Here is a 121,896-nt window from a genome sequence, read left to right as displayed (position 1 = left end):
CGCCCCAAAGAATCTCAACTCCGTAACCTCAGACCCGTTTCTCCCCTCATCCAGCTCTGTCTCATTCAATGAGCCGACCCAAGATTAATCACCTTCTCCCATTAATGCTGAGTCTTATAAATCAGAGTGTGCCATTCAAGACTTCAGATTGCCTCTTAAAGGGGCGCGGCCCAAATCGTGCACATGATGACCAGTTTATTTGTCTGGGGGAGCGTTGCACAGCCTTTGAAACAACGTTATAGCATTTTTAGAGCTCAGTATGAGCTTTGTGTAGTCTGACAGAAAGACCCAGTGATGTCATAGTGATGTCATGAATGTAAACAAGTTTGCAGCTTGCAGGGACTTTTCATGGGAAGCCCGTGTTTCAGGAGAACGACGGTGGGTCATTTAAAAAGGGCGTCACTATTTCCCAAGCAGAACAGGTCATTATGGGAATTAAGAGATCAAACCTTTTTGGAACTTTAGAGCTGATTTTTGGCCTCTGCTGCATTTTTAAGATTATTTCCGCGGGTGAGATAGCCATTCGCTCCTCTGGCAACCCATGGCCTCCTTTATAAGGCCTTTAAAAGTCTCTAATCTAACTGGAGATAACACTGACGTTCACTTGGTTTATTTTCACAGGCTGAGTGTTAAACTCTCTGTTATGGGTAAAACAACCTGATTACAACCGTTGAAATTACAGGCTTCATCGTGTGTTGTGTCTTGTTAAGTTCTAAGAGTAATGTCTCCCATAATCATCTGCTTTAGGGCCCTGCTAGAAAAAAGAAAGGAAGGCTAGAGATGGGAAGAAGACGATGATGGTAAAAAGTGTATTGCAGTGTTTTGAAATATTCATTGATTCTTATAAAATACCCTAAAACTCTCAAAGCGCAGTACTGATTAAAAAATATTATTTACAATCCTAACAATATGTAAAAAAAAGACACAGACACACCATGTTTGTAACAATAAACTATTTTTTTCATATTTACATCTGTACCTAATGTGCAAATTAATAATTTAAAGTAGTGTAAAACTCTTAAAGGAATACAAAATCATATCTTACAGTCCTAACATGGTGGGAGTCCATGAGCTGGTCACATAGGAACAAAGAGGAGCATCACTGTAAATGTGTACAGGAGAGAGGACAGAGGTGAACCGAGGGAGCAGTGGACGTCCTTGGCCAGGACACACACTTAGTTAAGGACAGCATGGTACATTATCCAAGCATCACCAGAACAAACAGCAACACAAACACTGCATCTTTACAGTAGTCATGTCGAATGAGCAGAAAGCACTTGGAGGCCCGGGGCTTCACAAACCCACTGATTGATTAAAGCACTGATGATCACAAAGGCTTGAGGTGCTCGTAGCAGCAGGTGCTTCTTTTAAAACGGCCTCTAGATATGGAGGAAGAACACACAATCTCACACTGGATGGGTGACACATGTATACTGCAGGCCACCACAAAGTGCCTATAGCATGATTGCACATCGTGTAGCGTGTGTAGACGGGGAAGAGACACGTAATCACACGTCAGACAAATACGCATCGGCCTGCTCTCACTACCCACAATTCTTCTCATCTAACACATCGACTGAATAAAGTAGTTAATAGGCGACTCAGACACACACACCATAAAACACTGCATATTTGGAAAGCAATCTGTCCTATGCACATTGTTCAGTATTTGGCACAAAAAACAGTTGGAAAATTGGAATCTAATTTTTTTAAGAAGCCAGTTTTGGCAGTGCTTGTGGTCTTGAGGAGGTCGACTACGGGCAAAAATATGAAATGAAATCCTGCACAACATGTTGCGTCTGCCTCTGATACAGCTAACCCTTGCACTGTGGCAACAACAAAGGTTAACACGTAACATATGAGAGTTTTACATGTCATCCTATTCCAACATTACAACCTATGATGCTTACACGTTTTTATTCCTGTAGTTCAAATTGTTTACAAAAGCACACCGTGACAATCTTTTACAATTTACAAGACACAGATAACCTACAGTAATTATATTATTGGTGCATAGACAAAACTGGGAGAGGGTGTAGCAAAAATCACCAATTTATTGCTTTAAATTCTAATATCAATCTCCCATTGAATTTATTTTGATTGCAAAACAACTACAAATTTTCCACAGAGATTTTGAGGAATCTAGCAGAGGTATTGCATTAAAACTGATTAAAAGAGCTAAAATGTTCCCTCCCGATAAGATGCAAATCTTTTTAAACTTTGAAAAATAAAGACCTTTCCCTCACATACAGAGAGTTACATCACAGAGATGACTTTTACTCTAAAACAAGTAAAAGACTAAATTCAATCAGACAGAAATCAAACTAAACAATCGCACGATATCTGGCCAAAGCTGCTCACTGTTTCAAGTTCTGCATCCCCCATCATAAAGGAATAATCTTTACCAACAAGGGAAGGGTGACAGGAATACAAGAGCATTCTTCAACAAAATAGGAAAATGTTTGCCGTCATGATATTCTTGATGCAGAGTGCAGATGGTGTCTTCCCTCAAGTCTCCTGTGGCCTTGCTGACAAGTGGCTGAAGTGGCGGTGATGGCTACGCAGGCCTCTGCACCTTGCACTCCCTCTCCCTGCGTTTGAGCTCCTCCCTGTAGCAGTAGGAGCAGTAGTTTTCTGTCTCTGGCCTGCCGTAGAAGGAGCAGTTCTCCCTCTTGCAGCGGCGCTGCTGAAAGCAGTACAAAGGGCTTCCAGAGCTCCGCCCTTTGGTTTTGTCTTGGTTGAGCCAGGTGTGAGACGAGTTGTCCTCATCAGCAAACTCCAGGCAGTCCTGAATGTCTCCCGCATCAAATCCATTGGTGTAGGTGTGGGACTTGTGGTCGCCAGGCATATTGTAGGCCAGGGGGTCCATGGTGTTAACAGTGCGGACCCCTGACAGGCGAGCAGGGCTGTAACTCTGCGATGAGAGTGAGCGGTTCTGCTGGGGGTAGGTGGCGCATGTCTTTAGGGTGCCCACCACAGGCTTATAGGGGTCATCTTGGAAGATGGAGGTTTGCATGTTGACATCTTGTATGTGAATCACACTGTGCCTCTGGATGGGCGGTGTATGGCTGTAGTGGACAGACACAGGTAAAGGCCCAGGTCTCTTAGCACCAATACTGGGGGAGGAGTAAGGCGCAGGGGCTGGGTGGGAGACATGGTGTGAGGCTGTTGGCGGTGTCAGGGGGGGCACTGGGACCGATACTAGGGGGGCTGCAGGAATGGGACTGTTCCTTCCCTGCATCTTGAGACCCAGCGGGGGCTGCGAGTTGTGGTTGTAGGTGTGTGTGTGGTGGGGCAGGACAGGAGAGCAGCTCTCCGGAGGCGAGCTGTCCGATCTCTCCCTCTGGAAGACACTGTCATGCTCAGGTTTCTTCGCGGCCACCTCACTGCTGATGGGGGGCTTCTTCTCGGCCTCCTTCCTCTTCTGCTCCTGCTCTTGGCTGAATCGTTCCTGGGCGTTGGTCAGATAGTAGTTGATCATTTCCTCGTGGAACTGGTGTCGATGGCTGGTGAGCAAGAGGCCCGCGAAGATGAACTTGCGCTCCCCCTGCATGGCGGCCCGCAGAATGTTGAGGCTGAGCTTGACATCGGTGCTGTATTTCCAGTTTTCCATGATCTTGTCCCCTGAGACTCTCCCTGCACTGTCCTGTCTCTCCGTGGGGGAGGAGCTGGAGGGTCTGTCTGTAGGAGAGGGACTAGTGGCCTTTTCAGAAGAGGTGGAGCTGGCTGACTGGCCCGACTCCTCCTTGCTTCCTTTGTTAGTCTTAGACTCCTTCTTCTTTGCTTTCTCCCCTCCGTTCTCCCCACTACGACCTGAGCCAGAATTGGATTTGTTCATTTTGCCGTGCACGAGGCCACCCAGGCCTCCCATGTTCTTCTTCAGCTTGATTCCCAGGGTTTTGCTGAAGCTACCTAGTTTGTTGGCTACAGAATCCGCCCGGCTCTTGTCTTTGTCCTTGCGCTGCTTGTCCTTGTCCTTCTCTTTGCTGGGCTTGCCCGTGTTGACATTAGAGTTGCTGCCGACAGACTCGCGGTCAGAGTCCATGGACTCTGCCAGAGACTGGACATCCTCACCTGCAGAGGCTGTGGGAGACTCTGGCTGAGCCAAGGGAGCCTGCACAGAGACGCACAAACACACACACAGCAGGAAGAAAACACAGATCAGAACAGAGGTGATGATCTTTCAGGGACAATTTCATTAAAATTTTGATATCTGCACTTTGGAGAATTTCATGGAATTTTGATTTGAGGTATTTATAAGTGGAGAGTTCTAACATATTTCTATAACTATGCAAATTCACACACACACACAAGAGCTCATTTTCCTGTACTCTGAAGATTCATATTCAGCACAAACATAAAGGCCGAAAGTTTGTTGCCTTCTGACAGTAAATAACACTGACTGATTGGACTCTGTGGTTTAAAGATATTCTGGAATGGAGGAGTCTCTCCCGAGCTAAACTAACCGCCACGAATGACTCACGAGCAAGAAAATAAAATTACCCTTGTTTCAGATGGAATTCGAATCCATGTTACATTCATGTAGTTGTGCAGCAAGTTGAGTTTGGCCTCCAGAGACAAGATGAGACTGTGGGAGAAGATATATTCAGGATTATAAACAAGCAGTGTAATGTAGGAGTCTTCATGGCATCAACAGTGCGCTCAGGGGTCTAGTGCAACATTCTGTTTAGGAAGTTTCAGATTTTTAAAGGTGGTACAAAGAGCTGACATCAGAAAGTAGTTAAGGCATCTTCTCTCGATATATATGAATTCTCCATTCTGCAGCTTGTATAAGGATCAGCTAACCCCCTGACCGGCAGGAATGTGAAACAGAAACCCTTAAACAAAGCCTTTGCTAAACTCAGAGAGGGTGTTGCTGCTTTAGTGGGGCCATTCCTGGAAAACCCTATGGATGACTGACGTGACTAACAATTTGTTCTCTCTCTGCTCAGGCTTTGAAGTAACCTGGATCCGGAGCCCGTAATCAAAGTTAGATCCCCCACATATATACAGCCGTGTGTGTGTAGACTGAACAGAACTGCCATCGCCTGCGGATTTTACCCTCTCACCTTCTCTCCGAGTTGCTTTCGTAGTCACTTGCTCTGTTGATACGCCTCAACACGCTGTGATAGACTATACAGGACTTACTTGGCTAGCTTGGTGTTATCGTTGTCGTCCCTCCCCCACTCCCAGTCCCGGCCAGGGTCCACGGCAAAATGGAGTGCCAGCAGCTTGTGCTCCGAGTCAGTCAGAGGGATAACAGCTGGAAGAGATGAGATTAACAAAAGGTTACTTCGGTGTCGCCTCACCAACGGAGACTACATCGCACGCGACCCGGTCTCCCCCCACAAGACCGTTGTGGTGTCAGAGCTGAGTTGATACCACAAGGCCTCACTAGAATTATGCCATGTTACTATCCCAGATGCATGTCAGTATGGGTTCAAGCAGAGGTTGCAACCTCCGGCCTCCGGCCCATATACGGCATGCATCAGTAATACAAAACAATTCTCATGAAGAAAATAACATGAAATAGTAGACGATATGTCCTTCAGGATGGTCTCTTCTGCGCGTATCAGGTCATGTCATAGTCAGTGTGAGAAAAACAACAACTGATTAGGTGTCATCAGGCTTTCCTCAGGTTTCCACAGGTTAAATGTAAGACTTTTTTAGGACCCTTTTCAGACCCTAATGAGTGAAGTTTCAGCCCTATATGTCAAATAAAACAGACATGAAAGGATATGGAAGTCCCGGATTGACTTACACAACCAATAACCCTTGAAATGTTATTTTTACAAACTACAGTCAGAGACATTATCAATCATCTCGCAGGCAACCAAGGAGAGTGCACGCTAACAAATTCTGACCTTGGTGATGTGCAGACTACCAGTTATCAGCTGCACGTTGGTCTTGTTTGTAGTTTTATTACAGATTGCTAATATCTTTTCTGATTGAGAAAGAACTGCAACACAAATAGGCAGGAAAAACTATATTCAAGACCTACCTAAACAAATCGAACACCTAGTAATCCATTCAGCGGATTTTGTGTGATCTTGTTTACAAACAAACAAACAGGGGAGAAAACATAACCTCCTTGGCAGAGGTGGTGAATAATCAATCTAAACTTTGGCATGATGCAGCTTAGATTTATAGAAACTGAGTACGTTTTCGGCTGATCGGAGCTGCACCTGATTAATTGGTTTGGTTATAGAGTGCAATCAGACACAGGAGTACAGGTTAAGAGCAGGCGAGGTGAAGAAAAGTCATTCATCCTCCACTGATATGATCCGCTCTTTACTGGGAGGAAGAGGTTTTCATCACCGGAGAGCCTAAACAGACACCCACACTTGCTTGCTCTCGTGGCTTCCTAGTGTGGGGGCTGTTGTCCACATGACGCCAGAGAGAGGCAGGCTGTTCAGGCCGAGGACATTCCAGCTTTCTCTGTCAGCCCCAGATGGAAGATACAGTCTCCTCCCTGCCTCATCAATTCTTCCACCGCCAAGAGGCTGCAGGCTCCACACAGACATGGACACCAGCAGCAACTGCCCCTACTGCATCCCCGGTGGAACTGCAGGTCAAAGCCCCTCTCCATCCCTGTCGAGTCTCTTTCTGACGGCCTGTGTACGGGTGCAAAGCACACGATGAGGCATCGTCACTGTCAAAATACTGGTGCTGCATGTATTTTGAAGATGCCTCAAGTACTTTGAACAGCCACATTCGGGCTAGCACATTTAACACATTGCTATTTATTTTTATCTCACACCATCAGTTGGAAGCTCATGAAACACAGTCCACTGTATCACTAGCAGCACTGCCGACGGACTAGACTTGTTGAGAAAGACATCTGCCCTAGAATATCAGGCTGGGTAAATGACTGCCAATGACAATGCATCTTATACCATCTACTTAAAATGAGGGACTGAGTTTTAGCTGCAGCCACAGAGACAAATAAGAGCCTTGGCAGGGCAAATCTGAACAGTGGGAGGGGAAGAAGGTTCTTTCCTAGAATGCACAAGGCCAATATAATTCAAAATCACACACACACACACACACACACACAGCTCCCACTCAGTTCCCACTCAGGTCATGCAGCAGGCAGTGGAGGTCTGTGTCCCGGCTCCCACGATGCAGCTGTCTTTCTTTCTCCCCATTCCAGAGTGCTGTGTGTGCTGTTGTTCCCAGTTTGGGCCCGGTCCAGATTCACAGATTCAATGCTGCCAATTGAGCTCTGGGGGACTAAAGTGTGCTGTAATGTATTTACTATCCCTGTTGGCAGCCTAGTTGTGTTGTCCTTGAATGACCAGACTCCCATAGCTTATGCATGGATGACATCATAGCCCTCTGTGGTATGCGAGCTGTGTACTCAGCGACAAGCCCGCCTCGCCTTGCTCAGTTTACATCTCTGAATCGAGGGGTGGGGGGGGGGACACTTGTGTGTACTCAGTGAGGAAAACAGCTGTTGGAAATGAGGTAGATATCCTTTCTATGAATGTATTCACACAAATTGGAAATAGATATATTTCATTTGTCTTTTTGTTACTGCAGCCCTCAGTTCTATCCTGCCATGTGCCGTGAGAGCAGAATGAGTGTGAGTCCTCCCTCGTCGTTCACTCCCTTCTATGAGCAGCGTCTCCCGTTAAGAGCAGGAGCAGTGAGCCAATGTTTCCTATGTTTTGCGATTCAAGAACAATTTGTACTGTCTGGAAATTGCACAAATTTGAATTCCTGACTTTGGTCAGTCCGCACAGCTGCAGATTTAAAGGGGCCTAATTCACCAGAGTAAACAGCAGTCGTGCTTATAAACAAGCCTGAGCTTTTTCACAGCGGAACCGTGGTTGTAATAACATCACATTTGAAGTAACATAAAACCACAACACATAACATTTTTATTGTGATTGCCATGTTGGCTTAATTACAACGAGTCCATGGTGAGTAATACACTGGGTGTCTTTAATAGATAGAGGAGGGGGCTTGCCAGAGCTGGATGGGTACACTGCGATGTTATGTACTGTAGGTGGTCTTTGTGTAAAAGACCACCATTTACTTTAATTCAGAGGGTTGGTGATGGGATGCCAACGAAAACCTGGAAGTGTTTTGGTACTGGGACCAGAGCTTGAAGTCGTTTCAGAGTTTTCCAGAGCGCCAGTTCCACTTCTTACGTCATTTAACCACAGGAGCGCAAACAAGCTGATAAAAGACACAGCCAACGGCATCTGCTGAGGAGCCGATCATTATCACACAGCAGGTGAGCGGTAAATGGGCTGATAGAAAGCATAGTCATGTGCACAAGGACTCTGGGTTCACCTGATGGACTCACCAGGAAAACCACTTGATTGCTCTTCTGTGGGAGACACTCAGAATATAAACAAAGAATTTTAACCATCAGCAGTAACCTTTGACTTCAGTCACCCCTCCCTTGTTGTTTTTTCACCATCCACCATCAAAACAGCCCCAGCAGTCATGCACGCCGGCCATAAAAGGGGCAGTAGCGTGACGTGTCAGTGTGATTTAGAATCAGGTTACTGGGAGGGACTCTGCTATAATCTTCCATACAGAGGGCTAAAGAAAGAGCCAGTATTCTAACCCAGCCTCTGGCACCTGAACACACACAGGCCCGATGCCCCTCGGATGCTCTTCGCTGTGCTGGGGAAAACTGAGAGCAGCCCTCCACCTGAGACGTCCACACAGTGGCCTGACTGTCAGCAGAGAGGCTTGGTTAGTCGGGGCCCCAGCGGTCCAGGACCCTGTCCATATGTGGCGATGTCATGAGGGCTTAGAGACAGACTGGGGCTACTCTGCCCTAATTGGCGGTGGAAGATTAGGTCTGCCTGTCTGACCCTTTGCTTGTATAGCTGACATCTGTTCAGCCGTACCAGATATGAGGCAGCATGACAACACTGTACTTTTCTTTCAATTTAAAAATGATAGGAGCACCAGCCATTTCTAACAAAGTCATAAAATATAGAACTTAAAATGCATAAAACCACAGATAAACCTATCTAGAGTAGCAGTGATTTGTATCATTAGTGTGTCATGGGATACATCCCATGACACACTACACATGCATCTAGTGTGTACAAGTGTTTTCATAACATCCTGCAGACAGACTGCAGACAGAACCTCACTCCGATCCTGTCTAAGGACACAGCGTACCAGAATAATTAAATGCAGTTATGCAGAGGGGTTGTGCTCAGCTACAGTGGGTTCTTTGGACATATGCACCATCTGGTGGACAAAAAGGAGAACCCTCTCTGCCACATGATAACAGCCAATATACAAGCGTGCAGAATAGTGGAGGAGCCTGGCTTTCATGTGCTGCTGGCACAAAGGGGAATGACCTTAGGGCAGGAGCGGCAGGTTAGTGAACATGTCTGTCTGCTTGTCTGCAGTGATCATACCCCTGCCTTAATAGCTAGGTTGGTGTTTATGGGCTGAGAATAGAACATACTCAGATGAGCATTAGAGAGGAAGAGAAGGAGGAGGAAGACAGAGAGAGGACGAAAAAGAGCGTTTGCGCAAGTGTATCCGCATTTCAGGGTGAGAAAAAACACCGGGGAGACACAGAGTTGGCCGGCTGCCCACGCAAATGACAAGTGAGTTCCACCCACTGAGTCAGAAGAGTGCCGTGACTGCTAACGCTGGTTGTCAAGGGGAAGCACTTTATTTGTTGATTAGAGGACCTGCATGTGAGGATTAAGCTGACCTCGAAAACAAGCCACGCATCTGGAGTTGGCAACATCAGAAAAGGCATAACAGGACAAAACAAGAGTCACTCAACACAATGGAAATTCAACACTGACTGGCCACAACATAACAATCAAAATGTTCTGCACAGGAACTATATCACAGTGAGAAGAACAGAAACACCCAGTTAAACCGAATTCAACCTCAGAGGGAAAAACATAGATATGCAATAACATACAGGATTGAATTACTTTAACTCAATATTTAGAAAGTCAGAAGAAGAAGAAGAAGAAGAAGAAGAAGAAGAAGAAGAAGAAGAAGAAGAAGAAGAAGAAGAAGAAGAAGAAGAAGAAGAAGCCTGCCCTCCTCTTCCCCTCCATGTCGACCACTCCCTGGTCCCTGCTGCCAACCAGCCAGTTTTAATAATGGATCACAGGTAATTAGACTGCTGTCTCATACATTATTCACCTCTAGCAGGACAGCCCGACCACTCGCCCTCACTCCCACAATCCACGCACTTAAGTTAAAAGCAAAAACTGCCCAACTATTGCACATTACAGCAGATGACTCTTTGGATTAACAAGAAAACAAGGGGTCAATCAAAGGGTGACGTCACAGATTTACACCTGCAGACATCACCAGCTTTTTTCTGTCAAAGAGATCCTACTGACTTTCTTTGGAGGGACAGTATATGTGAACTCATATGTCCGACTGAGAGCCTCTGGACCTTTCGCAAATTCCCTCCTCCTGGCTCTCAATGTAAGGTCTGAAGATAACCTGGGGGGGGCCAATCTGAAAACACAGCAGGAGATTCCTCTGCAGGATTCACCGCGAGCGAGTGGATGATCTGATGATGTTTTGAATACGTGACAGATGCAAAAATGAAAAAGCAAAACAAATATTGCTGCATGAAAAAGCGTTAACAATCCATACACATTTTGTAACGAGGTGTTCATAATGAGGTGCAGTTGCTTACCTTGCTCTCGCTGCTGGTCCCTCTGCTCCATGGACACCAGTGCAGAGAAGTGAGCCTGATCATAGGCCAGGACCAGAGGGGAGCAGTGACAGCGGCTTGGAGGCACCTCCAGGGGCAGATAGAGTCCTCCAAATGGGATGGGAGCAAAAGCTGGAGATTCACAGCACACAACACCACATGTAGTGTCAGTTACCTCAGCTCACCCTGCTGTAGTGTACAGGATCATTCGAAGATGCAGTCGGCCTACCTTCTCCTCCTGAGTCTCTGAGCATCGTGTCAGCCACCACTACGATTGGCCTGCGTAACACGTGGGCCAGCACAAACACATGGAACTCCTCCAGACTCTCGTAGACCGGATCCTCAGAGTTATCCACACTGAGAAAATAAAAGCAACACATGAAACACTGTGAGATTATGGGGCAGGTTCCTGACTACTGACTGGTAGAATGACATCTGCAGTCAAAATAATAAATGAATGTTCTAACATGCGTCGGTGTAATCAAATCTCATCCAACCGGCTCCTACTAGATTGCACACATTCATAAATAAAGTCCCAAAAACACATATGTTTTTTATCATCAAGATCCATGAATTATTCTCTGAGAAATCAATGAAATGTGGAAAATCTCGAGCTCTTAATGTAAAAGAAAGCAAAAAAAGCATCCCTGGTACACCCCCCTGATCTGGATCCGCACAAAATGGAATAGGTTCTTCCCTTTACCAATACCACATCCAGACAGACGAACAAAGAAACTCAGATGAAGACATGACCTCCTTGGTGGAGGTAATAATCCATCTGTACATACATATATTTGAATAAAAGAGAGTGGGAGAGAGAAAGAGGGAGAGAGGGAGCGTTGGAGAGAACCGAGGCTCTTAGGCATGCAACCACCAGGGAACCGGAGGATGTGGAACAATTAAGTTGTCAGCCACACAAACAGCCACGCTGCCACATTTACTCTAATGAAGAGCCTCTTAATATGTGAATCCCACTCATCCCATTTAGTGGCTCATCTCACACTAGGACCATCAAACATCCCTGACCTGATTACTGTATTACAGTCAGACTCAATGAGAGGTTATAACCACCAGGCTAAATGAGTAAATTATGGTCATTAATGGGATATACTCAGCGATAGAGATCTTTAAAAGGGTTGTTCACCCAAAAATGAAAATTCACTCATAATGTACTCCCCACTAGGCCTATGAAGGGGAGGGTGAAGTGTGTGATTGGGTGAACTATCCCTTTAAGCTGGACATCTTAATCTAAAAACAATTGTTGTTTTCAGACATTACCATTGAATTGTATGTTATGAGGTTTGCAGACTTCACATTCCCATCCATCCATCCATCCATCCATCCATCCATCCATCCATCCATTATCTATAGTGATTATCCATTGAAGGTCAAGGGGAAGCTGGAGCCAATCTCAGCTGACATTGGGTGAGAGGCAGGCTTAAACCTGGACAAGCCGCCAATGGATCACATGGCCGACATTCACACATGCAGTCAACAATTAACCTAACCCCAATCTGTATGACTTTGCAATGCGTGTGAGGGAGCTGGAGAAAACCCGCACAGACAGTGTGCATCTTCACACGCAGCAGTTATTTCAGTCTGCAGATAGAGCATCATAGTCGTCGCCCCCCCCCCCTCCCCCCCCATCACATGTGCTGCTACACCAAGCGATGATATGAAAACTTGTCTATGTTTGTTTCAGAGAAAATGGAAACAGAGAAAACCACAAGGTTTCTGTGCGTAGGAGGAAGAAACCACTGTTAGTTTCCATGGTGCCTCTGTAGCCTGACATAAACCCACTCTTACGCTTGTTTTCAAGGAGTGTGTGTGTCTGTGTGTGTGTGTGTGTGTGTGTGTGGGTGTGTGTGTGTGGGTGTGCGTGTGTGTGAGAATCACCTCACCTGCAGCCGCTAAAAGTAACCCACTGCTCAGGGAGGTTTGTTATGGAAGAAGTGATAATGCTGAAGGCAGCCAGTAGATGGCACAGTCTCGCTTGTGAGATTCTGCGATGTTATTAAATCAGAGAAGCAATTTGAAAGAGCTACAGTCCGAGTGGGACCAGTTTCCCCGACAAATCCATCCCAGCAAGAAAGTCACTTTTTGTTTTCAGTGCGGGCCTCCTGCAGAATTTCCACACACAGCAAATTAAAACAAGAGCTATAACGTGGAGCATGCGACTAGAAGCTGCACAACCTGTACAGCTGCTGTGACTCACTGTGGTCTCCATCTTACACAGTGGTTTGAGAGCAAATACTGCTGCATTCTGGTTAAAGTGTAATGTGTGAGTCTTGGGAGAGTGTGTGTGTGTGAGTGTGTGTGTGTGTGTGTGTGTGTGTGTCTGTCTGTGCTTGCAGGCTTCTTAATTTAAGGGATGTAGTAATAGTCTATGAGTCAAACGGCTTACCCTCCACTGGTGTTGCCGTTTTTGCTGAGGTGAGAGCGAGGCTCGCTGGAGGCTAACTTCAGAAGCTCGTTCCACTCTCTCTCCCACTCCTCCTCAGTGTACACCAGCCCTGACTGCAGAAACACACACACAGAAATAGAAATTCTCATGAACATGTGCTGGTGCTCACCCACACAATCCCTGTTATTAGTCACTTTGACCATTTCCACGATTAAATGACTAATGCAGAAATTGCAAAACTTTGCGTTCTGCAATTTCTGCCTGTTCTTCTTGCTAATGGATGAGACTGACAGGATATATGGTTAAATAGATAAAAGGTGGATGACATGCAGCAATGGTCCCTGCCCGGACTGAAAGTGGGAGTCTGCAGTTACATGGGTTGCATCTTAGATCAGCGGGCCAGCAGGATGCCCCGAGGCATTTTTAAAACATGAGCATCTGTACTACTTCTTTGCCTCAGCTATCTTTGGTGACACATTTTTTTAATAGACTGGAAAATACTTTAATCCATGGATGTGAAGAGAACGGAGAGGAAGTGCAGAGGATTTGACAGTATTAGAAGCACTGCTGCTAATCCACAATTGGTATCGTAGAAAGACAATTTTCCTCGCAGCGAAAATCAAAATGCAGAGAAGCTAAAATCAGTGCTATTAGCAGAGGTTACGAGTGGCTCATCCCTGGCTGTATTAAAGTGTCATTTGTGAAAGAGGATGAGATGCTTTTAGAAGGTACAGTGTGCCGGGATGGAGGCTCTCCCTGACCTCCTTGTTCTGTTGGGTCTGCTGCCACCTCCACCTCCTCTTCAGAGCATCCCTCTCCGCTCCGCTCTTCATCATGGTGTACAGGGACTTCCTCAGCATCAGGTCTCTGTCATGGAAGCCCCACATTCCTGATCAACACACACAACGGCGTTACTGCCAGTCAGGTTCAAGGACATTAAACAACAGCACCATCGCATATAGATAAAACTAGAAGTACCGCAGTGCTTTGTATGCCTCCACTAGCTAGAGCAGTTTCTGTGAACATATTTCTAGAGTCTTTTTTTTCCATATAAAAGTCACTATAAACTTGACCTTTGACGACTGAAACCCAGTAACATTAGGTCATTTTGACCTTGACCTTTGATCTCTAGGTAATCTCTGAGTTCAAGTGTAAGTTTGCACCAAATATGTTAATTTCCTCAAGCGGACCTTAACACATCATGTTCAAGAAAAACATAAACATACTATATGAGACCGCCTTGACCTTTGACCTTTGGTGAATGTTTGTGTCAAATGTGAATTAGTTTCCTCAAGCCGTCTTGGAGATATTGCATTCACAAAAATGGGCTTTGGGAGGTCACCGTGACCTTTTGACCTTTATCTACCAAAATCGAATTCGTTTTCTGGAGTACGAGTGAATATTTGTATCAAATTTGATGAAATTCCGTTGAGGCATTCATAAGATATCATGTTCCCGGGAATGGGCCACTGGCTGTCACCGGCACGGAGGCATAATAAAAGAGATGCAATTTGGTTGATAGGTCGTTCCTCGATGACCTCAGCTGTCAAACTAAAAATGTCTTTTGTCACTCATCAGAGGGCCTCAGTCGTCTGGATGTCAGTGCTGATCACATTAGCTGTGATGCTTCTAACCCTCTGCTGCTGCAACAGTCTTCACACCGGGGAGTCAGCCATCTCCTCCAGCACAGACCTGCATATTCTGTCATGCCCTGAACCCTGCGAACGCTGCAGCCGTCATTTTCCTGCAATGTATTGGTCAGTTATCTCTATCCCTTCTCCTGCTGCTTCCTTCATCTCTCTAACTTCTCCTGTCTCACTCCGTTCTCTGGATTCAGCAGCTCTGACCCGGCGTTGACACTCTCATTAGACCCCGACTGGCATAGTTGTTCCACGCCAACTGGATGTTTAAAAGCCCCATGATAAGAAAAGGAAGTTTTACATGTTTTTTTAATCGTGTGTACATTTTTCTTGTATCTCTTGTTATTTAGACTCGGCCATATATATCATTGTTATCTGATCACGGTCGTCCACCTCCTCTTGTTTCATCCCTGTCCTGCTCATCGGGGAAATCCGCAGGTTTAGGACGAAGCTGGCGGCGAGAAGTTTTCAACAACAGAGAGCAGGCTTCAAATCGTTGGGACTATCAAATCTGACACTGATGCACAAAGTGTACATGAGTAGCTCACCTAAGGAGGCAGCGTGCAGGAGGCAGTTCCCGTCCCCTGTGGTGGCCAGAGGAAGCAGCTTCTTACAGCTGGTGCACATGGTGGACCACCAGTTCAGACGACCTGCACACATACATACAGTGAAATAATAAATGCACAGGATCTGCACAAAACCCAGAAAAAACATTTAACGTTAGTCCATTTTCCATTGGATGTTCAAATGTATTTGTATAATGAAATATAACTTCTCAACATCAATTTGCCATTGATATCGAAAGTAGCTCAACATCTCCCTGAAGAGAAGCATATGGTCGACAAGAAAGAGACTGCAACACAAACTGAAACAAACAAAACTTTAGTAAGGATTTTCCAGGGCCTGTGACAGTTAACAATGAGCTATTACATATTCTACATTAACAGGAACCATAGGTTTGGGGAAAAAGGAATGCACTGTGTCAATAATAATAGAAATTCGTCTTTGTGAAGCACTTTGCAACGGCTGGTTTGAAACGTGCCGTATAAATAAAGTTGTTTTTGCTATTATTATTAATAGAATCACCTAAAAGTGTTTGACTGGGTTAAGATCTGGTGAGAGTGAAGGCTGCAGCATATGATTGACTTTATTTTCATACTCGTGAAACCATTCCCTGAGCCCTCCCTCCCTGTGTCCTTCTGCTTCTATGCTCCTCTTTCAGATTTTCCTTATATTTTATATCCATCTCTATCTGATCTCTCCGTCTTGTGGAGATATTGCAGAATTGCTTCCTTCCTGATGATAGAACTGTGAACACTTCCACCAATGAGATTCAACAAAAAACGGTTTCACAGCTACTTAACAGAAGCTGTATATGGTGCACGTGAACCTTAATATTCAAAAGTAATTTAACGTCCCTTAGTCGAGTACTGGAGCAGGTACAAGCAACGGCCCATTGAGTACAATTAGCCAAACAAGTATAATGAGCCTCTATGGCTGATCTTTGAAGGCAGTGATTAGCACAGGCAATATGCCTGCAGCCTCCACTCTGAATATATTCCTGGTCGGCCTGACTTTCACAGTTAATCCAGTTTCTGCTCCATCACTGCCCCGAGGGAGAAACGACTGCTTCACACCCCCGGCTGCTGCACGTCGCTTTACTGCAGACGGCCTCACTGCTCCGAGTCTGGGCTGATCTGAATCCATCATCAACGACAGTAAACACAGAAGAGGCTCTGGATGATTTACCCCTCAGTGTAGACAGGCCTCAGATTGAACAGGTATGTCCCGTCAGTTCGAACGTCATGAATTGAGTTTTTTTACTTTAGATACTGTACATTTTCTAAAAGGATGATCTGCTGTCACGTCCCACTGCGTTTAATGATGTTACATCCGAGAGTGACTATTACTTTTTACCATTCATGAAGCAAGGCTAATTCTTATTCACAGAGATACATATTTTATCGTCCTGGTCCTTCCCACAGTTTGTGATGCATTTCATTTTGATTAGATTTATGACAGTGCTCAAACTTTTATGAGTGTAAATTCTTGATGTATCACGGGATCAGATACTGTCTTGTGGTTGGCTACTCAGTGTGGCTCCCATCTTTGGAAATCTGACGAACGCCATCGCCCACAACACACCCACACTTTCAGTGCATCTCCATTGACAAACAAAAGCCATAAACGTCCACCTCCACTACAGGTTGTGTTTTCACCCCTGACAAAAACGACTGAATGGATTATCACTTTAAGGAGCTGATATTGATGAGTGTTGGCAATTTGGTATGGATTCAAAGAAAAATCGCGATCTAGGGAATTTATAAATGGGGCTTAATAAGAGGACCGTTGGGCCTGTATGTGCTCGACTGAGTGCAACTCTATTAGCCAAGGGATGGTTCCAGTTCACTGCAACCTGGGTCTGGAAGCACATCTAAATGAAGTCAGATTAGTTATTAATCAGGTTAGTCAAACTTAGTCTCAAAATAATCTCTCAATCAGTCAGTAATAAACACGGTTGTCACGGTTCCCTCGTTCAGTTTTGACCCACTATACTTCCCGTAGTTTTGCCTACAGTTTTCCAGTGCAAAATCCAGTTTGGATCAAAATTCTTGTTTGCTACAATTATATCCAGTTTTGAGGATTTATCCTTTTAGTTCATGATGTCATAACTATAACTAACTATAACATTTTCCATCCATCATCCAACTGTTTGCTTGCTGTGGTGCATGTATATCGGGTTGGCAATCGCCATATTGAGACACCATCAAAAATGCATCTAGAATAATATTAGACATCCTTTTATGTTTTAATGGTTTATTGACTCGATATTATTTTTGTCGACTGTACCTCGGATGTTGAACAGAATTAGGTGAGAAAGCCTCGACAGACTGTCTGTGAGGGAAACTGTCTGCTGGAAGTTTGGAAACTTCACTCACTAGTTTCTCTTCATTATTTCAAAGCTTCAGCAGGGAGATGCATCCCTTTGGGATCCGGGATGTTAGAATTAGAAGTTGTTGTCTTGCTTGTCTGATCCGTTTTGTCTCTTCTCTCAGTCTCACGCTCTACTTCTCTGTCTCCACTTTCACTGGCATTTCTGTTTGCTGCTGCATTGTTGGCCTTCTGCCTCTCAGTGTAATCTGAATAAAGGCCACAGTGATGATTCTGTAACATGTCTTGTATCAGTAGTAGCAGAGTACTACAATTGGATGTATTGTATTATATCCAGCAGTACTCACCAGCCTGCTCCAGAGCCATCATGGTGGACTGCTCTATCAGGTCTCTCTCTATGAAGCTCCTGTAGTCCTCACTGTACACGCTGAGGTCTGGCAGCTGGAATGTGTAGATGGGCATCTCGAGAGGGAACTGCTCGCTGGTGCACTCGCTAGCCACTTGCAGCCGCGCCAGGGAGACGATAGCAGAGCTGGCGTGGGAGATCCCGCGGGACAGACGCTTCTCTAAAGCGGAAAAGAGGGACGAATGGAACGGATGAGTGGGAAGCGTGTGGAGACAAAGGGAACTTGTGATTGGTGGTGGGTAATCTCTGTTCCAGATGGTGGTCCTGCTACCTTGTGCATTGTCCTCCTGCTTCTGTGCACACGGCTTGTCGACCCTGCTGACATGGGTGGGCGTGTCATGTATCTCTGGCTGCTTGTAGTATCGGCCCTCATTGAAGACCTGTGGCAGGTTGGCAGTGTGGACCTGCCTGAGCTCCTCGTAATCATTTAGAGCAGCACTGAGGTCCCAGTTTTTACCTGTGGGACACAAACAAAGGTCAGGCTGATTGCTCGTAGACACAAGAAATAATGAGAAATAATGATATTCCATCTCCGTTACGTTCCCACACAAAAAGTTGTTTTCCTGATGCAACAAGACAGTGTTCACTACTGTTTAGTGTCAACATGATGATCTCATGGAGAAAACCTGAGAAAACGTCTCTGGTAAACAGAAAGCCAAGATGGAAATAAGCCAGATTCCCTCCTAGTAATTCCTAAAAACAAAAACAATACACTTGGTATTGTGATAACAAGAAAAATCTAAATTTCAACAAGATCTTCAGATTACTGTCTTCCTCAATACTCTGATTAAATACCTATAAATCTCTAGATCTTATAACAGTCATTAAACAAACGGTTATTCCCAACAATAATGGTACGTACAGTCTATATAGAACAATGCCATACTGTGCTTTTGTCTGTGTTAAATGTGCTGCATCGAAACGTGAGTAACTTGGGTTGGGGTCGGGTGGGGCCACAAAAAAAGATAGTGAGTGGGGACAGATACTTCAAAAGAGTGACAACAATATCTTGATGTGCAGGAGGGACACACACACACACACACACACACACACACACACACACACACAGGACCACGCACACAGAGACACAGTTGTCCTCTGGCTACTGTCTCTCCAAAAAAAAACCTCCAGGTTTATGAGACAGAAGTCAAACCTCTGTCTTATTATATCTGAGCGTTCCTTCTCCTAATGCCACAGGACCTGTCTGCAAAACACTCTTTATAAATCCCACCTAAATGACCTCGACTGCAAACATTAAGAACGCCGGCTCTCTGTCTCTCTGCGTGTAACCTGAGCATGTTTATGTGTCAAGGTCCATTAATGGACTCCCTGTGTAAGAGACCTGGAGGAAGTTGTCCTCTCAACCCCACTCGGACTCCCAGACTTCTTGGCTGTCTGAACATGAAACACAGCACCACTAATCACCATCTCTCATGCCAATCAATGCAAAACTGATTCCCCTGTATGGATCTCAGCAGCTGTAGCCGCATGCATCCAGGAACACGACTTAAGGTCCAGCTACACAGCCACTCAGCACCTAATGCACGTTCTTTAAAACGCCTGTACATTCGGCTGCTACTACACTGTGGCAAGGAAAGCACAGTCCCTGCTCACTCATTTGTAATTTGTAATGGCTGACGTCAGCACAGAGAACTCTGATGAATTCATCTGCAGTATCAATATATTAACCCTGTCTGTTAGACACACTGTGCATCTTTTTAATCTAACAACATCCAGAATTAAACCTTTTTCAGAGGATTTATATATAGTAACAGAAGAAATAGATCTTTATGAACAAGCTATCCTGTAAAAATCTATTTTCTTCACGTAAACACTCCATTGAGATACAGCAGACATTTATATTTGTCCCATGTGTTCCTGTTAACATTAACTATGGCTCTGTTCTATCTCAGAGTCCCAGTGTTAAGATAAATAAAATAAGGGGAAATTTACCATGTTACAGGAGAAAAAGTTAATAATGAAATACTCACTAAGTAAAGGTAGTAAATGGTAAAAAATATATATTGTATGTATATATACAATCTCAATTAAACTAAATATAACCTTCATTATACCATATACAATTACAGTTCATAAATTCTTTGTTAACAACCCTCAGAAAATGTTCTAGTTCAACGTGAATTTTAACATAAAGGTCAAGGTCCATTCAGTGCTGCAGTACATAAACCAGCCTCTAGAGGGAAGCACCATATGTGGCACTGTCATATTTTCACACTTCTCTGTTGCTCGTCTCTCTGTCCCCTCACACACACACACAGACACAGACACACAAACACTCCTGCCTGACGCGGAGCAGAGGTTAACAGAGCTGCTGATTGATGCTCATCTGGAAAGCGATGCTAACATCAGATAAAAGCAGCCGAAGTTATACTGAAATAGGGCATCCGGGCCCACTGTCTGTCTTGTCTTGAGTGCAGTGTCTTGTTTGGTGTCTGTCACATGAATGCCCCCGTGGCTCGATACCGAGGCAGAATCAGGGGGGAGGAAAAGAGGCTGAGTGGGAGGAAGAAGCAGACACCCAACCCTCTAGTTCTTTTTTTCAGACCAGACATCAGCTGCATTATGTACACACAGAGAAAGGAAAGTCTCCACATAGGTTGCTGCAAACATTCTACGAGGATTCCATCCACTAGTGGAAGTCTGATTAGCATGGTGTTTGGACGTCTGCATTACTTTACTGCACATTCTCCTGGTCAAAGTGCAAAAAAAAAGCACAAAAAAACATTTCTATATCATTGTCTCTATATCTCAGCCAACCCAGCAGACCTGGCGTTCTGTTGCCGGGCGCACTTTTGCTCCCCTGTGTTTTTTTCCCACTGTATGTACGCCATATACAAGTGCCAGTAGCACTCTGCTCCTCAATGAGTTCCAATGAATGGGCACAAAGCTCTCCCTGGGGAGTGCACTCGTAAAACCGTCACACTGGCCTTTAAATCAGCGAGCTGGCCTACTGTTGCAGCCCCCACTCCTCTCCTTCCCGCCTTTGTTTCCTTTATTTTCCTCCACTCTCATTTCCTCTCCTCCTCTGTTCTTCCCTCTCCTCTGCTCAGCCATGTCACAACAGGGAGCAAATGATCAAAACAGTAATTCCCAAACATCTCGTTGCCTTGTATTGAAGACAACTTTTAGTTCTCTTGAAGAAGCAGGCCAGTGTCTCTCAGCGCTGCAGTGATCCCTTACCTTCCAGCAGGTCTCTTGCCAGACCCGGTTCGGCCCCCGTGGACCGAACAAAGTCTGACAGGACCGCGTCCATGTCCAGAGTCATGTGATCATGTGTGTGCGCTGCCCAAGGTGCAGCGGTGGCCTTGGTGGACGCCAGCCTTCACGTTCTCATCTGGAGAAAAAAACAAGGATGAAACACACCAGGCCTTAAACTCACAGTTCAAAGTCCAAATAGTCCCTTACCCCGGGAGAACACTCCACTGCCTGTCTTATTGTATCCCCATCCTGCTTGTACTGATGTGCAATGCTTCACGGAGCTGATCATTCATAGCTCTGTGAACAGCGCTCCACTCCCCTGTGCTCCTCCCAGCTCTTGCTCACAGTCATAACATCACATCAGGCGGTACAGATGCAATATCAACAACACAGCCAGTAGTCGTAACCAGGAACCACCTGCCTATCTCTAAAGAGATTGGCCCACTGCCCGCCGTCATAACAACACTGACCCTCTTCCTGCCACTGGGTGTCAACCAGAGGTCTCTGGGTATGATCCAGCATCTTGAACCACAGCGAAACTCGGAGCTAGACGGAACAGCCAGGGACTGTTGCGGGAGCTGGCCGATTCAGTGTGATGGTATTTTTATGTGATGCAAGCTGAAGAGCATGTTTACATCACGGCCATCTAACACCCGGGCCCTACTTTATCAACAAGCATCGCCCTGTTAGGTCAACAGCACATGCGTTCACTCCCTCGGCCCCGGGAATGAATGAGTCCACGCCTAGCTTTCATTCCAGCAACAGAGGTCGCAGCATTGTCCACGAAGAAACAAACACCCACAGGTTTGCGGCTCTGTGACCCGGGCTTCTGTGCGCGGGTAAGAAGTTTGTAGATATGACCCGAGCATGCTGGAGACCTACAGATCCCCCGCCCACGTCTCTGAGCACCCAACAGGAGATAGCGCCCCCCCCCCCCCACACACACACACACACACACACTCGCATTGTGCCACGTGATACGACTGCCCAGGTTTTGGCTCAGCGCTGTGAAGTGACAGACGCTCTGGAAATAGAGCCTGACAGAAAACAAATGCCGTTGTTTCCTGCTTCTGACGAGGAGGAACACAGTGGATTACTGTAGCAGGAGGATATCATGGAGTATTTTCCTCTCACCACGGTGGAACAATCTCAGATATGAAAAGAGACCCAGCAACTTCAGTCTTTATCATATGCATTATTAATGAGCCAAAGAACACTTAAGCAGTAGTTTAGCTGACCTACTTACTGTCAGCCATTTGTATTGTGTTGCATGCTCTTTACAGTACCGAGAGAATCATTTCAACCACAAGGAACACAAGGAGGTCAGATGGAGCAGATACCACCAAACCTTATACGAGATCATGAGATAATATATATAGGAAGTTATCAGATTAAAGGGGAACCACAGTGGAACTCTTGCTTCTGACTTGTCTCTCTATTTGGATATCGACACTTTTAATATCAAAAGGAGAACGGAATCTGAAAATCCCTGTCTGTGTGTCTGGCCACAGAACCGTTCATCTTATCGTCCTCACACACATCCATGCGTATTGTTCAGCGCCCAAGAAAGTGCAGTGTACATTTGGTGCGATTTGGAAACTTGATACAGTCAATATGGATCAAATTAAACAGGGTGTCCACCGCTCTGCAGCAGGGACTTCTGGGACTCATCAGCGTATGTGACCTTGTTGATCACCACAACAGTGCATTCACGACAACGGTTATACAACTGATTCTTTGAATGAAAAGGCCAACTGCTCTTTTTATCAGCTGTGGCAGCTTCAGAGTCCTGCAGACTGAGTCCAGCAGCCGATCTTTGTTTGCCACGGCTAACTCATACTGCAAGTCACTTTTATAATTTTAGAAAGAGAGCTGCAACGAGCTTCACCACAAGGCAAACAAACAGGAAGGTGGCTCTGTGAGGTATTGGCATTCTATCAGCACCAAAGAGACAACATGTGCATAGGGTTAGGGTTAGACACTCAACTCCGGCCCTAACACAGAATAATAGACTGCAAGTGAGAATCAATATTGCTTTGCAGGGCAAACAGCTTTGAATCCAGTGGTGGGGAGCATGTAAGAGAAATAGCGTAAGCCATGACATTATATTTTCCCTCATGAGGAGCCTTGTTCAGATGGCCGTCCCTGTGGGAGGTAATTCCGACTCAGAAACACACTAATGCATGTTTTTCTATCTGACAGAAAACCATGTGGGCCAGAGGAAGCTGAATCTGTCCGGCTTCCTGTTACTCAGCATCACAATTAGCATATTTGTCACATGCACGTATCAGGCGATTCCAGTAAGCTGGAAAACAAACTTCTTTCAAGGACAAGGCTGACGTGTTGAAGTGATTCCACTGATGCCAACAGTTCTATTCAAAGTTTCGGTCTCACCTCCCTCACATACGAAGGAGGCCCTCAGACCCAAACAGCATCAATATCAATAATCAATAATAATAGGATTTTGTTTATGGCTTTTCTCTGCAATAACAAATATGATGTATGTATGACACTTTAAGTACATTTTGCTGATAATACTTGTGCTTTTCTTCTTTTCTTCTACTATATTTCAAATCTAATACTTATAATAGAGTCATTTTACACGGTAGTATTGCTTCTTTTATTGATGCAGAACATCTGAATACTCACAGGAGGGTGTTACAGGGTTGAGCTGAAATAAACTACAGTGCCCATGAGCATGGTGAATGAAGACATTACCCAGTGTTGCTGATTTATGTGTTTTGATTGTGTTTTTTTGGGGGCGACAATGGAGTAAATCAGGCTCCGACTACACAAGCAATGCTCGACAACGGGATTCATTCATTGTTTGTTCTGAACACTTGAGAATACCTCCAGCCTCAAACTGTGAAAATGTGCAGCAGATGGTTGCCATTGAACATTTTTCTGTGTCAAACCTACTTTCTGTATTTTCGCTGAGTGTGTTTGAGGAGCCATCTGATAGCCACAGGACTGTCCGGACCAGACACAGCTCTAGTCCATGGCTTCAGAGGAAACAGTGCAGAGGAAGACCCTGGGGAAGCAGAGGACCCTGAAACACAGAGAGAAGCACAGAAAGTTATCATCCCGAAACACAAGGTTACGAACCCTTTGTCCTGATTGGGCGTATCAGTTCAAAGCTGCTGTGAAAAACCCAACCGTACACGCCTGCGCCTGCATCAGTGTTCATACGCTAATCCAAAAGGCCATTTCTTTCATTATGTGTCACTCAGAGGCCAGTTTGTCAGCTGACATTTCATTATTATGTGACTGACTGAAGATCATAGATTAATTTCCTAAGTTTCCATCTTTTTTAATGAAAGGTGTCAGTGTGATGTGTGTAACGACACCCGTCAGCTGGTGTATGGTCACAGGGAAGCTGCATCATTTCTTCTTAGATATTTCTAACGATAATTCTGAAATAACATTTTATTCAGTTAAACTTATATATAAGGCACACATGTGAAGAGTCAGAAAGTCAATTCAGTTTCATTTATAAAAAAACATTGACTATAAAATCTTCATCACAGATAAACCTGGTAGGATGATGCTGCACACGACGTCCAGCTCAGAAACAATAAAAAGTGACAGTATATAGTTGAACTGTTTGAGGAGGACTCACTAATGACAATTATTCTGAAGTAGCTCCAGAGCAATAACACAGGTCAAGCAAACAGCCACAGAATAAACCAGCAGGTTTAGAACGGGCACTGCACTAGTTTCTAAAACAACCTGGAGTTTATGTAGTATCATCATTTTAAAGAACTGCCTTCTTCCCCAAGACCCTGCCTACACTTACATTTTCATGTTCTCACACTAAAGACGCAGGTGTGAATGTGACACCAACAACAACATGGTAAAAAAAAAATTGCAGCGCTAGCCTCACGATCTGTGCTTTTACGTAATGAAACGCTAACGTGCTGATGTGGGGAGAAGGCAAAGAAGGTCACCGGTGGGTTGTTGTGTTCGAGGATGATTCTGCATGACGCAGCAGGCACAGATGTGATTCTGAATGTATGTGTGAGAGCAGCCACAATGAGAGTTCTGTGGATATTCTGCCATCCTCCGCTGGATCGCACCACACTTTCAGTAGAAGACAAGTGCTGAGCAGTAGGAGTCACCCCCCCCCCCCCCCCCCCAAGTGGGGCTGAAGTATCCCTCCGTCATGCATTATTCACATGGAGCGTTAAAAGGTTCATTTACTGTATGTGTCCTCTGTTTATTTGTAAATTATCTCTTACAGCAACTTGGTTCCCATCACAATTAGGTGTTTGTTGCTGTAGTTTAGCCTGAAAAACAACTGTGGAACAATAAACTACAGATAACGATATCAATATATACATACAGGTAAACCCTTTATAAACAGTTAAACCATAAATCAGAATAAATTATACAGAAAACAACAATACAACCAAAAATATAGAACTTGAATAAAGAAAATAAACATGAATGATTATTCCACATCAACTGTAAAGATGACTGCAACTTTTTTTCTGCATTTGAACATCTTTGTGAAAATTGTATTGATCAACTCAAATATCTGGATAAATGATCAGAATAATAAAAGTTTGCCATTGAGTTTGTCACACAATGTCCGACGGCAAAAGGGGCATTTTACATATTTCTATAAAATAAACCGCTTCATAACGGCAAAAAATAAACGCTGATTTCAATTTGTGTATGAAAGGCTCAAATCTTCCAACTTTTATCACACTACCCATAAGCAGGTTGTTCTTAAGTTGCTTATCTAAGTCAGATTACATGTGGGGAAAAAATGATCAAGCAGAAGTAACAAAGTTAGTCCACCCTTGTCTCTTATAATATTGCAATAACCGGTCTCAGGTGCAGACATATCAGCAACACAACAGAGTAAAGTTCTCTAATGTCCTTATGAACAAACAGACACACACACACACACACACACACACACACACACACACACACACACACACTACATTGTTTATCTCTACTGACCCACTGACCCGCGAGCGCTCTGCCCGCAGCCCCTACATATTTATGACAACACATAGACCTTGAAAAACACAAAGTAGATTCTCAATTGTCCAGCTCACCTTCAGTTATCGCAAAACAAAACACTGCTGGTTCAAAACACTGCATCATGAAACCACAGAGTCTTAGATTGATGTTAATTTTAAGAGTCAAATTGTGAGTTAATTTAATAACTATTCATTTTACCGTCAGATGCAGCCTTTGGCATCAGACTTGATGTCAATAAAATACCTGCTTAATGTCTGTCAACTCAAATACATGTTGGTTTTCACAGACAGCCGACACAACCTTGATGCGAGGAGAAGGATTCAAATGGCACTATAGAGCACATCAGGCCAGCCAGTCCAAGACGTATAGAGATCAGAAGCATAAATGTGATTTCATGAACTATTCTCTGGGAAATTAGTAAAAAATTTAGATAAAAACCTTTGTCTGGATCAACGCCAAATTGAATGGGTTCTTCCTTTGCCAATGTCCCTCCCTCACCAAGTTTCAAAGCGTTATCCTGCTATAAGCCAGACAAACAGACAATCAGAAATGAAAACATAATTTCCTCTGCCCGAGAAATGGGGAGGTGCGGGGTCTAACCCACTGAGTTGTGAAATGCAGATGATTTATTTATTGACCAATAGAAAGTCACATTAAAAATGCAGTTAGTTAGTTAAACATTCAACATCTCGTCCTCTATGTAAACTTTATAGCACAGGACAATAATTTTACCTTAGTGAATTCTTCAGATGAGGCTTTATAGATGTTTAAATCTAATTTCCCTTTTTTAATTTAAAATACAGTATCTCTTCTGAACCTGTGGAACAATTAATCCAGCTTCAAAATACAGCAGCTCAACACAAACTACAATTCAATGCAAAATCACCCCTACACACTATGCATAGTAATACTTCACAGCAGCTCCCCGCCCACTACTCTTATTTTCTCTAAAGCATAGTTAGAAGTGTCACTACTTTAAACGGCAAGTTGTAAACCAGTTGGCTGATTAAAAAGTGTGACTCGATAAAACTTGATGAGGGATTCGACTCCTTGAACGCTTCAGAGTGCCACACATACAAATACAGGAAGAATGATGCACAGTTTCTTCCTCACAGACAGATGCTTATTTGTCATTTAATACAGAATCTGTTCTCCACGCAAATGTGCCACAGGCTGTATTTCCATGATGTGAACGTACGTATGTAGCAGTTGGACCGTAATAGGATGAGTTATAGCAGAGATAATTGTCTCCATAGTGAGCGGTGATCGCCCACATGCGAGGCCACTATACACGTCGAGTAGGTGGGAGGTGAATATACTGTACAAACACTTTCACTCTACTCTTTGCACTGCAGCTCCCCCACAGCTGGAGAATGGCCATGAAGTAAATCCTATACAGCATCATATACATCTGGAGTTAAAAGCTTTCACTACCTGGTTCTATTTTGGCTTTTGGTGAAAACAATAAAAGGGATACAGTTTGGGAAAACCCTTCATACAGTCATTGATAGGTATATTTTTCTAAGGCTAATCAATTTCCTTCTAAACCTGCATTGTCTGGATGACTCTATTCCTGATTTTTCTCCATTTCAAAAACCCTTTTACAATAATGTGAAGGGGAGAGTAGAGCATAAGTATAAACTGTGCTGGGGTGGAACAAAGAACAAACTAAACACATCAATATTGTACAACTTAATACACTATTCCTTTTTATAATTAAATTCACAGCAAAACTTATCAGGTGACACCTTAAGTTAGTTTAAAATAAAGTCCCACTCAAAATTGTCACTGCAGAGATCGAGTCACATAACAGTAAACCAGTTTCCCTGATGAAAGAAATGCCCAATATTCCAAACATATTTGCTCAATATAAACTCATTTGTGATGGTGAGTCAATATCTTACACACCTCACTCTAAAAGGTAAAAATTGGAGGGTTACAAATTTATCGGTTCGTTGTTAGAGTAATATATCGATATTTGCGTTTATGATTGCCAATTTGCGACTATATGAACGCTTTTATTTTACTAAATAAAAAATGCAGAAAACATGTGCATTTATGTTGATCATAATAATTAACTAGTATTAGTATCAGCCCCAAAATCCCCAATCCACATCGGTTGAGTAAAAAGACTGTTACTGAAGCATTCAAGATGTTGATGAAGGTAAGGGAGACAATCTCTTACTGAATACAAAGTAAACCCTGTCACGATAAAGGTGTCTGATCACGCCGCTCCCCTGCTGCAAGACCATCTTGACTTGACACAGTGTAAAATTGATTGGTCTGATGATGGCGGACGAATTGTAACTTTTTATAAAGACTGGATGTCACACTGTGCGAGCAGCTGCTGAATCTGCCAGTGGCAGAACATCTGGTGTCAGCCTCCAACCCACCTCCTGCCAGGAGGAGAGGAGTGGATGGTAGGTGAGGAGAGGAGAGGAGCAGAGGAGGAGAGGAGGAGAGGAGGAGAGGAGGAGAGGAGGAGAGGAGTGGATGGGAGGTGAGGAGAGGAGGAGAGGAGGAGAGGAGGAGAGGAGGAGAGGAGGAGAGGAGGAGAGGAGGAGAGGAGTGGATGGGAGATGAGGAGAGGAGAGGAGCAGAGGAGGAGAGGAGGAGAGGAGGAGAGGAGGAGAGGCAGCCAGGCTTTATCTTTGATGGGCCAATTTGATTAAGCCAATTTGTTGTTCATGAACACATCTGCTTATCTTCATAGTATATAATCGTATTTGTATGATGAAAACATAACTCACCAAAAACTGAAAGGTTAAAACATGTTGTAAACGACAATTCAAATGGCGGTGCTTATGGACAGGAGCAGTATGGCGGCATTTCATGTTTTTTGGGGCCACATCTGCCATATTACCAATACTGATATATCAGCCATTGCAGATATTAAAAAAATGGTCGTGAAGAAGATGTTGCCATCCACAATTAAGAAATGTAATTGAAGCTTTAACCATAAACTTCATTATAAATAACTATAGATAGAAAGAAAACACATACATATCTAGAAAAGCACTCAGTACAGTCCCTTTATGAAACCATAATTGATCCAGAAACTATTCTCTTAGAAAATCAAGGGAAAGGTTGAAAAACACACTCTCACTATGAAGTGAATTAAAACATATTGGATCAGCAGCCTGATCCAAACCGGCACCGAAATCGAATGACTTATCCCTTGGGTGATGTCCTATTCCTACAACAGAATTTCATGGAAAAATAAAACTGTTCTCTAGTTTTGACCTAATCCTGATAACAAATACAAAACGAAATTTCCCAAGTGGAGGTAGAAACTAAATGCATATATTTTCTGCATTGTTTATTCTGCAAAATAAAACTTTCATATTGGTGCATGTCAGCAAGCCTAAATGCAGATAATGTTATTTGTGGCTCAGATCGGCTGATAAATTGTTCAGGCTTGACTAAATATTTGAATAAGATAGCTAATCTCATTGAATGATTTAATGCATACTGCTTTTTGAGGACTAACTCTCTTCACAGCTCCAGTTTAGCAGGTGGCGACAATCCAAAGTGTCAATAGGACGTCTGCGACCTGAAAATTTAGCCCGGTTTACAAAATAGTGGCAAAAGACTCGTTCTGCAAGGGATGGACATACGATGCAGGCTTGTGGTTAAACACAAATTGAAGTTCCTGAAACCTCAAAGACTCCTGATCCTTCCAGCGTTCGACGGAATATGTTGGATTCTTCAACCCGAGCATGGAATAAAATCTCAAAACTCCATCGGGTCAAATGGGGCTTCAATGCCAGTGTGTGAGCTGAGCTGCAGTTTGAGGGGCCAAGCACCATCAGCCTGAAAGTGCCAGGTTCAACATCCTGTATGAAATGTGTGAGAACATAAACATGCATGTGTGTGTGTGTGTGTGTGTGTGTGTGTGTGTGTGTGTGTGTGTGTGTGTTTGTGTGTGTGTGTAAAAAGCTCTCAACCCCATTCAGTGTGCCCTTGGTGTATTTACCAATCTCACAGCTAACAGAGCGAGTGCTTCTACCAAGGACTGCCAAAATACCGAAGACAGCTAATAAAAGATGTGATTCATTCTTATCCAGAACTTATTCACATGCCTGTGTACAGCAAAATGTCAACCCACTCTCTCAGTTATGGCCAGAGGGGAAAAAAAACGGCCTGTTTTTTCCTACAACAATAGAAGCAGCGCTGCTAATTTAATGGAAACACTAAAACCACACAACAGTTTCTGAACGGCGTTGATGCACAGCTATTATCAACCTACTAATTCCACAACCATCTGTCTGTCTGTCTTTCCCACATATCTCGCAAACCGTTCACCAAATTGACACTTGGCGTATTTAAAATTGGCTGAGGAAGTTCAGTGTCAAATTCGGTTCGATTTGAACATAGATACCTTCAATATTAATAAAGATTTGAATAAACAAGCGGCCGGCGCTCTGTAGCAGTCAGAGGGGGGGAGCGGGGTAGTGTGTCAGTGTGGAACGAGTTGAAACAAGTCTTCTTCAATGTCCGGAGATAAACAACTAGCTGGTTGGCAACTGGCAGCCAGTGGCCGTTAATATCTGTCCCGCCAGATCATTTCAATAATTTGAATTCTTATACTCACCATGTCGGACTGACACAGACATTCATGGGAGTCGCTGGTGCTGATCTCCGGCATGTCAACAAAATTCATAAAATCACTTCCTCCTCGTTGCAATTCATTTTCAAAGTGAAAGCACACGATTTGTTTTGCGCCAGCTGTGCTCTACACCGAGAGGAGTATGAGAGCTTTTATTAGAGATCTGAAGATTGTGTCAACTGTTTAACAGACTCTGAAATAGCTGACATGCAGTGTATGAAAAAATAACACCAGTTACATAAAACAAGTTCATATGCAAACCACACACGTGAACAGTAATAAAGCAGATTCAATTTCATTTGATTAAAAAGCTTGACCAGGAGGGATGAACTCATGAAAAGCTATCGAACTTCACTCTGCACCATGGACTGTTTATAAAAAGCTGTGCACACAAACAATAAAAAAGTGACAATTCTGAAGTAGCTCCGGAGCAATAATGCAGGACAAGACAACAGCCCATTCCAAACAGGCTTGTTTACAACAACCACTGCACTAGTTGATGTAGTCCAATGAAAAAAGGCAGAAACAATGGAAAACACTATTAATAATATATCAGACTTTTAGGGTAATTGCACGTTATAAAAGAAATGAGCACAATTCCAGTCAAACTGATTTTTCCTTTCCACCTTGCATCAGTAGTGAATAATCAACACAACCCATTAGCATGCTTCCTCACACAGCACACTTAACTGGCATGGTAAATTCATGTAATGGGATATCATCATGTCTCAGCAAACTACACACTAAGCACTTCCACTTTTTCAAAGTCCCTGCTTGAGAGCACAAGATTCAATCAGAGAATTTGTATGGAGAGTTGACGTACCACTTGCTATTCAGGTTTCATATCAGTCAGCCAACCTCAATCCCTGTCCTTCCTCCTCCTCCTCCTCCTCCTCCTCCTCCTCCTCCTCCTCCTCCTCCACCTGAAGCCACAACGGTAAGCTTGTATTTATGGTGATTGTGTACGTGCATCACTAGTTACATGTGGCAGCAAACGTTTGCATGCAGTACCCAGATGCTAGACAATATGATCGGCAGCGACGTGTTTCAATCAGTGCCTGGGGCAACATGTTCATGCTGGGGCTCTTCAGGGTCATCAAGTTTAGCCATTTGGATTTTTGAGAGCTCCTGCTCTGTCTGTCTGTCTGTCTCCAATAACCATCTTGGAGTGTAGAGACTCCCTCCATTATGCTCTACTCACCAGTGAGACGTTCCCTGACTTCAGCGCCCACAGAAAGGAATTTACTTGGTGTGAAAAATCAAACGCAGGGTCCCACTTAAGAAACAAGTAAAATGGAGAGATCGACTGCGAGAAAGACAACAAGGTGAAAGGAGTGACTAGGTTGCATGCCACTGATACACTAACCACTCCTGGCTAACGCAAGAGAGCCAGTGTAATACTCAGAAGTCTTGACCTCTAGACAGCATCTGCAATAAAGCTGTGCACAAACACTCACACACTTTTTCTTTGACTCTCTTATCCTCCACTAAACTTAAAAGAAGCCCAGCTTCTGTGCAGCAGCCTTCCAAATGCTGTGGGAAAGATGCTGCTGGAGGCATTAATGTCACTTTACATCTCATTGCTGCACTGCACACTGCCAGCACAGCAGTGCACGGAGTGGAGGGTTGTTGTCAATTTGCTCTAAATGCATCATCACATTAATATTTGAGGTAAACTCTGATAAACGCTGCAGTGGACAGCACAAGCAGCCTGTGTATCCGAGAGACACTGCTGTTTCAAGAAAACCTTCCATTTTAGTTTAAGGAGACATATATAGGTCCATTATTTTAATATGAAAATGTTCTGAAAACAATCACTAACCTCATACAGGCAATTGCAGCAGCTCCTCTTATCAGACTCCGTCTGAAATGGTTCGGTTCTGTCTCTTTAAGCCCCCCCTCCTCCCGATAATGCCCATTCTCCTATGATTGGCCAGCTGGCCCGCTCTGTTGTGATTGGCCAACTGCGTCAGCCTCTATCTTACTTCACCTGGCTTTGGCCGGAGGCCTGTCAGACTAGCTGCTAGCGTACATTATGCAAATGTGCGGAAGTATGGTCCAGACTGCTGACAAGGGGTTTGGGGAGCTTCAGGAACAGGGTTTTGTGTGGGAGAGATGAGCTCCCTTTACCACAGACTTTGGGCTGGCAATCTTTGCAGACTTAATGACACACTAGAGGAATGAGAAAAGCCACAAATAAAACAAAACCGTCTCTATTAAAAAAGTAAAAAAGTCCAGCCTATGAACAACAGGAATCAGCAATAATGTTAATTTACCAACAGAGCCATAACTTTTACTGCTTTACCTGTGGTTTCAATTATTTACAGACACAGTCGTTAGTTAGAAATGACAGGAAAGTTATCATCCCCAAAAAAACGTGTTTTCACAACAAGTAATACATTATTTTAGCAAAGTAACAGTTTCTCATATGTATTTGCAGAATGCACACAAACAAAGAGCGGGTTTCTGAAGGGCACAGGAGAAGATCATAACCCCTTAAAATGTCAATCCCTCCAGCCCCCTACCACAGCGGCCAATGCCCCTTTTCCCGACTGGGCCCTTTCGGCAGAGTGCCACGAGCTGTCAGCTGTGACCACAGACTGACGCCTTACCAAAGCAGAGGGTTCCTGACTTTCTGTTGGTTTGAAGCTGATGCTATAGAGAGTGAAACTGTGAATACATCCTTTGCAGCCATAGGTATATTCAAGATGAGTGTAAGTATAGAAGAAACATGGAGAACTGCTTGTTTTCTGAATCTGTATGTTCTGATCTGTATGTGAGATTAACACAGCAACTAGCTGAAGCCAGCTGGTGTTTCCTATGTGAGTTTGTGCTGAGGGAGGGTGTCCTCTCAAGTGACGAACACACAATGTCTTTGGCCTGCATCCACTGATTTTGTGTCTTGCACAACACTGTTTAGGATACACACAAAACGATTACTGCGTGCATCAGAAGAGAAACTGTATGTAAGTGACGTCATGTTTCACTTGTTTGAGATTACCACTTAACTGAAATGTATGCATGCCACTTTAACAGTGTAGTTCTGGTTTGTTACTGAGGATTCAGAGGCCATCATTTTCTATAACGCTGTAAAGGTCTATATCCTTGCAGATTAACAGATGTTACTGACGATAACGTTTTTTCCACCTCTTCGCTGTCTTCGTAGTTTTAATATACAAAACCCATCCAGATGTTTGCCGCTGCCGCCGCAGCTCCAGCCGTGTTTTATGTCCCTTGCGAGGCCAGATCTCATTGTGCAAGAAGGCCGACCACGAAAGACCAACAGTTAAAGAGCGCCGATCTAATACCAGTGCAGTAAAAGCTTAATGAATCCACAGGTAAAGGCCATAGACTGTGAAAGGTATACGATGAAAGACTGATCTCAGGATTTTATAAATCGATGCAGGAACATTTAAATCAACCTCCCAGCCTGATTGCATAGAAGGTTATAATGTCTTCTCTCAGAAATGAAACACACAGACACACACGCACAAACAACCACACACACAAGCTTAGCGGCTAAACAGTACTTGTGCTCTTGTCAATCTGATTATTTCATTTTGCTATCCAGAAAAAGTACAGGACAATAGCATTCAGAGTAAATCAGTGCACAATGTCATGGCAGCAAGGATTCTCCCAGTCGCAGATTTGAACAAGCATCTGAAATGTAAAGAAATAATTGTATTAACCTTAAACTCTGCTTTAGTCACAGAACATTCAGAATGTCCTATTATTAAAAATAAAACTGTATAAAAAGGTTTAATGCTTTTATCTCACACTACCTGTATCGTCCAGCATGGCATCACGGATGGATTGATTCTGTGCGTGGGTACTTGCATGTTTGTGTGTGTGTACATTCAAGTAGGTGGAGAGAGCAATATTATGGAGTTTCTCTCCTATTGTTATTCAACAGCCTGGTTTTTCATTTTGAGAGCATTATTTCTTCATTTCACGCTCACATTTTGCAGTGCCGTCCCTCAAAACGCTGCCCTCTCTTTTAAACAGAAGCCACTCACGTGCAAATTTGCTCTGCTCCTGCTCAACATTGTTTTTCTGCTCTCACATATCCAGCTATTTGAACAAATGTCCTGTGATTCAGTTTGAGTCCTTATCCCTTATGCTCAGGCTGCTTCCATGCACTTGAGCAACTCCTGTCCATCAACAGAGGGAATGACACTGACAAATTAAATCATTTTTGCTGGTCGGTGGTCAGCCCCACGGTGACATCATGACAGCGTTTCCCACAGAATTTATTCAATCTATAGTGGTAACAGGGGTGCACATGCACGAAGGTCACTTTCACGCCCGACAGATTCCGAATGACAGCTCCACAAACGTAAGAGTGAAAGACAAGTTCTCAGATGATAAAAAAGAACTGCATTGCATGCCACAACTGCAGCTGTAACAATTAGGTCTGACTGCGCGGACAACAAAAATGTTATGGGTAAGGACCATAGCGTGAGCATGCAGTAGCTCGTGGTAAGAAAACGACAGCATGTGTGAGCATAAGGCAAAAAGCGGTGCCCACAAGTTTTAGATCTCTAAGGTTATGATTAGAATTGTAGAAAAAAAATTGGTTTATTGTGAAACTGAGGTTGGACAAATAAGAATATGACAGGCCGCCACAGTATAGATAATTAATGGAAAACACTGCATAATGTTCTGTGAAAACAATCCTAGGATGCTAGTGATGGAGCTGCAATGCCCTCCCACACACCTGCCCACTACTTTGCTAATAAAAAAAACACAAATAAATCAATAAAAACATTCTACTTAAAGTTAGGGCAAGATGTATATTTTAATACATTTTTACACCTACTTTATTGTCTCACAACTGCTTCTGTTACATGACTTCTTCATGATCGAGTGCTCAACATGTGAATGTTTACTACGGTCGCTTCTGATCCTGAGGGGCATTGCCATTGAAAAATGGCCTCAAGAATGTTTTCTCAGAACATAATGAATGCATAAGGAACTCAATGAAGCTGACCTCTGACCTTTGACCTCTAAATTACAATAAGTTCCTCCTTGAGTCCAATTGAATGTTTGTGCCACATGACATAAAACCCCCTCCATGTGTTCCCAATATATCGCAATCACAAGAGGGGACGGAGAGACGGACGGGTGGACAACCACAAACTCGAACTACAGGGCCCCAAGCGCTTCCTGCATTTCACTGTGGACAGCAACAAGCTAAAATTAGAAGTGGAGCTCATGCTAACTATGAATTTGATGCCTGTGTCATTTATTCCCATTACCTATAGCCACAATGGATTTTCCATCCATCCATTATCTATTCCCTTTATCCTCTGAGGGTGGAGGGGGAGCTGAAGCCAAACCTAGTTGACATGGGGTTAGAGGTTGGGTGCATCCTGGACAGGTCCACAGGATATAACATTCACACCTACGGTTAATGTAAAGTCTTGAATTGACCTTACCCCAATCTGTAAGTCTTTGGACTGTGGTTGGAAGCCGGAGTACCTGCAGAAAACCCAGACAGACAGAAAGACCCCGGCCAAACTAGTATTAGAATCAAGAACCTACTTGCTGAGAGGAAACAGTGCTTAACACTGCACCACCATACCGCCTACCATTGATTTTGAAGCCCTAAAACAACCAACATATTTCAGAAGGTAATGGAGCTAAAATCCACAAAGGTATCCCACACAAACTTTTGCATCGGCCTCTCGGAAAACAAAAAATCCTCACTGTCAGTAACTTAGCTGTATGCATGTTCTCCAAGCCTGGTTTAAGTGCACCCACAGGGAGGGCATTCAGTGGGCGGGGGTGCAATGTGGAGGAGAGATGTGTCATACCCAGACAGTAACTGACATTTGACAGATTATGTTGTGGTAACTGATGATGAGAGCATGCAAAATGTTTCCCCTTCATCGGTCAAAGGATTTCCACGATCGGAATGTGTTTTACAACCAACAGGGATGTTTCCCCCGTACAGTCTATCATCTGATTTCCTGTTTTACAGAAAGAGATTTTCCTTAAATCAAACATTTACAATAGCATAAATCTGGAAAGTCCGTACCCACAGATGTTAATGTAGGGGTGAAAGGTTGCTTGTCTCTGTATGTCAGCCCTGTGTTGGTCTGGCGACATGTCTAGGGTGTACCCCATCTCACACCCAATGTCAGCTGGGATTGTATCCAGCTCCCCCACGACCATCAAAGGATGAGCACTATACCTGTAGATCATGGATGGATGGATGCTCTAAATCTCGTTGTGGTGCTTTTTATTGTAGGTGCTGGAGTGCCAGTAGCTACTTCAACTGTTTGCAGACTTTGGAGACCTTTCTGTGCTTAAAGGGATGGTTCACTGAAAAATGACACTTCCGGTAGTGGACCTTTAGGCTTAAAACATGGTGTAAATGACGCTGTTTCGAGTCAAATATGAATACCGGGGCATGCAAACACTTAGATGACACTACACGAGCAGTATGGAGGCATGTTGATTTTTGTCTCTGTTGTTTTCTTATGTCTTGAGAAGGGGTCACTTTGGCTGCAGCACTGTTTACCCCTGAGACTTCTAAAGTGTTATGTGGACTCAAACACTTCACCCAGTCCTCCATCAGCATAGTGATGAGTAGGTAATGAGTGAATTTCCATTTTTCGGAAAACTATCCCTTTAACTGCACTTGCTGTTACAACTAGTGACAACAGCCAACGACGTAAATAGACCATGACTGAAACCTTCAGAATCCAGGGCCATTATCAGACATGAACGCTGGAGAATGTCCACACAACTGGGAAGGGACTTTTTTTCAGATCTTTTCGTTCAGATATTAAGAACGCAGCAGGAGATGCTCGGAGAGGCGATGGTCTAGTGGCAGAAACTTGGACTATGGAGAAGGCCTCTGGTTCTATTCTGGTTCGACTCCACGGAGAGACAATAAAAGACGAACCTGGATTGATCTGCCCAAAAATCCAAGAGGATTCTCCCTACCCTGTCTAGTGTCCCTGAGCAAGGCACCCTGCTCCCCGTGCGCCGTACATGGTCACTCACTGCTCTGTGTGTCCTGCACCAGATGGGTCAAAAGCAGAGATTAAATTTCCCTACCTGCCTGAGTGTGCCTGTGCATGTGTTTGGGACTAATAAACGCATCTTAATCTTAATCGGGCCAGATACGTTCAAAACAACAGGAAAATCTCCTGAGCATTAGAGTAGAGCAGTAGATGCAGGAAGGGAGTGTAGAAAACTGCACTGTGGAAATTATATTTTCACCAAAACCTATCAAGTGTTGTTGTCTGTCTAATTTGTTGGTTTCTTCTGCATGTATGACACCTCTCTTCCATCCTGACACATTTGTTCTCATTTAAATTTTCCAGTTTTGTGTCTATCGACTGTTAGAAACGTCATCAACATGTTCTCTTGCTCTGTTGATGAATGGTGTGTGAAAAAGTGCTGCATAAATGTGTGATTAAAATAAATGTACTAAATGTATACAAAAGTATGACTGCTAACAGGGAGCAACTTGAAAAAAGGTTCCCTGCAGAACTTCACAAGATAAATATAGTCCACAAAAACAACCGTACTTCGTGGCCCTCTTGAGTCATCTCACATCTCTTCTTCATTTCACCAGAAAGGAGACAACATCAATGATAGATTCATTACTAGTCGATGGAAAGGGAAAAATTACTTCCCAGAATTACATAAATGCATGTTTTTTTTAGATATTTTATGAGAAGTGTGAGTAAAAATGAAAGAAAGTGCAGTGACAGTGTGAGATAGCACAGCATTCACTTTCTCTACTTAAGGAAATGAATGACGTAGAGGGCGAGCTGAACAGCACTACTGATCTTCCTTTTTCCACGACGTGCCTAACCTGCATTTTCCTTTTTAAAATCTCCTGAAACAAAAAATAGACTGCAAGACAAAATGGAGTTACATCAAGTTAAGTTTCCAACCAACTCAGCTGGGTTTTGCAAAGAAGACGAGGCCTGACCTCTTTCCCTGAATGAATGAAAATTACCTACACAGTGGACCCGCATGAATCTAAATTGAGTCACCAAGGTTATCCTGTTCAACAGAGTTCTGTTTGATTTAAAAACTGCTCCCTTGCTGATTAGAGACTGGACAGGGGATGGCTGTGCCCACTGGGCCTTGAGGGGAGAACGTAACAATGGCGTCTCAAACAGCCAGCCTGAGTCTAGACTGAGCACCAGACGAGCAGAGCAACACACATTCAGTCAGGTGCAGGAGGTGAAGACACACACATTTGTGCACATATGCAGACCATGGCTGTCACACACCAACACAAAATCTGTGGATTCTCATTATGAGTAATTCAAAGACGTTCCCAATACCGAAAACTAGACTTTGTGCTTTGGTCAATAACGAGAGCTGGTCCCATACCAGTGCATTCAAAATAATATCTTATATGATACAATGTATTTTAACAGCTGCATGCTTTAGGGAAATGATGATTGTTATCATTGTTGTTTGGCCTGGCTCAGGCTAAACCCTTTGAAAAACAAATTCATACAGAGAACGTATGTCATATATTTTAGTATCTAGTTTGACAGTCATTACTGATTATATAGTTTTCAAGAGAAAATCCTTGCATATGATGTTAAAGTTTTAGTTTGTCAAGAGAAGCAAAGCACATTGTAGTGATATTTAAAAAATCCTACATAAATTATAATCCAATGGTTTTCAGCTGTGTATTACACTGGTATGTGTCTGTCTCAGCATCTGAATTCAACAACCTGATCTTCAGGTGGGAGATGAGGATGACCAGACTGGGCTCCGAGAGGTTCGGCACTAACATCTGAGATCCAACAGCAGCTTCTGTGCGTCAACGCTGACGTTTTAAAACAGACGTTTGCTTTAGGACAACTCTATTAATGAACGTTCCTTTCAGTAACACAATATTAAAAAGGTCTTTGTTGCAGTTCTCTGCTTGATTGACAGGTGTCACAGCCTCTCACAGTCAGCCACACTGGTTGCCCCTTCTTTATCCCCTTCTTTATACATTAAACTAAAACCATCTCTGTCCACAAAAGCTTTTTGGCTCTGTATCCATTCTAATATAGGTCCATGCCAAAAAAACGGTAATATCACGTGACCACTGTGTGCGTTCTACACTGGTTGCCGAGGCTTTTTATGATTGTTTTCCTCCGGAAGGGGTCACGTGATAGGAGCCTGACGAATCACCTAAGGCACGTCGTTATCAAAAGACCCAATCAGCAAGCTGTTGTGAGTGTGTAGGTCATCGTTTCCAAATAAATGCTCGTCCAGATTATAACACATGTTCTCTAGCTTCAACATATGACCTAGGTAACGTCTAGTCACCCAAATAAGACAATGGTCACAAGCCACAGGGAGACCCCCTCTGTTCCACTCCTGCAACTCACATATCAAAATACGACAAATAGAAACACAAGCTCAAGCCTTGAAGATAAACACTGTCGAATCCAGCTTTACTATAAAAAAGTCCATAAATCATTGTTAGATGGTTTCTGCAGTCAATGTATTAAAGCCTGTCTGCTGCTGCAGCCTGAAAGGGAATACTGGTGTAGGGATTTATTACATCTTTACGGTGCAAGGTTTACAACTACATTTGTCTGTGATTTGGAGGGGCAGAATCATATTTCCATTCAAACGCAAATTTGAGAATGGGTTTGCTCAATGCCTGTGACCACCACAGTGCAGTGACTCTGGGAAGGTGACCTGTCGCCCCTCCAGCCTCGTCTAATTTGATGTGTGCATGAGAGGAGCCCCTCCGCCTGCCTCCATGGCCTCTAGCTGACCTCCCTCCGCCTGCAGACAGAACACTTAACATTGCTTCCCCACCTGTAGAGATGTCTGAGGAACAGGGCCAACTTCAAAGCCCTGCAGTGATTGGGCCGTGATTACCACGGGGCACTTGACTCGTTTCGTCTCCTCTGAAGGACTAAACTTTGGAGGAATCAGGCATGGAGATGTGGAATTCTTCCGAAAGGAAATAGGAGATTTAATCCCCCTTCACAGGTGCATTTCGGGATCCGGGTGATTTATTTAGATCGTTCCTCGAGATCCCTGAGTAATGCATCAGTGGAAAAACGTGAACAAATGTAAACTGAAAATGTTTCGATTAATCAATCTTTTTTTTCCCCCGTCTATTTTTTTCAATGAAAGCTTATGAGCGTAATTTCTCAGCAATTGCACAGATGTTTGCACAGGAAAGTCATTTTGCAGCAATTGAAAATAGAAGAAATAAAACGACACTGCTGCAGTGACATGAAAGCCTAAATGAGTTCAACAACAACCGTCATCTCTGCTCTGCTTTTCTGCAGCTAAATACCAGTGACAGGAACAGAATTCACTGTGGTAACTGATCAGGTGCCAAGCGCCCTCTCCCCAGTGCCTTCCTGCACCGGAGCCCTCTGTGGAGCTGGCATGGCTCAGCCCATCCAGGCAATGCCAGGGGCCTGGCAGCCACGGGCCCTGCTTTGTAGCTCTGCCCTGTCTATTGGAGCCGTCTCCAAATTAGACTTGACAACTGTCGGCTGCCCGTCTCAAAGACCCGAGCAGAGACTTTAGACAGGGGCAATAGGTGGACTGAATAAGTTGTGTGGGTAACACTGACGACAAGATGATTTGATGTAAATCACCAACAAATGACCCAAAAGAAACCGAGAGAGACATCTCTGGTGTTATACCCAGTTCAAATATAAGCTGATATTCCTGACAAACACAGATTTATTATGTCGATATAAATAAGGCTGGAGTCCAAAATTAGAGCCTTTGCAACAAAAACACAATCGGGAGATAGTGTGAACCAGGCCAGCATTAAAAGAATGAAATCAGACAGAGGCTTTTGCGAGGCTTCCTACATTTGAACTGGAACAGATAGGTGATGGAGACACTGCTGAGATTTACTCAAACATGCATGATTTCCTCTCCAGCTACATGTGAAGCCATCTGGCCCAAAATACACTGTGATGATTAATATTCCATATCTGTAAAGAGAACTACAGCCCTCACAGCCTCAATAAGCTAAAAGGGACATTTTTTTTGGGGGGGGGGGGGGCTACCATCACATCATAAATATATATACACTACATCACAAAGGTCTGTGACTAAGCATACAGTTATAGAGCACATCCATGTTTACAGCATATAAGCGCACGTCTCACCAGAAACCGTCGATGAGATGATTTGTGGCCTCGATGTTTTCTTTGCCTTCGACCCAAATCACAGGTCTTCGCACGGAAGCTGAAGTTGAATTGCATCGAGGCACGTACACGCACAGAGAGCCAGGTGCACCTGTCTGCAGCGGCAGCCTATTGTGTCCACTGTCCACTGAGCCATGCATCAGCCTGTCGTGTGTGTGTGTGTGTGTGTGTGTGTGTGCGTGTGAGTGTGTGTGTGTGTGCGTGCGTGGAGAAATAAAATAAAGAAGTGTATTTCTTAAAGCAGGCTGGTGTCTTACCGTGCTGTTTTCACTCATTGCTCCCCATCGTAGCGTTTTCAGTCCAGACCTCTGACGAACCGTTAATTCCTACCTCTCTCTCTCTCTCTCTCTCTCTCTCTCTCTCGCTCTCTCCTCTTTCTCTCTCTCCTTTCTCTCTCTCGCTCATCCCCATGTCATATTTCTCCGCTGCAGCAGAACAAAGCCACGCCCCCTCCGACAGCCACGGTCGCGTGACGTCAGCCGGTGCACACGCCCTCCCATTGACGTGCAGTTGGAAGCCGCTAGAGGCCGCTGTGACTGATAAAAGAGAAGAAAAAGTGCACACACAGACTACAGAGCTCAGAGCCCATCGATGTTGATGTTGATCTCTAATGTTTTACATTTTCACGCGAAGACTGGAAAAAATTCAAAATTTTTTAAATAAAGAAACGTAGAGGGAGTTTTTAAGCTTCTGCACTTATTTCTCAGGCATAGAAAATACACTATATCAAAAAATAAATCAGTTACTGCAGTCAGTTTGGTTCCCTGATCCAACCTTTATAATCATTTTTCCCAGTTGTTATATGGTTTTCCAAATGTTACAGTTTGTATGTCTATTTTCTTTTCCAGTTGTTATGGGGTTAAGGTGTGATGGTTTTTTCCGACTGCTATAGTTTCAATGTTTTGTTTTCCTGTTGTTAAGGTGTTTTCAGTGTTTTTTTGTCTTTCATGGTTTTCCATGGATTTTGTCTTTCCAGGTGTGTTGTCCTGTCAGTTGTTATAGATTTCCAGGAAGCATGTTTGTCCCTGGTGTTTTGGTTTACCAGGTGTGTTGGTTTTCCAAGTGTTTTTATATGTTGTGTTTTTTTTCCAGGTTTTCCATGTATGTTGGATTTTCAGTACTTTTAGTTTTTTCCAGGTGTTTGGGTTTTCAGGTGTAATGGTTTTCCAAGTGTGTTGGTTTTCCAGGTGTGTTGCATTTCCAGGTTTGTTGGTTTTCCATTTGTGTTGGATTTCCAGGTCTTTTAGTTTTTTTTCCAGGTGTTTGGGTTTTCCAGGTGTTTTGGAACATGGAGCCTTGCTGTTTTCATTCACTGGCACCAGACGCCCCTTTGAAGCAGACACTGGGATGTTTGGGCACACAGAGAGTGGCTGTTCGCTCCTGTTCTCCTCTCAGGATCACTCGCTGAATGCCGCTGCTGACCGCAGTCCCCGCTCATTGTCCAGTCTCCGCTCGGACGAACTGGTCCTGCGAGTTATCCTCTCGGCAGGTGTGTGTGAAGCGCCACAGTTGGTGGTGTAGCCTTTCACACATCGAGCTGGCAGCGCACCGAATCAGGAGATACCCTCACCACCACCACCACCAGCACCACCACCACCGCCGCCGCTGCTGCTGCTGCACGGACACTGCGTCTCTTTGGGGACAAACCTTTTTTTTTTTTACTCCTCCTCACTTCCAGCCAAAGTCTCCGGGTGCAGCCATGAGGTCGGTGGCCGCCTGTCTGCTGCTCGTCCTCTGCTCTGCGGGATTTATTGCGGGTAAAAAAGCCTCGTCGCCCTCCTGTCCGAGCGGACGGTTCCTGCTGAAGAGCCAGTGTGTCCTCTGTCATCCCACCTGCTCCGAGTGCGTCGGACATGAGCTGTTTGAATGCACTACCTGTGGAGTTGGTGAGCAACATTTCACACACACACACGCACTCAATGCATGGCCGTGCATACATAGCCAGCACCCCCCTCGAATAAATTGTAGCTTATGATGGATATTTTATAATAATATAATATAATGCTCTTGATACGGCTTCAGAAAGGGGATATTTTTTCGTTTAGTTTCCAACAACAAATATATATACTCCAGGCTTCGCAACATTTTTGTCCTCGTATGAAAAATTTCGCCTGTGTCTGTCTCTTCATTTATGGCCACTGGCTGATTTAAGGTCCCCTTTGATGGCAGATTGGAAACAAATCCATGTCAGAGACTCTAATCCATCTGAAAGGGAGGTGGAGTTTTTCCTTTCAAAGCAGCACTGCACTGGAGGCAAAGTTGTTTCAAGGCTTTTGCATTAAAGGAGTGGCATTCAGCTCTGGTTTATCATCTACTCTTAAACAATCAAGGAAGTGCAGCCTCTAGAACTTGTTGGTTTTTTTGTACTTCTTCTTTTTCCTGGAGTCACAGGGGCACCTTTTGAAATCAAGGTGTGATCATTTTTCTCCCATGTAATCCGATCACGTCAGAATGGGGCCTTTGTTAATCAGAGGGAAAGGGAGAAAAAATATCCCCTCGGGCTGGAAGTATAACTGTTGCAGTTCACTGGGTGCAACCTGGGAAACCTGCATGTCTCTCTTTCACTCTGTCCCTCACCCACACATACCCTTTCTTTGTGATTCTAATTAAATGTACACTGCCGTTGAGATTTTTTTGCACAGTGTGTGATCCTGGTGTGTGTACCTGTTAGCTGTCCTGTGTGAAGGCACATAAACATGGTCTGTACTCTGTCCCTCACGCTCTGTGGTGTGTTGTCATGTAGAAGCCACAGTTCTCTGTACATGCTGTTGGAAGGGCTTGTGGTTCCTTTCCTTCCTTTCTCACACATCTACTGAGTGGATGAGACAATGCTGCAACTCATCGGCTTGCAAAGGTGCCTCAGGTGCCACGGCTAGGCTAGTGGCAGGTGGCATAATATTAACCACCAGGGCCAACACAAGCCTCTCTCTCTGCCCACAGCTCCGATCGCTCATCTGCCTCCGACTGCCCTTGTTTACATTTTTTTTTTTGAGCATCATAAGTCGGTGATCTCACATGTCGAGGTTGTCATCTGCAGGCCCTGCAGTCAACATGCTGGACCGCAGACATCAGTTAATGATGCTGTTCATGAGTTTGACATGCGCTCCTTCTGCCTCAGTTTCAGCTTTTTCCGTCAAGGACTGACGGCCAGTGAAATGTTGTATGAATCCTCATTTTCCCAATAACTGTGCGGATCCATATCTCTGCAATATGTGTCATTACTTTGGGCCCTGAACTTCCACACAGCCGACAGCAGGGTCTTTCATCTTTTCTTCATCCCGTGTAAATCATCAGGTTTTATAAAAGCATTGCAGGAGGTCCACATGGTCAACGACATCTTAACCGGATGAAAAAAAAACGAGCAGGCTGTATGGTAACAAGTCCTCTGTGCCCTCTCCCCCCTCCTCCTTCTCAGATGAAGATGGACAGGAACGTTTCCTCCACCAAGGTCGCTGTCGAACACATTGCCCCCGGGGACTCTATCCTGACAGGGGTCACTATGCCTGCCTGCCCTGCATCGCCAATTGTGAACTCTGCACAGATGGCAACATATGTGCCAAATGCCGGGAACACTACCAACTCCAGAGTGGGGTCTGCCAAACAGCGTCCTGTAGCACGGGTAAATCTAAAGCATTGTTTCCAACTATAGGCTGTGTGTTGATAGAAAGACACACAGGCTGTTACTGGGTGGATCTCTTGTGTTTCAGGGCAGGTGCAGGACCCTGATACAGGAGAGTGCATTGACTGTGAGATGGGCTGTAAAGCGTGTTCCACAGGTAAGTTTCACATGACTCCTGTATCAGGCTAGCATCACGGCCCAGTGAGGAGAATAAACAATGAATGTCAAAACCTCCGTGATAATGATGCACAGTGCAGTTTTTTGTTATACCATGAATTTTAATTAATCACCTTTTCTCATTTGCACACAGACGACCCTGAGATCTGCAGCAGCTGTCTTGAAGGTTACTTCCTGTGAGTTTCTTGCTTTATTATTCCGTCTTCCCCTGTCGTCTGCCGTATTATCAAATGTCTTCTCAGGTATTCATTTAGAAACCTAACAGTGAGTAACCTCGTCTGCAGAAAGCAGCTTCACTTATTCTGATTAATCTCTCTGTCAAAATGCCAATTGCAGTTTCCCTGAAGCTAAATTGTCATACTGTGAAACAACAACACAATGCTTGTTTTGTCTGAACAATGCTCCAAACCCAAGAACATTGAGTTTACGATCACATAAGATTAACAAATAAAAAAAAATTACCTGCAATTAACAATCACCAAAAATGTCGGAGATTAATTCTCGGTCAATTTACTGATAGTGTCTATTTGATACCATAAAAACGAACGTTTGATTTATTCAGTTCAATTTTCTTTTCAGCGTTTTTAAATTATGGACATTAAATGTGCTGCCAGGAAATAATTAACCTCGGAGTGACCTTGTCATATATATATTTTTTGAATATGCCATTGTCTTGGTAGATAAAGAGTTGGGAATTCAGTATGCAGGATGTGGAGTAAGAGACTATGCCTTTCCACCGATTGTACAGCAGCATTTGGTATGTTATTCTCCACACTGCAATTTCACCTGTATCCCTGTTTATGCCAGCTTATCGCTTTGACCCAGCGTGTAAAGCCGACTGCAGAGCAAGAACAGACCTCCAATTGTCTCCCACTCCCTTGAGTTTAGGCTGAGTGGTATTGTGTGATTCAGGTTACCCTCCATTTTGAGTTATACCCTGTTACCTGAGCCCTGGTTTGAGCACAGATCAGTGGTCTGCCTCACAGAGAAACTGAGTGGAGTGTGATTCCATGTTGTATGTGAGGAGGAGAGAGACAGAAGAGAGCGAGTGTAAGTGGAGAGCCACACAGCCACCAGAAGTGTAATTATATAGGGTGCATGGTCTTGACTCTGTGAATCACAGCAGAGGAGGGGTTGAAGGAAAAAACACCACTTCACGGCTTGTCCATTGGTGCAGCGAAATAAGCTGCTTTCAGACATACACTCAACTCAGAAGTCCTCCAGACATATTCTCCGGAGGCAGTACCATACACGGAGAAGACATCAACCAAGATGTCAAGAGAGCTTTTGGTGATGAGGGCTAAAACTGGTGTAAATGTGCTGTAATCAAAAACATGTGATCTCCCCGCAGAATGAATACGTTGCATTCTTACTCGGCCTGCTGCGCCCCCCCCCCCAGCCCTCCCCTGATAGCTCCAGAGATTTCTGTACTTTTTGTGAACGTGTCTGACTAGAGAATCTCCTGCTGTGATGTTCATGTGTGAAAGGCAAACTATGGCACAAGTCAGGACCCAATTCTCTGGACATCATCCAGAGGTCACGTCCGAAAACTTTCTATAGTCTTCTTTGGAGAATCCACTTGTGTCACATTCACTTAAATCACAATCGATTTTTTGAGATGCGGAGCGCGAAGTCGTCTCGAGAATGTCTGTGGCTGCAGCGCTCGTTACATCCTCCACGAGAGGCAAACAAAAAATCCGATGGAGCACGGGCCGATCATTAACTGTAGGAAGAGCCTCAGTGTGATGATCATGACAGTTTTCATCACTTGCAGAAATTCAATGTTCTTTGAGGTTTTACTCATTGTATTGAAAAATGTCAACATATGACAGCGATGGCATAACTGTGAATCGACTGGGGCCAGTGTTACTCTGGCATAAAACACCCCCTATTGAAAAGAGCCACAGCATGATGGATGCTTGGTATTTATTGACATTTACCTCCCTCTCCAAGGAGCTCGGCTCAGCTAAATCAAAAAGAAATTGCTGTGATTCATTCTCAATATGGCTTATACCAAGCGTTCTTAAGTACAGGCACAGTTTCACCTCTTCACAGCTAATTCAAGGAGTAAAGGCTCCACACAAAAGTTGCTTTGGCAATGCTGATGTGCTTCCCTGGAATGGATCGTTTGATATTTGCACAGAGGGATTCCTAAACATCCCGCAGATTCTTAAGCCGTGCGCTGTTGCCAGGCCAGCTGCTATTGTAAGTGAGCTGATGGATGCTGTGTGGCACCTCCAGCTGCGCCCGCTCAAATAACCACCACATCCTAGCACCAAACCCACGGCAACGCAGTCGGAAGGGCAGCTTGACATGTCAGCGGTCAGGCTCTCTCATATAGAAAGACGACGGAGGAGGCGGCATAGGGTGTTGAACCGTATAACTAACAAGTTAATGGCTCCCTAACCTGTTTTGATTCAAATGTCAAAAGTTGGAGTCATTCTTGCTTTAATGTTTTATGTGTGACATCTTTGCAACTCAGTATCTCAGCTGCTTTAGGCTAGATTCTTTTTTAGGACAGTGGTCTCTTGTTTAATAGCTCAGTTAACCCTAAAGGACTGTTGAGGAAGGTTAATGACAGAAATCTCCCCCGTGCCTCAGGGCTACAAATAAAGCACCAATTAACTTCCTGCCTTAAGAGGAGCACAGGACTGCGATAAGCTGAAAGAAAAGCTTGTTATCTCTGTTTGCTGACTTACTGATGACTGATGTAGTTGCACTTTTTTTGCATTGAAGTCAACAATATGGACACATTGCATGTTGGGCTTGCCTCTTGCATGTGCATGTCTGTGTGTTGTCGTCCATTTGGGCAGACGCTTCCTTCAGCAACATGATCCTTCTTTCACTGTAAAGCTTTTACATTAAGCTCCATGCAACACTTTACTTTGAAATAGCAGATTAGTTTGATAGTGCACTTATCACTTCTAGCTGTATGTAACTGTTGTGAGCGGGTGCGATCTGTGTGAGGTCCGGAGAAGGTCTGCACCATGGCCTCCTGACTGTCTCCGGTATTTGCCTTTCACACATGAACAAGACAGAGGGAGATTGAAAGCAGCTTGATAGTTGTGGCTTTTAGCATAGGGCCAGATTCAGGCCCAGCAAGTTAAAGAGTAATACTGAATCAGTTTAAAAGACGAATCGAAACCAGCGTTTATCTTTGATTCTCATCAAGGAAACTTTCAAGTACAAAAAATTCAGACTTTGGTGTATTTGCTACAGCACGCAGCTCTTCTGGTTTAAGAAGCCAGGAATCATGAAAGCCAACAGAGTGAATCACCCCTTGTGACTGCAGAGGTCGCTGTTGCTCAGTAAAAGTTACACAGCGTTGCAATAAATCACAATCATTATGTTGATATAGCTTTGTTCTGCAAGATTGCTTAACAAAATAAAAAAGTTATTTGTTTGGTTTGATAACTATGATGACCAGTTTCAGTCCATACGGTACTTACACATTTTCACTCTCACACGACTAGTTCTCCCTGAACGATTTGAAAATGGATCAATCAATCAATCAATCAATCAATCAATCAATCAATCTATTTTTATATAGAAAATTCTAATAAAATCAGTTCAATGCAACTAAAAGTGCCAAATATATATATAATATTATAGATAAATAGAAATCAAAATATTATAAAAAAGCCAGACTTTTTTAATATGGTTTAAAAATATATCAGAAATATTCAGCTCCTCTGGGCTTCTCTCGAAGGCTGTTCCAGTGATTTGGAGAATCATTTTTGGATTGGTCCTGACTTTTGTTTTGAAATTAACCTTTGCTTTTGCAGTTTCAGACATCAGTGTCGCAGACACTGTCCCCAGAGCACCTACGAGGACTGGGGCAGGGGCGTGTGTCTGTCCTGCCCAGCTCTGTGCACAGATTGCAGGAGCGATACACGCTGCCTTGCCTGCCAGCCTGGTTACTTCCTCAACGGTAACATAATAATCACTTCTTTATATATATATATATATTGCAACCATTTCACAGGGTTTCGTTTCATCTGTTCAAAATACTCTTACAAAACTAGTTTGCATTGAGAGTAATGAATCAGTCTTGTTTAAGACAATATATTTGGTTTATGTAAACAAGTAATAAGTAGTGTAGCTAGGTTGAGTTGTCTTTGGGCCTCTCAGTCTCTACATCTTCTCTACCCATATGATCTTGCTGGTGCCTAGTCAGTCAGATGGATTTTGGAGAGAGAGCGAGCTGTTGTAAGGAGATGAGTTTAAATCACTTAGAAAAACAGGCTGAAAAGATCAATGAGTGATACATTTGATATTTTCTTCTATATAGTGTCTGCTGGATTTTTCAAGAACACTATTTCAGGAATCCAATCATACAAGAACAATTATTTCATTTTACTCTGTGTACTGCTCTGCCCTGTCAGGAAGTGAGTGCATCAAACAGTGTCCACAGCAAACCTTCAGTGACTCCACTGGGTGGCGCTGTCAGCCTTGCCACAGCTCATGCCAGACATGCTATGGACCCCGATCATCAGACTGTGAGCTCTGTCTCGGTGGGAACCCTTCTCTGCACGGGCAGTGCCCTCTGGTTAACTGCCCATTGGGACAGTACTTTGACGGTAAGAGAAACAATGTTTTTTAAGCTTTTGTAGATTTATCTAAAAGAAAAGTTTTTAGTAAATTTACAGGCTTGTGAGTGGCCTAATATGAATATGTGATTGACTGGATTCCAGTAAAATCAAGTAAAACCATGAGCAAAGGGTTCAACATCCCGATGGCTGAGTTTGAATTATTCTGAATTATATCACAACATGTATAGTATTGAATATAGAGCATATATATGATCCCTACGGATGCGGCACAGGAGAATGAACAGGTTGTTTATTTTGTATCGGGGTAAATCACCATAGTAACTTACGCTGAATGCCTTACCTAATCTGGAGCAGGTTAAGTAAGAGATGAGAGATCAAGCAGTATAGAAGCACTGGCCACGGATCAATCAATTCCATTAGAACACAACGCCACCATTCTTAAAGGATCCTGTGGTGCTGGGATGTGGATTGTTTGAGAGTCTCTGAGGAGGACAATGGTCTTCAGAGACCAACCAAATTATTATACCTACTCCGATGAGTATATCATTATTAAAAATATAGATTCTTATCGGAGGGAATGATAAACCTCTGTCAACTGCTGGAGCCGAATATAACCTACCTGACACGTAGAAGCAACGTACAGACTGATTTGCTGGGTGTGCTAGCGGCAGGATAACCAGACATAGTTTTATACTTTTATCCTTCCCTATTAGAATGTTTATCCTATGAAATTAAATAGTTATAATAAGAATAGAAGATAGATAGTTTTACTTTGTGACAGGAGAATACTTCATCAAATAATACACATACTGCAAAAGAGAGGTTATTTTCGGCAGAACCAATGGTTTCCTTAGATTCTGCATTTAAGATCATGGGTGATATGAAACATTTGGTGCATTGAGCATTTTCTTCAACAAATATAAACTCAAAATCTGGATGGCCACCATCTTTGGTGTTTTTAATGTTCAAGAAGAGATTTAAAAAAACATGACATTGAAGAGTTTGTGGCTAGCCTTGAAAATTGCCATCATCAGTGATCAGTAGTCAACCCCAGTATCTCGCCACAAGATGGCAACCATCATGGTTGAGGGAACAGGTGTTTCAGAAGCTGTTCCTTGAACTTTATGGACTGAAAACCAGTACCAAAGTGACAAATCTCAAAAATAATAGTTTGATATGTTTAGTTAATATGTGTTAACTACAAAGCTACAGTTAAAAATAAAAAAAGGTATATTGCCAGACAATTTTGTTTTTTAATGAATTAATTAATTTAAAACTCAATTTAAAAACGTTTGTTCATGATTATTCAAATTACTTTTCAATAATGTGTAATTTTAAAGATGAATCCACTTAAAACATTGTTTTTATTGAAACAATTCTCAACTAAGTAGTAGATAAATATACTTTTGATTGCGGAGGAAAATATCATTGCCCTAACTCAATCTAATTTGTTGGTTAAACGTAATTTAATTTACTAAAAAAAAGATCGATACAAACTTTTTTTTTGTGAACCTAGACAATATTTTCTTGGACCCTTCCACTGTACTGCATCACCTTCCATTCAAGAGTATTTTTATGTGAGCACTTTCTAAAGGCTTCTCTGACTTGAGCACCTGCTTCCCCCTTTGGTGTAATGACAACGCTTCCCTTTGGACTAAAAAAGCCAGACTCAGACAAGTGATCTCCAGCAGTTGAAAGGCCGGTTTAATGTCAACTTTGAGTAGCGTAACATGGAATTTGAACCGGAGCTGACGGATGAGCCGTGCAAGCTGAGGCAGCAAAGTAAACAAGGAAGAGAGCGTGACTTGAGCTGCTGGGCGAGGAACAATGCAATAATACAGTAATAGTAGCTTATTAAGTGTCTTGTTTCACTTCCAGGGGGAAATAGTGAATGTCACACGTGTGATGCATCGTGTAAGATCTGCTTTGGTCCTCAAGCACAGGATTGTTCTTCTTGTTTCAAAGGTACAAAGATTCACTCTTGTCCGTCATGACATTTCATTTGATCATAACCCCAGGTCTTAGGTGTGTGTGTGTGTGTGTGTGTGTGTGTGTGTGTGTGTGTGTGTGTGTGTGTGTGTGTGTGTGTGTGTGTGTGTGTGTGTGTGTGTGTGTGTATGTGTGTGTGTGTGTCTTTACAGGGTATTTCCTGGACCAGGACAGTTCTTGTGTTGCACAGTGTCCATCTGGCTCCTATGCAAACACTGTAACTCAGCTGTGTGAGGACTGCTCTCCAAACTGTGAGGCCTGCATAGACACCAGTGATAACTGTGTCAGCTGCGCCAAAGGCAGCTATAGACTTTTTCTCAATGGGGGGCGCTGCTGGTCGAATTGCCCTGAGTAAGCCATGTTTTGTAATTATGGTAGATTTTTGTTAACTGTATCTGTCTCTTTATACATATTAACTGTCTCTTGATGCCACTTGCAGAGGTTTCTTTGAGACAGCTGAGGGTTCATGTGAAGCCTGTGACAGCTCCTGTCTGACATGTGATGGGATCAAGTCCCAGTGTCTGTCCTGTGCTGATGGCTACTACTTAGGCAGCGGTATGTGTAGACTTAACTGCTCACTGCGGACGTACCCTGCGGATGATGGCACGTGCAGACGCTGTCCACCGCACTGTGACGTTTGCTCAAATGACAGAAGCTGTTTCAGTGAGTTATCATCTTTTTGAGACGCTAAGAATGAGTAATAATATCCGTAACCATTTCAATTTAAAAATATATGGTGATCAAATCCTCAAATCCCTTGTTACCTGTCCTCCACATCATTTCAGAATGCAGTTTCCTCTACTTGATGCTGAATGGCGTGTGTAAAGCTAGTTGTCCCATGGGCTTTTATGAGGATATGGAGGAGGGCCGCTGCGGTCAGTGCCATCCTACCTGTGCCAGCTGTTCAGGGCCCTTGTCAGATGACTGTGAGACCTGCTCAACATTTAGCCCAAAACTCTACAAGGGTGCTTGCTCCAAGGACTGCCTCACTGGTACTTACTATGAAACTGAAGCCATGGAATGTCAAGGTGAGCCACAAAAGACAAGGATATTACATTTTCAACAGCATCAGTAAAACAGTATCACACAGTGTTTTTAAAATGATCTACATCTACAATTCAAACATGGCCATGCTCACACACACAAGTGTATTTTGATTACGTGCAGAATGCCATCAGACTTGCATTAGCTGCTGTGGACCGGAAGCAAACCAGTGCACACAGTGCGAGAAGGGACTCGTGTTGGATCCAAACACGCTGCTGTGTGGCGTGACCGGTGACACAGACTGCCCACCGGGGACCTACCTGCACGATAACCAGTTCACCTGCATGGGTTGCCACCGCCACTGTTACTCTTGTGAGGGGCCGGGCAACGATGAATGCCAGACATGTGTCGTCCCCAAATACCTACACAGTGAGCTTTGGCAGATCTACACACTAAGATAACAGTCTATCATCTTGATGTATGAATGGCATTTGAGACTGAATATTTCCTTGTATTTGCAAATATCTCTGAAATCATTATTATAATTAATTTTAGCATGAGGCTGCAACTTAAAATGGGGAAAAGTGAAAGTGTGATTCCTCTCTGAATCCTCTGTAGATGTGATGGGTGTTTGCAGTTGATGCTGTCTGTTCACCTTGAGAAATGGCTACAGAATGATGGCTTCTGTATCTGTGTGCTGCTTTCCAGACGGGACCTGTGTGAGCGAGTGTCCGGCTGGATCATACAACACAAGGCAGGAAGCTGATAGGCAGGAGCTTGGATTCTGTTTGCCTTGTGAACATGTTTGTTCCACCTGCACTGGGGAGTCATCCAGAGATTGTTTAACTTGTTCTCCAGGACACCTGCAGCTCCTTCATCTCTGTGTCACTCACTGTCCCACAGGGTAATGACATTTCGTTCCAACAGTAACAACATCCTCTTTTGAATGGATTGTTTTCACAACGCATTCACTGAATTAAAAACCAACTACGAGTGGCTTCTCTGCTTCTGCATCTAAACCTACAACAATGAGAAATCTGTGCATGTGTCTGACGCGTTAGTTCTCATAAGTTTATGCATTTCTTCAGGTATTACAAAGACGGATCCCACTGTGAGAAATGTGACCAGTCCTGTGAGCAGTGTACAGGACCAGGGCCCAATTCCTGTAGGGCCTGTCCGCCTTCCCTCCTGGAGCTGCAAGGCACCAAGCTGTGCGTTGAGAGCTGCCCGCACCGCTTCTATCAGCTCCATGACCGGTGCGAACAGTGCCACACGAGCTGTCAGACCTGCATGGGTACTTACTTAGGAACTATTAATGCTGTCATTTATTTGATTGAACCATAGATTAACCTGGATTTTCCCATTGAGATCGAAGGTATAGTAAGACCTGGCCAAGATGGGCCATAAAAATGTGTCACCACAGGTAACTTCTGTTTGACTTTACATAAGCTGACCCTCTATTGGCCTTGTGCATTTTCAGATGCTTCACCTCAGAGCTGCCTGACGTGTGACTGGGGCAGCACTCTTAAGGACAAAGTTTGCTATCCACGTTGTGAGGAGGGACGGTACTTTTCAGATGAGGTGCAGTCTGAGCTATGAGTCATGAAGCCTATTTATTTGTGCTGTGCAATAATGCTTTAAAAGTGATACCATAAAATGGTGTGCCTTTAGGCATTCAATAAATTTGGTTATCAAAATAAAATGTAAAACATTAATATTTTAAATATTAATATTAAATCATAACTTTAATTGGTTAAAGTTACCTCGGGGCACCACCCTTCAAAGGAAGGGAGAAGATAGCCAATTAGTTGATTAAGATCAGTCTCATTTACATCTAGTTCAATAAGAAATCACAATATTTACTATTAAAGATTATATAATGAACAGTGAAGGTTATGGTGTTCTTGACAGTGTCGAAGTTGGCAAAATTTAATGAAAGAACATTTGTGAAAGAAAAACATTTATTATACACATAATAAAGTATAAAAACACAAAATACTAACAGAGTACTAACTAAACAAAGATGTGTATGTGAGTGTGTGTGTCTATGTAATTCAGTGCGCTTCCCAAGATGGTGGCTTAATTAAAAGTTCGCACCTTCCTTAGCATGCTTTCAAGATGGTCGCTGGCAGTGTTGGGAGTAACGGCGTTTAAGTATAACGGCGTTACAAACGGAGTTCTTTTTCAGTAACGGAGTAATCTAATTAATTACTTTTTTCATCGTTACAACGCCGTTATCGTTATTGATAATGTAAAGTGGCGCGTTACTACAATTTGGTTGAATGAAGCGTGCGGTTGTAACAAATCACCCTGTTCAAACCCCAGGGGAAATGCTCTACGCTTTTAATTTTAAGGACACGGGCGGACTCGACCCGCTGTGTACCTTGTTATTATAAACGAAAGATCCCTGGTTGGACCGATGACCTTGTTATCGGTCTAACCCCTAATTAAATAAATATAAATATAAACAAATTCGACACAAAAAGGTTGCGTATTATAAGTGTATTTAAACAAAACCCACATCAATCCCACATATCCCCGTGCTCGAGCCCGCAAACACTGGCGGCCCCGTAAACATAAACACGCTATTTACACACATTCAACACATCAATATTTATTTTTATATGTTTTAATTCTATGCATCATATGGCAGGCTGCAATCTATTGAGTTCAAATAAATACCAAATGTTCTAAAATACTGTTTATAGTGTTTTTATCAGTTAATATAAACATCTTGAGACGTTAAAGATGTTACAGAACGTAACAGCGTTATAAAACATGAAAAATAACGCCACAGTTACTTTGCTGAGTAACTAATTACTCTAACAATGTGGTAACTGAGTTACTAACTCAATTACTTTTTGGGAGAAGTAATTTGTAACTGTAACTAATTACTTTTTAGAAGTAACTTGACCAACACTGGTCGCTGGCCATCCGAAAGTTAACAGCCCCACCCCCCTTCTTCTGAAGTTGTCTTGCGCCCGATAGAGGGCAAAAAAAGACCTTGAAGAGCGTTCAAACTAAACTTACTTTCGAATAACTTATAACTAACATATCACAACACATGTTAAACTTATAAACATCACACAGAATCAAATAAACAGTTTTGCTTAGCCTAGTACAGGGGTTTTCAACCAGGGGTCCGCGGCCGTAGGTGGGATTTGATGCTGGTGATCATGAGGTTAAACTTCAACTTTTTGTGTGATATTGCATGATTATTTGTGACATATTCTGCATTACTTTGTCATCTTCCCTATTCAGTTGTAGCCCCAGTTTATGTTGATTGTTATTGATCAACGTTACTTAAACGTTCTCTCAACATGTCAGCTACATATCTGTACATTTAAGTCATGAACGTTATATTTTGATGTACTTATGGTTGTGAGATGCAGTACAACTACAAACTGCATTTAAATTTTGTTTTCAATTCTTAAGCACTGAAAATCAACCGGGTTTTTTTTCACACATTTTGTAGATTTGTTTGAGGTTTTTAAATAAATGGGCCGCGGATTACTTTCTATTCAGAATGGTGGTCCCTGGGACAAAACCAGTTGAAAACCCCTGGCCTAGTATAATTATTAAACCCAGTTTTGTTAACGATCCGAGGAAAATGGAAAAGGAAGTTGTAGTTCAATTCGTCCAATTCGAAGTCTTCTGGCTCTGTGTGGTTGAAGTTCTTCGTGGTTCTGTTGAGCTCTGTTGCCGGTTCGAAGTTCTCCTGCTGGACATCGAGTCGCTGCTAGGAGTTGGGAAGAGCTTGGTTTTAGAGGCGGTCAACATGGAACAATTAATAAATGCTTAAACAAACCAAAACTGTTTATCTCTGGTTGTTTTTCAGCTAATAACGAATATTTGGCTCCATTGAGAAATACTTCAAATCAGATATGGACTTTTCAAAGGCATTTAGTACCTGACTAGGATTTAACCCAACCCTGTTTTTCAAATCAGGAAACCTGTCAGTCATGTGACAGCTCATGTCGGCATTGTACCGGCCCCAGAACAGACCAGTGTCTGACCTGTCACCGTGATTCTGCACTTCACGCCATGGAGAACAGCTGTGCCCGCTGCTGTCAGGCTGGAGGGAATGACACTGATTGCTGTGTTTGCGACAGTCACTCAGGTAGAGCTCTGCCCATCATAAGAAACTAAGGATTCTTTGGATACAATTTGCTAAAGCCATTGTCCTCTTTCTTCTAGCTCTGTGTGTGGAGGCCCCCCAACGCAAGTCAGGAGATGACCCGAGAACAGATGTAAACATGTCCTCCAGACCTCTGAATCACACCTCAGCTGCCTTACCTGTTTCCCTGTTGCTGGCTCTTGGGTTGGCTCTGACTGTTTTTGCCTTGGTCAAAGCTCACTCCCGGAAAAGGCTTTGCTGGGGCCAAAGCTACGAAAGACTGAGCGGCAGTGCCAGTGTCAACATGCCCCACGGTGTTCCTGAGCCGGACAGCGGAGATGAGGTGGACGTGGTGTACACCAGCAGAGGTGGATCAGTCTATCGACGCTACAGCTTCATCCATGAGCAGGACACTGATGCAGACCAGGATGTGGATGAGAGCACTTGTCTCAATCTATCTTAAATACATCCAATCCAGAACCCACAGTGAGGAATGTATTGTGAATGCACACAAATACGAATATTGACAGGTGAATTGAAAATAGTTTAGTTAATGCTTAGATGAAAATGTGGTGGTATGTTTCTTCTTGAGTTCTGGTGTTAATTCTACAAAGTGCCTATGTCTTTATAATACACATTCTTAGAAGAGGCATTTGTGAGTGAAGAAAGGAGATATGAATACATATATCTGTGTATACATATGTGTACATGGCTTCCTTTTTTACATGATATTTAAGAGGTATTTGTGAAACAGTGGAAAGATGATGTAACTTAAACAATTAAAATGTGTAAGACTTCTTGTACATACAAATATAAATTAAATAAAGTTCACCTAACGCTCAGATCAACTTGACAGCTGGTAATGTTGTCCTAATCTTTGTCAGTCTTCATTAGACACACCTACAGCAAATAGAGGTTAGGTGTCATTTGGTTGACGAGGCAGTGTCATCGATCAGTCAGATAACCTGCACTGAGGACATCATCGCCTTCGATTTAAGGAGACAGCGTCTGTAAGGATGGTGAATCACAGGGTCCTTAAGTTGAGGATTTTTTGTTTCATCTTCATAGGTATGTTCCTTGCATTTGTCTTTTGGGAAGCCGGCTCTGGCAGGTGGTCATCGGATGATTTTGTAATACCAGAGCAGTTCTATACGGACCTGCCCGTGTGCTTAGCCATCATCAGTGGAGACACAGAGGGCAAGATGAGTAGATTAAAAGAGCCTCTAGCATCTGGGACAGAGCAGAAGAAGCTTTCGGAGGATTTCTACCTGAATGTGACAAAGGACTGTCCAGCTTACATTCAAAAGAGAGATTTCATTACAGTGCCTCTCAGTGAAGAGGAGAATGACTTTGCCATTGCCTACTCCATTGTGATCCATGAGAAAATAGAAATGTTTGAGCGACTTCTTCGAGCAGTTTATGCACCTCAAAACATCTACTGTGTGCACGTGGACCAAAAGTCCTCTGAAGAATTTCAGAAGGCTGTGGAGGCTATTGTTGCCTGTTTCCCCAATGTGTTTATAGCTACAAAACTAGAAAAGGTGATTTATGCCTCCTGGTCCCGTGTGCAAGCAGATCTGAACTGCATGACAGATCTGTTGAAGTCACCCGTAAAGTGGAGGTACCTGCTCAACGCCTGTGGGACAGACTTCCCTATTAAAACCAATGGAGAGATGGTTAAAATACTCAAGATCCTAAATGGAAGGAACAGTATTGAGACTGAGATGACCCCCGACTACAAGAAAGCCCGTTGGCAGTATCATCACATTGTGACCGACAGTGTCATAAGGACAGATGAGATGAAAAGTCCCCCGCCGATTAGCAGCCCGATGTTCACAGGGAATGCCTACTTTGTGGTCTCAAGAGACTTTGTGACACATGTGATGCAGGACACAGAGGTTCAGAAACTTCTGGAGTGGTCGAAGGACACGTATAGCCCTGACGAGCACTTGTGGGCCACTCTACAGAGGATGCCCTCTGTACCCGGATCGACGCCTGCCGACAGCAAGTTTGATTTGTCAGACCTGCTAGGCCTCGCTCGTGCGGTGAAGTGGGGCCTTTTGGCAGGTGATGTAAAAAAAGGAAATCCGTATCCTCATTGCACTGGTGTTTACAGACGAGCCATTTGTGTGTACGGAGCTGGTGACCTCTGGTGGCTGCTGAGTCAACAACACCTTCTTGCAAATAAGTTTGATGTTGAAGTTGATGACATTGCCATCAGATGTTTGGAGACTGTATTGCGTTTCAGAGCTGTGGGCCTTGACCCACTGCTTAAAGGTCAATCTTCTAACATGTTGTAATGGTTTGATCATGTAAAATTTACAATATTAAAGAAATCATCCATAGTCATTATGAAATGGTCTAGTATTAAATCATAAGGGGTCGTTGGGTGTCTCAAAATATTATGCTCCTGTCGTATTTCCAAAATATTACCCATTTTGATGGAATGTTAACATTAAGAATAATTGTTTTCTTAAATCTCATAACATTTTAGGATGTTCTGAGCATTTAATATGATAGCCAATGTGTATGGCTGATGTTTTTATGGGATTTCTGTGATCCCTTAGTGTAGGATTTCAGTTTATTTGTGGCTCCATCTAGTGGATTCTTAGTTCTGTCAACTTGTTTTGCCAGTTGCCAGTTCTGTTAAGAAATGGGGTTCAGTGTTTGTATTACTTAAATCCTGCCACGCATACTGCATATAGGAATTGGTCCCTGTATTACTTTGGTTATGCTATATGATTATCTTCATCATGTTACCACTACAGATCTATTTTGAATAAAAATCCAAAACAATGTGGTTCAATGGATGATCATAATTGTTATTAGAGCACAACAAGTCTTTAACTGGTCGTCACTCTGGAACAGCAGCAGTCGCAATCTCAACTTTGCCGTGCAAGTCCTGTTCGATCCTGCAGACAGATTCAACAGACCATCAGGTGTCTGCGTCACTGGGATACCATCATATCAAACAGGTTTAAGATCATGCATCACAGTAACGACAGGCTACTACACTTCCCAGAAACTAAATATATCTTTTTATTTGACTCCCCAGAGATATTTCTTTAACAAAAAAATCAATAAAATAGATCTAAATGAAATAAAATAAATACTGTAAAATGTTGCATCCTGAACAACCTTGATTATTCATGTGCTTTTAAATGAAAACACATGAGGGTAAGACAAACCATTATATCAGAAATGCAGTTTAAATTATCTGCAAAACAAAAGTGGTTAATTCCAAGAGGCAGGGTTTATGACCTGTAGCAAGCAAGAAGGGGGGGGGGGGGGGGGGGAATCAAGACTGTCTGACTTGACTTTACTTTTGGAGAGCTGTCATGTTATCTTAATGTACAGTCTCCAGCTGTTTCTCAATTCAGGGGACTATCCCATTTAAAAAGGATCCTTTAAATGTTTCCTCCAATCCCTGAGAAACAAAGATTTTTATTTTCCTGTGCAACTGGAACTCTTTCAACTCGGTGTATTTGGATGTGACGTCATTCCGAGTGCCGATCTCCAAGGTGCAATGGAACACAGCATGACTCTCCCTGGTAATAAAGGCAGCTGAGAGAAATGCCACGGTGAGTAAAAGTACAGATATTTTACCTGAAAGTGACTCCGGTAAAAGTAGAAGTCACCCGTCTGAGAATGACTTGAGTAAAAGTCTTAAAGTAGCTCATATTAAATGTGCTTAAGTATCAAAGTATCTGAACCCCAGAATCTGAGGTTCAAATAGTAATGGACTAGTTCATCTGAACTTCAAGTGCCTCTTGTGTCTACATAAGAACACTAAAAGACCACAGTATAACCACTAAATGATTGTGTAAGTATAACTAAACAATGGACCTTTGATCAGTAGCAGGAATGATTCACAATGCCCCTTATGATAACTCAACAAAGGGAAACAAGTTCTAGCACACAAAATAAGATAGTTTCTCTTTTGTTAACAGCCTGCACAGCTCTAGTACAGAGAAGAAACAAATTGAAATGTTTTACCTGTGACTTTCTGTTCTTAAATGATTCACATAGGTTCCACATATGGCAGCATCGGAATTTACGTGGACAAGGCTTTCGAAAATTCAATCGATATTCTGATATGTTCAGTGGAACGAGGCTGGACTTAGTGTGCAAGAACACAAAAGTAGAGAGATAAGTGAATGTATGGAATTTTATTTACACAATCAGGAGCTTACGAAGCAAATGTTCAAAACCTAAATTGGCCACAAAACTGAGAGTGCTGACAGGCTGGTAAGTTCAGATACAACCAAAGATCCTGAGTACAAAGTGACTGCAAGGTACTATCAGGTAGGCAGGCAGGTAAGAAAGATACAGAAACAGACCGACAAAAAGGTCAGCCCAAGCGTATGGTAAGTGAGTCCCGGTCGAAGGCCCAGCTTAAACACCTCACGTATATTTGGTTACGCCTCAAATGTGTTTGTCTTCTGCCGGATATCCTTGACGTAATCTGTTATACAAGCAGTAAGAATATATTTTTAACAATACCCTATTTGCACTTTTTTTTTACATTGGTTGATTTGTAAATTGTTATGCTTAGATGTGGATGTTATTGGATATGCCTGCGTTCATATAGACTATATAGACTAATATTTTCTTGGACCATTCCACTCTACTGCGTCACCTTCTATTCAAGAGTATTTTTATTGGAGCACTTTCTAAAGGCTTCTCTGACTTGTGCACCTGCTTCCCCCTTTGGTGTAATGACAGCTCTTCACTTTGGACTCAAAAGCCGAACTCAGACAAGTGATCTCTAGCAGTTGAAAGGCCGGTTTAGTGTAAACTTGGAGTAGAGTAATGTGGAATTTGAAACGGAGCTGACGGATGAGCCATGCAAGCTGAGGCAGCAAAGTAAACAAGGAAGTGCGTGATGTGAGCTGCTGGACGAGGAATAATGCAATAATGATAGAAGCTGAAACAAACCGTAATGTTGGACCTTGTGGGCAAACGGAATGATCTATACGGGAGCGTATAACTGCCCTCTTCTTTTTTTTTACTTTGTTTATTGATTTTCACATTTAGAAGAAATTACAGTGTTAACCCAATACTTGTTATTATTGTTGCCAGTTAACAACAAACCAATGAACAAACAGGCCTCCTCCTCGGCAGAGTGATAGGAAGATACACAATTAAAAGCAAAAAATAATAACAATAATACCATTTTTTATAAAAATTCAAATAAATAAAATAATCTACCAACCCTAACCACCAGATTCATACAGGTTCACCCAGCTGGACAAACAGAAGAAGACTGGTGAGGAACATCACTTCATCTGCAATATCTCATGTAAATGAATAAAAAACTCACAGGAGCAAAATCGCCTAAATGTTAAAATATTGTGGTTATTTAAATCCAATATTATACAAATGTAGAATTGCAGAGAAAAAATTTTATTTTTGCACAAATATTCAGTCATTAAACAATTGTGAAGGACTATGCTTCTTACCTGAGAATGAATCCCAGATAAGAAATGTCAGACTCATCGTAAAAAATTCTTATCTGGGTTTCAAATATCTGCATCAGTTGGTGAATGAGGCCGATTGTTTCTTGAGAAACTACAGAACCCTGTGAATAGCATGCAGAGTTAGAGATGGAGCAAATGCATGATGGTAACTGTCTCTATTGTTTCACTTTCAGGGGGAATAGTGAATGTCACACGTGTGATGCATACTGTAAGATCTGCTTTGGTCCTCAAGCACAGGATTGTTCTTCTTGTTTCAAAGGTACAAAGACTCAGTCTTGTCGGTCATGACATTTCATTTGATCATAGCCCCAGGGCTTAGGTGAGTGTGTGTGTGTGTTTAGTGTGCATCTTTACAGGGTATTTCCTGGAACAGGACAGTTCTTGTGTTGTTCAGTGTCCATCTGGCTCCTATGCAAACAATGCAACTCAGCTGTGAGGACTGCTCTCCAAACTGTGAGGCCTGCATAGATATCAGTGATAACTGTGTCAGCTGCGCCAAAGGGCGCTATAGACTTTTTGTCCACCAGGGGCGCTGCTGGTCAAATTGCTCCGAGTAAGCTATTGTAATGATTTTTGTAATTATGGTAGATTTTTGTTAACTGTATCTGTCTCTTTATACATATTAACTATCTCTTGATACCACTTGCAAAAGTTTCTTTAAGACAGCTGAGGGTTCATGTGAAGCCTGTGACATCTCCAGTCTCTTGCAGTGACTGGAATCCACGTTGTCATTTCACCTGTACAGCTGTGCGTGTTGTTAGCAGGTTCTGGTACGGTCCTGTAAGTTGGAGCTCCTGTGAGTCAGCCGTGGGTGTGGTTGAGTCAACCTGTAAGAGAATGGGTGAAGCAGGTAAGTGGCTGGCGAGCAGTTGCTCTTGCTGTTGCATCCGCTCCGGCATTACCTTGTTATAGTGGGTCATGATTAAAAGTGTGAGCATCACATCTTTAACTGCCTTTTTGAAAGGTCGGTCAAGGATGGGAAGTCCTAAAGTAGGGGTTGATGGTAAGGTCAGTTTCAAGTCAGTGAAAGATTTTCTGTGTTATCAGTCCATATAACTTTATGATATGCTTGTAGGCCATTGTGTGATTGCACTGAGGTGCGCCTCGAGGACAGCATAGTTAGGAATAAATGATCTGCAATAAAAGCCCATTCAAAGGAATGACATCACTTATTTCTTGGTAACAGTTTAGGAATATTTTAAATTACCGGGATTTGCACTCTGCTGTGATCACATGCCTTAAAAATTTAACTTGTTCTCTCACAAACTGCAATTTTTTCAGGCTTGCTTTGTGGCCCTGACACAGGCGTGTGAATGTATAAGTTTCACTGTTGAACTCTAATGCAAACCAGAAGTCGCTGTATTTGCCAGATCAACAACAGAGAACATTTTACTATTCGGCAGAACTAGCTTAAGGATTGTTTAAAGATTTGGAAAAGACAAAGCACGTTGTAGTGGGGCATTGACAACTTACAAATCTCAGATGAATCGCAAATCATAAGATTGTGTTTTATCCAAATATTATTTTATTTGTGAAACAGTGGAATGATGATGTGACTTAAACAACTAAAAGCTATACGATTTGATGTACATAAAAATAAATATGAAATAACGTCCACCTAATGTGCTCTGTTCTACTTGACAGCTGGTTATGCTGCCACAATCTTATGTCGTCCTCATTTGACACACCTACAGCAAATAGGGCCTGAAGGTGTTTGGTGTAATTCATCTGATGAGGTAGTGTCATTGATCAGTCTGCACCGAGGACATCATCACCGGTGAATTAAGGAGACAGCTTCTGTAAGGATGGCGCGTCACAGGTTCCCTAAGTTGAGGATCTTTTGTTTCATCTTCATAGGTATGTTTCTTGCATTTGTCTTTTGGGAAGGCGGCTCTGGCAGGTGGTCATCGGCTGATTTTGTAATACCAGAGCAGTTATATACGGACCTGCCCGTGTGCTTAGCCATCATCAGTGGAGACACAGAGGGCAAGATGAGTAAATTAAAAGAGCTTCTAGCATCTGGGACAGAGCAGAAGAAGCTTTCGGAGGATATCTACCTGAATGTGACAAAGGACTGTCCAGCTTACATTCAAAAGAGAGATTTCATTACAGTGCCTCTCAGTGAAGAGGAGAATGACTTTCCCATTGCCTACTCCATTGTGATCCATGAGAAAATTGAAATGTTTGAGCGACTTCTTCGAGCAGTTTATGCACCTCAAAACATCTACTGTGTGCACATGGACCAAAAGTCCTCTGAAGAATTTCAGAAGGCTGTGGAGGCTATTGTTGCCTGTTTCCCCAATGTGTTTATAGCTACAAAACTAGAAAAGGTGATTTATGCCTCCTGGTCCCGTGTGCAAGCAGATCTGAACTGCATGACAGATCTGTTGAAGTCACCCGTAAAGTGGAGGTACCTGCTCAACGCCTGTGGGACAGACTTCCCTATTAAAACCAATGGAGAGATGATTAAAATACTCAAGATCCTAAATGGAAGGAACAGTATGGAGACTGAGGCGGCCGGCGACTACAAGAAAGCCCGTTGGCAATATCATCACATTGTGACCGACAGTGTTATCAGGACAGATGAGATGAAAAGTCCCCCGCCGATTAGCAGCCCGATGTTCACAGGGAATGCCTACTTTGTGGTCTCAAGAGACTTTGTGACACATGTGATGCAGGACACAGAGGTTCAGAAACTCCTGGAGTGGTCGAAGGACACGTATAGCCCTGACGAGCACTTGTGGGCCACTCTACAGAGGATGCCCTCTGTACCCGGATCGACGCCTGCCGACAGCAAGTTTGATTTGTCAGACATGCTAAGCCTCGCTCGTGTGGTGAAGTGGAGCTATTTGGCAGGTGATGTAAAAAAAGGAAGTCCGTATCCTCATTGCACTGGTGTTTACAGACGAGCCGTTTGTGTGTACGGAGCTGGTGACCTCTGGTGGCTGCTGAGTCAACAACAACTTCTTGCAAATAAGTTTGATGTTGAAGTTGATGACATTGCTATAAGATGTTTGGAGACTGTTTTGCGTTTCAGAGCTGTGGGCCTTGACCCACTGCTCAAAGGTTAATCGTCCACTATGTTGTAATGGTTTTGATCATGTAAAATGTATAATATTAAAGAAATCTTCCACAGTCATAAAAAAATGGCCTAGTATAAAATCATAAGGGGTATTCTACTGAGTTGTCTTAAATGTAATGCTGCTATGGTATTTCCAAAATACTACCCATTGTGATGTGATGTTAATATTAAGAATAATAGTTTTCATAAATCGTATATCATTTTAGAATGTTATGAGCATTAAATATGATAAACAATGTGTTTGGCTGATGTTTTTATGGGATTTCTGTGATGCCTTTGTGTAGGATTTCTGTGTTTTTGTGGCTCCATCTAGTGGATCCGGAGTTCTGTCAACTTGTCTTGCCAGTTTCTAGTTCTGTTAATAAAATGGGGTTGAGTGTTTGTATTACTTAAAGGGTACATATTATCCCCATTTTACCACAAGTTGATATGGTTCCTTGGGGTCTTAATGAAATGTCTGTAACACATTTTGGTCAAAATACCACAAGGATAATTTAAACAGCACCCTTTTTACCCTGTCTAAAACAGCCCTCCTCAGATTGACCTGTTTTGAGTGCCTGTCCCGGTAGGCATGTCAGATACCCAAACTAATGTGTAGAAGTACTACAAAAATGGAACTTTCATAACTTGTCCCCTTTAAATCCTGCCACGCATACTCAAGAATTGGTCACTGTATTGCTTCGGTAAAGCTATTTGAACAAAACGCCAAAACAATGTGGTTCCATGGATGATAAATAAATCAAAAATGTTAGTAGCGCAACAAGTCTTTGAGCTCAAATTGGCCTCAGTGCACCAGTGTACTGAAAGCTGGATCAGGACCCACATATATTCAGGTGAAATCAAATATGAATTGTGCTTGCCCGTAAGAGATAGTTGGACAAGTTCCAGACACATCGAAATCATGTGACTGCCAATTATAGGAAAGGTGATATATATATAACTATCCAGGATTAACAAATAAAATATCGAAAACTGATCAAGTAACTAAATTACATTGATGTAACAGGATAATTGTAGTCATATGAAGAGCAGAGCCAATGAGTAAAGTAATGGTGAGACCTACATCTTTGCTTTAGTCTGTTTCTCTCACAAACGTTCTCCCTCCACAAGTCAGAGAGCACATTCAAGTTAAGATCAAAACATACACCTTTATTTTCCCAAGGCAGGGTTCGTCACTCTGGAACAGCAGCAGCCACCATCTCCACTTTGCCGTGCATGTCCTGTTCGATCCTGCAGACAGATTCAACAGACCATCAGGTGTCTGCGTCACTGGGATGCCATCACATCAAACAGGGTTAAGATCATGCATCATCACAGTAAACACAGGCTAATACACTTCCCAGAAACTTTTCATACGATCACATCCTGGAAAGGGATCGTTACAATTCCACCCTTAAAAAGGGAGTTCTTCCTCTGTGAGAGAACATTTCTGTAAATATATCTTTTTATTTGACTTACCAGAGATATTTCTTTAACAGAAAATCAATGAAATAGATCTAAATAAAATTAAATAAAGTCTGTTAACATTTTCCATCCAGAACAACCTTTATTGTTCCTGTGCTTTTAAATGAAAACACATGAGGGTAATACAAACCATTATACCATTTGTATCAATATGATATTCTCACTTCTCCTGAAACCTTGTGAGAGAAATGCAGTTTTAATTATCTGCAGAACACAATGCAAAAAGTGAAACATTCCAGGGGGCAGGGTTTAGGACCTTTACTGTAGCCAGCCAGAAGGGAGGGGGAGACTGTCTGACTTGGCTTTACTTTTGGGGAGCTGTTAGGTTATCTTTACAGTCTCCAGCTGTTTCTCAATTCAGGGGACTATGCCATTAAAAAAGGATCCTTTAAATGTTCCCTCCAATCCCTGAGAAACAAAGGTTTCAGTGAATGGATCTTTCCTGGCGGTGTTAGTATCTGTGAAATGCCGCGTAAATTGTTATTATGAACTGTTTTTGCTAACAATGGGTAGCTGGATAACGAAAAACAATGTTCCTGTTCCAACTGGAACGCTGTCCACTCAGTGTATTTGGATGTGACATCATTCCGAGGGCCGATCTCCGAGGTGCAATGGAGCACAGCATGACTCTCCCTGGTTGTAAAGGCAGCTGAGAGATCTGCCACGGTGAGACTGAGACACATGGAGAGGAAACATACACACTCACTCACTATTGCCTACTTCACTATACAGTAACGTCTGTATAGAAGACTATAAAGTGAGGTTGGCTGTGGTTGTTTTTGCCTAAGTCAAAGCTCTCTCCCGGAAAAAAATTTGCTGGGGCCAAAGCTACGAAAGACTGAGCAGAAGTGCCAGTGTCAACATGCCCCGCGGTGTTCCTGAGCCGGACAGCGGAGATGAGGTGGATGTGGTGTACACCAGCAGAGGTGGATCAGTCTATCGACGCAAAAGCTTCATCCATGAGAAGGACACTGATGCAGACCAGGATGTGGATGAGAACACTTGTCTCAATCAGTCTTAAATACATCCAAACAAGAACCCACAGTGAGGAATGTACACTCCTGATCAAAATCTTAAGACCAGTTAAAAAATTGCATGAATTTGCATTTTGCACTGTTGAATCTTAGGAAGGTTCTAAGTAGAGTTTCAAAATGCAAAAAGAAGAAATGGGAACAAGAGCCCAAAAGTTGTGAGCAGGCCATTTATTGAAAACAACAATTTAACTGAAGTAGGCTGTTCATCCGCTGATCAAAAGTTTAAGACCACAGCTAAAAAAAAAAAAAAACCTCCTAAAACAGAAATTAAAGTGTCAAAAACTGACTCAGTAATCAGTAGCTCCACCATTGTTGTTGATCACTTCAAAAATTCGTTTTGGCATGCTTGATGCAAGTGTTTCCAAAAGGCTAGTGCGAATGTTGCGCCAAGTGGTGAAGATGGCTTCACGAAGGGCATCCACTGTCTGGAACTGAAGTCCATTTTTGTAAACTTCCCTTGCCATCCATCCCCAATTGTTCTCAATTGGATTAAGATCAGGGGAACACGCAGGATGGTCCAAAAGAGTGATGTTATTCTCCTGGAAAAAAGTCTCGGTCAGACGGGCATTGTGAATTTGAGCGTTGTCCTGCTGAAAAACCAAGTCGGTTCCACTGTGCCGCGTAGAAAACATCTCAGGTGGCATCTCCTTGTCATGCCAGTAACGTTGGAAGCCATCAGGACCATCAAGGTTGCATTTTTTCTCGTCAGAGAATAAAACTTTCTTCCACCTTTGAATATCCCATGTTTGGTGCTCCCTTGCAAAGTCTAAACGGGCAATTTTGTGGCATTGAAAGAGACGTGCCCTTTGAAGACGTTTCTTGTTTTTGAAGCCCTTCCTTCGCAGATGCCGTCTGATGGTTATTGGGCTGCAGTCAGCACCAGTAATGGCCTTAATTTGGGACGAGGATCGTCCTGTGTCTTGACGGACAGCCATACGGATCCTTCGGCTGAGCACCGGTGAGATTTTTTGGGGTCTACCACTTGATTTTTTTGTTCCATAACCCTGAGGATCTTTTAAGAAATGCAAAAAATGACTGTCTTACTGCGTCCAACCTCAGCAGCGATGGCACGTTGTGAGAGGCCTTGTTTATGCAGTTCAACAATCCTACTACGTTCAAAGACGGTGAGCTTTTTTGCCTTTGCCATCAAGAGATCTTCACATTGTGATTACTTGACAGGAAATGACATGGAATCCAAATTTTTGCACAGATTTTGGCTTTTAAAGGCTGTGGTCTTAAACTTTTGATCAGCTGATGAACAGCCTATTTGAGTTAAATTGTTGTTTTCAATAAATCGCTTGCTCACAACTTTTGGGCTCTTGTTCCCATTTCTTCTTTTTGCATTTTGAAGCTCTACGTAGAACCTTCCTAAGATCCAACAGTGCAAAATGCTAATTCATGCAATTTTTTAACTGGTCTTAAGATTTTGATCAGGAGTGTATTTTGAATGCACACAAATACGAAGATTGACAGGTGAATTGAAAATAGTTTAGTTAATGCTTAGATGAGAATGTGGTGGTATGTTTCTTCTTGAGTTCTGGTGTTTATTCTACAAAGTGCCAGTGTCTTTATGATACACATTCTTAGAAGAGGCATTTGTGAGTGAAGAAAGGAGATATGAATACATATATCTGTGTATACATGTGTGTACTTGGCTTCCTTTTTTACTTGATATTTAAGAGGTATTTGTGAAACAGTGGAAAGATGAAAGAGAACTTATACAATTAAAATGTTTACGACTTCTTGAACATACACATATATAAATTAAATAAAGTTCACCTAACGCGCTCAGATCAACTTGACAGCTGGTAATGTTGTCCTAATCTTTGTCAGTCTTCATTAGACACACCTACAGCAAATAGAGGTTAGGTGTCATTTGGTTGACGAGGCAGTGTCATTGATCAGTCAGATAACCTGCACTGAGGACATCATCACCTGTGATTTAAGGAGACAGCTTCTGTAAGGATGGCGCGTCACAGGGTCCTTAAGTTGAGGATCTTTTGTCTCATCTTCATGGGTATGTTCCTTGTATTTGACTTTTGGGAAGCCGGCTCTGGCAGGTGGTCATCGGATGATCTTGTAATACCAGAGCAGTTATATACAGACCTGCCCGTCTGCTTAGCCATCATCAGTGGAGACACAGAGGGCAAGATGAGTAAATTAAAAGAGCTTCTAGCATCTGGGACAGAGCAGAAGAAGCTTTCGGAGGATATCTACCTGAATGTGACAAAGGACTGTCCAGCTTACATTCAAAAGAGAGATTTCATTACAGTGCCTCTCAGTGAAGAGGAGAATGACTTTCCCATTGCCTACTCCATTGTGATCCATGAGAAAATTGAAATGTTTGAGCGACTTCTTCGAGCAGTTTATGCACCTCAAAACATCTACTGTGTGCACGTGGACCAAAAGTCCTCTGAAGAATTTCAGAAGGCTGTGGAGGCTATTGTTGCCTGTTTCCCCAATGTGTTTATAGCTACAAAACTAGAAAAGGTGATTTATGCCTCCTGGTCCCGTGTGCAAGCAGATCTGAACTGCATGACAGATCTGTTGAAGTCACCCGTAAAGTGGAGGTACCTGCTCAACGCCTGTGGGACAGACTTCCCTATTAAAACCAATGGAGAGATGGTTAAAATACTCAAGATCCTAAATGGAAGGAACAGTATGGAGACTGAGGCGGCCGGCGACTACAAGAAAGCCCGTTGGCAATATCATCACATGGTGACCGACAGTGTTATCAGGACAGATGAGATGAAAAGTCCCCCGCCGATTAGCAGCCCGATGTTCACAGGGAATGCCTACTTTGTGGTCTCAAGAGACTTTGTGACACATGTGATGCAGGACACAGAGGTTCAGAAACTCCTGGAGTGGTCGAAGGACACATATAGCCCTGACGAGCACTTGTGGGCCACTCTACAGAGGATGCCCTCTGTACCCGGATCGACGCCTGCCGACAGCAAGTTTGATTTGTCAGACATGCTAAGCCTCGCTCGTGTGGTGAAGTGGAGCTATTTGGCAGGTGATGTAAAAAAAGGAAGTCCGTACCCTCATTGCACTGGTGTTTACAGACGAGCCGTTTGTGTGTACGGAGCTGGTGACCTCCGGTGGCTGCTGAGTCAACAACACCTTCTTGCAAATAAGTTTGATGTTGAAGTTGATGACATTGCCATCAGATGTTTGGAGACTGTATTGCGTTTCAGAGCTTCAGGCCTTGACCCACTGCTCAAAGGTTAATCTTCTACCATGTTGTAATGATTTTGATCATGTTAAATGTATAATATTAAAGATATCTTCCACAGTCATAAAAAAATGGCCTAGTATAAAATCATAAGGGGTCTTCTACTGGGTTGTTTAAATGTTATGCTGCTGTGGTATGTCCACAATACTACCCATTGTGATGTGATGTTAATATTAAGAATAATAGTTTTCATAAATCTTATATCATTTTAGAATGTTATGAGCATAAAATATGATAAACAATGTGTTTGGCTGATGTTTGGTCAAAATACCACAAGGATAATTTAAAACAGCTCTCCTCAGATTGACCTGTTTTGAGTGCCTGTTCCTTTAAAAGCTAACACTAGCTTGCACCAACTTAGATCGAGATCTGACTTAGAGAAACCATAACAAATCGCGGGATTTTTTTTTTTCCCGAGTTTTTGTGTCGGTAGGCATGGCAGATACCCAAACTAATGTGTAGAAGTACTACAAAAATGGAACTTTCATAACTTGTCCCCTTTAAATCCTGCCACGCATACTCAAGAATTGGTCACTGTATTGCTTCGGTAAAGCTATTTGAACAAAACGCCAAAACAATGTGGTTCCATGGATGATAAATAAATCATAAATGTTATTAGAGCAACAAGTCTTTGAGCTCAAATTGGCCTCAGTGCACCAGTATACTGACAGCTGGATCAGGACCCACATATATTCAGGTGAAATGAAAACATGAATTGTGCTTGTCCTTAAGAGATCTTTGCTTTTCATTGCTGATCACTTTTTCCAGTTGGAACCCACACCGATCAAACATTACTCCCAGTCAAACCATATTTACTGCCGCACAGAGTTGACACCAGATAAACACTTTTGGAACATAATGTCGAGAACAGTTCCTCCTTTAACAAATATTGACCAAATGTGTATTATAATGAACGGCCCAGTTGTATGCTGGACAAGTTCCAGAACCATCTAAATCATGTGACTGCCATTTATAGGAAGGTGACCTTCATCTTTGCTTTAGTCTGTTTCTCAAACAAACTTCCTCCCTCCACAAGTGAGAGAGCACAGTCAAGTGAGGGGCAAAAAATAAAACTTTATTTTCCCCAGGCAGGATTTTATAAGAGAACGCCAGCAGTGAACAGTGAAAAAGGTGCCATCAAAACTTCCAAGAAATGCCACTCAGTGGGTCAGAGACCTAAAATGCAGTTTAAAATAAGAGCAATCATAAAAATATATTAATTTCTCTCCTTTGTCACCTTTTGAATATAAATATATATATTTAAATGTAATAAAGCAGAGCATGCATCAACCATTTGTAACAAGAGTGCCTTAAATAAAGTGTAACTAGGGAACACCAATAAACTAAGTTGGACTTGATACACCGGCAGGAAGTAAAAAGGATTAAAAACATTTCAGACAGCATGTGGTGAAAATGCTGAAGATCAAGCTATTTGACACAGAAATACAGCAAAAGGTTTCAATGTAACAGGCAGCACAGTTTCAAAAAGGCATTTTCCGATGCTCCGATTTAAGTCTTCAGTCACGTCGCCCAGGACAAAAACCTAAGATTGGCCGTCGTTCAAAACATTATCCATCGCTCTCGAAGTGTCAACGGGTGGGGGTTCGTCACTCTGGAACAGCAGCAGCCGCCATCTCCACTTTGCCGTGCATGTCCTGTTCGATCCTGCAGACAGATTCAACAGACCATCAGGTGTCTGCGTCACTGGGATGCCATCACATCAAACAGGGTTAAGATCATGCATCGTCACAGTAAACACAGGCTAATACACTTCCCAGAAACTTTTCATACGATCACATCCTGGAAAGGGATCGTTACATTTCCACCCTTAAAAAGGGAGTTCTTCCTCTGTGAGAGAACATTTCTGTAAATATATCTTTTTATTTGACTTACCAGAGATATTTCTTTAACACAAAATCAATAAATTAGATCTAGATAAAGTTAAATAAAGTCTTAACATTTTCCATCCGGAACAACCTTTATTGTTCCTGTGATTCTAAATGAAAACACATGAGGGTAATACAAACCATTATACCATTTGTATCAATATGATATTCTCACTTCTCCTGAAACCTTGTAAGAGAAATTCAGTTTTAATTATCTGCAGAACACAATGAAAAAAGTTGTACATTCCAGGAGGCAGGGTTCAGGACCTTTACATTAGCCAGCCAGAAGGGAGGGGGGGGATCAAGACTGTCTGACTTGGCTTTACTTTTGGGGAGCTGTCATGTTATCTTTAGGTACAGTTTGTTTCTCAATTCAGGGGACCATCCCATTTACAAAGGATCCTTTAAATGTTTCCTCCCATGCCTGACAAACAAAAGGTTTCAGTGAATGGATCCTTCCTGGCGGTGTTAGTATCTGTGAAATGCTGCGTAAATTGTCATAATTAACTGTTTTTGCTAACAATGTTCCTGTGCAACTGGAATGCTGTCCACTCAGTGTATTTGGATGTGACGTCATTACTAGGGCCGATCTCCGAGGTGCAATGGAGCACAGCATGACTCTCCCTGGTAGTAAAGGCAGCTGAGAGCTGCCACGGATGAGACTGAGACACGTGGAGAGGAAACATATAGACATGTTGGCTGTGTCCGAAATCACCCACTCACTCACTATTGCCTACTCCACTATACAGTGACGTCTATATAGAAGACTATGAAGTGAGCTCATCAGGAAAAGAAAAACACTTTTGGACATTACTCTGAGCTTTTTTTTTGCACCGGTAATGAGGTCACATTAAATTTGAGGTAGACCTTCCTACCTGGCCTTGACCACCTCCTATGCGGGCTGGGTAGACTGCGTCCTTTGAAGGATGCAGCCCCTGAATTGAGATGCAGCTTATGTGTCACAGCGACACAATAAACATTTATAAATATGAAATAATTAATAATTAAATCCATGGCAATATGTGAGGTTTCAGTGCATTCATCTTTCAAGTTTGTCACTCAACTGTTTACACCTTTAGAAAACACAAAATATTAAGTCCACAATCCCTTGAGCCCCCCAAAAATTGCCTGGTTATTATTTTCTCTTAGGGTTCTAACATCCCTCGAAATATCTATGAATGAATAACCTCAGCAACTGAACATTAGTTACTCATCAGTCATGAGAAGAATATCTCGGTGTGCATGAGCAATGCGGACAAAGGTTTGTGACAATTACCAAAAATCTGCAGGCAGTGGGTATGCAAGCGAGTCATGCAAAGAGCTGTGAGAGTAAACAAGCAGGGTGTTCAGTGAGGATGAATTACTGAGGTCAACCATGTGAGGATATGGTTAGAGTGCAACGCCAAACCACAGTGAATAAGACAAGCCACTTCTTGTAGTTCAAGTCCACCCTAATCAGCATGATCAAACTTACCCAACATCAAATTTTAAACCTGGTATCAAAAAGACACATGCAAGGGAGTGAATTACTGACATCCTATTATCGTATGAATAACAAATAAACCATTTAGTCTTTCACTGCCTGAATAAGCAGAAAAGCACTTCTCTCCTGTCTGAAGGGGAGTGTGTGTGTGTGTGTCTCTACTCGTCTCCATTGCTCATCACACAAACTGATGTATTGTATTAAGTTATTTATCGATGATGTCGGCTCATGAATCAGGATCATTCCGGTCACTTTAATCCTGATGTCCTGGCTGTTTGCTTCACTTCTTGTCTCAAGTCGTGTGTGACAGCTGCAATGCGTTAAAAATGTAGGTCCCCCCCCCCCCCCCATTGTGTTTAAACAAATGGGAAACTGTAGAGCCAATCATACGAACATAAATTCAAGTTTAAGTACTGTGATCAGTGCTGGTGTACATTGTTAATGTGTAAAGAGAGCGCAGGTCAGCTGGGGAGTGAGGTCATGCGGCAGCACGTTAATACAGCGCAGTACAAGAATACCATGACTGTAATGTGCGTCTGCTTCTGTCCTGCAAAAAAAGATTTTGTAGTGGTGGGCCGCTGTATTTTCCTAGCATTTAGTTGAGTGCATAGCCCTACTTTTCCTAAAGGAAATACAGTCGTCATACCCGGAACCTTACACAGCATAACGCTGCGCGGCCAAGCGGTGCTCGGGCAGACAGTGTGCCCCATGCGTCATAAGGCAAGACTGGTAACGATCGTTGGAAGCCATAGTAATTCAATTAATTGCCCTGCTAAGGTCTGCATAACAATAAGGTTCAACAGTATCTGGCAACAAAAGAAAAACTCAGCTGTATAGACGTACAAGGTATATTTAACCATATTAGGGGAGTTGATTTGTTAAAGCACAAGTTGAGTTAAACAATCAACAAGCCACCTATTTTGGAAACCAATCAAGCAGCTACTCAGTCTGTTCACTAGGAATGCCCTAAATCTACTTAGAATAAAATGCTGGACGATACAAAATACAATAAGAGGACAGTGGATTTTGGCCGAAAAGTATCATTTAATAAAAAAAAGGAGTTGAGAGAATGAGATGTCTTGGTGCTTTTCTAAAATCCAATGGATAAAATGTATTGTTAGTTTTGTGAAAAGCAAAAAAAAAGAGCCCGACCGATATGGATTGTAGGGGACAGATGCAGATACAAATATTATCGGCTTGAAAATAAATTAATTCAAAAAGAAAAAGTAAAACATTAATACAAATGCAATTATATTCTGCATCGTTTATCCTGTAAAATCCACATTTTCATATTGGTGCATGTCGGCAAACAAAAACGCTGACAGCACAACAAGGCTAACATTGGTCAAGCAGAAAATAGGTCGAGCTCTAGGAAAAAAAACTGACACTGATCCTGGGTGAAAGTGCAAATACCTTTTACGGCTATTCCTGTTTTTTTCGTCGTCAAACCTTAAGAGGGGGCAGGGAAATGAGTTAAGGAAAAGAGAAATACACAGCCAACAGCACCCAAACATCCAAAAGAGAAAAAAAACTTTTTTGATATATTTGTGCCGAGGTCTTTTTCAAACGCCACGAGAAAACAAGACCTGCCCCGGGTTAAGCCACATCAAGGAAGAATACAGCATCCGTAATTGTCTTTGTCTGTTATTTTCTTAAATACCTCATAATATATGCTTTTACAAAAGAAAATATTTAAATATTGAAGGTCTTCGCCTTATGCCTTATGTAGGCCACAAAGGGAAAATACCTACTAGAATTTGCCAAACAATTAAAGGAAAACAGCAACAATGAGCCAGATGAATTTAGAGGGATCATTAAACGGTGTTTATTGCAGGTTTGGTGAATACATTTTGATGGAGATGGAAGGCAGCCTATGCTTTTGCAGTCCTGTTATTTTATTTACCTTTTTTTCTTCAATTTACTAATTATATTTACTATTTCATTTGAGCAGTCATATTATTATTGTAAGTCGCTTTGGATAAAAGCGGCAGCTAAATGTAATGTTATGTTCATATTCATATCACCCAAACAAGTTTAACTCACATACATCTTATGTTAACTGCCATGGACATTAAATCTCGTTGAAGAGAAACTTGGAAAATGCTGATGTGGTAGAGTAAAACATACTTACTGCTTGATACAATCTGGTATGGACACATACTCCATAGGAACCAGCTCTGCGAGGTCTGTCAAGCTATACACATACTTGATTTTCTGACTAAATTTGGTGCTGTGAAGAGAAGAAGAAAATGTGAGAATCTCATGCTACATTCAAAATAATACGCATTTTATAAATCTGAGGTAGATCCATTATGTGTTAGACCTCCTCACTTTGCTTACACAATGAATAAGCATTATATAGATAATTATTTAATTTATGTTATATTGCATTGATGACAATTATACTGCAATAATTATTGATGTTTTATTGACCAGCCCTATAGATGCCCAGCTGCAGAGTAGACAACCTGATTCCTTTTTACACAAGTACACACGTGACCAGTGTGTGTGAATGATCATGTGATATGCATGGTCAGTTAGGCAAGTAAGGATGGAGATCATTTCTGATATGGAGCAAAACTGCTCATCTTAAAAATAAAACCATATTAGAACCAACATCGCATCAATGATTCACAAAGATCTTGATTGAATCATTGTGATATAAAACAGTTACCTTATGAAAGGTTTTGTGAGTGCCAGCAGGGTCCGAATAAACCAAGACGGATGGACAATTATCAAAGACTTCAAGTTCTTCCTTAACCTGCAGAAAGAGAGATTGGTAAAGATGAAATCACAGCATGAACATATTGATGCCGTTTCTATTCGTGTCGAGTGTTGACCAGTGACCACTAGAGCTGCTTTCCAGACATGCGCAGAACTCAGGGTAATCTCCTAAAATCATCCAGAAGGGCTGGCTGGCTGTGAAAACACAAATGTCCGGGTGATAGGCTCCAGACTTTCTCCTGAGTATCTCCTGCCAGCCCCAAGTAAAAACTACAGACAATGTACAAGTGAACTCAAAGACAAGGTGCTTGGCGGAGGATTGACCTGAGGGTTGACTAACAAATTCTAAATCAGGTCATCCATGAGTCACAGTGAATTGTTGTAGTTGATGCAATGAAATTCCCCTTGGGCAGTACTGATACATCCTATTCACAGAAACATGAGGTCAACGTGATCAACGTAGCACTGTTGTGAATGCGTTGTAGCATTCACAACAGTGCTACATTGATCACACGTGAAAGGCAAGACCTAATTGTTTGGTCACTCTTCCGGAGTTCATTGTCTGAAAACGGCTTGTGACTCACCTCCTATCAATCTGCTGATAACACTTTCTGAGCCAGCCGACAGTTGGCATCTTTTTCCGAGAGGTCGCTCCATTCAAATACACTATCATATAGTTCTCAGCAACCAAAAGCTCCAGTGTGCCAATGACATACCTGAGACAAGGAAAAATCACATTAGTGACGGCCCTAAAATGTTTGCTCACAAGGCCAAAGGAATTCAGATAAACACTCACTTGAATAAATTGTCCATGATGTATCTATAATTTGGTTGATTGCTCTCAGGCATAAAGCAGACAGCAAACACAATTATGGCATTCAAACCGTCTCCATAGTAACCTGCAGGGGAAATCAAATGTTACAAATTGATGTTCCAGTACCAAAATAACATTTTAAGTATCAGATCTTTGTAGAAACAAATATTTGCTTAGAATTAAAAGAAAAGCAGATTTAACGATTCATATTCGAACAAAACCAAATATCCTTACAATTAAATTGCTGTATTATGTGACTGTACTAATGTTTATGAATATAATGAGCCACTGACCTCCATGGCTGATAACCCTCTTGTACGGTTCAATGGCTTTCATGTCCACTCTGTGTTCCTGGTCTCCGATACGAAACACCCTCCAGCGTCGACCCTCCTCCCTCTCCTCCGAGGCCGATGACTCCTGAACCGACTCCACACCTTTCTGAAGCAGCTCAGTGGCCTTTGGTTTCGGGAGATCGTCTAAAGGAGAAGACGCATTTTAAAACACACAGCTTGGATAACGTAGCCACTGGATCTGAGAGTTGCTTGGTTTAATCACATTACTTCTGTTTTGATTGAATCATTGCTACCCTTTGTGGTTCAATTAATTCTCGTTTAGTCTTCCATTAAGGTCAGTATTTGCCTGAGGGAATATCTAAAATTTCATGGGAGAAATGATGAATAGCAATAAATTTCTCAGCCAAATGATTCTAGTGACGCACTACTTCTTCAGATATGTGAGACATTCTACTCTTTTTTGGGGGATATATAGCTTAATGATGAAGAAGTCATAAAGTATAATGTTCAAATGATCATGTATGTAAAGCATGCAGCAGGCAATGATTGAAAAAAAAGGGAAAAATACAACCAAATCACACCATCACACTTTCATGAAGCTCTTCAGTGAGCAGCACATTCCCTAAATATATCACTTATCATTTTCATTGTAAACACAAGTCTGACAGAGTTTAAATGTGATAGCTACTCCCACCGGTCATTCCAACCGGTCGAGGCAGATGACCGGCCACATCAAGGCTGGTTCTGCTAGAGGTTTCTTGCTTTAGTAAGCACTAAAGCACACATTGCTTTAGTGCTTACTCATTATGGGAGTTTCTGCATAATTTTAAGGTGTCTGCCTAATATGTAAAGTGGCTTGAGATAATGCAAGTTTTACTGTTAAAATTTAATTTAACAGTAAAATATGGTGCAAATTCAGTGGTAAAATGATAAATTTAATATGGAGCACTTTTTTTTTTAGATGATAGGGGAGAAACGAGTCGGTCCTTGGTTTTAGAGCCACGGTTTTCGGCTGATACAAAAACGTTTGGCGCAGAAAATAGAAGAACACTAGGGAAACATGTTGGACTTGACTTCACATCAAATTACTTAAAAACACAACCTCACAAAAAGATGTGAGGGTGTGTGAGTGGGCGTTCCCCATAGTCCCAACATCCAGAGTTCAACCTATATATTTACAAAGTCTGTTTCAGACTCCCTCACAAGCCATACATAGTTCAGTCCAATCCAGTTCAAACAACGAAACACAGGTACAACAATAATTAATCCCTTCCGGGTTTTACCACAGCTTCATGAACCAACAACTCGGGAAAGTAAACGTGAAACGCTTCGGCAAAGGTTAAACAGACGATTGCTCTGAAGCTTCTAGTTTCTTCTGAGTGTTGGTTCAGATTATGCAGGGTTGTGATTAGCGCTCATACACACATGCAACAGGCTGCACCTGCTGTTGGGGCAGCGTATGGGATTGGGCCGGGAGACGTCTTTACATATCTCCTGGACCACGATTTAGGTTCAAGAATCGTTATAGCTCTATTAGATGATTATGTATTAATTTATTCTGCCATTTCTTGTGATGAGTAATACCTTGTAAAATGTGACACAATGACCAATAATCAGCACAGATTAGCAAATGTAAAAATGGCACCAATCTGATGACAACAATTTAACCCATGTGTCAATATTGCTTGATAATTTTCTACAATGCAGGAAAATTTCAGGAAGGGTAAAAGAAAAGTAACATGCCCAAATATACTGAGTGCAAATGAAAAAGGTACGACACGTGAAACACCCACTGATTTGTTTGAACGACTGAAGATGGAAAATAATCTGGACAACAGGGGTTGATTGATTTATGAAACAGGTGCTGTCCAAGAGACCTTACCACAAGGATAAGAGAAACCTGTTGCTGGCCTGCAGCCTGTATCCAGGCAGAGATCGGAAACAATTCTTCCAAGAGGAAAAAAGAGGAAGGCAGCAGTTTGGAAACACAAGAAAACAACAAAGCATATTTTAGCTATGCTTCAGGCAGACAGCTGCCTATCCAAACCTGTACAATCAAGAACGGAAATGCCAATAGCTCAGAGAACCGGGACATGAAAAAAGATACTTATATTTATATCACTTGCCAAATACTTTCAATAAATAATAATAAAACATTGCCTTGGAGTTTTATCTATGGGTCCAAAGGTTAAAGGTTTCTTTGCAGTTCACACCCCATCACATCAATTTAAACTTTGCTGTTTGACATTTTTTGTATTACCTTAAAAACTAGAACAAGTAGGGTTAGTCCACTCTAAAAGTACTAATACAGTCAATACAATTGTCCCCACATTATATAAAGAAGTATTTACCTTCCCATTCAAACTCATTGCTGTTGTCTGAGGGTGTGTCAATGTCATCAAGGTCAAGCTCTGTACTTTCATCCAGCTCATCAGAGAGAAGTGAACCCTCACTGCGGTCAAACGTCAGGCTGATGTTCGGAGCTGAAAGCTTTTTCTTTGGCTTCTTGCCATGGTCCATTACATAATCTGGGTTAGATACCAAGACATTGAGGGTCACCTTTGTTATACAGGTTATGTTTAAAAAAAAAAAGCCTATTATAACAGAACACTCAGAAGTCTTAAATTTCAGTCATTGGGGACAAATCCAGAGTACTTGTGAATCTTGCACAAATCAAGTGGCATCGTCCAGTGCTAGTTTTCACCACATAATTGTCTCCTTGTGTTACTCTCTCTTCCCAGTAGCTAAGCAAAAGAGAACTGCCTACGCAGATTTTGGACTCATGTTCTTTGGATCTGGCTAACTCTGACTGCTGAGGTCTAAAATTAGTTTCAGCTGAACTTTTGAGTTCATTTTGGCACAAGGGAGACTCAACAACAAAGTACAGGAATGATTGCAGCAATGCAGTACCTCTCAAGGTACTCATGTCAGCATGTCATTTTGAAGATAGACTTGAGAATATCTATGTCCTTTAATAAAATCATTATATGCACCAAATACTATTCTGTTGTCATTACCTGGGTCTCTCTCCTCGGACGTCCCAGCAAAAAGTTCATCTTCGAGCTCCTCCTCCTCTGGTAGGGGCCTGATAACAAAAAAGGAGGTGTGATCAGGTTGTCAGTAGGTCTACGGTTCATGTGACTTTTTAAACAAAATCATGCAATGCAAAAGCTCTGATCCGTGAGCCATCCTATTATTATTAATGACTGAATGAAACAATACCGTGGAAAGTCCTCATCCTGCCACTCCTCCTTAAGTTCCACTCCTTCCATGCGTAAGCGGGCTTCTGTTGTGGCGACTGACTCTTGGCGCTCAAGACTGGATAAGAAAGCACAAAAAAAGTTTTGATATGTTTATGTTTAATGATTTCTTTTGAAACTCACTGAAGGGTTCTCTTGTACTACAAATGTATTAGGAACAAGAGCAGGGCGAGCAAAGATTATCTGTAACAAACTAAATCAGAAGTATACGGTCTGTTATCTGTCAGCACTTGCTTGTGACTTGTACAATCCTAAAAGGATTATGGGGGAAAAACACTGAAGTCTACTAAGAGTCAAATGCAAGTTCTGTTCTTGGCTTAATACCTCCAATACAAAAACCTTTAAGATGTTACTGGTTATGAACATCAACATAATTGGATGTAAAAAGATAATGGATCCCCTCACCTTAGCGGCACCAAAGCACATAACACTGCAAATAAGAGTAAGGTTCTTCAGGTCATAAATTAGGTTATAAATATGATGGATTATGTTAACAAATGCTAGGTCTTAATTCTACCTGAAGTGACTCATGTACATGTAAACACAGTTTGGAAAAAAACTTAAATTGCCAATTTCAGATACCTACTGTAAAAATAAAGGATAGTATCTGCTTTTCATTTTGCTGTGGCCAACCCTGCCGATTACTTAACATTACATGGAGTCCGGAAGGACCTTTGCTTGTGTCGACATACCAAGCATCATGTGGTTCTTAACTGTAACCAGTACTCCAAAAACCAACCATGGCACCTTGTGGAACCAGGTACTGAGCAGACGCAGTGCCAATCACGACATGATTCTTAATCCTGACTTGTGGGTGGCTGTGGCTGTGGCTCAGGAGGGGCCATTCACTAACGGGGAGGTCCGGCCCAATTTACCTGTTGGCTGGGCCATCGTAGTGTGAATGGATGAGTAAATTAGCAGCATTATATACAGCAGTAGTAACTGCAGTGTAAAGCACTGCGAGTGTTGAAGACTAACATGTGATATAAATGCAGTCCTTTTCCCGTTGTCTCCCCGAGAGTTAAGGCTTGCTGCTGGCCACATAATCAGATCAATGGCTTCTTGAAAAGCTTACGAGCTTGTGTTGAGGGCTTAGGTATAAACCATAAGGCTCCTTACGAATGCTGATTGAGGTATCTTTATCTGTGTTGTACAGGGCTCCCTTTGATGCATAAAGCACACACGTGCCTGTTATTTGTGCTCCAGACACTCAAACATTCAAGGCATTCGGTACTCAACATTTCATAAGGCATCAGTTTAGCTGTTTGCTTATGTATAGCACTAATCACCACATTATATCTCAAACTCAAATGAGCGAGTTATGAGTGCCACAGGAATGTGGTTTCCTGAATAGATAGCTTTGAAATCAAAGTGTGTTGGGGACCTGGCTGCATTGAAATGGAATCAGCCAACTTAGTGACCAGAGATGGAATAATGAAAAATAAGTCAGTATAACAAAATAAAATAATAATGTACTTAATGGTGACCTCAATTAAGATGCAGATCAGTGATTTGAGATCACTGATTGTGATTATGCTGACATCAAGTTATTTCACATTTTACACAAATTAAATGCTAACCTCTTTAAAGAATTGTCTAAAATAAGGTTATACTGTATGATGATCAGAAGAGTTGACCAATATGTTTATGTTTAATGAGTAGTCATTTCTCTTTTCTCATCTGTCTTTCTGGTATCATATTGTTTGCTGTTACAACTCTTCTTATTAAGTCCCATGTTCAAGATTAAAAGGGAAGGGAAAGTTACTTTACAACAACCGTAACCTTATATTTGCATTTAACTTCTAAATAACACTACAGTACAAGCACTTAGGACTAAGATTTAGACATGGTCGACAACTTATAAAAAGGCCCCATGATACGCAAATCGGTTTCTGTCCAATAAAGAGCGACCCATTATGGCCTACATGAAGCACTCTCCAAGTTGAATACTTCTGGTGATGTGGTTTAAAATCTATTCTGTCGTCTCAATCTTTCAAACAAAGCTCAAGTATGTTCACGAGAAGAAAAGTTGTTGAACTGTCATCTCGATGATGTGAAAACTTGAACGTGCATTTCACTACAGGTGGTTTTATTAGGATCACGTATCAGCTGAATGCTGTATATATATATATATATATATGTGATGTTGCTCAGTGCACAGACACCTTTACATCTATAAAATGTCACGCCGGAAATGAAAAAGCCCAAAACACACAAGTTCTAAAACTCTGATTCCCTCTTTGTTTTTTAGATTGAATGAGAAAAGTGTTGAATCTACTCAGTTTTCATTTTTGATGTCATGTTATTCGTCAGGCTAAATTATAGGAGACTAAACAGATTTGTCTCTGCTCCCTTCATAAAGTTGAAGAAGTCAATACCAACCTCAGGGTAACTCGCTATTTCACTTGCTTTTCTGGACAGTCTGAAGACATGAAAATGCCAGGTTTGGATGTCTCCTTCCCTAATGGGCCCAGCATAGCTAATACCAGCAATTAGCACTGGTCTGAGGCTGGAGGAGGGCTGGCAGTGACATGTCAAATCATTTTCACATGCTGCGCATTGGAAAACACTCACAGACACTCAGTCACACAGTCATTCAGAGTCTGGACGAGTAGCATTCATGCAAAGGGGAGATGATATGTTTAAGTCGCACAACACGCATGAAAGAAACGTAAAATGTCCACATATACAGACCTTCCGATGGGCCCGGGCGGTGAACGTGGCTTGGGAAGACTCACTGGGGTAGAGCTTCTAGCTCCAGGCTGTTTCTGCTCATTGTCTGGAGTCGTCCTTTCCTGTGGCGTGCCTCTTGTTTTGGTTGGACTCTCCTGGAGTGCCTCTTCGCCATTTTTGACAGGAGGCATCGTGCTATTTTGTAAATCCTCCACCTCCTCCTCGTTGCCTTCTCCCGACACCCCAGAAGACGAGGGGCTGGAGGCCAGTTTGTTTACCCGCTCGTCGCGAGTCGTACTGGGTGTGACACAGTCTGGGTTGCTATTGTTCAGATTCATATCACCTACCCCCTTAAGCACCACTTCACTCTCTATCACGTCCGATGCCATGAGTCTGCCCTGTGACTGGAGCGGGTTAGGAGCGGAAAGAGCCCGTCAATGACACGTTTAGAACAGCGACCTGCTCGTCGCTTTCAATCGGTCAGATCGCTCGACCTGACTTGCACAACTTCTCGAGAAGTTTGAGGCTAGCGTGCTAGCTCTTCCCCGCTGTACAGCTAGCCGGGGGAGGGGGGGGGGGGCTGACAGCCAGCTACGCCATCTAACTGCGATTTCTAAAGAACCAAACCCGTGCTAAATGTCACACGGGGGGGAAAGCGGAAAGTCACCTCGTCCACATGCGTCACACGGGGGAGTCGGGACAGAAAGTGCGCTGGCTTCGCATGAGCAGCGGCGCGCAGTGATCCAACTTATCCGCTTCCTTCCTTCCTTCCTTCCTGCCAGTCGCACTGTTCCGCTGCACGCTAGCCCACAGGCTACAGTTAGCTACTTTAGCGCAGCGAATCACAAGCTCAGGTTGTCCACATGCCGCCGGCTACAGTCCGCACCGTGAAGACACGACAGCTGTCAGCCGCGACCCAGCCGCCGCACGGAGCCGGGCTCAGGACTCAGTAAGTATCCGCGGATTTAACAAACCGGGTCTAACGAGAAACGTAACAACACAACACTATTATTTGCTAGCGACGTAACTGACGCATTCAGCTACGTAACTAGCGTCTACTTCTACGTGTAGCCAGCCTTCTACGGGGGTTGCCAGGTTTGTATACTTCAGGCACGTATCTAATGTTACTATTAAGTTCGCGGATTTCCTTTGCATTTTAATCGTAAAAATATATCTACCACCTGAATATTAAAGATGTATGCATCCTGATGCAAGGTTTTCCATATCCCACATGTTCCATGTATATTCAGTGTTTCATAAGTAAACATGTTCAAATAAAAGTTTATAAAGTGCATTGCTCCCCAAGTTTATTCAAATGTGTGTCACAGGATTTTACTGAAGTTATTAGATGGTAAATAGGTGTAAGGTTTCTGACCGCTCGATGGGAAATTGGCCAACCTGGCATCCATGTCAGTCTTTCCGTGAGGTGTCACTCCTGACCAGGCTTCACTCCTCTCTGCTGAAAGCAGAAATCAACATAATTTTCATTCCACACAATGATTTAAAATGTATATTGTCCTAATTGTATATTACAGTAGTACGTTTCTTACAATGGTGGAAAGATAGTGTCTTAACATTTACAATATAAGTTTACTAATTTGTGTTATTTTAGATTTCTTGGTGACTTCATCTCAGAGACTGTTATTGCATAACATGCTGCTTAAATCCAACTAATCAGTACAAATTCAATAATGTACAGTACAGCAAGGAGACTATGCTGCATTATTCCAACATCATTTTAATTTCATAATTTTAAAATTATACCGAATGACTTTGACTTTGGAGCAGAGTTTATACACTATGATATTTGGTACTTGAACTCACTTCTCATTACTACTGATATGTCTATGAGTAGTGCTGTATGTTGACTTTAGTCCAAAAGACTATGCCATCATAAAGAACTCAGATGATGTTAGTTAACATGCACTGATATATCAAGAAAAAAATATAGACTTTAACGGCTTTATGACATAATATGACTGATAACTTTTCATTTGTTTGTAACACTAATCACTTGAATAGAGTTGTCTTGCCATCATTGACTAATCTTTGCCACTAGATGGAGGCAAATGCTCACCTAAATGCTTCAATCAGGGACCGTGGCATAGTTCGTTTGAGCACAACACTTTTCTTGTGGAAAGCAAACTGTTGGAAGTGTAATGAGGTATTTTTTTTGCATTTGCAATTATGATTCAAGCATCTTTAGTAGGAAACATTATTAATATGAAATAAGCAATGACAGCAATGCTGTGTCTTCGATGTAACTGAGGAATAAATATTACTATTTATTCAATAGTGATATATATTGTGGAAATGATAGTAATTTTCGATAGGAAGCCTATTTCTGCAGAGATAAGAGCCACTTATTTTTTATTTTTAAGAGCCTTCACACTGAAGTGAGTAAACTCCAACAAATGCACACTCATTTCTCTTTTGGGGATAGGTACAGGCTAATTGGCATTTTACTATAAGACCTAATGGTAAAAATGAACAGACAGCTATAGGTCTAATATGATGGTGCTGCTTGGTAAATACCTCCTCTGTGTGCAGCGGATCATTCTGCATGATTTCTAATTAACACCTTGCTATTTATTCTGTGGGATCATTAGGCCTCATCACAAAAGGATAATCCAGTCAAATTGAGAGTGCTTGCCTTCCACCTTCCACCATGGTGCTGTTTGCTAATGAGTCATGTTGCAATTATCAAACAAATTAAGACAAATGTTGCCTGTTTAGCAGAGATGAATCTGTGGAGCCATGCTGTGGTATTCACAATACAGAACACGGATAAAAGAATCCTAAATATTTCTAGTAAATGAACAGGACTTAATATATTATAAAATAAAAAAATAAAACATATAGATTGGACATTTAATGATGATTTAAATTCAAATTTTTTATTGTTCCATTTTATTTTTAAAATAACCCTTCAGATGTATTGTGTTGCAGTAAAAAGCTTTAAAAGGTGATAAGGAATTTTTTGTAAAAATAGAACCAGAAAAAAGACATTGTCAAGCAGGAGCTAATGCAACATTCTAAAATGTGTGTTCCATTCATGCTCATGGTTGCTCTCAGGTCATATCCTTACAACACAGTGCATCTATTGCAACCAAAGAGCTAATGTTGTACCTGCAGGTCCACGGAGCCTATCAGATTGTTGAACACTAAAATCTAAAGTGGCATTTTCTATTTCAGAAGTGATCCAATTTGTCTTTTTGAAAGTGAAACATGAACTCAGGCGCTCAGCGCAGATGCAGTCACAGACCCCTCATTTCATCATGAAAGGAGGGATGAACGTTAGGATCAGAGATGGAGGCATAACCTATTTGTGAAGCAGAATCATTAGCAAGGTTCTCCATCCAATTTCCATAAGTGGGGTAGCGGGAAGTATTTAGGCTACTTGAAGTATATCACTAATGAGAAAAGACAAAAAGGATTCATGTGCATGTTTTATGCAATCTCTTTCTGGGTGTAGATGAATAATTATTCATGATTGCAAAGCCTAAAAGGGAGGCAAGACGATAGCAACCGCAAAGAGACTGGTAAAAAATTTAAAGAGGAAGTTAAATGAATATTTAAGGGAAGATGAAATATTTAATGGAAACAAATGAGCAAAACATTTAAAACGGCATGATAAATAGTAGTGAGTGTCTTTAAATTGGCCCTCATAATTTGTGCTATTTGTTACAGCAGCCAAAAGGTCTCATTCATGCGCGTGGTGTGAACTGAGGACTCTGACGATTGTTTTTAACATGCCAGTCAATGTGTGAAGACAATGTGTCTGTATCCCAGGGTTGACCTCATCACCTTGAAATATTAGCCTTTGGTTCAGTGTAGTTTGTATTGATGCCACAAGGCAGAAACAATTCATGCTTTTTTAAACTTCTTCAAGTTGAGGTTATGGGTTCTGGAAAAAAATAAATACATAATGACATAAATTGTGAATATTGTTGCAGTTATAGGATTTATCAGAACATCAGAGTTTCTGTGTGAAGCTAAAAGCCGTTCTGCATTTTATGAATTTCACCTACCCACATCAAAAGAAAACAGAATGTGGAGTGTGTAGCAGCACACGTTCATTTGTTTTCCAAATGTGAAAATAATTAAATCAGCAAACAAATAATTATTCAAGTCAATGAGAACAATTATCTCAAAGATGCCTCTGAGACTTGGATGTGCATACTGAATTGATTAATTAGCTCGCTAAAGATAATTGAGTGGAGCTGGATCTTTGACTGCTTCCTCTCAACACACACACAAACACACACACACAAACACACACACACAAACACACACACACACACACACACACGCACGCACGCACGCACACAATTGTTATCATTTACAAATATGTGGTCATTGTAAACACTTATCTGTGTCTTTAAAAAATGCCACAGTGTAATGACATATAAGACTTTTTAAGAGATGTCTTTTAATTTCACAGTCTTCTTGCTCAGCAGCTTCTCCACATTATTCGTGGATCATAAGGAAAAATGTAAAAATGTCCATGGCTAGGAATGAAGTGCAGCTCACCTCTTTCTTCAACTTCATGAACCCTTGGTTTTACAGTATATTTTAATCTTTATTAAATTGCCTGTTAAGTGTATTAAAAATATAGCGGCGGACTGACCTGTGCTCATCTGTCCAAGTTCAACTTTGTCAGCGACACTGTGTCATGCCCGTACTAACCTGTGGGCAGACTATTACTTACTTCTGAGCCAGACAGAGATCATTACCTCTGTGAATGATGGCGCGGCAGCCCGAGCCCAACAGCTTTATTTCCCAGCTCAGCTCAGCGGATGCAAGCCATCACATCCTGTTAACAATTCCATGGCTCCACCATAAAGATAAGCTCTCTCAATCTGCTCCGTCTGTCTCAATCGCCACTGAAGAGCCATCATTCATCACTAACCGGGACGGGTGCCCCTCGTATTCACTTGTGATTGACACCGTTTAGATGATTCAGACAGAATCATAGGCTGTTTATTTCCTCTCTGGACCAGTGCTCTGCTTTCTGATTAAAGGGAGTTCATAAAATATTTATTTTTGATATCAGCTTAGTCAAGTCCACGTAATCAGTCTTCTCACTCTGAACAAATATTGGGTCATTTCACGTGGAATCGTACAAATGCCGAGATGAATTAAGTCAGAGGCTTTGACATTTTAATCAGAGTGAACATAAGAAGCCAATTGTCACTGTCGAAACGTGTGAGGGTCATTTCACTTGTTAAGGATCCGCTTGCCATAAGATTTAATCGTTACATCCTAATGATTCGTTTACATGTGAGATCACGTTGATATTTTATGTATAAGCACACATTCTGTTCAAGGCCCTTTATTCTATTAACCTGTCCTGTCTTTATTAGATCATAAGATAATTCCCATATGGCTTAGCCTTTGATAAATATGCTTTTAGGTCTACCTAATTAATGCATTCCGCTGTGTTTTTCTTCACTTGTCACCCACTCTTTAACCTCATAGTGAAGGAACAGACTTTTCAGACTCAAATTAAAGGTCCTCTGAGATGCTGCACATGTGTGAGCTAATGATGTAGCGTGCTGCACAACCTGATGTCTTATCTGGAGGGCCTTGTTGAAATGTTTTGAGTAGAAATTAATTATATGACCTCACTATTGTTAAGTGTGGAAACATGCCGAGCAAACATGTTATCATTTATTGTGACTGGTAATTCAGACATTGATTTGGTCTGATAACCCCACGAGTTAGAGTTTGTGTGAGAAATAGAATATCTGTTCAATGTTTCTTTAGGATTAAGGTTTGATAATGGTTGAAATATGAAGTGTACAGTATTATGGTTGGTGGTGCACAGAAATGGTCTGGTGTTGAGGCAGCGTTTCTGAAGGGACCCAGCAGGATTAGGGCTTCACTAGCTAAGTCTACTACCAAATTAATTCAAGCTATTCAGCATTTTTAAATGTACCACTTAATTTTCCTATTTTTTCCAGCATAATTGCACTTTTCAGCCATGTGACTAAGGGACTATTCCAAGGTATAATGAATGGGATGAGATGGTGATAGATGCTTGGCCATTATAGTAACTAAATCTGCTTAATATGAGAAAGACCAGCTGTACTCGTATTACAACACAATATGTCACATTAAGATTAGAACATTTTCATAAAACGCACCATGCCATAGTGTGTGTCACTGACTGTCACTGTAATACTAAAGTCACTGTAGGGTTTGTTTACCGACTCTATGGTAACTAGAGGGGCTGGGTGGTAAACCAGAGTCTTTACAAACAGTCTTTATACATGACTAAAGCAAAGGTTACTAGGGAGGAACAGGCTCGGGTTCTTGGGTGGTCAGTGAATTCATTCACAAATTAATGAGCTTTCATTAAATTGAAATCAAACAGAAAAAACAGGAATACATATTTCTTTCTACCATCTTTACTTGACTGTCCGCAGAGGTGTGCAGTTTTGAGAAGTGTGGGGGTTTACTGCTGCCAGATACTGTTGACTATATTGATTAATGAATTAACTAAAGGGCACTCAGTACAGTTCCCTTGAATTCAGACGAGTTGCATCAGAGTAGACTCACTCACAGATATCAGTTCCCTAAATGTGCCTGATTTTCTTTATCAATAGCCATGAATTATTCCCTAGGAAATCAGTGAAAATACAGAAAAACGCACGGGAATGTTAAAGAAAGTGATTAAAATATGAAATCCTGGATCCACCGCCTAATTCTGATCCAAACCAAAATTAAATTGGCTCCTCCCTGACTCATATTACGTCCTTCCTTGAGGTTTAATGGCAATCTGTAGCTTTTGCATATTCTTGCTTACAAACTAACAGACATTGGTGAAAACATAACCTCCACGGCAGAGGAAATTAGCAGCTTTAAGAACCTACGCTGTACTCTGAGGCCACACAATGTAAATGTGGAACATTGTTATATGATTGTTTTCGAACGTAACTACCGTATGAATATATGTAGTGTTGTGGTTTAGGGTAGAGTCACTTCTGGAGGTATGGGTACTTGCCTATAACTGAGAAAAGAGCTATTTGTATAAAAAGAGATTGTTGCAGTTTCATTGAGGACACTCAGTGATCAACACACTATCCTAGTTATCATAGCTATCATATTTTTTAAGGAAAATGTGATTTTTATATGCGAATGAGCTTTCAGACAACCTTTAACACATCCATTGTTAAAGTGCCAAGAATCTCTCAAACTCAGCGATTGATCAAACCATCGCCCAACACCAAACTATTTGAAGCACCCTTTTAATTAAGTGTGTCAGAAAAGCCTACCGGTAACTGTCAGTGCATGCGCCTCACATCCTTTGAGTGATGAGATAAAGGAAAACTTATAATTACTCTTTCTGTCACTTTTCATGATAAATGTTTAAGTTACCATCCACACAAAACAATAAATATTGTGCACAGAAGCTTCCCTTTTCCTTCTCTGGCTTCAAGCCCTCAAGAATGTATTCACCATTACAGCCAAACACTGTAACTACAAAAATACTTTTCCTTGTCTCTTAAAAAAGATGAAATATTTTCTCTGCTGTGTAATTCTCCTCTCTGTATTTCGAGAGATACTGACCTAAAAAGGTTGATCAAAGACTGTTGGAACTCTACAGCCTGCAGCAACCAATAAATTGGTCCATTCGATGTTTTGCACTGACAAATTATTCTCCAGAGTACTAACATTCTTGGTAGCAACTCAATTAGCAAGAGACAGATGTAACAAAAATTCACATTTATGTTTCATAGGCGTTTCAATATTTTATTATTTCACTGCATGTTGGCATGGACCGTTTTATGTCATAGAAATGATAACAATTTGCTAATTCTCACATAAAGTGATAGTTGTTTTGGTGGATATCGCAGATATGTGGGGGAAACTGCATGCTGTATAAATCCCTTTAGGCTTTTGCACATTGTTGGTATGGCCTTGAGCGTCCATATACTTTAATGTGACTGTTAAAAGCCAATATTTCTTATTATGGCTGAGGGGAGACTGATCCCACTCGCTGTCAATGTAAAGAGAAATGTCGACAAAGGAAAGTGGGAAAATTCATACCTTGGAGAAAAATCACTTAATAATGTAACTCTCAGTTGAGTTTATATATTTAAAGTGTATGAGGCAGTTGAGTTTATCTCCATCTAATGTGACACGCAGGTTGGCTGGTTATTAACTGACACACACACACACACACACACAAACAAATACAGTTGATTAAAAATAGCATCTGCAGATCAGTCGAACTTTTATATAAATCTATTGGTGAGGTAATTAGAATAGACTGAGATTATTTGTCATTTGAATACTGTCCATTCACAGTTGTCTTAAGAAAGAAAAAACTATTTTCCATCTACCTGCTCGTTTTTGCACAGGGGAATAAGCGTGTTATTAATATGCAAGGGTCCCCCTTGTCCATGTTTGGGCGTTTGATATTAACCCCCGGAAATATTGGTGACCTTTAGCACAAAACCATATGGTTAACAGTGAGTGATCTCCCTGCTGTTCAAGCATCATTTACCTCGGAAAGGCATGAAAACAGAGGGTTTAACAGCACAACTCAATAAAGCTGGTAAGAAAATATGAAATAGCTCACTTCAGTTCATAGAAACTAGATTTAGATTTATTATTTACTTATTAACCTACTATTTATGTCGACCATTCGGCATTTAAAGCCCCTCTTAGACTTAGTTCTTCCTTGTTTTGTAAATGTTTCCTGGTGGACCGCAGTGCATTGTCAACATCAGTTTATAATTATACTCATGTTTTATAAATCAAAAATTAGGGATTAGTACCAGAATCCAGTGAGGTATGACATCTACAGATACAGATACAAATAACAGCGGCATTCTTTCCGACCATGACGCCTAGGCTTTGCAACGCGGCGGCAGCAACAAAACACATGGTGTTCCCTCAGTTATGCAAATATGAAATGTAGCCAGAGCACAATAACAGCTTTTATAGTCTCTCACTGTACATTCTGCTGAGAACATCTGAGAACACCCGACTGCATAATTAACTGCCAATGAAATGTTCCCTTGAGTCAGTCGTCTGCTTATTAACAAAGTAATGCAGTTATTTTTAATTGGCCATTTCATTGCAAACCAAATTAGATAAAATGACAAGGGGCACATTGCTGAAGAACAGGATAGAGTAATGTCTACTTTACCTTTGACATATGTTCATGAGACATAACATTATATTTTGCTCATCAAACATCAGGGATATGATCTCAAATATACTCAGGGGTGGATTTAATGTAAGAGCTTGTTGTGGGATCTGACAGTGCTGACAAATAATCCTATACATTTCCTAAAGGTGTAAAAGCATCCATTTGATCAGTGTGCTTAGGATAATGTGGGCATCATGACATTTACTGTGAACATTGGTTTTTATTTAAATATAATATAAATTCTGTTATTTTATTTTGTATGTTCAGATATGCTAGGGAAATATATAATGTGAAAAATGCCAGTTTTAAAGTAATTTCTTTCTGAATAAAATTTCAATAGCATTTTTAATGGATTTTTAGTTTCCCGCTGACGTTAAATAGAGCTGGTTGGGGCTCATTTAAAATTATTAGTTGTGTATTATTGAATAACTTCCGCACAATTCCACACATAATCTAGAGCCTGTGGTAAGCATACAGGAGTCTGACAACGTAAGTAATAAGTATTTTCACCACCTATTGTTATTGTCTGCTTGTTGCTGAGTGTCACAGTGCAGTATTTGAGATCACTATGTTGGTCATACTCTTGTGTATTTTTTGCGGAGTCCATCGTGGTAACACAAAACGTGATCTGCGGTTACAAGAGTTGCAGAAACGTATTGCAGAGCTCATCGTACTTTGACATAGATCAAAGTTAAAGTAAAAAAAATTGAAAGCAGAAGTCGCCCTTTGTGGCACCACATGAAATGTTCTTGCAGCGTAGCTTAAAGAAGACAACCAGAGGGTTGATGAGCAGTTGCGAGGACATCAAACAGTTCTGTCTTCATATTGAAGAAATACTCCAGATTTTTTTATTATTTTTGGGTGAGGGAGCCTGTCTCCTTGCTGACAGAGATTTCAGAGTTGATGTTGCACTCAGCAGCAGGAAGGCACCAGTGGAGAACTACGTACGTGGATAGCTTTTCTAACCACAGACCTCTCCCAGAATGAATCATTAGCATTTTGCCAAAGATGGATGGCAACTTTCTGCACGACTTGCTGGCCACCAGTGCAAGAGCAGTGCTCAGGCTCTCCTCCGGTCCCTTGGCCTGCCTGCTGACCTGCTCCTGGGTCTTAGTTAACATTCAGGGGGCCCTGACCTGAAAAGCAGGCTTGGCAGCAGAACCAAGGTCCCATCCTCCCCAAAGAAATTAGAGGTGGTAATCTTTCAGGAACAACTTGCTAACCTTCCCAGACCATGTAAATGCAATAGATGCAGCTGATTGCCCTGCTTCTGCTGTGCCGCCCCTCTGTGTCTCACTGTCACCGGCCGTGTGCGTCTGACAGCGCAGAGGTGACGAATGATGGCCGCCGCTGCAAGAAGGTTACATTTAAACACAGCACAGGTCAATGGGGTAGATGGCTGAATGCTAAATCATTGTCAGAGAAACTAATGATACAACATTATAAGACAACAGGGCACAGGGAAAGATAAAGTGCAGAATGTCATACATACTATAATCAACCACTGTCCTTTTCAACCATACATTTGTCTTTATTTTGCATAGACATTCATATATTCTAGTCATTGCTGAATGGAAACACTGAGGAATCCCATAAAAAGCTGTATATATGTATACCTGGATTCTTTTGTGTGGTAGGAGCATCAGGAAGCCTTGATTCCCAGCTGCATTGTTACACTGGAACATATTGGCCATGTATTGCCTTGTAATACTATTGGGACTGTTCCAGCTTCACTGTAATTAAAACCCAAAATACACTTTGTTAGGCTTTGGAAACAAATATTTAATTCGCTTGTGTCTAAGATCTGTTACACCTGCTGTAGCAATTTCAAAAACACACAGGAAGTCTGAATAACAAACACCGAAAGAGCCTGGGAACCGAAGCACGAGTTGTGGCATCTTGACAAGTCTTTAAGTAATTCTTACAAGAACAAACACCCCTAGGCTCACTTGCTTCATTGCTTAAGTCAAAACAGGGATAACATACAGGCTGCCAAGGAAATCAGATAGCGCCCACTCTGTAAATTAGAAAATGTAGATTATCCCTTAAAATATGGACTAATGTGCTGTTGGAAATGGTGAAAATTGAATACATTTATATCGATACATAAAACCGTGATTGTGTAATAATATAATTATCACCGGGATCGGACCCCTGCCATTTCTCTTACAAATTTGTTTACATTATATTAATACACACAAAAAAATTTATTTCAGCATTTTGTATTCCGTGGAGAAGCCATGTGTGCGGCGGCTAATAATAACCATTAGTACAACCCAACTCCGTCTAGCTGGAGGTTATGTGGACATGGAGTGTCCAGGAAGCTCAAGGACGGCTCACACTCCCAGATTAAACAACATTCACTCTCTGTCAAACACCTAGCTCCCAAAACTGCCAAGCCAGAGGAAAATGAGCCCCCACATGACCCTCAATGCGGATGACAGGATAAAACACAAGACAGTTGTGCCTGAAGGAGACCCAGGATAACGAAATAATCTTTAATCTCTGTCCCTCCGAGGCACTTTCAACACCTGTTATTCTTGATGGCATCGCGAGAGAGGGCAGCGAGCAGATTCATTTTAAGCCTGGTAATTATTACACTAATTATTCACTTCGGTGTGGGGTGATTACCAGTCCTCGTTCAGGTGAATACTCGTCCGCCTGCGCGCCAGCTGAGGCCAGAGCCGCTCGGCGGAACAGTTGTTCCACTCCCTTTTCCCTTGCAGATATTTGACCTCTTGTCATGTTTGCAATCTGTACTTTGGGGGGAAGGGAGAAAAACAGCCAGAAACTTTTAATTGCTCAACAGAAGCAGTAGGGAAAGGCACAGCTTTGGCCATCTGTTCAGCCCACACCGTCTCTTGAGTAATGAAACTTAAACAGGTTTCATGGTTTCCACCATCCTGTGTGATGGCTCTATCGGGACTTTAGTGGGACTCTTATCTATTGGGTATTTCTCACAGCCGTGTAGTTTCTATGCCATAATGATGAGATATTATTTCTCTTAAATTAATGAGTACCCATAGTATTTTTTCTTTGCTCTTATCAATATTTAATGAATCAAGATATATTCTTTTCATTTTACATTTATAATCAGGGCCCGGGGCTGCAAAAGCCTTTAAGACAAACCTTTCTGGTCTTTGACTAGATTTAATTCAATTAGTAGAAATACAACATCAAATACTATGCCTCCATTAACAGATCTTTCATGTTAAAAATGAATATCATGAATATTACTTTTGTGGCCATATGAAGACAATTACTAGATGATGCTGTGACGATATTCCCAATATTGCTCAGGCAGGGCTGAGTTAGATCTTTGCGTTGTAATGTCCACTTTTCATATTGAAACAACATGATTGTTTCAATATGAAACTTCACACAATCAATTTAAATGTGTCGAAAAATCCTCATAAGATGATAAAGAGTATACACACTGCATCAAGTGGCAGAGTAAATAGTGTTTTGCTCTCTTTATTTTGAAGGAAATACTTTGGATCTCCCCCAAACCCTCATGACCTCAGATTGATTTGTGGTTAAAGGTTAAAGTTAGGGATATCCTAAACTTACAGTATTGTCAACAAAATTCCCCAAAAGACTGTAACCAGCAACATTTTGTATATCTAGTAGTTACTGTGGCCCTCTGCCCCGAGCCCATTCCTTTCCACTGAGGAAGTCAGTGTTGAAAGCAGGTCACCAATATTTATAACGGTTAATTCTAAAATGGACACAATTATTTACTAAATCGACTGGGTTATGTAGTTTTTAACAAATACTAATGGAAAATAATAATTTCTGTATTTGTTGTATACAATTTTGTCATTTACGGCAACAGAAATGTGCATGTGAAATTGACTCAGGCAGTAAACTACAGTTCCCATGCTCATCATAATAAGAAACATTTTAACAACTGTTTCACTCATCAGTTTTTAACCGTTTTTAGAACGAATGTATATGAGGCTATATCAGAAAATTGTTTGATAAATAAATAAATTTCACTGCATTTGTTATCAGTGAGACATCAGACGTATCCTTTGAGCACAGAATCTAAGATGAGTAAAGAATTGTATATACAGTGGTGTCGAGGAATGGGCCATAAACATAAAACAGTGAGTCGGGTGTGATTGAGTTACAGAAATTGCATTATTTATTCTGAGCTGACATGGTTTTTCCTCATCACAACACTTGATGAGGATGTGGAGGGATCAGCTCCCACAACACTTCAGGACGAGAGGGTTATAGCTTATGGATGAATGGATATGTCTACATGACTTTGGATGCATTTTGAAATGCACAAATCCCTTCCTATTATACAAATATAGCCGTCACAATACTGTGCAATGGTATATTAATCCCTAGTTACAATTTCGAAAATATAACCAGGATATTATTATCAATATATAACAAATATTAATAATCATGACTAAACACACATATAACACAACCCCACGTGTCCTGAAAACTTTAACCAATGGCAAACCCTGAGAAAAGAGTGTTTTTAAAGTAAGAATAACGAGTGACAAGCAATGTAATTCTCTGGCATCCTAAAGGTCAGCTTTCACTGTCTCTGCAGGCGCTGCTGAAATATAAATGCTCTGTACCTCTGTGTCTGCTGATTGCTCTACTCTCTAGGCAATGTCAATTTTGTGGAAGTACTTGCAGATTAAGTCGGCAGGACGTCGAGGGCCCTTGTAGTAGCCGCTATCTTGTTTTAGCGAAGGGTCCGAAAGCCCTCGTCTATTACCGGAGACACCCCAAGGACAGATGTTTTAGGCTTAGAGGGGTGATGGAGAATAATAGCACATTAGATTCCTAATGTCTGTCGGATGCAGGACTCGGGGGAGACAGAAACTCCTGGGTAATCATGTCTCTCGCTCTCTCTCTCTCCCTCATTTCCTCCTTTCTTTCTTCTCTTTCTTCGCTCTAACCGGAGTTGGGTCCTCGCTGCCTCTTGAGGTGCTGAGTCTTAGCCTGGAGCTATGTGGTACACAGTCCATTCATCAAAAGCATGACCCTCTCCAGTGAGGGACAAGATGCTATGGACTAATGAACGCAGGGAGTGAAGCACATATCTCTCTGTCATATCTGCACATAGGGGGGGGGGGGGTAGATCTTTACTTATTACAGGCCGTCTTCACATTAAACATACCTGTAGTATTTCAATACAAAGACAAAAGTGATGTGTAGGATAATTCACCTAACACTGTGATTGCGATGTATCAGATGTGATACTTAACAGAGAATATACGCATGAAAGATACCGATTTGTTTGCTTTCATGGGGGTAAAGTACCTGCAGGGTCAGAAGTTTTTTTTTCTTTCAGTCGTTTACATTTCAACTTATTTTCACCAGGCCTCGCAGCAAGGTAGAAATAAAATAGCCATAAAGCTCATATGTAATGAACAGCACGGTGCATTCCCCTCTGGAGATTTTCATATTGTCATACATCATATGTAAATTGGGGATAAAGGGTGTTATCATTTTTTTGGGGGTCCCAGCGTGAAAATTCAGTGGTCTAAACACATTGTGAAATCCCTGCCCCCATCGCCCTCACCTCCAGCATCAAGCCCCCCAACCCCCCATCTCCAACCGCAGGCCAAGGGTACACCTTGATGAGTGAAGGGGGAGGCTAATTCAGTCCTCAGGCTTAATTAATCCTATGTCTTATTTGATGAATGACTCCCAAATTGTGCTGCAATAGTGTTAATTTTTGTGGACGGGGGCTGCGGAGCGTCTGTTGACACGAAGCTAGGAGAAAGTCAAAGTCGGGACTTCCGAGGAGACGGTCTTGGGGCTTTGTTTGCGAAGTTGTTGTCCTCTGTGGACAGTTTAAGCCCCGTCCTCTGACGTCTGTCTGGCTGCCCAGAGTGATGGGGTGCTGCGGGGAACATGTGTTTATGGATTTCTCCGAGCTAAGATCACTATAGGAGTCCACTGCCTTTGTCTCACGCTGGGTTTGTCAGTTTTGACAAACATGATTTGTTGTCTGCAAATACACAGAGTGGCCTGTAATGTTCTTTCTGTTTCACACGGGTATCTGCCTCAGGGGTGCGACGCATTATAATGATAAATTCCATGTTTGACTTTCTAACGAGAGGTGCCTAAACTATTAAAAACCAACAGTTTTTTTTATCCGTAATGAATCTAAATGTGCTGCTAAATTGTTCACTTATTTGACCAAGGTTACAGTTATCGATGACAACATTAGAAATGCCATATGTCTAATGTGAAAGCAAACATAGCGTGTTATTGAGCACTTTAATGTTATAAATAGGCTCCAAGCACAACTATGATGCAATATAATTATGATTATTGTGATATGTACACAGTTTTCCCTGTGCTGTATATGTGCCTATAGAACACATTACATCAGTACCTCCGACAGTTCCAGGACTTCTGCTTTTGCCCCGACTAATATGAATCCTTTTGTCACCAGGGGTTCTGCTTTAAGTATGCATTGTCCTAACAGAGGTAGCACTTAAAACTAACGATGTCATAAATTTTTCTGGCTAATGTGGCAGGCGTAAAGGGAGCTTTGGCGGGTGGGGCGAGGGTCCGGTGATTTGAGAGGAGGGATGATGAGATTCGGTGGCCCAGCCCAAGCAATGAACTTGATTAAACTAATCTCATCTCTATCAAAGCATCACTCGGATCCCCCTTGTCCCATTATTCATGGCAATGGGATAATTACACTGAGATGCATGGGGCCAGACAGACAGCACAGTGACACGGGCCCTCAGACCCTGGGCTATGCCGCCACCGCGGCGTGGCCTGGTCCTTTTAAACACAGATTAATTATGGTCAATGGGATGGTTCACATCTGTCACTCTCAGTGAGAAAAATGGAAATGATTTCCCTCAAGATGATAAAGGATGTATATTAAGTCATCTTCTAGTTGGAGGTTCTATCGGGACGAATGCAATCAGCATTTTAATACGGACATCAGTGCAGTGAGTGTCAGCGGGATGAGGAAAAACAGCCAGTAGATGTGAAAGCACTGATGTTTACTACCATTGTCCCAGCAAACACACAACCCCGTCTCCTAAAACCAAAATATGCATGCGTGTGTGTTTGTGTGTGCGGGTGTGTATGTACTGTAACTCTGTTATGATTTTAGAGCTGATATCCCCACAACTAAATATCGCTCTGCAGAATTATTTTAGCATGTACCCAGTTTTAATACCTCCAGTTCATCACTGTGGAAATATGGTCTATATGACTGTGAGTGACAGTGATATATCATATTACCCATATGGCTGTAAAAAACATGATATCAAGTTTACAGTGTGTTAAACCGAGGCCTGAACTGAAAAGGCAACAACATTTATTTAGTTTTATTGGATTTCAAAAACTTCATCGTGAGGTCATTTTTGACCCCAAGCACGCAGAATGGTAATGTTTATGTTTATGCTGCTAAAGCATGCTTCAATATATTAAACAAAAGTCCTGAGATTCTACTTACAAATATTTTCCTTTTCAAGTAAAATGTTTTTTCAATGAATTACACATAAATAATTGAGTAATGCAATATTTATATAATCCACTCAGAGGTGTTTGTGGCTAACGCCTACACACGTCAGTAGTTTATACTGTGTGCACTCAGCAACTTACATTAGCTCCATCTGAGTGCCTTTTTATTTATGGAGATTGTGGTAAAACATATAAAAAAATCAAGTTAGGCCTTTTCCATGAGATCAAAATAAATACAACCCAAAGCAGTTTAATTGGGCAGAGTGTGTTTTAATGGATTTCATGTCTTTATTTATTTTTTAATTTTTATTTCAAATTTGTTTGGATGACTGTGTCTAACACGTGAGCACATTACATTTTTGTTAAGCAAAGCAATAAGAGGTGATTCCAGGATTGGCCTGTAGGCTCTGTCGGGCCCCTCACACACACACACACACACACACACACACACACACACGCACAGACACACATGCACACCCCAAAGGACTCCAGTGGGACAACGTCAGGGAGGGATGAACAGACACAAGCAATGGAAACCAAGCCGCCACTGTAATTATCTCCTGGAGTGGTGTGTGTCGTCAGTTAGCTCTGCTCCACGGTCAGAGCTCTGTGGCCCTGTACCACAGCAGTGATTGGGCTCCTTTCTGGTGCACCCCAGGGATATTTTTCTCCAGTTCGGTCTTTCCACTCCGTCCCTGAGGACTAACATGCAGCCGCTGGTAACTGACCACACCACTTGAAACTAACAAGATTATTTGGTTGCACATTAAAGGCATCTTCCCGTTCTGTACTTCTTATTCTTGAAGTCACCTGAAAACCCGTTTTTGTGTTTAGTTTTGTTGTTACACAGGAAATTTGTGACTGGGAGGTTTATTATGATAAACACCCAGATGGCTGCAGCCATGTTTAATTTTTTCTTCAGGGGTTTATATATTGAATTAAAAGTGCATATTAATTAACACCCCTTTCTTTGTGCAGTAATTCTTTATATTTGGATTTGGTCCAACGCAGTAAACATGCTCTTAGATGCAAATGTTTATTGCTGTGTTGTTTGTAATAGTCACCTTTCATTGAACCAGCATTTTACATGCTCTGACACAACAGAACAGATTGCAAATTAGGAATACTTAAGATACAGAGGGTGTTAAACTTTTAATACAACCTCTGTGTTATTTAACTTACTTTGTCGAGCATTCCCACCAGAGATCTGTACACAAGCTTGCATCACTAGAATTGATAGGATGATGAGACGGGTCGTAAACAAAACTATAGTTTCACCATATTTATTGTTTTTGCTTCTTCTTTTTTTTACCTATATAGTAGTTTTTACACAGAATACAACATAAGAAATATATAAACATTTAAATACATGTATATTAAGACAAAACTCAATCAGTAATCCTACAAAACCACACAATGCTTGTGCGTCGCGGAGATGCTCTTGGTTCTTTGGTGTTACCGTTTCCCTTTTTCACCTCAAGAGCAAATTATGCTTTTGTACCCCCCCGACACAGACACACACACATACACTTGAGGTTCATATTTGCAATTGTTTACATTTTCCATACCGCCACAAAATAACATAATATATAAAAATCATTATACATATATGGGACTTGACCGTTGAGACTGGCTACAAAACAACGTCTTTGCATCTATGGCTGGTTATAGGTTGTTGGCTTTATAGTGGAAGATATTCACAAAGCTGAAACTGCTGCTCTCCAGTTTCTAGTACAGGCTCAAATGACGGCTGCCAGTAACGTGTGACACACTGAAAAAAAACTGAAAAAATTGCATTTTATTTCACACGCCTGTATCTTATTATCATTGTAGTGGCCAGTGTACAACACTCTACTCACCCTCTGTCATTGTATAATCAGCACTAACCGGCGCTCTGCTCCAACAAGGCTAAGAAAACACAAATCACAGATGGCTTTTAAACACGTTCAGTCTTAACGCGGCTGTTAAAGCAATCACGTTGAGGTCTTAATGAAGATAATGAATTTATTCATCCCAGGATACTTAAGAGGTGTGTTTTGCATTGCAGATACTTTCAGGTTTAGGCTGCAGATTGACCTGTTATCTAATGTGTTATCATGTTGCAATGTAGGACACAAATCTCTGAGAAGTCAAACTGATTGAAAAGTCCTGTACTTACTGAGCACAGAAGGTTCTTCTGTTGTTCATGTTGGAATAATTTTTTCCCGTCGAGCCCTTTTCTCCTGTACAACAATGTTATACCAGCCAATGCAGAGGGTACATTTTCGGTTTAGCAAATGAGTGTCATATTACACTTAAACACAGGCTGTTAAATAATAACACAAAGAATGTCCATCTGTATGTTGGTTGGATTGTTTGTAAGCAAGATTACACAAAAACAACAGAACTCATTTCCACGAAATCTTGTTAAAAGATGCAGCTTGGGTCAGGAAAGAATTCAACCAATTTTGTCGCGAAGCCAGATTTACTTTCACTTTTTTCACTTTTTTCACTTTCCCTAACATTGCGAGACAGAGCAACATTTATACCAATTCCTCCAGTGAGAAATTATTGAACTCGATTTAAAAAATCCGGCACATTCAAGGGACTGATTTCTATAAGTGCCACTATCTGGTGCAGCTTGATAAGATTTAAGGGAGCTGTTGGTCGTTGGCGGAAGTAAACGTTCTACTGAGTTGCATTCAAGTGGACGCAGATGCAATCACCGAGGGAAGCTATGCAAGTTTGCAAAATGTGACGCTTTCGCAGATGTGACGCGTTCCGTTGAGTCAGATACTTTTGTCCTTAACCCTGTAGATAAGAGCCTGTAAATGTTGTGAGGGGAAACTGAAGTCTCCATATACAACAGTTTTCCAGTCTGTGGAAATACTTGTCACTACCACAGAAATGTGAGTTAACAGCAGTTGTTTGCTTTAGTTTTGTGCATAAACTGTAAACGAGTCTATATGTGATGGAGACTTTGTATACACAACATTACATGTATTTCTTAGCTGTAGTTACTTTGCATGCTCAGATTTTAGGTTCAAAACATGTATTATGCAAATAGAATATGATTCATTGACTGGCACTAAATCCCAGCTTTTATGATGGTGTACAGCTCTCTCTATATATCGTACAAAACCCTCACAATTTTAAAAAAGTACAAGTGTTAAGTTTCTCGTTTCATTTCAACATTCCATACAAAATCAAGCTCACCCGCAGGAGACAGAAACTGATGCTATTATGACATGAAGATATGCATGTTGAACTCAGCCTCAACTATAACTGTACATATGCTACTCTTTTTTTTTTTTTTTTGGCTGGCTGAGTGCGCGTTAGAGAATTTTGCTTGGCTCATCTCTTAAGTAAATCAATATGTCTTTCAAGCATAGCTATTAACAGCAGTGTCCTTTCATTCCACATTTCTCCATCAAACCACACTAATCCTGATTTACACAGTTTAAAACCTTGGCCACATCCCTTACCTTCCAAGGAGATAGGGTAATTAAATTGGTACTTTTTACAAGTCGTACTCAATAAATCTGAATAAATTAACAAGGCATTACTAAGACTGCTACATTAAATTTGCATAGTGTGTTTAATGAATATGCAACTGCAAGTGAAAAGGTCTGCTACTGTGAACTCTTGAAATTAGCATAACTACTTCCAGCATGTTTCTTAAATAATGCTCTCATTTGCACATCACTGAGTTGGCTAATTCTAACTTCAGTCAGTGTGGCCTCATAATTAAGACTCTTGCTTTAATTTTTAATGAAGTTTACGTTACATCAATCCTGACAGTAATGAGAGGGACATGGAAACAAAAAGGCTGCTAATAATTAAATTCGCCAGCCAGTTTGAGGCGTAGTAATTCCTGAGGAGAAATTACATGGCTAATTATTAATTTGATATTCATACCATCCCACAGATAGATTCTCTTCTTGTCCTGGTGCCAGATCTGCTGAAATGCAAAATGCCTCCTCTCTGGCCCCACGACTAGGAGGTCTCACATGGATTTTAGTGCACAATTAATCATGTTGACACTCGCGATTAAATGCTTTTTATTGGTCTCGATTTATTAGGCCATATTACCTGAGTTGGTTTAACGCCTGTTGAAGTCTGTCAGTGGGATGAGGACATAAACAGAGTAATGATGAAATAACAGTGCTAATTTGCGGGCAGTTCAGAACTGGGGCTGACTTAAGGCACTTTGAGTTAAACAAAAATATTTAATTTATTTAAAAAGTCATGTCTGTAAACTTTCAACTTCACTGTTTGAGTTTTCTGTTTCTTCCGACTGACACCCGTTCTCTCCCACCTGTTGTCCTGCTTGCGATGAAGGTGGAGCTCAGGTATTGTTTTGTGCGGTTGATTGCTCATTATTTCATGATGTAACCGCTGTAGTCGATGGATAGTTTAATAGCAATACAATTTGTTGTATTTCAACATAGAACATATGGCACAGACCTACATAGAATTTAGAATGACAATTTTAATTGTCATAATCTTTTTTTATCAGGTTTTATGAAGCTTGCATATAGTTGTGATGGGATGGTTTGTGAAGTGACTAAATGTGATTCATTCCAAACAGCTGAAGAGTGTATATCTTCTTAGAGAGAGCAGGTACATGCAGCCTGGTTACAAACTGTTATCAAAAGAGAAAGTGTAAAGCAGAAGTTGTAGTTTAGTGTTAAACATCACTTTATTCATCAATATGTAACAATGGTAAGAGAAACAGTGGCAGCTTTATAAAACCGATTTCATCACCAAAGCCTTAAAGGTCCAGTGTGTAAGACTCAGGTGAAAGGAATCTATTGGCCCAAACTGAATATAAAATAATCCTAGGGATGTTTACACTAGTGTGTTTCATCTAAATTGTACGAATTGCTGTTTTTTTAACCCTAGAATGAGCCCTTTATATTTAAATACTTCAAATAATCAACAAGCGGCCTCTCTCTACGGAGGCTGGCATGTTATTTACATTAGTCCGAACTGGACAAACTAAAAACCTTTTGAGTTTTTATGACTGAATACTACCACAGGGAATACCCCTCACCTCCCCCTCCAGCTGCCACATGACCCTTCGCCACTAGATGTCACTAAAACCTACACACTGGACCTTTAAATCTGCCACTGAGGACTTTTAAAAATATATATAATAACATTTACTCACCAGCACATTATCTGGTATGTGGAAACAGATTCGTTGTCTGAGTCAAACACTTCCACATACAGTGAATAGTTTTTTCTCTTTTTTATGAAACGGATATCTTGTTCAAAACTGTTTATGCATATCTTCTCATCCCAGTTGTCACGACAACATGGCTGTTGAGCTGAAAGTTAATTATTTGGGATTGTAATAGCTTTGGTTTAGGCAGGGGAGCAGAGCATTTCCCCAGCTGATAAGGCTGTTAATACTCAGTGTGCCTACAGTAGCTGTGACCGGTAAAGATTTGTCCCTGATATGCAGCGGTACTTGACATTTCATAGGATTCATCTAGTGCTCTTCCATCAGTGAATTGTGATTCAACTCTAAAATAAATTTGTTTGATAGAAAGGTAATTGCATTCTTTTGTGTGCATGCAGCCTGGTGCGTACTCCCTCATCTATAATTCAAATGCTTTGTCACATCTGAAGTACTTGCTTCAGAACAGGTCAGTGTCAACAACATTATTTTCAAGTGTGGACCCTTAAGGGTCTGGTAATCAACATCACAGTTCATCAGTTCCATTACTGCTATCATTCAGAAATATCTCTTGTCATATATTAGCTGCAATGCTGCATCAAGAGCCCTTAATCAACAGGATTTCAGACACACAAATACATATTTTTACTTTAGTTATTAGCCATGCTTTGCAAGGTCCTTGGCTGCCAGCTTGGGGTTGAGTCCTCACACTGTCAGTGTCACAGCAGACTGGTGGTATATTGATGCCGGGTCGGCACTGTGGCATATCTTCTGAGCACGCTTTTATAGATGCACAAATATTCAAGATTCACCTTAATTAAAATGACAAAAAATGCTGCTGCAGGGGTTGTTTCCTGTGACCTTTGATTATAGCTGTGGATTAGCAGCAGCCTTTATGTTTTCATCAATGCACCCATGCCTTTAGCACAGGTTAGCTCCCCTATTACTAAACAAATGAATTAGTGCCTGGAAATGTGTCATGCATATTACCTTTTTCAGCAGGAGGCGGATTGAGCTGGTCACCCATAAAGGAGCTGTGCCAAAGCATACCATGCAACATTGCTTGTTGCATTTCTCTTTCAAGCTCTTTGTGATTTACTGCGAGGCTTGTTTATGATTAGTGATGCAAATTTGAGTCTTACAGAAGCATATATCACACTGCAATTAAAACATGTCAATAGAAGTGGCACTTTGTGATTGGTCATTGTGTTCGTTGCCCATGAGCGAAGGAAGCTGCCTTGGAAGCTACAGTCCTGCTTTCAAGAAATACTACAATTCCTGGAACTTTTCCTGCCAGCCCAATCGTTAAATGCCTGGAAAATGCCAGAGTGAGCCCCCGTGAGAATACAGGAGGAAACTGTCCCCACGTGATGGATGCAAAGCTGAAAAAAACCTTAGAAAGAATGAAATTATCTCTGGATGAAAAAGAAGGTGTCATACGTGTAGGAGACGAAGATGTCAAATTCGAAAGACAACTAGATTTAAGAGCTTGTGATGATAAAGGTCGACGCCAGTGTCTTTTTCCTGTTGTTGTGAACCCAGCTGTACCAGACAATCTCCTGCTGCATCTCAATTTGAGAAAGTCAACCTCTGGAAAATGTACAAGCCAAATTTTCCAGACTGTTTCCGGAGTTCATGTGTGAAAATGAGCCAAGCTACCTTTGAGATGAAGCTCAGAAAGACCAAAGTCAAATATTTCTCTTTTCAGCTAATGTGTCCACAGATGAATTATTTAGGAAACTTTAAACTTTAAAAATAAAAATGTCTGAATTCTTTCCAGTCTTTTACCTTCCCGATGGGCGTCCCCGGCATCCACCTTATGTTTTTGTTTATGTGTGTTGTAAACACTCCTGTATTGTTACCGTGTATTGTGTTGTTCTGGTCTTTGGCTCTGTCAGCCATCCTTGGAGACTGAGCTTTTCCCCCGATGAATAAGATGAAAGACAGAACAAAATGCCCCTCATTGGGTCCCAGTTGGTTTAAGTGTGTTCTGAGCCGTGCCAAGGTCTGGATGAACATGAACATGCCACACAGAGGACTGTGCCTTCCAACCACACAAGCTCACAATAAAAACAGGGATTTGCCTTCGTTAGACATCTCACACACTTAACCCCCAAAGGAGAGACTTGTTGGTGGTGTTGCCAAGGACATGTCGACCTCCTCAGAATTGATCCCAGAGTTCAAAGCTTTTTATCCTTCACTATAGCATATACTTGGGACACTAGTGGTGTAATTAAATTGGGCAAATGCTTAGAAGATAGTTAGGACTGTGCTCTATAATTTCCCCCCATTATAAAAAGATAATAGAAAAAAAACACAAAGAGAAAAGGTTAAAGGTTATAACTTTAACTTACAGCTTTGACCTCAAAGGGTTGTAATGTCACTTAAGCTTCTACAGGACATGTGCTGGGGGGAGCCCATGGGAACATTTACCATGAGCGAGAGGACGTGATGATGATGTTTCTAAAACGCGACAGGCGCAAAAGTGAAAAAAACATGAAGAATAAAAATATCTCAGGATGAAAAGGAGATGCCGGATGCTGATGAAGATGTCAACTTGGAAAAACGAGATTCAAGAGCTTTGGGTGTTTGTCTCAATGTTTTAAAGAAAAATTCATGCTCTCCACAGAGGAATTCATAGGACATATCCTGCCTGCTCTACCCTTACGCCGCCCCTCACCTGAAAGTTCTGGACATTTTCCTGTTGACCTAGACGTGTCTGCCTCAGAAAAGTCTCCATGCTGTGCTCTTCATATTTAAAAGACAAACTCAGGAAAATGTCTGGATCCAATTCTGGACATTTTGCTGACCTCAACATAAATGACCCAATATTTGAATCTATCCAGAAGTTTAGAGCCAATGTGTCATCTGGCTTTTCATGTAGGAAACTTCTACCTCCGTTAGTATGACTTCACCAGATCCGTTGTTATCCATCTCAAAGCCCTGCGCCTCCATTTTGATCCTCTGTGAAAGGTAACTCGTGTAGCAATGTGATTGATCTCTGTTAATTCATACTTCTTTTTAGCATAATAGTCTTTTATCTTTCCTCTTCACAGTAAAAGTTCTCTCTTCCGTTGAGTTTGTTGTTAATATATTATGATCCCACATCGCTTAATATTGCATTACACCTCATTTTAACAATACCGTATATACAGTGACAGAAGTCCCACAAAAATTGTTCATATGAAACTACTTCATTATGCTGTAATGCAGAGTATAGTAATGAGAGCTCCTGCATTTTTCTCTCAATATTGAAATGGACTCTGTCATAGTGTTATTCGGTTTTCTCCTCCTCTCATCTTTTGTCCATCTACATGTTTTACCTCTCATCATGTTCGCAGCGACTTCTTTTCTTGTATCTGTCAGCCTGCTAAGTATCGGGTGTAGTTAAACAGGATGATTTGTTGTCACGGAGTCATCTGTCACCAAAAAGCTAAATGAAGAAGTGAGAGTGTGAGCGACGCTGTCTTCGTCTGTAATGAATTATGCAGCGGGTCAGTGGGGCCTCTGTTTTGGTTACAGTCGACAGCACAAACACGGACCTCAGGTAGTACACTCATCAGTCCTGCTGTTTCTCACCATATGGAGTCAATGAACTGGGACACTCCTCCTCCTCCTCCTCTCTCTATCTCTATCTCTCTCTCACACACACACTCACACACACACACACACACACACACAAACGCCTAAAGACACAGATTCAAAGCAATACAGTACATAGATAGACAGATGATCCAGATTTAAAAGCAGTGTCTTATTTAACAATCGATTAGGATAGAGAGATGGATAAATAGATAGATAGATGGAAAGATGGACAATTATGACCATCTACCTGTATTATTACTGAATATAATGAAAAAAGATGTTCATTATTGTATTTTCTTATTTAATATATAAAATATAATCAGGATAAGTATCAATACATATCTAGAGTTTATTTTAATAACTGTTCGAATATCGCGTTCGTGTGTGTGTATAAAACTCCCGGTCCAGCCTCCGGAACCTGACCCCATCTGATGGCCACATTGTGAAACTGCTGCCTCCTCACAGTATCTGTGGAGTTCGGTGCATGTCTGAAAGGCAGCTTTTCTGTTAAATCTCCTGAGAGAAATAAAGAGCAGTCCAAAAAGTACATTTTTTATTTTCATTTATTTATAGATTTATTACATTTTTTTTTTTTAAATATTAAAAAAAAAAACCTCAGGTCTGCGCTGGTCAATATTTATCCTCTTTTATGTCTGGCCTCGGCGTTTAATTGGACGAAACGGTTCGCAGACAAATTAAATTAGACGTTCCCGCCTCCGCTCAATTGAGATATCTGTTACAGATGATGTGCCGTATAATGAATGCCTAATTTATGTAATTAGACCATTAAGCATAATCCGAGCATATGCTGCAAAAGCCCCGAGGTCTATTCTTCCAGGTAGCGCCGCTCCCTCTGATGTCACCCATGAAACAACTAATGGAGTGGGCTGTGATGGAGGACTCTCATCCTCGCCGTTTGATAGAGTCAACAACGAATACAATCACCATGTTGTCATCTCATCGTCGATAATAAAAGAGAAGACTCATGGAGATACATATTTTTTAAATTTTAGCTGAAAACCCTATGTTCCGGGGCGCAGAGTTACGTGAAGATGGCCTTTATGTGAGTGTCCCGTCATATGGGCTGAGTCTGCCATGGAGGAGCTTCTTGTGAGAGCCCTCTGTCTGCTAATTAATTGTCATTCTGCTGAATATTCATACCTCATCATCAGCGCGTCCTTAATTGCACCGTAAAACATCTCTGGGGGCTGAAATCACCACGGACTTAATTAGAAGCACAGGCCTATTGGTGGGGTTGTGGAGAGTCACAGTGAGCAGCAGCAGCAGCAGCAGCAGACACACACACACGCACACGCACACGCACACACGCACGCACGCACGCACGCACGCACGCACGCACACGTACACACCGCTGCGACGTGTTTAACACCGAGGCCAGGCACATAACAAATCCCTTTAAAACCTACACGCTGGCCCGCTGTAATCATAATCCTGCGTGAAGACAGTGGAAACATCTCAAAGAGGAAAATTTGCGCTCATAATTAACCGAAATAATTTTTAAAAATCGTCTGAAGAAAGTACGGGTTATTACGTGTGTCGCCTTGTCTGATTTAAAGAAATAATAGTTGAATTCATTTTACTACAAAAAAATTCACTGTACATTTTCTAACACTCTCACTGTCAATTAAGAATTGCATGTTGCTGATGCCTAGTTTTGACTCTTGCTGCTGTGATATTGCAAATGTCCCCATTTTGTGACTAATCAAGGATCTTATCTGATCTTATCTTAAATATAAATGTGATCGATATTAGGACTACTTATATGTATAAATCCATTTCCATACTCAAACATGAGCTCAACCCTTAAATAAATGTTTTTAGCTTTAAATTTCTTTTAATCGTTCCCAGAATAGCACCCTCCTCCTCCTCCTCCTCCTCCTCCTCCTCCTCCTCCTCCTCCTCCTCCTCCTCCTCCTCCTCCTCCTCCTCATCCTTCTCCTCTATCTCTCCCTGTCTCCATCCCTCTCTCCCTGCGCAGGTCTGGGTGGCAGCATATCTCAACTCGATCCACTGTGACAATATTGTTTGGCTATCATTCGCTGCTTTAGGATGAATGGCATCGATCCTCTTTTAACAACATTTGTTTCCCATTGTGCTCGGGGATGCAGCAGAGGAGGGCAGACGTGTGAAAGTGGCTGTTTGATTCTCGTTTTCATCCCCGTGACCTCAGCCTTTGTGTCTCGTCACCCTGGGAATGTCACGCCTCACTACTCTACTTTAAGATGTTTCAGAAAGTGCCCTTTGTTTTCGCTCCTCTCTCTCCCTCTCTTTTAAAAAAAAAAAAAAGCTCTCACAAAATTGTTGGAGCCCCCCCACCCTCCACCCCTCCCGCTATAAAGGATACTTCAGTCTGAGGCACGGTTCACAAGTGCAATGCAATTTGGCTTATCCCAACCTTTGTTCGGGTTTCTACAAATGACCAAACATAGTGCAGACTTGATCTACTGCTGCTTGAACTCAGGAGTTTGGGAGCAGCTACAGAAAAAAGAGAAGCCCCCCCCCTCCCTATTCAGATTCAGAGTCATGGTGGTATTTTCAGTGTGCGCATTCGACGGGGACAAAAGGCCGACCAATATCCCATAACCCTGGAGCTCAAAAAGCCACACTGTCAGTGTGTGAAAGAAGAAAAAGTCTCCCCTCTCCTTTGTGGCTCGGCTGGTTAACGCCAGTGCTGCAGGTTAACTTGCATGACGCACGGTGGCGTAAAAAAAAAAAGAAAGAAAAGAAGAGAGGCCAACGTGGAGAAATAAAAAGCGGCAAAGATTTGACATTTCGAGGAGAAGTTTTAAAACTAAAAAGCATAACAGTCTAACGACATTCAAATGATTTGTGCAAGCCTCAATAAAATATTTACAGCTGCAATTTTATCACCGCTGCCTGCTCCATACCTGCTTTACGCGCGGACATATTAATCTGAGTGAGAGCCGATGATATAATGCGTTTAGTTTGGAATGAATGGCTGCACGGATGGGCAGGGTGTCAGAAGACGTTTGGTACTTGGCAGTGTGTTGTCATTATCCGCCGGTGTTTGAGATGGGTCGACTGGGCCACTTCCTCTCGGACAAATCCTTTTCAGTGCAACATTAATAGGAAATGACAGGTGTTAAAAGCCACTCAGCAGGAAAACATAATGAAACTGATCCCTGGAAGTTTTTTAATAAGTGTGACTTTCTCCTATTTTTATAATAACATTTAACCTCCCATAATATGTAAAATGTTGGCATATGCACATTAACTATTATAAGCTAGTTATTTGCTTCCTTCCTTTTTTTAGTTTTGACTCAGGGTTTTGGATCACGAACAGTCCTCCTTCAGCTCTTCCTCATCCCGCTCCTTGTTTCTGGGGGAAAATAGCTCGGTGTCCCCCGCGATGCGATTCCTTTCGTAATCCGTCAGACTGGTGATGGGGCGCATTGTGGATTTATGGGGAGAAATTAGCATAAATTATGAGCAAATCTGCTTGTGAGTGTGTGTGGTCCGGGCATTGCGAACCCTCCAAGCGGAAAGGTGGCCCTGGCCAAAAGCTTGAATGGCAATAGCTCAAAATAGGCTTCCCATTTGGTTTTCACATTCATATAATTGACTTATGGATATTTTATACAGTTTTCACCACCCCGTCCTCAAGGGTTTATTTGCATTTCTGAAGTACTTTTGAATGTTCTTTACATAAACACAATAGACCTGATTGCCTCATGAAGTTTCAGTTTGAACATCATTGTTTGTATTGTGTTGATTTTTTTTTTTCTTCTTCTTTCCATATCGTCTACTTCCTTCGCTGAGCTCTAGGCAAAATTAGCTGAGAAAAACTAATAGTGGGCTCATCAACAAACTTGCTCAGGGCCATTTATTTTATGTGGCCTGTGCATTTCATTAACAAGATTAGAATGCATCTTTTCAGCATCTTAGCATTTTTCATTCAAGCCCACATCATAAAAAAAAATGCGTGAATCTCACAATAAAACGCTTTTTGTAAAACTGCACTCATCACACACACAACTGCGCAAAATAGGATATTTTAATAAATCAATATCTAGATGAAAAACCATAAACATCCTTCTCAGCTGCAGCAACCATTGGAAACAAATACGAAATTACAGTTGCAGAATATAATAATAAAAATGTCCACCTTCACCCACATCCCATATTTTAAGAGGAGCTGCAGTCCGCTGAAGAAGTGTTAGCGCATACCTTCACACACTGAGTGCCATCGCAGTTCAATTCCAGCTGCCGAGCCTTTTCACCCCTTTTTCTGTCTTCAAATGGAAATGATTTCCATTGGCCCAAGGTGTCCATGTAAATAGGTGTAAATGAAACCAGATTATGCCTTCCTCCCAGCCCCCTCCTCCCATGGCAATTGTCATGTGATAGCAAAGAGGTGGCACATTAATGGAGCGCCCCTACAGGGGTCTTTTCTGCTCATGTCACTACATAAAACTATCAGATGGTTAGAGGAAGGCCATGGAGGCATCCACTTAGCTCGTCTTATCAAGGACGCCAAATGAAGTCTATTCAACTCTGCTAGCGGGACAAGCTGACTTACTTTGCAAGAAAGACTTACAGCAGCCGTCACTCCATAAATGCGCACCATCCGCCCGCCTGCACACAGCCGAGGCGCACCACTTGGCTGCTTTACGCACGACGCAGCTCCGGCTTTGCCTGAACCGAAACTTTCTACAGCTGCTGTTTTCATGAAGAGCGTCCAGCTTTCACCAAGGAATTAAGGGAGACTACTTTTTTTTATTGCTTTTCTTAAAAATCATCGAGGATGCCTCGTCCTGGGAGAAACACGTACAGCGACCAGAAGCCACCGTACTCCTACATCTCCCTCACCGCCATGGCGATCCAGAGCTGCCCGGAGAAAATGCTGCCACTCAGTGAAATTTACAAGTTCATCATGGATAGATTCCCTTACTACAGGGAAAACACCCAGCGATGGCAGAACTCCCTCAGACACAACCTGTCCTTTAACGACTGCTTCATCAAAATCCCCCGGCGCCCGGACCAGCCAGGTAAGGGAAGTTTCTGGGCACTGCACCCCAGCTGCGGGGACATGTTTGAGAATGGAAGTTTCTTGAGACGCCGCAAAAGGTTCAAACTGTTGGGTGTGTCCGATCACCTGGCCCCCAGTAAGCAGTCGGAGGCTGCCCATTACCTCCAGCAGCAAGCCAAGCTGAGGCTCAGCGCCCTGGCAGCCACTGGCACACACCTGCCCCAGATGTCATCCTACAACCTCGGAGTGTCCCAGACGTCAACTTTTAAACACCCGTTCGCCATCGAGAACATCATCGCCAGAGAGTACAAGGTCCCGGGGAGCCTGGCGTTCTCCACCATGCAGTCCATGTCCGCCGGGTACCCGCTGCACAACCAGCTGACGACAGCCTGGCCCCACATGTACAACACCAGCATGATTGACACGTCGGCCCCGATCTCCATGGCGGGCGGCGACTACACAGCCTACGGCATGCCCATCAAGTCCCTGTGTCACGGGGGACAGTCGTTACCGGCCATCCCGGTGCCAATCAAGCCCACCCCGACCAGCATGGCCGGCTTCTCGGTGCTACCGCCACACATCCCCGCGTTTCTATCAAACTCTCCGCAGTCTCTGAGCCCGACGTCTCCACAGACCGCGACGAGCCAAAGCAGCCCCGCGACACCGAGCGAGACTCTGACGAGCCCGTCCACACTGCAGTCTGTGGCTGTGCACTGACCGCATGCGCCCGGACACTGAACGAACTGCCGACCGGCTCCCGGGCCCCTCTACCAAACCCAAAGTTTATATTTTCTGTCGTCTGAAACTATCAAGGCGAGTTGCAGTTGCATATTGATTTATTTGTGTATGTGTTGAATGTGCGCTTTAAACGTGTGTCATACGGAGTCCAGCACAGAATCGCACAGCGAAGTATTTGCTCTTGAAAATATAAATTATTTGATGATTCTATTTTTCAGTTGATTGTGAAACGTGAGTGTTGAAAGTGGAGCCACCGAGGGGACTTTGTGTCGGGCACCATCCATTCTGATTACAGTTCCCGTGGCAATTTCTTTATTCTGTTTTATCTAACAGCAAAACTTTTGCACCGTTTCTGTGTGACCACTGTAATGTCAATGAAACTGTTGTTTGCTTTTACTACTGGAATGATGGCTAAGGGAAATACCAAATAGGAGTAGGATTTAGATTTGTTCTTGCCATCCCTGTACAAAAAAAATAGAAAGCAAACGGAATTATCAAACCTTTTCAAAATCGAAAAGAATTATTGTGAGACGTCCTCAAAATGCAAGATGTGAATATTGCAAATAAGTGATTCCGAAATGTTGTAAAATGCACTTTTTAGTTTTACGTTTTAGATATCTATTTTCCAGAAAATGTTCTGTGAAGCATTTAATTTAAAAGGCTGTGGTGACCACGTGTTTCAGATGCTGTACATTTGTACTTTTTTTTTAGGTAAAGCATGCATTCTAAAAAAAAATTGTGTTGTTATACTGATGTTGTTATTGATGTTGTTTTGTTTTTTTTGCAAGCATGCGTGCTTTCGAAAAGTGTGCAAACAGTCTGCATTTATGAATTGGAAAAAAAATGGTCATCGAAATATTTTCTCATTAAAAGTGAATCAAACAATCAAAAATGCTTCTGAAGATTTAATCTAAGACAATGTCCCATGCTGTTTGTTATTATTACATGTTCTTCATTGTTGTTCTTATCACATGTCTCTGATAACACACTATTTACCCATAAACATATAATAATAATAATAATAATAATAGTAATTTTAATAATCATAATAAGGATTAGGATGAGGATGATGGGTGTTATTTCGATGCAAACCTGTATGATTTCAGAGTGAGAGTCGCAGTGAGTCCATTAGAATGCATGGAGTTGCGATGCCATGGTCACAGCGCAGACAACCGGGCTCATTCATCAAGCTGCAGGCTTAACACAATTAAGCCCAACAATAAACATTAAGAAAAGCAACACACAGTGTTACAAAATATATATATTGTTACATATTTCAAATGTCACAGAAGAAACCAAACAAGAGTTGTGTTTAGTGTTTTTCTGTCAGTGCAACCTTATGATTTCTTATTTTATTCCTTTCCTCTTAAGAGGGAAATACATTATTGCATTTTCTTTTGAATTTTGTTTTCAGAGGCTGCAATAATAAAATAAATAGGCGCTCCTCATCTGCCTCCCATGTAGAAAGCAACAACCTATTTCGGGGTATTAAACAAATACATTAGAATTCCGTCACTTTATACAATCCAGCAGAACAAATAAAGGGTCTCGGGCCACTTCATTCTCCCTCATTCACTTGAATTGAAAGAGTAAAGAATGGCAAACTTAGACTGGGCCACCAATGTAGATTTAGCCTTTTTTCAGCAAGACAAAAAGACTGATTTTTCACAAACACATTGCTGACTGGGGAACTAGGAAACGAGCTGGGAGACTCTTTTGGAATTTAAATCCACCCCTCCCCCACGGACTGTTTGTACAACACTGTTAGTTTTTTCTTCTTCTCTTCTCCCCGTTTGGCGCATTTGTGTGTGTGTTACATTAATTCGGACTCTGGATGATGACATTAATTCAAACTGCAACGCCAGATTAGAAGCTTTAATTTGAAATCAGATTTTATTTACATGAACAATTATATTAAAACCACTTTAACGAATATATTTAACTTTTTTGTCACTGAGCACATTGGCACAGCTAAGCCAATTAACATTTGAGTCACGAAAGATTAAAAAAAAAACGTTACATAAATACAGTTTTATTTGTGTATTTTTTCTTTTTATTGGTATTTCAGTGTACTTCACATTGTCTCCTTCGATATGTATTGCACTGTAAAGTGAATGGTTTATGTTATATACACATAAATGTATGAGAACAACATGTGACTAAGAGGTAATTCTTTGTCAATTAATATTAGAATGTGAAATGTGAAAAGTAGCTGGATTCGATGCATGGTGTGCTTCAGAGAGAGAGACAAATCAGATGGCATCATTTTAACAGCAACTTGCAGTCTATACTTATGTTTAAAGACCGAGTGCATGGTGCTGAATGATATATAAAAAATTATAATAATCAAATGCTGCAAATTAGTGTTTTGAAGTCAGTCAGGAGAAGCATTAAGACTTTGTTTAAAAACATGTATTAAAATAAACACTCAACTTTCCCTGACCGAGGGATATAATGAATTGAACCCTTCAGAGAGACAACAAAACCACTTGTATAATGATGTTGCAGGTGGGACAGAGGGTCAACACTGAAAACTCACATCTGACAGACAGGTGGTTTAAATAAAGTGTCTGGAAATATCTTTTACACTGAATAAAAACTAGACCTGTTGTGACATGCAAACACGACCACACATTTTTTCATCTGACAATTGCCAGCTTCGCTTTTATTCCATTGTACGAATAATATCAGTTCTAACCCTTTTAGATGATGATTTCTTCACCGCTCGGTAGCATCTTATCCGAGTCTACGTTGTCCTTGTTCTCTCAACTATGTTCCAGTAAGACAAAGAAGAAGGTCATCTTAGGCAGAGGATGAAATATAGACCACATGCAAAACCCCAATGTTGTAGTTTAATTAAAATAATTCATTAAAGCCGAGGCCCTGGGTAATTAGCATGTATAATTTATGATTTGCTTAATGCATGCAGGGAGTGGCCTCTGCAATAAACTCAACTTAACCTCAAGTAGGCAACTGATATGGACAGGGTGCTGTTATTTACTATGTGTTTATTGTTTGGATATTTGTCAAGACGAAGGGTTTCATAAAAACCTGGCCGTTATCCGGCTCCCACTGCACACAAACAACTTATTTGTTTATGTGTTTATCTTGTGGATTTATGCTCACTCACAAGAGAAGATGAGGGAAAGATATTGGGAATTGCCCTCACTTTTTGTCAGTTTTTTGGGCGGATACTGTATGTTCACAGTCATCCTGCAGGTCACTGGATTTGAATAACTTAGTTAAATAGTTTATTTTGGTTCTTTGAGTTGACAGAATGAGGACGTGGACACGAGGTAGCTCTTCCTCTCTCCCAAAGCACGCTGTCAAGTACCGACTTTTAAAAGAAGCAGAATAATCAGCGATAGGCAAAAACTTGCATTAATTATGCTCCGCAAATGTGTCAATCTTTGACAAGCCTCTGACATTTGAGAACATGGCTAGTGGCTATGTTACAGGATTTCTTGCAAGTATATGTGGTTTTTTATAAAAACAACAAAGTAAAACCAATATTTTCAAATGGAGCAGTGGACCATGGTAAACAGATTTATTTTAGTAAATATAGCAACATGTCGCTCTACCAATGGCTGGAATGAAAATCCTTGTATTTATTACTTTTTACTAGCGTAATGTCTTTTAAACTTGTGAATTTGAATCATTATTTGCAAATAATACAAAATTTCCTCCAAATGTTATTTTTCACTCGATTTTATAAAAGTTAATAAGACGTGGCAGTAAATCATTATAAGAGTGTATGGTTAAATCATCAGTCATAATGTGTGACTTCCAGGCTAAATACATTACATGGCTATGTCGGAGGGCAAAGAGCAGGTATAGTGGGCAGCTGGAGGCAGAGGCAGGGGAATGCAGCAGCATTCAAGGCTCCCTCAGCCAAACACCCATGTGTGCATGAAATTAGAGTGTCAACATCTGATTCATGCTGCTGTGTGGTGACTGTGAAACAAATTATGTCAGCGGGTGGCAGCAGCGAAACTCCACTGAGCTGCAGCAGACAGTGGCTGCATGGAAGTTATTTCAGGCCATATATTCACTGTTATAAACTGTGTTAAAAGTTTTTTTTTAATAATGTATTACATTTATAAGCTCATACTCCAACTCATCCCCAAAAACAGTGAAAATATATCTTTAAGAATTGTGTTTCCTATTGTTGAGCTGCAGACGGGGACATTTCAAGCTCTGTAAAGCAAGCAGGTGTCGTAGATCTAATGGCTCTAGGAAATGGGGTGATAATTGTTATTCAAGACAAGGATGCATATTGTCACAGACGGGATGTGAGGTGCAAATGAGAGAGCTCCCACTCTGCCAGTGTCAGCTGCAAAACAAGGATCTTGTACCAAAGGATTTCATGTTCGGGAAGTATAGTTTTTCCCCCCAATTATAATATACTCATTTCCATGGAGTTTTATCAGTATCGCACCAAATCACAAAAGATCATCTCAAAGCACTTTACAGAGTGAGACCTTATAACCTAGAGAGAAACCCAACAGTTGCCACAATGAGAAAAAGGAGAAAAAGGGAGAAAAACTCTGAAAATTTCAATAGATCTGGACTACAGAGAGAGAAAGAGTTATAACAACAATACCAACAATATCCATATGGTGATTTCAATAGCCTAATAGCAGTAGAAATGATAAAAGCAGAAAATAAATAAAGGTAAATAAAATAACAAATAATAGGCTAATGATAATAATAATAACAAGATAGAATAATAATAAACTATGTATATATAACTTTCTTGAATAAGTTACAAGGTGCTTAACTAAAATAAAAAAGGAGTTAAAAGCAGCATTTAAGCATTTAATATCGAAAAAAAAGAATAACATGAAACAAAGGGGAGTAAAATGAAGTAGGAAAATAGAACATTTAATGTCAAATATTCATCAAAGCTTTCTGGTAGAAAGAAATACACTAAAGTGGTTTCCTGTATATCCCTAATCTAGAATACAAAGCAGAGCTCCATATTAATTGAAGTGAATGGCCAGGCACAATAAGTCCTCGATGTAGTTTGGAGCAACGCCATTTAATGCTTTAAAAGTGATAAATACAATTGTAAAATACAAGGTGACGATCAGAGGTTTTTCAGCGAGTCAGGAAGACAGAAGAGATGATAATTCTCAATTGAGGCACTGTAATCAAGCGCTGGATCAATGTTTGTTCTCATCATGCATTCAAGAAGAAATGGACGCAGTAATAAATGTGCAGAGTTTATAGATCTCTCTGGTGTAACACAAACTACACATGAGAAATAGCTTAAGTAAGGCATAATAGACTTCTGTCTTTCCTTACATGTTCGTAGAACGCAGGGGAAGTTTATAGCTCCTGCAGGAAGACATCAAGAGGCATAGTGTGTAGAGTCCATGACCTTTCTCAACCTTAACTAGTAAATCATCTTCCATCGGGCATTTATCAGTCATGATAGATGTTACCCTCAAGAGTGATGTATGTATGTCTTCATGGATAGTCAAAGCAATATCTCAATATCATGAACAGACAACGAGTGTAAGTTGGCCAATGTACAGCCGTAATGTGTTTGTATCACTTGGTACCTGATAACATATGAGTAGCAGTGTTTTGCACCGCTAACATTTGGTTTATGTCTGCAATAGGAATGTATCCAATGGGCATTCATTCCCCGGGTCCAAAAAGTTTTTATTGGCTCTGATCAGCAATGATGAAATTTGATAAACCTAGGTGGCCGTGCTAATTTAGCAAGACAGCGGGGTGAGAGAGTGCCATGACGCACAAGGAGAAGGGAAACAAAGAGCAGCATTTATTGGTTCCGGCTACAATCCCCATTGATGGAAAAGAGACCAGGTGAATATACTAATTTGGCAAGACAGTGAGATAAGAGAGTGCCTCAGTCTTC

The 121,896-nt window shown here is 41.8% G+C and overlaps 7 protein-coding genes across 14 annotated transcripts; 5 read left to right on the top strand and 2 right to left on the bottom strand.

Moving 5' to 3' along the window:
* Positions 1 to 976: 976 nt before the first annotated feature.
* On the bottom strand, positions 977 to 42,367 carry otud7a (OTU deubiquitinase 7A). The gene is made up of 13 exons (XM_062390874.1): positions 42,266 to 42,367; positions 24,156 to 24,285; positions 21,219 to 21,372; positions 18,289 to 18,474; positions 17,959 to 18,177; positions 15,268 to 15,369; positions 13,841 to 13,968; positions 13,080 to 13,192; positions 10,905 to 11,032; positions 10,658 to 10,807; positions 5,149 to 5,263; positions 4,504 to 4,588; positions 977 to 4,114 (listed from the first exon to the last, which is right to left on the bottom strand). Exons 3-13 carry the CDS (start codon positions 21,301 to 21,303, stop codon positions 2,558 to 2,560), a joined length of 2,868 nt encoding a protein of 955 aa, XP_062246858.1. The 5' UTR covers positions 21,304 to 21,372; positions 24,156 to 24,285; positions 42,266 to 42,367; the 3' UTR covers positions 977 to 2,557.
* A 1,190-nt stretch (positions 42,368 to 43,557) lies between these two features.
* Positions 43,558 to 58,300, top strand: LOC133955417 (proprotein convertase subtilisin/kexin type 5). The gene is made up of 16 exons (XM_062390253.1): positions 43,558 to 43,894; positions 45,424 to 45,627; positions 45,716 to 45,784; positions 45,938 to 45,980; positions 49,590 to 49,735; positions 50,190 to 50,384; positions 52,236 to 52,322; positions 52,499 to 52,697; positions 52,786 to 53,009; positions 53,132 to 53,374; positions 53,514 to 53,759; positions 54,039 to 54,234; positions 54,419 to 54,624; positions 54,811 to 54,911; positions 57,279 to 57,450; positions 57,528 to 58,300. The coding sequence occupies exons 1-16, from the start codon at positions 43,708 to 43,710 to the stop codon at positions 57,908 to 57,910; spliced, it is 2,901 nt and encodes a 966-aa protein (XP_062246237.1). The 5' UTR covers positions 43,558 to 43,707; the 3' UTR covers positions 57,911 to 58,300.
* Positions 58,301 to 58,374: 74 nt separating this feature from the next.
* Positions 58,375 to 60,229, top strand: LOC133955418 (beta-1,3-galactosyl-O-glycosyl-glycoprotein beta-1,6-N-acetylglucosaminyltransferase 3-like). Its single transcript, XM_062390255.1, has one exon. It carries the CDS (start codon positions 58,464 to 58,466, stop codon positions 59,745 to 59,747), a length of 1,284 nt encoding a protein of 427 aa, XP_062246239.1. The 5' UTR covers positions 58,375 to 58,463; the 3' UTR covers positions 59,748 to 60,229.
* A 1,914-nt stretch (positions 60,230 to 62,143) lies between these two features.
* On the top strand, positions 62,144 to 66,345 carry LOC133955005 (beta-1,3-galactosyl-O-glycosyl-glycoprotein beta-1,6-N-acetylglucosaminyltransferase 3-like). The gene has a single exon (XM_062389640.1). The coding sequence runs from the start codon at positions 64,733 to 64,735 to the stop codon at positions 65,996 to 65,998; it is 1,266 nt and encodes a 421-aa protein (XP_062245624.1). The 5' UTR covers positions 62,144 to 64,732; the 3' UTR covers positions 65,999 to 66,345.
* A 4,175-nt stretch (positions 66,346 to 70,520) lies between these two features.
* On the top strand, positions 70,521 to 71,880 carry LOC133955004 (beta-1,3-galactosyl-O-glycosyl-glycoprotein beta-1,6-N-acetylglucosaminyltransferase 3-like). The gene has a single exon (XM_062389639.1). The coding sequence runs from the start codon at positions 70,521 to 70,523 to the stop codon at positions 71,736 to 71,738; it is 1,218 nt and encodes a 405-aa protein (XP_062245623.1). The 3' UTR covers positions 71,739 to 71,880.
* A 916-nt stretch (positions 71,881 to 72,796) lies between these two features.
* bnip2 (BCL2 interacting protein 2) lies at positions 72,797 to 85,908 on the bottom strand. Of its 8 annotated transcripts, none has more exons than XR_009920841.1 (13): positions 84,897 to 85,908; positions 82,165 to 82,260; positions 81,960 to 82,027; positions 81,294 to 81,470; positions 78,943 to 79,125; positions 78,632 to 78,734; positions 78,420 to 78,551; positions 77,786 to 77,872; positions 77,243 to 77,341; positions 76,525 to 76,560; positions 75,103 to 75,121; positions 74,504 to 74,579; positions 72,797 to 73,407 (listed from the first exon to the last, which is right to left on the bottom strand). XR_009920841.1 is itself a non-coding variant. In XM_062389636.1 (13 exons), the coding sequence occupies exons 1-11, from the start codon at positions 85,262 to 85,264 to the stop codon at positions 75,109 to 75,111; spliced, it is 1,362 nt and encodes a 453-aa protein (XP_062245620.1). In that variant the 5' UTR covers positions 85,265 to 85,908; the 3' UTR covers positions 72,797 to 73,407; positions 73,778 to 73,815; positions 75,103 to 75,108. The 8 variants fall into 8 exon arrangements, 6 of the variants coding, with proteins under 6 accessions (XP_062245620.1, XP_062245619.1, XP_062245622.1 ...); XM_062389636.1 differs by lacking the exon at positions 74,504 to 74,579 and adding an exon at positions 73,778 to 73,815; XR_009920842.1 differs by lacking the exon at positions 76,525 to 76,560.
* Positions 85,909 to 114,771: 28,863 nt separating this feature from the next.
* On the top strand, positions 114,772 to 116,915 carry foxb1a (forkhead box B1a). Its single transcript, XM_062390353.1, has one exon. The coding sequence runs from the start codon at positions 115,047 to 115,049 to the stop codon at positions 115,986 to 115,988; it is 942 nt and encodes a 313-aa protein (XP_062246337.1). The 5' UTR covers positions 114,772 to 115,046; the 3' UTR covers positions 115,989 to 116,915.
* The last annotated feature ends 4,981 nt before the right edge of the window (positions 116,916 to 121,896 follow it).

This window comes from Platichthys flesus, chromosome 6, assembly GCF_949316205.1.
Source record: "Platichthys flesus chromosome 6, fPlaFle2.1, whole genome shotgun sequence".
NCBI classification, from domain to species: Eukaryota; Metazoa; Chordata; class Actinopteri; order Pleuronectiformes; family Pleuronectidae; genus Platichthys; species Platichthys flesus.
This window is presented reverse-complemented; position numbering and strand designations above follow the sequence as displayed.

Bases quoted from the DNA above. Each gene is read 5' to 3' on its own strand.
- otud7a (XM_062390874.1), bottom strand. From the start codon at position 21,303: ATGACTCTGGACATGGACGCGGTCCTGTCAGACTTTGTTCGGTCCACG. The intron at 15,370-17,958 runs GTGAGTACTGCT...GTATGTGTGCAG, and splicing joins GATGGCTCTGGAGCAGGCTG to GTCGTCTGAACTGGTGGTCC. The intron at 5,264-10,657 runs GTAAGCAACTGC...CATCTCTTCCAG, and splicing joins GGACCAGCAGCGAGAGCAAG to CTGTTATCCCTCTGACTGAC.
- LOC133955417 (XM_062390253.1), top strand. From the start codon at position 43,708: ATGAGGTCGGTGGCCGCCTGTCTGCTGCTCGTCCTCTGCTCTGCGGGA. The intron at 52,323-52,498 runs GTACAAAGATTC...GTGTCTTTACAG, and splicing joins TTGTTCTTCTTGTTTCAAAG to GGTATTTCCTGGACCAGGAC. The intron at 54,235-54,418 runs GTAATGACATTT...GCATTTCTTCAG, and splicing joins GTCACTCACTGTCCCACAGG to GTATTACAAAGACGGATCCC.
- LOC133955418 (XM_062390255.1), top strand. From the start codon at position 58,464: ATGGTGAATCACAGGGTCCTTAAGTTGAGGATTTTTTGTTTCATCTTC.
- LOC133955005 (XM_062389640.1), top strand. From the start codon at position 64,733: ATGGCGCGTCACAGGTTCCCTAAGTTGAGGATCTTTTGTTTCATCTTC.
- LOC133955004 (XM_062389639.1), top strand. From the start codon at position 70,521: ATGGGTATGTTCCTTGTATTTGACTTTTGGGAAGCCGGCTCTGGCAGG.
- bnip2 (XM_062389632.1), bottom strand. From the start codon at position 85,264: ATGGCATCGGACGTGATAGAGAGTGAAGTGGTGCTTAAGGGGGTAGGT. The intron at 82,261-84,896 runs GTCTGTATATGT...TTTCTTATCCAG, and splicing joins CCGCCCGGGCCCATCGGAAG to TCTTGAGCGCCAAGAGTCAG. The intron at 77,342-77,785 runs GTAACTGTTTTA...TTCTCTTCACAG, and splicing joins CTCACAAAACCTTTCATAAG to CACCAAATTTAGTCAGAAAA.
- foxb1a (XM_062390353.1), top strand. From the start codon at position 115,047: ATGCCTCGTCCTGGGAGAAACACGTACAGCGACCAGAAGCCACCGTAC.